The sequence below is a fragment of the Microtus pennsylvanicus genome, chromosome 1 (genome assembly GCF_037038515.1).
Source record: "Microtus pennsylvanicus isolate mMicPen1 chromosome 1, mMicPen1.hap1, whole genome shotgun sequence".
Classification (NCBI taxonomy): Eukaryota; Metazoa; Chordata; class Mammalia; order Rodentia; family Cricetidae; genus Microtus; species Microtus pennsylvanicus.
The window spans coordinates 160317769-160461947 of NC_134579.1; positions in this window are offsets into that span (position 1 = coordinate 160317769).

Sequence of the window (144179 nt, forward strand, 5' to 3'; positions counted from 1 at the left end):
AGGAAAATTAAATGAATAAGACTTTATCCAATTTTTGTTTTGTTTTGTTTCTGTTGTTTTTCGAGACAGAATTCCCCTGTAGCTTTGGAGCCTGCACTGAAACTAGCTCTTGTAGACCAAACTGGCCTCAAACTCAAAGAGATCTGCCTGACTCTGCATCCTGAGTGCTGGAATTAAAGGTATGTACCACCACTACCCAGCTCCAAATTTTAAAAATATTATTAGCCTATAACCAAAGATAATTTTAAAAATAATTCAGGAAAGGGGAAATGGCTCAGTGAGTAAGTAAGAGTATTTGTTCTGCAAATACAAGGACTTAAGTTTGAATCATTCGTTACCACCCATGTAACACGAACTGGGAAAGCCTCTGTTCCCAACATTGAATGCCAGAGAGTAGAGATTCCAAGAGTTGCCAAGCTAGCCACCATAGGGAAAACAGTTTCTGATACAGTGAGACACTCTCTCTGTTATGGCAAGAAAGCAAACAATATTCAAAGGAGACATCTAATATACTGCCCTACCTCCTCATGTGTGTATCTGCATACCCATGTCCAAGCAACACACACATTTAGAAATGAATAAATAAATAATAAAAATTAATTCCATTTTTAATATTGGGAGTGAGCTTATAAACACAAAACTTCAAAGTACAATACCATCAAAATAATTAAGTGGAATAAGTATATATAAATTGAACAATCCATGTAAAGCATTGTTTTCTACTGAAAACTCCATAACTACTGTTGATTGAGATTCTGACCTATCAGATAATATGAAATTTATATTCACTGTTAGGTCCAAAGCTGATCACAAAAATTTTAGTGCTGGTGACAATGTCCTAAGAATAACGACACTGACTGGGTAAGCACAGGATTGTTACTGAGTAAGCAGAAGCCTAAATTCTGCATTCTCCCAGACTCTTATAAGGCAGTTTTCTGTTTACCAAGAAAGCCACTACCTCCCTAACCTGACACACTGGTCAACTACCCTGGGAAAGGAATCTAATTCCTGGTTAATCCACACAGGCTTTATCAGTTCAAAGACCCACATCCTGCTGGCTATCACATAAAAATCTGATTGTTTTCTCTCCAAGTTGCTGTCCTCTGTCCTTACAAGCAGTCCATCAGTTTGTCCTCCTCATGAACTTTATTTCTACCCATTGAATGCTTCCACTGTTTCTTCACTTACACTGACCAACACTCTTCAACATTCAACTCACTACTGAAATGATAATTTCAGTAAACTCACATTACATTTTAATTATTTAAGTATCAGAGTAAGAGAAACCAAAGAAGATGTATACATGGTTGGAGTAATCTTTCAGACATGGAGAAAATATTGATGCAGGATACAGGACATGAGACTACATGTAAATGTCAGAGAAGATGACTAGGAGAACATAGAAATGAAGAAGGTTATAAAAATTTAAAACAATTGAAGAAAGTAAAACAAGGAAAAATACAGAGGACTAGCATGAAATTTAAGCCTGTTTTGTTCTCTTTTGTTTTTATTTTTTTCTTTTACACAAGACAAAAGCTTTTTTTTTTCCAGATTCATTGTAAGCTATGAATATTAAAATAGAAAAGATCATCAGTATCGATGGATATATTAATGTTACAATTAACACACTATGATGACAATAAATTATAGATTGCTTTTGGCAGGAGAGGCCATTATTTGTGTTTACATTTAGAAGGGTGATGACTCTCAGGAAGATAGAAGGGTAAAAAACTACATTCTGCAAGTTCAGTGGGAATCGATAGGGTGCAAAGCCATGATAAGGGTGTGTTGGGAAAGGAAAGATAATTTCTTCTTTTTCCAATGGCTTTGGTAACAGGGAAGACATATTCCTCATCCAAAATGCAACAGGTTTCTAAAACAATGTGTGTTGCCCATGAGCTCTTCAACTGTTATGCCCTGACTGTGCCACTAAGTCAAATGCCATTAAGCACTGGCCTGCAGACATTGCTCTGTAGGGATTCCTGTGCACAGAAAGTCAATAGGCTTTCACATTCATAAAGACATAACAAAACTCACCACTTCACTATAATGTTGCAGAATGACCTTGAGAGTTCCTGCCTGTGAAGAGAGTGGTTTATAGAAATACACATTTCAGTACACCCTTCTTTTTTTTTTTTTTTCTTTTTTTTTTTTAATTTTTTTATTGATAAAAGGAGGATAAAGAAAAGAAAAAAAAAAACAAATTTCCACCTCCTCCCACCAGCCTCCCATTTCCCTCCCCCTCCTCCCACTCTTCTCCCCCTCCTCCCACTCTTCTCCCCCTCCTCCCACCCCTCTCCCCTTCCCCCCACTCCTCTCACCCTCCCTCTCCAGTCCAAAGAGCAGTCAGGGTTCCCTGCCCTGTGGTACGTCCTAGGTCCTCCCCCCTCCATCCATATCTAGGAAGGTGAACATCCAGACTGGCTAGGCTCCCACCAAGCCAGCACATTGCGTAGGATCAAAACCGCGTGCCATTGTCCTTGGCGTCTCATCAGCCCTTATTGTTCGCCATGTTCCGAGAGTCCAGTTTTATCCCATGCTTTTTCTGGTAACAGTCCAGCTGGCCTTGGTGAGCTCCCAGTAGATCATCTCCACTGTCTCAGTGGGTGGGTGCACTCCTCGTGGTCCCGACATCTTTGCTCATGTTCTCCCTCCTTCTGCTCCTCATTGGGACCTTGGGAGCTCAGTCCAGTGCTCCAGTGTGGGTCTCTGTCTCTATCTCCATCCATCGCCAGATGCAAGTTCTAGGATGATATGCAATATATTCATCAGTATTGCTCTAGGGTAGGGTCATTTCAGGTTCCCTATCCTCAGCTGCCCAGGGAACTAACTGGGGACCTCAGCTTGGGCACCTGGGAGCCCCTCTAGGGTCAAGTCTCCTGCCCACCCTAAAGTGGGTCCCTTAACTAAGAATTGTGGTTCCGTGCTCCCCTATCCAACCTTCCTTTATCCCGATCCTCCTGTTTCCCCAAGTCCACCCTCCTTCCCTTCTACCTTTTCTCTCCCCATCTCCCCTAACCCCCATCCCACCCCACCCCCAAGATCCCACTTTTCCCCCCCGGCAATTTTGTCTACTTCCCTTATCCAAGAGGATAACTATATGTTTTTCCTTGGGTTCACCTTCTTACTTAGCTTCTTTAGATTCGCCTATTGTAGACTCCGTGAACCCTCTTTATGGCTAGAAACCAATTATGAGTGAGTACATCCCATGTTCGTCTTTTTGGGCCTGGGATACCTCACTCAGGATAGTGTTTTCTATTTCCATCCATTTGCATGCAAAATTCGAGAAGTCATTGTTTTTTACCGCAGCGTAGTACTCTAGTGTGTATATATTCCATACTTTCTTCATCCATTCTTCCATTGAAGGGCATCTAGGTTGTTTCCAGGTTCTGGCTATTACAAATAATACTGCTATGAACATAGTTGAACAAATGCTTTTGACATGTGATAGAGCATCTCTTGGGTAAATTCCCAAGAGTGGTATTGCTGGGTCCAGGGGTAGGTTGATCCCGAATTTCCGGAGAAACCGAAACACTGACTTCCACAGTGGTTGCACAAGATTGCATTCCCACCAGCAATGGATGAGGGTACCCCTTCCTCCACAGCCTCTCCAGCAAAGGCTATCCTTGGTGTTTTTGACTTTAGCCAATCTTACAGGTGTAAGATGATATCTCAAAGTTGTTTTGATTTGCATTTCCCTGATCGCTAAGGAGGTTGAGCATGACCTTAAGTGTCTTTTGGCCATTTGAACTTCTTCTGTTGAGAATTCTCTGTTCAGTTCAGCGCCCCATTTTTGAATTGGGTTAATTAGCATTTTAAAGTCTAGTTTCTTGAGTTCTCTATATATTTTGGAGATCAGACCTTTGTCTGTTGCGGGGTTGGTGAAGATCTTCTCCCAGTCAGTAGGTTGCCTTTGTGTCTTAGTGACAGTGTCCTTTGCTTTACAGAAGCTTCTCAGTTTTAGTAGGTCCCATTTATTCAATGTTGCCCTTAATGTCTGTGCTTCTGGGGTTATACCTAAGAAGCGATCGCCTGTGCCCATCTGTTGTAGGGTATTGCCCACTTTCTCTTCTATCAGATTCAGTGTTTTCGGGCTGATATTGAGTTCTTTAATCCATTTGGACTTGAGTTTTGTGCACGGTGATAGATATGGGTCTATTTTCATTCTTCTACAGGTTGACATCCAGTTGTGCCAGCACCATTTGTTGAAGATGCTTTCTTTCTTCCAATGTAAACTTTTAGCTCCTTTATCGAAAATGAGGTGTTCATAGGTTTGTGGGATAAAGTCCGGGTCTTCTATACGATTCCATTGGTCGACTTCTCTGTTTTTATGCCAGTACCACCCTGTTTTCATTACTGTAGCTCTGTAATAGAGTTTGAAGTCAGGGATGGTAATGCCTCCAGAAGATCCTTTATTGTATAGGATTGTTTTGGCTATCCTGGGTTTTTTGTTTTTCCATATAAAGTTGATTATTGTCCTCTCCAGATCTGTGAAGAATTTTGATGGGATCTTGATGGGGATTGCATTGAATCTATAAATTGCCTTTGGTAGAATTGCCATTTTTACTATGTTGATCCTCCCAATCCAAGAGCAAGGGATGTCCATCCATTTTTTGGTATCCTCTTCAATTTCTTTCTTCAATGCCTTAAAGTTCTTGTCAAATAGATCTTTCACTTCCTTGGTTAGATTTACCCCAAGATATTTTATGCTGTTTGTGGCTATCGTGAATGGAGAAGCTTCTCTGATTTCCCTCTCTGCTTCCATATCCTTTGAGTATAGGAGGGCGACTGATTTTTTGGAGTTGATCTTGTATCCTGCCACATTACTAAAGCTGTTTATCAGCTGTAAAAGTTCTTTGGTGGAATTTTGGGGGTCGCTTATGTACACTATCATATCATCTGCGAATAACGAAAGTTTAACTTCTTCATTTCCAATTCGAATCCCCTTGATCCCATTATGCTGTCTTATTGCTATTGCTAGAACTTCCAGCACTATATTGAAGAGGTATGGCGAAAGTGGGCAGCCTTGTCGTGTTCCTGAGTTAAGCGGGATGGCTTTGAGTTTCTCTCCATTTAATTTGATGTTAGCTGTCGGCTTGCTGTATATAGCTTTTATTATATTTAGGTATGACCCTTGTATCCCTAATCTCTCCAAGACTTTTAACATAAATGGATGTTGAATTTTGTCAAATGCTTTTTCAGCATCTAATGAAATGATCATATGGTTTTTTTCTTTCAGTTTATTTATATGATGGATTACATTGATAGATTTTCGTATGTTGAACCAGCCCTGCATCTCAGGAATGAAGCCTACTTGATCATAATGGATAATTTTTCGGATGTGTTCTTGGATTCGGTTTGCCAGTATTTTGTTGAGGATTTTTGCGTCGATATTCATGAGTGAGATCGGCCTGTAATTCTCTTTCCTGGTTGAGTCTTTGTGTGGTTTTGGTATCAGAGTAACTGTAGCTTCATAAAAGGAATTTGGTAATGACCCTTCTGTTTCTATATTGTGGAATACATTGAGGAGTATAGGTATTAGGTCTTCTTGGAAGTTCTGGTAGAATTCCGCATTGAAACCATCTGGCCCTGGGCTTTTTTTGGTAGGGAGGTTTTTGATAACAGCTTCTAGTTCTTCGCGACTGACAGGTCTGTTTAGCTTGTTCACCTGGTCCTGATTTAATTTTGGTAAATCGTATTTATCTAAGAAAGTGTCCATTTCTTTTACATTTTCCAGTTTAGTGGCATACAAGCTTTTGTAGTAAGATCTAATGACTCTCTGAATTTCATCTGTGTTTGTGGTTATGTCCCCCTTTTCATTTCTGATCTTATTAATTTGCAAATTTTCTCTCTGCCGTTTGATTAGTTTGGATAGGGGTTTGTCAATCTTGTTGATTTTTTCCAGGAACCAGCTTCTTGATTCATTGATTCTTTGGATTGTTTTTTGTGTTTCTATTTTGTTGATTTCAGCCCTCAGTTTGATTATTTCCAGTCTTCTACTCCTCCTAGGTGAGTCTGCTTCTTTTTTTTCTAGAGCTTTCAGGTGGGCTGTTAAGTCTCCAATATGGGCTTTCTCTGTTTTCTTTAAGTGGGCACTTAGTGCTATGAACTTTCCTCTCAGGACTGCTTTCATAGTGTCCCATAAGTTCGAGTATGTTGTTTCTTTATTTTCATTGAATTCAAGGAAGACTTTAATTTCTTTCTTTATTTCCTCCTTAATCCAGGTATGGTTCAGTAGTTGACTGTTCAGTTTCCATGAGTTTGTAGGCTTTCTGGGGGTAGCATTGTTGTTGAATTCTAATTTTAATCCATGGTGGTCTGATAAGACACAGGTGGTTAGTAATATTTTTTTTGTAGCTGTGTAAGTTAGCTTTGTTACCAAGTATGTGGTCAATTTTCGAGAAGGTTCCATGAGCTGCAGAGAAAAAGGTATATTCTTTCCTATTTGGGTGGAATATTCTATAGATGTCTGTTAAGTCCATTTGCTTCATTACCTCCATTAATTCTCTAATTTCTCTGTTAGGTTTCTGTCTGATTGACCTGTCCATTGGTGAAAGAGGAGTGTTGAAGTCTCCTACTATTAGTGTGTGCGGTTTGATGGCTGCCTTGAATTTTAGCAATGTTTCTTTTACATACGTGGGTGCTTTTATATTAGGGGCATAGATATTCAGGATTGAGATTTCTTCCTGATGAATTTTTCCTGTTATGAGTATAAAATGTCCCTCTCCATCTCTTTTGATTGATTTAAGTTTGAAGTCAACTTTGTTAGAAATTAGTATGGCCACACCTGCTTGTTTCTTAGGTCCATTTGCTTGATAAGCCTTTTCCCAGCCCTTTACTCTGAGTAGGTGCCTGTCTTTGTGGTTGAGGTGTGTTTCTTGTAGACAGCAGAATGTTGGATCCTGTTTTCGTATCCAGTCTCTTAGCCTGTGCCTTTTTATAGGTGAGTTGAGTCCATTGACATTAAGTGATATTAATGACCAGTGGTTGTTAACTCCGGTCACTTTTTAAGTAGTAGGGTTTGTGTGTTTCCCTTCTTTGAGTTGCGCTGGTGAAGGGTCTCTAGATGTCTGAGTTATTGAGGTCTTTGTTGGACTCCTTGGTTAGTGATTTTCCTTCTATTATTTTCTGTAAGGCTGGATTTGTGGCTATGTATTGCTTAAATTTGTTTTTATCCTGGAAAATTTTGTTTTCTCCATTTATGGTGAACGAAAGCTTGGCTGGATATAGTAGTCTGGGCTTGCATCCATGGTCTCTTAGTTTTTGCAGTACATCTATCCAGGACCTTCTGGCTTTCATGGTTTCCATAGAGAAGTCAGGTGTAAGTCTGATAGGTTTACCTTTATAAGTAAGTTGGCCTTTTTCCTTTGCGGCTCTTAATATTCTTTCTTTATTCTGTATATTTTGTGTTTTGATTATTATATGGCGAGGGGATGTTTTTTTTTGATCCAGCCTATTTGGGGTTCTGTATGCCTCTTGAACCTTCATAGGTACATCCTTCTTCAGGTTGGGAAAGTTTTCTTCTATAATTTTGTTAAGTATATTTTCTGGACCGTTGAGCTGCACTTCTTCTCCTTCTTCTACTCCAATTATTCTTAGGTTTGGTCTTTTTATTGTGTCCCATATTTCCTGAATGTTTTGTGATGAGAGTTTGTTGGACTTGCTGTTTTCTTTGATCAGTGCGTTTATTTTCTCTATGTTATCCTCAGACTCTGAGATTCTTTCTTCTATCTCTTGTATTCTGCTGGTTATGCTTGTTTCTGTAGTCTCTATTCGTTTACCTAGATTTTCCATGTCCAGCCGGCCCTCTGTTTGTGTTTTCTTCTTTGCCTCCATTTCATTTTTCAAATCATGAACTGTTTCCATTATCTGCTTGATTGTTTTTCCTTGCTTTCCTAGGGTATCATTCACTGATTTACTCAATTCCTCGAACTTTCTGTTATACTTCTCATCCATTTCTATAATGGCGTTTTTTATATGCTGTTTAAGGGTGTCAATCACTGTCATGAAGTCAGTTTTTTCTCCTTCTTCATGATTAAGGTGTTCATGTCCTCCTGTTGTGAGGTCGCTGGCTTCTGGTGGTTTCGTGTTGTTTTTCAGATTGTTGGGTGAATTCTTGCATTGGCGTCTCCCCATCTCTTCCTTCCAATATTCTCCTATGGATCTTCTTTTACAGGATCAGGTCTTCTTGCCAACTGATGTACCTTCCAAGTGATGTCACTCCCCCGTGATGTTTCTCCTGGAGTCCAGTTCCGATCTCCTTGCTGCTTGGTTAGCTTGCAAACAAAGGCCCACCCTGCTTGCTGCAGGCAGGTTATGGAGACAAAGGAGCTACCACCTTCCCCTTTGCACTCACCTTCGGGTTCAGTCCCAGCGCCCAGGCAGGCTGAACAGGGAGGCAGTCTGCCCCAAGAAGGGAGGGATGGAGGGAGACAGGGGGTAGGGGGATCTGGATGTAAGCTGGATGGGCTAGGAAGAGAGAGGAGGTACCGGGCAGTGTAGCCCTGTAGGTTGATCAGGAAGTGTAGGCGGGCTGTTCCCAGGTGCCGCAGCACTCACTCACCACAATGATGTCTCACTAGGTGCCCTGATCGAAACTCCGTGCTGCTTGGTTCGCTCGCAGACAAAGGGCCCACCCTGCTTGCTGCAGGCGGGCTATGGGGACAAAGAAGCCCCCCAGCTCCCCTTTACCCTATGCTAGGGGTTAGGACCCAGCGCCCAAGCAGGCAGAGCAGGGAGGCTCTCTCCCACCAGGGAAGGGAGGGGGGAGAGAAACAGAGGGTGGGGGGATCTGGATGTAAGCTGGATGGGATAGGAAGAGAGAGGAGGTACTGGGCAGTGTAGCCCTGTAGGTTGATCAGGTAGTTTAGGCGGGCTGTTCGCGGGTGCCGCAGCACTCACTCACCACAATGATGTCTCACTAGGTGCCCTGATCGAAACTCCGTGCTGCTTGGTTCGCTCGCAGACAAAGGGCCCACCCTGCTTGCTGCAGGCGGGCTATGGGGACAAAGAAGCCCCCGAGCTCCCCTTTACCTTACGCTAGGGGTTAGGACCCAGCGCCCAAGCAGGCAGAGCAGGGAGGCTCTCTCCCACCAGGGAAGGGAGGGGGGAGAGAAACCGAGGGTGAGGGGATCTGGATGTAAGCTGGATGGGATAGGAAGAGAGAGGAGGTACTGGGCAGTGTAGCCCTGTAGGTTGATCAGGTAGTTTAGGCGGGCTGTTCCCGGGTGCCGCAGCACTCACTCACCACAATGATGTCAACAGAGGGTGGGGGGATCTAGATGTAAGCTGGATGGGATAGGAAGAGAGAGGAGGTACTGGGCAGTGTAGCCCTGTAGGTTGATCAGGAAGTGTAGGCGGGCTGTTCCCAGGTGCCGCAGCACTCACTCACCCTTCAGTACACCCTTCTATGTTCTGCATAGGTGAGTAATGGATAACAAGAGTGCCCCACCCATACCTGACCAAAGAAAGCCTCACCAGGAAAACAACTCTAGCACCTTTCTAAATTTATAGCACAAGATAAGCATCACCGGATGCAGCAGCATTTTCTTCTATGGCTAACACCAAACTTGCTGGCTTCTGTGTATTTTGAGTATTTCATCTGTCCTCCTGTTGCACATCTCCCCAGGACCACAGCTGCCTCTTTCCTCTTGGGCTAGCCGAGTAATAAAGCAGCATGGAGCTGACTGTCACAGAGTTGTCTCTTGGATGAGCATCTTCATGAAAGTAGCCCAGTGTTTCAGCCATGCAGGTCTTCTCTATGTTCTTACATACTAGCCATTTTTGGCAGCTCTTATTTCTTTAGTATTCTTTAGATTCTTTAACACTGAATGCATTTATATTGTTTAGTGAGAATAGTTAAGGATGGCAACATTATTTCTGATATTTGAAACTAATATCTTTCTTTTTCAAAGTCCAGGGACATCACGTGTGTAAATCAGATTCAAAACGATTGGATAATTATTTCTTGGGTAACTCAGAACGGGTCTGTATCATTACATCAGCTAAATACTGGGCATAAACAGAGATGAGAACACCTGGCATCTGTAGACATTGGTCAAAAGCCTTTGTAAAGGGTGGCTGCTTTAAGTCAGAACTCATTTGAATAGTTAGTCAACAATGAAAGGATAATTTGAAAGGCAGTTAAACTTAACCCCTAAAGCCACAATTTTCAATTAGCATGGCTTATTTGGAGGAAAGCAAATTATTCCACATGAGTCATTATTTTAATTTCAGTAAGATTTCTCCCCTCCTCTTGAATCCAATCAAGTCTTTAAAAATTACTGCATAAAATAAAATTGTAGAAGGATTAGACTTGTGGGTTTTCACTACTGTTTTCTATGGTAAGTATTTTCCTTATTATATTTAAATTGGTTTGCATTTCTTTAAGGAATTGTTAGCATGCTGAGAGCCCAATCATGAAACCATAAACAGCCAGGGTGATATTTGCTAGATGTTCATGCTGCAGACACAATGAAATTTTCCTGATTGGCTCATGGAAGGAAAAGACATTATCAGAAATTCAGAAAAAAAGATGATGTAATAAGTATTTTGGGAGAGAATGTATAACAATATTATTCTTATAGTATAGTATAGTATGATGACTTAGTATACTGCATCTCATTAAATAATATTGAAACAAAATTGTACTCAAACGTTTATGAACCTATCAATATAACTTAAAAAGACAAAAGGCAAACAAAACTAAAATAATTCAGTTAAATATTAAAAATTATTTCACATTATTCCAAATTTTAAAATAAATTGATGTATAATATTTTAGTTTGTAAATGTTTCAAGACCAACAAGAAGGTGCATTCTGTCTAAGTTTTTATTTATGCCATGTTGAAATTTAATATCATGTACTTTGAATACTCTTGCTAGTTAGGACATGTATTATATATATATTTTGCATCGCCAACACAAGAACTTTCACAACGGCAAATAATACAAATTATGTCCTTCATCTTTCAACTGAACATCTTAAAACTTAGCTTCTGCTCCACAATACTCTCTGCATCTTGTTTGTGTTTGAAGAAACTTAAAAATAAAGTTATGTGAAATACCTAAACTCAAATGAAATGGAAATGGCACACAAATAAATAGTGGGTCAGCATTATCAATTCCTATATTCAGCAGACTGACTAAAATTAAGAAAGGCTTTGACTGATATGAGGAATTATTTTCAGAAGTTAACAAAAAATGAATATGGTAGGAAATGCTATAAAATATTGTGCTTTGTTTAATTTAAAAGATCAAGTCATTTTTAGTATTTAATTTTCAATTCACAAATTAAAAGTCCATGACAAAATATAGTTCTAGAAGCAGTATTATATTAAAACAAATCTTAATATTTAGTAAGAATAGGTCACTGGAATTTTTATTACAAAAATCTGAGGTAAAGATGGTTTTCATTGTCAAGTAGAAGAAATAATAGGGATGTATGATATGTGTTCATATAAACAAAGGCATGAACTAAGGGAAAAATCTTACTGGATGGCTGGGGCATCTCAAATGAATTTGAGACAATGAGATGACAGTAAGCAAAGACAATATATACAATACTGTCTTGCTTATTTATTCCATTAGAAAGAAAAGTTCACATATTTTTACACCAAAGAATTAATGCAATAATTTTTATCTTGACAGTTTTCAAAAGTTAATGTGATGTGCTACTATGTATGTCAACAGAAATTGTCTAATCACTAGGTATCGTACAAATTCAGTATGATTAACTATTGATCTATCTAGGTTTGTTTAGATTAATAGAGCGTCTGATGTATTAAGATTTTACAATTGACATACAATTTATTGAGATGCAAAATTGAAAGACTGCTTTATTCTATCCTTAAAATATAGAGACATGACATACCAATAAGACATTCTTATGAACCTGGAGAAACGGTTTTCTGCACTGCTTCTATGAATTTTCCACATTTGTCCTTTCTAACCATTTACCAAAAAGTTCCGAGAATTTATCCCCTGTGGCAATCCACTTTGCCTCTATCACACTCTGCTGACCTATACACCAGGTTCATTCTGAGACCACTTCTTCAAGAGCCTTGCTTCCCCGATCTTCAGGCAGGCAACCTAGACTCCTCCATAACTTTTTTCCAACCACTACCAAAAGTGCTACCCATACTAGTTCATACCTATGTCCAGAACATTGAGTCTACCACACCCTTTCTTCAAAACATCTCAGTTCTACATCTAGTGCATATCCTTATACTGGACAGTCCCACAAAGTTTCCCTAACTTACAGGCTTATACCATGATACATATATTGTGAATATCTGACTGAAACCCAAAATGAAGAATTTAAAAGAACAATCAAAAACTTCAAGAAGGAATTCAAGGCATTTAAAGAAGACACAAAGAATAGCTTGATGAAAGTATAACGAACAAGTGCCTGAGTGATGCCCAAGATAGCATAAACATTTGGACTTGAGTTTTGTGCATGGTGATAGATATTCTATCTTACACCTGCAAGAATGGCCAAAATCAAAAACAGTTATGACAACTTATTCTGGAGAGGTTGTGGCATAAGAGGAACACTCTTGTGTATTGCTGGTACACCCCTTTGGCAATTTCTCACAAAATTAGATAACAACTTTCATCAAGACCCAACAATACGGCTTTTGGGTATATACCCAAATGATGCCCAATCATACCCACAAGGACATGTGCTCAACTATCTTTAGAGCAGCATTGTTTGTCATAGCCAGTACCTGGAAACAACCTAAATGCCCCTAGATTGAAGAATGGATAAGGAAAATGTGGTACATTTATACAATGAAGTACTACATAGAAGTACTACTACAAGATGTCATAAAATAATGACATCTTGAAATTTACAGGCAACTGATAGATAAAGAAAACATCATATTGAGTGTGGTAACCCAGACCCAGAAAGACAAATATCATATCTACTCACTCATAAGTGATTTTTGAACATAAAGCAAAGAAAACCAGCCTACAATTCACAATTCCATAGGTCCTAGACAACCCTGAGTACCCTAAGAGAGACGTATGTGGACATAATCTACATGGGAAGGTAAAAAAGACAAGATCTCCTGGATAAATTGGGAGCATAGAAACCATGGGAGAGGTAGAAGGGGAGGGGAGAGGAAAAAAGGAGAGCACAGAAAAATGTAGAGCTCAATAAAAGCAATAAAAAGATAGCATAAACATAAGACCGATGGGAATGACAAAGACAGATAGGATTTGAAAATTTGAATATTTCTAAAAAGATATAGAAATATTGAAGTGAACTCAAGTTGAAATGAACATGAAACTGAAAAACTCAATAACCCTACTAGAAAAATCCAGAGAAAGTCTTATGAGTAGAATGTACCAAATAGAAAGTGGAATATTCAGACTAAAAGTTAAACATAGAGGACTTAGACAATATAAGAAACAAATAAGTAATAAAAATTTAGAAACACATACATGGATATTGATAAACTGTGAGAAACCATGAATGACCAAATCTTACAATTATAGGAATAAATGAGAAAGGAACAATTGGAATATATGAAAGAGACCGTATTTGCAATAAGGTCACTGAATCAAACTTTCCAAAGTAAGGAAAAACATACCTATGATACAGATATAAAAAGAATATGAAACAACAAATAACAATCCCTTAAAGGAAACCACCATGTCATGTCATAGTTAAAATACTAAATATACAAATCAAAAGTTTTGAGAGAAAACACACAAATCAGACATGTAAACCCCATAGAAGAGTTACTGATTTCTCAGTGGAAACACATAAAGTCAGAAGAACCTGGAAAAATGAACCCTAAAATACTCTGACTGCCAACACAAAATGATCTTTTATAATTGAAGCGAAAATAAAACTTCCAATGATTAAGAAAAGCTAAAGGAACCTATCTCCAGGAGACTGACACTAAACAAAATTAAAAAAAAAAAAACAGTGCATCAAACTGAAGAGAGGAATCTTCAGAGTCAAAAATCTACAAAAAGAAAACAAATAAAGCTGAAATTAACAAATCATAAAGTACGAATGAGAACACAAACAACAATAAAGTTAAAAATTATTTTAATCAACATACACCGTGCAATAACGTCTTTGAATATTAATAGTCTCATCTGGGTGGTGGTGATGTACACCTTTGATCCTAGAACTCAGGAGCTAGAGGCAAAAAGATCTCAGTGAAAGGATGGGGGAAAGTACACAAATCAAATATGACCAGGAAGCAAGCGAACATTGTGGCAAACAATGGCAACAACTGGGAAAATAGGCTTCAAACAAAAACAAATCAGAAGACAGAAAAGACCCTTCTTAAATATAAATGCACCAAAATTTGGAGCACCTACTTTAGTAAAAAGAATACTACTAGACTTAAAGATACAGTTTAACACCAATTATTTAATAGTATATGATTTCAATACTTCAATTACTTCATAAGACAAAAATAAATAAACACCATAATTAAATGAAATCTTATAATAAATGTTCTTAACAGTTATTTCTAGGCTATTCTACCAAGTAAATCTTAACTAATTCAAAATATTTGAAACAAGTCCATGTGTTCTCTTTTACTATAGAAAGAGATTTAGCAAGTAGAAAAACTAATGACAATTAAACAATTCATTACTTAATAATGAATGAGTCAAAGAAGAAATAAAAATATTTCTGTAACCAAATGAAGATGAAAACAATACAACAGAGCCTCTAGTATATGTTAAAACCAGTCCTAGAACAACCTTTATTTCCCTACCTGCCTACGTTAGACATACAGAATGAGGACAAATACAAATAAAGAATTTGAAAATAAACAAGGACAAGAGGAACACAAACCTAGCAGATGGCAAAAAAAAAATAATGAAAAACGGGGCAAAAAATAATTAAGTAGGATTAAAGAAAAATAGAAAAGTATTAATAAATCCAAAAAAGATTCTTTGAAGATATAAACAAAGTCTATAAACCCCTCTGTTCAACTAATCAAAGTAAACCAAGATAGCAGAATCAGAAATGAGTGCAGAATAATTCCTACACACACCAAAAAAGTTCATAATATTGTAAGGGAATATTTATAAACTGGTACACCATTAAGTTGAGAAACCTCAAAACAACAATGACTTTCTAGGCTTAGCCAAAACACCACAGTTAGACCAAGAAGAGATCAGCAGTCTAAACAGACACATGACAAATAAGACTGGCATAGCAATAAAATACCTCTGAACTGAAAAACATCCCAGACCCAGATGGATTCAGATCAGAACACTTCTAGGCTTTCGATAAATACTATAGTCAATCCTTCTTAAACTATTTTTAAAATAAAATGAGGAGTGCTTCAACACCTTTTACAAAGCCAGCATTACTGTATTACCAAAACCAGGTAACAACACAACAATAGCAACAACAAAAGAAAACTACAGGGCAATATCCTTGAATATATTTGAATATATCCAGTATATTCAAAAATATTCAATAGAGTGCTTATGAACTGAATATAGGTATATGTCAAGAATATTATCTGTGCCCAAATCTGCTTGTGTCCAGAGATATAGGGATGCTTCACCATACACAGTCATGGGATATAATAAATTGCAAAAATACACCTAAATACAAAAAAAAAAATCCCAGGATTATATCAATAGATGTAGAAAAGGCCTTTCACAGAATATAACATGGTCTCATAATAAAGATCCTAAAGAGTAGAGAGAGGGACCATACCTAATCATAATGGAGGATATATATGACAAACATACAGCAAGTATAAATCTTAATGAAGAAACTTTTGAAGGAATACCATTAAAATTTTGAATAATATAAAGTTGTCCACTAATCCTATTCTTTTTTAATACAGTGCTCAAAGTACTAAATGGAATAATAAGTAGATAGAATTTAAAGGGAAGCAGAGAGAGAAATAAATTAAATCATCTTTAGTTGCCCATGGTAACATATTATATATAATAAATTCCAAAAATTACACCAGAATAGGTCTACAAACAATCAAAAATTTCAGCTATACCAAAAGAAAAGAAGGAGAAGAAATTTTAAGAGAAAATGTTTCATATGTTAGGGAAGTTGTTAGTATAAGTTCTAAAGCAGTTTCTGAAAACCTGCCTTTATGTAGTAAATCCTAAGGCAACTACTAGGGACACGTCTTAGATATAGTGAAAAATATTAAATAAATACTACTCCAGAAAACATTTACTTAATGAAAAAAAGGCATTTATGGGAGAATTCAGAGACATCTATAAGGGAAAAACACACCAAAATGTAAAATATACATATAAAAACAAGTCATAACAATTTTCACAGAAAATATAGATTGATTAAAAGTCAGAAACTGTGTCACTGTGTTAAAATACAAGATTCAAGTGCATGTTATCTACACCAGACACATCTTAGATACAAAGACAAATGAAGTTTTGCTTGTAAACTACTTAAAATGTTACCTGGGGCTTCATGCATGCCTAATCCCAGCACTCGGGAGGCAGAGGCAGGCGGTTCTCTGTGAGTTCGAGACCAGCCTGGTCTACAAGAGCTAGTTCCAGGACAGGCTCCAAAACCACAGAGAAACTCTGTCTCGAAAAACCACAAAAAAATAAAAGAGCTCTACTGTTCAGTTACAGCCCTAACCTCTATAAAAGAGTAAGTAGATTAAAAGTTTCAAAAGATGTATGGAAATAGGACCCATCAGATCACAAGAATGAGTATCATATCAGAAAAAAAGACACTTCAAAATAGACATTATGAGAGTTAAAAAATAAGGCATTCATAGTAATACAAAAGTCAGATCAGCCAGAGAACTCAATGTTTACCACTTAAGACAAGGTTAAGACCCAGAAAGCAGAATTGACATCAATGGTGGGACTTGGATATTTTATCTATAGGACCTGAACATCTAAAAATAAAATTGCTGAAAAGGCTTGAAAACACCCACAGTAGAACATTTCTTCTCAAATACTTATTGAACATTCTCCAAAATAAACATTAAACTGCAAAATGAACTTAAATATGATTATGAATATTAAGATAATATGCAATCTGTTGACCCTCATTGAAATGAAAGGAGATGAATGATGCTTTGGAAAAGAGAAAAAATATTTAAAACTCACAGCTATGCAGAAAATAAATAAAAAAGCATGTGTCACTACTGCTAGGGCCATACTGAACTGAGTGACTGAACTGAGGCCATAGTGACTTCCTTGCCTGAACTATGGCCCAGGACAATGTCTGGGACTCTGGTCCTGTTCCTCAGCCTACTTCAGCAGGAGAGCTATTCCAGCCCCACCCTTTCAATAGGATGAATCCATAATGCCAGGGAAAAAATAACAACGGGGGACCAAAGCAGAAAAGTGTCTCATAAATTTCCATCCAGACATGGGAAACAAAGAAAATGAATAACAATGCAACAATACTCTAAATCCCCAAAGCTTATTCCCTGTGATACACTTACTCCAGTAAAGCTCCAAACCTTATGTTTCCATACCCTTTCAAACGAGTATCGTCTGTCAAAAAACAGAGTTTTTGATTGGACACTTCCCATCCGAACCACTACACTATTTGAAGATGTAGATATGCCACAATCTAGATTAAGATCCCCTCACATATTCTTATAAAATACACAATGTAATAAAAGTTTAGAGTGTATATTTCATGTGATAAAATAATTTTATATGCCGTTTAGTTTCTAGAAAGCAAAATTATGTTTGAAAAACGTAGCACTACAACTGTGCTTGTAATGCAGCAGTAGAGTCTTGCCTGGCATGTATGAGATATAAGCTGAATTCTCAGCACCTGAAGGAAAACAAAATAGAATGAAAAACTACCTGAGATGGGAAAGAACTAAGAATTCTTGAAGAGGGAATCAAATGGATGTAATTCAAGGAAAGAGAAATAGTTATCAAATTTAGTGTGTGGTGGCAAACTTATGAAAAGAATTGTGTGAAATAAAATGGGCATATTGAACGTAAGATTTGTGGACTGGAGTATAAAATTATTGAATAACTGGACAATAATTAAAAAGCCTAGAGCTTTTATCCTCTCTGTATGAGGTACATCTAGAATATTCTCTTTGAGTTGGTAAGAGATCAGTCTTGTTATTAAAATCCATGTTACTGAGTCACATAGCAAGAGCACTCATCATTAACTTCAGCCACCTCCCAAAATCCGTCCTCTTTACCACTGTTCTGCTCTCAACAGCAAGAGCTCAGCTGTCTGATTTCGGCAATCTGAGACACTACAATGTCTGGCTCTCCTTCAACAAAATAACTTTGGAAGCCTTCCACACTACCAGAGATGACTGGGTTTCATATTTCTATAACATAATTGTATCCCTTTATGTGTGTGTATGTATACATATGTATGCAATTGTGTTTTTATACATTTGCTCTTTGACATTTAGATTAATTTCATAATAAAAAGTATTAGTGACTGCAACTTGGTTTTTGACACACTAATTTCCTTTCCATACGTACCCAGCAGTATTAGAATTTCTAGATTTTGCTTAGCTCAGTGAGACGTTGTACAAATGGCCTCTCTTGATTAATGTCAGAAGAACTCAAGCAGGAAACCAGGGGACTCTAGGCAGCCAAGCAAATGAGTGCATTTTGCACAACAAGGCTCTTTTTATTATATACATCTCCTTTGATAACAGTTACCGATTTACAGTTCAGCAGAGAAGCCTGCTTCATGGGCAGAATGTTCAAGGTTATATAAAGCACAGAAATGTTATTTGTCTTCAGAAAAATGTCTGAGGTATGGATTATCATTTACCTTAAATAATCTCTAGAAATGAGGATCACAGGCATTCTTGTGTTTTTCCTCACATTTGTAGAATATCCAAATTCCTTTCTTCTGAAATACCAACATTGATGTTCCCATGGTTATGCCACAAATTGTTTATATCCTCACATACTCTTACTTCAAATCCAATGATTCTACTTGTAAATTTTTGAGAAACCTCCATAATAACTGTCGCAATTTAGTAATTTTATACCTTTTCATGCTCTTTTTTCCCAGAAAGTTAATGGCATGTTCCATCAGTTTGATAGAATGATAAAAAGAAACTTAACATCTTGTAATTAAAATCTTAAATTATGTGCTTAATTTAGCAAAACATTTTTAACTCTCAAAACAGAAAATAAGTTGCATATTTTCCTAAAATAATGGCATTAAGGTTGAAATTTTTAAAAATTTAGTACAACATAAAATATATCAAATCTATGGAGGTCTGTGGATTATAAGTTTTTAGTAAACTTCAAATGATGCTTACTTTTTAATATTATCAACAATGATGTCATTATAACACTACAAAGTGCTAATTATTTCAAAATTAATCACTTTAAATTTTTAATGCTACTTTGTATTCTGGGAAATAGATATATTATGCAAATTCCTTCAAAACTAGATTAATACAGTCATCAATGTCTGATTTAGAAAATTATTGAACCTTACAACTAACTTAAACAAAAACATTTTAACTTTCCTATGCTTTTAGCATAATGGTAAGCAAAATCTTAGTAACTGCTGCTGCATATACTACTCCAAGAAACATGTATGCTACAAGCCACAACCAATTACAATTCAGTGTTTGTTTAGCCATCATCATAGCAGATGACCTTGCAATAATATCTATACCTTGGGAGAAATAAGAAAAATAATTAGAAAGTGAGCTTATGATTTTAAACACCATGTTCATCATTATATGAGTGAGTCTAAAGGTGTATCTAAATTCTTAGACATTATTACCTCATCCATAATTTCTCTTATAATTACTGGCTGTTGATTGTATCTAGTTAGCCTTAAGAGTAAATGTCGGATGATAGTAAGTGACATGTAAATACACCCACAACCTGAGATAACTCCTTGAGACAATCTAGTTTGTAAACACAGTATCATTACAGTTTAACTCTCTAATGATTCCTTCGGAATGACAAATCTCTTAAAAGAGTTATTTAGATATTAAGCATACTTAGAATAAAGAAGCATTTTAGTAAAGTATATATGTGTACATGGATTCTTTATTCCTTTTTATAAAGACATTTGTGGAGGCTGAGATATGTGGACCCATTTCTGAAGAAGGACGCTTAAAAGAAATCCCACACTAGTTCAGAATTGAGAATAATAAAGAGTTATTTATTAAGCGGTAGACGCACAGATCACAATCCTCTGTTGGAACAGAGAACAGCAACCAAATCCTGCAGCCTGAAAAAGAGGCCAGCTATGCACTTTACATTGGCATAAATAGTATAAGAGGCCATGCCCAAGAGGGCAGGTAACTTAAAGGCTACAGGTGGTAGGAATTCACACAGCACATTTCCACTTTGTCTGATGTTCAGAGAGTTCTGGAGGTTGTTCTAATGACCGATAAGCATAGTTGGACATCACAACTTAAAATGTGATTGTTTGGCTCTATTAACATTAAAATAGATCATTCATGTAGGTCCATACTTCTGCTCCTTCTTTTGTAACTTAGGTCACCCGGATAGGTGATCTAGAGCAGCTTCACTACCTAGAAAACAGAATGCTAATGATTTGATGTCTCAGAGTGATAAAGTGATTCGAACTAACTGGAATAACCTCCCAATACTTTTTATGGTTTCTCTCCTGTTATGTTTTATGAGCCTTCATATTTTTACTAGTATTTCTAAGTTATCATGCTCCTACCCTGGCAATATGTATTTTTGTCAAGGCTGGTGCCGAAATGTGGAACTGACCGGTTAATCCCAAATTGCACAGAAATGTGGCCAGGCAAGGAGAGTACGTGAGGACCCTCACAAGAATCCATGTACACATATATACTTTACTAAAGTGCTTCTTTATTCTAATAATACTTAACATCTAAATAACTCTTTTAAGAGAAGATTTGTGGAAACGTGAGTAATGAGTGCTTGAAAATAAATAATTGATAATAAAAAAGGAAAGAGAAAGACAGGGAAAAATCAGGAGTAAAACTGTAAATAGTTGTAAAAATGGGGAAAGTAAATAGTTTTCAATTATCAATACAGTTGCTTAGATGTATTTTGATAACTAGAGGAGCTAAAGTTGAGCAGAAACAAAGGTAGAGATATTTAGAACTTGTAAATATTGCAATCCCGCCCCTGCAATGGCGGCTTATCTGTCACCATCTGTCTGCTCCGGGACTTAGAAAGGCTAAAATATGCCCTCGCCTTCATCACTGCAAAACATGGTGCTGTGGTAACCCAGCTGCAGCCTCCAATACTGCTGGGCTGGTGGAAAGACTGAAGGGAATACAGCATTTGTCCTAGCAATGGCCTGAGTTACCGCTGAGACTGTAACAGTCCATGCACACGTGCTATGCAGCTAGTCTGACCCACACTAGGCGGTGGAGCCAGGAAAGGCTGGAGACAAAAATGTTTAAAGGGCCCCACAAGTCAGTACCCTGAGTTGTTCTATGGAAATGTCTAGAGGCTATTTGGCCCATGAGCCAAGGAGCCTGCCTATATGGGTGTATCTATGGCTTTTAACAGATGAAAGGACTTGGGGATTCTCCTAATTTTATGATTATAAAATTTAAAATGAAAAAGCATGGCATAGCTATACCCGCCTAAGCTTGTGAATGCAGTGGTCTCAGAGCACTATAATGACGGACATCTGAGAGTCTGTAAAGTTATCAGCCACCTCTAACATTGACCTCTGATGAGACTATTAAATGTAAAAAGCATGGCTTATGCCCAGGCAGAGCAGGCAATGGTCCCAAGTACCCAGGCAGGACAGCCAAGTGGAAAAGGGACCATGGCAAGCACCTGGCTGTGCAGCTCAGCTTTAGCCATGAGCCTAGCCTGACCAGACAGTCAAGCTGCACAAAAGAGTCTGTGAAATGTAAATAAGAAAGTTAAATATGCTTTTTATGCTTCTTTGTCAAAAATCAAGTGTTCATTGGTGTGTGGATTGATATCCAAGTCTTCAATTTGGTTACATTGGCCTTCCTGTCTGTTCTTACGTCAATACCAGGCTGTTTTCAGTACTGTAGCTCTGTAGTAGAATTTGAAATCAGGAATTGTGATTCCTCCAGAAGTTCCTTTATTGTACAGGATTGTTTTGGCTACCCTGTTTTTGTTTTGTTTTGTTGTTTGTTTGTTTTTCCTTATGAAGTTGAACATTTTCTTTTGAGGTCTGAGAAGAGTTTTGATGGGCATTGCATTAAATTTGTAGATTGCTTTTGGTAAAACTGCCATTTTAATATGTTCATTCTACCTACTCAGGAGCATGGGAGAACTTCCCATTTTCTGTTCTCTTCTTCATTTTCTTTCTTCAAAGATTTAAAGATCTTGTCATACAAGTCTTGTTCTTGTTTGGTTAGAGTTACTCTGAGATAGTTTATGTTATTCTTGGCTATTGTGAAAGGTAATGTTTCTCTGATTTCTTTCTCAGCCCATTTATCATCTGTATAAAAGATGGGCATTTAGGATGTTTCCAGGTTCTGGCTATTACGAATAATTTTGCTATAAACATAGTTGAGCCCCATGACCTTGTGATCTGATTGAGCATCCTTTGGGTATATACCCAAAAGTGTATTGCTGGGTTTTGAGATAGGCTGTTGCCTAATTTTCCAAGAAATCTCCATAGCCGTAGCCAAAGTGACTGTACCATTTTGCACTCCCACCAGCAATGGAAGAATGTTCTTTTTACCCCAGATCCCCTCCAGCATAAGTTGTCATCAGTTTTTATGATTTTGATCATTTTTACAGGTATAAGATGGAATCTCAGAATTGTTATGATTTGCATTTCTCTGTCATCTAAGAATTTTGAACATTCCCTTAAGTGTCTTTCAGTCATTTTAGATTGATCTGTTGAGAATTTTCTGTTTATGTCTGTACCCCATTTTTTATTAGATTATTTGTTATTTTGATGAGCAATTTCTTGAGCTCTTTGTATATTGTGGAGATTAGTCCTTTCTCTGATATGGGGTTGATTAAGATCTTTTTCCATTTTGGAGGCTGCCATTTTATCTTGCTGACCATGTCCTTTGCTTTACAGAAGCTTTTCAGTTTCAGGAGGTCTCATTTATTAATTGTTTCTCTCAGTGTCTGTGTTACTAAAGTTATATTTAGGAAGTAGTCTCCTGTGCCAATGTATTCAAGGGTACTTCCCACTTTTTCTTCTATGAGGTTCAATGTGGTTGGTTTTATGTTGAGGTTTTTGATCCATTTGAACATGAACTTTGTGCATGGTGAGAGCTATGACTCTATTTTCATTCTTCTACATATTGGTATCTAGTTATGCCAATACCATTTGTTAAATATGCTTTCTTTTTTTCATTTTCTTGTCAACTAGGAAGACTTACAGCTTGGATTTGAAAGATAGCTCACAAACTTTTAATAAGACATACAATGGCAAAGATTTTATTTAAAATTTCCTGTGGGAGACTGAGCCACTAAGTAAAATTCTTAAAGGAAGCAATGATCCAAACTCCAATAGACAGCTTATAGAAGTTGTCAGACAGGTATTCACCCAGGTATAATATACTATACCGAAAGAGCAAGTACATTATATTAATTATAGTCAGCTTCGGCAATAACGTATATTATCTACAAAACTTACTCCTACAGTGGTTTTATGGCAAAATGGTCCACTTTTATGGCTGTACCTTCCTGTTTTGCCAACTAAGGTATTAAACCTTTATTTTGAAGCAGTAGCTTACTTAGCACAGAAGATCAGAATGAAATATAGGAAATATTTTGGCAGGGAACCAGCTATGATCAATGTTCCTTATACTAAGCAAGAGATTAATTGGTTATTTTAAAATAGTGATTCATGGACAATTGCATTTGCTCAATTTAAAGGCCAGATTGATAATCTTTTCCCCAACTGATTGTTGCTGCAATTTACACAAATATATTCCTTTATTTTTTCCTAAAGTTGTAGCAAAAGATCCCTTAAAGGATGCTATGCTAAATTTTACAGATAGTTCTTCCAATGAAAGAGCTGCATATGTTGTTAATGGTAAAAAGGAATTGTGGAACATGCCCATGGCACTTTGAAAACAATTTTAAAGAATAAAATCAGAAGAATTAAGAATTGCCACATAATGCCTTAAGTCATACACCTTTTGTAGATGCACGGGAGTAATCTTCCATGGACAGATTTTGGCGTGATTGCACAAGGTGACCATTCATAATGCAAGGTGAAAAAACTGTAACTCTGAATTATGGAAAAGACCTGACCCTGTATTAATTTGGAGTTGAAGATATATTTGTGTCTTTTTCATAGGAAGAAAACAAAGCTGGATGAGATTGCATATATAGTAGAGGATGCCAGCGCTGATGACTTCATAGGAGAAGCAGAAAGAGGTTCCTGAACCTGTGATCCTGACCTCCTCGTACCATGATGCTACAGACCAAGAAAAGGAATACATGATCTGCTGGACCACGCTTAGGAAGCTTGCGGCCAGCTTGCTGCCACCATTCTGTGCAGCATGAAGTTGGCTGTATTTGGACACTGGGGACCCACACTGCCACTAAGGCCGCTCTTGCTGCTGCCTCATTTCTGATAACAGCTTGCTGCTGTCTGATAAGGGAAAAAAAATATCATGGCAATGACTGGTGATTTCCAGCCTCTTGATGGGCTTGCTATATAGACTTGCAGACCACGGGAGTCCTGTTTACCTTGGAGCTGACCAGAAATGCAGGCAGGACATTTGACTGTTTTACTCTTTGGGACACAGAACTTCTTTTGTCAGTATGGTATTCAATCTGCTGCTGAAATATTAGACCTGAGAACTAAGATCTCAATTTCCCCTCTGGGAAAAATAGACATGTTACACAGAGTGACTGAAGCCCCTCTTTAAATATGAGGAATGTAGTCTAAGGGTTGTTTGCCGGTGCTGATAAACTGGACAATTACTTAAGAACGGCAATGCAGCCCCAAAGCTACAGGGAAACCCTGTTTCAAAAAACAAAAACAAACAAAAAAACAAAAACAAAAAAAAAATAGCAGTGAGGAGTGAGGTTGGACTTTCACCCATAAGAAAAACCTTTTCTTGTCTTTTGATTAGAATGGATTTAAGAGAATTGTGATGTAACAGGTTGTATGTTTATTCCTAATTTCCACTCTAGGATTATGGTATAGTTATAATATTATAACTGTTTTAGTTTACCATAAAATGTTAAGAAAAGTTTGACATTTCTTATGAGTACTTGGATTTAAAAGATTTGGTAAGAAATTTAGATTTTGATACAACAAAAAAATAAGAAACACTCTAGACCAACTGGAAATGGCATTCTGAACCCTGGTGATCCTCCTCTACTTTAATTAGGAGACTATAGTCATTAGGAGCATTTTTATTGACAGAACATTATCTGATTGCAGATGAACTCTCTTAATAAAAAATTGGCTCAGGGACACAGAGCCCAAAAGTATTTTCTCTCTTAATTTTGTTTACAGAGGTCAGCAGTCATTGCTGAGTTTGATCCTTTTTTTCTCCCAGGGCATAAGACATGGGCATATATGACTGTAATATGTAATATAATACCAAAGATGGATAAGGCTTGGAAATGGAAAATTGTTCACCTAAGGCAGACAGGAACATCTGTCCTGTTGCAGAAGACAGGCTTTATTAAAATTAATAAAAAGGGAGGAAATGTGGAGGCTGAGAAACATGGACCAATTTCTACCTTTTCTGGCAGTTAGAGAGTTTTGAAAGCTGCTCAAATGATTGGCAAGCATAGTTTGATGTCCAAACTCAGGATTTGATTATTTGGCTCTTTTAAAATTAAAATAGCTCATAGGTCCATGCCATTCTTACAAGTGGTCAGGATATGCAAATGTACTTCTGCTCCTTCTTTTTTAACTATGAGGTCACCTGAGGAGAGGCAGCCTTCAGAATACATTATCTAGAGCAGCTTTGCTACATAGACAACAGATGCTAATGATTTGATTTCTCAAAGTGATAAAGCAATTGACTGTGTGAATTATCCTTTGTATCATATTAATAAAGTCTTTTTTTACCTTCTCCCAATTTACAATGGGTATAAAAACTGTGGAAAAATAAATGCAGGTTTACTATTCCAGTCACTGGAATACCCTCCTGATACTTTTTGTGGTTTCTGTCCTGTTATTTTTTTATGCATCTTCACATTCTTTACTAATGTTTCTAAACTCCCACACTCCTACGCCAGCAAGAAATATTTTTGTCAAGGCCAATCCCTGATAGACCTTTCTATCTGTGTGATATCACATGTCTTTAATTCCAGCACTTAGAAAGTAGGGCATTCAGATCTCTGCCAGTTGGAGGTCAATTTTGTCTACCTGGAAAGACCGGCTGGGATGACATAGTGAGAACTTATCTAAAAAAATAACTTTAACATGATATTTTTGTTATGTGCTTGTGTTTTTATGGAGGTGCATGTATGCACCTTAATCTACTTGCCATGAGGCATAGGATACTCTGGAGCTAGCGTTACAAGTGGTTATAAGACACCCAATATAGGTGTTGGGAATTTATATGTATCCTCTATAAAAGCAACTCTTAACTGCAGGCTTAGGATTTTGTATCTTTTTTTTAATTTATTTTTATTTTTATATTTTATTGAAAATTTTCAACTCCTCCCACTTCCCTCCACTCTCCCCACTACCCCTTCCCCTCCCTCTCCAGTCCAAGGAACAGTCAGGGTTCCCTACCCCATGGGAAGTACAAGGTCCTCCCTGCTCCCCCCAGGTCCAGCAAGGTGAGCACCCAAACAAACTAGGCTCCCACAAAGCCCGTCCATACAGTAGAATCGAAACCCAGCGCCATTGCCCTTGGCTTCTCTGTGAGCCTCCACCGTCAGCCACATTCAGAGAGTCCGGTTTGATCACATGCTCCATCAGTTCCAGGCCAACTGGCCTTGATGATCACCCATTAGATCAGTCCCGCCATCTCAGTGGGTGGGCACACCCCTCTGGATCCTGACTTTCTTGCTCATGTTCTCCCTCCTTCTTCATATGGACCTTGGCAGCTCAGTCCAGTGCTCCAATGTGGGTTTCTGTCTCTATCCATCGCCAGATGAAGGTTTTATGGTGATATGCAAGATATTCATCAGTGTGGCTATAGGATAAGGCCAGTTAAGGCACCCTCTCCTCTGCTGCCCAAGGAACAAGCTGGGGACATCACTTTGGACACCTGGGAACCCTTCCAGAGTCAAGTCTCTTGCCAACTCTAAAATGGCTCCCTTAATTAAGATATCAACTTCCCTGCTCTCATATCCACCCCTCCTCCATCCCAACCATCCCATTCCCTCAAGTTCTCCCCATCTCCCCTTATCCCCACCCCACCCCCACCTCCGTGCTCCCAACCCCTGTCCGGCAATCTTGTCCACTTCCAATATCCAGGACGATAACCATATGTTATTCTTTGGGTTCACCTACTTATTTAGCTTCTCTAGGATCACGAATTATAGGCTCAATGTCCTTTATTTGTGGCTAGAATCCACTTATGAGTGAGTACATACCATATTCATCTTTTGGGGAGGATTTTGTATCTTTACTGGTTGCTACAGCTATTGTTTTGTCTACTCAGGTATTTCTCAATTTGTATTCTCGGATTTCAAATCTAAAACACACTTAATCTAGAAGGCATTTAGGTACTAAACGCCAATATTTATACCATTACTTTCTTCTCTGTTCAAGAGCACTTTCTAGTGCATCAGGCTCTTAATATTTTCTTTATAATTGTGATTTCTCTTAAAAGTTACAGAAAAAAATTAGCTAGAACTCCAGTTACTTTTAGACATAGCTATGTAATTTGTAAGCAATTTAATTTAGCACAAGGAGCAATGACAGTCTGTGTTTCTTGGAACTTAAACTATGTTTCATTTAGAACAACAAGGCTCTAAATCTGAGTTTGTTCAATTAGTGCTAATGTGACATAATGACAAAATTAGTCCAGAGGATGTTAAAAAGTTTAGAAATAAATTACGCTGGAGAAAAGTTTCAGATGGAAGAATACTAATTTTGTCGCACATTTTTACTATAAAAGCAAGCGAATGCATTCTCTCTATAACAACTGTAAAACTCATACACGTGTTACACAGTGTGGAACATAATCTTCATTGCTAACAATGATGGCATCTTTTTTACATCTGACCATTGCTTTGCAAAGCATTCATAATTAAATTGAGAGCACAGGAAATAAACATTTGGCTTTCTACTTTAATAAAGGCAATAAACAGCATGCAATCTAAATTTAGAAAAGTGCCAAAAGAAGTTTCAAAGAGTTTAATAACAAGAATCATAAGTTTACTTAAAATGTTCAACTTTAACGTATGAGGTAAAGAAACAGATTTTTTTGAATTGTACATTGTTTGCTTTTAAATTTCTAACTCACAGACAATGTGCAGAGTCTTATATCCTCTAAGTCATAATGTCACTGCAATCTGTTAATATTTGTAGTGGTTAGAAATATCCTCAGTAGGCTCAAGTATATGAAAACTTGATTCCCAGTTGGGGACACTGCTTGGGAGAATGATGTGGCCTTGATAAAGGAAGTTAATTGTTGGATGTGGGTTTGAGAGTTTCTAGCCTTAGTCTATTTCCAGTTCCCTATCTGGTTTGGGTTGCTTGAGGATGTGATCTCTCCTTTTCTCTGAACACCTGATGCTGTGATTGCCATGGAATGTGTACTCTAACTGGAACTATAAAGCAAAATAAACTCTCCCTTATGTACCGTGTCATTTGTCATGCTGTCTTGTCTGTGCAGCAAAAGAGAAATTAATTCAATATTTATCATATTTTTCCTCATTTAATATTCTCTTTATTCAGCTTTATTATCCCTTTTTTGTGACCTAAAATAGCTGTCAATCTTGTCTACCTATTAAAAGATGGCAAAATCACTGAACATAGCCAGGTTCCTCTGCATTTCAATCTACCTCTTCTCCTCCTTACTTGTACATTTGCATGCAGTATGTATGTGTTCAAGAACTAATCACTAAAATCATATGATGCCCTCCTGTCTTGATTATTGAAAACTACTGCCATAAACATGTGTTGATACGCTAAACTGTATGTGATCATCAATTTGTTAAACAATTCAGAAATAACCTAGAGAAGCAAAATACTGGTATTACATATAAAGTAAAGAAACCCTACTCATTACCCAAATGTTTGTCAAAGGAGTTTCAAACCTGAATAAGTCAAGAAAATATTTTTCCTTTTTTCAAATTGGAGAGTTTGGCCATCTTTTTTTTTCTCTCTTTTATTTTTTTATTACATTTTTGTTCATTTTTTAAGGCAGGGTTTCTCTGTATAGCCCTGGCTGTCCCGGAACTCACTCTGAAGACCAGGCTGGCCTCACAGAGACCCGCCCGACCCTACCTCCCAAGCGCTGGGACCAAAATGTGTCTATGGAACAGAAGAAAGCTGCCTGACCTTATAGAACTTTCTTCATTTAGCAGTGAGGGAGAAAGATAATCAACAGCAGACATAAGAAATAAGTAGATTATGCAAATGTTATCAGGTGATAAAAGCTGTAGTTAGTACCTGGGTTCTGTGTGCCAAATATCTGCAGACCTCTGTATCTTCAAATAGCCAAAGACCTTTGCCATCTCTTACCCATTCCCAACTAAGCCCACCCCCTAAAGAGTTTGGCCATCTTTAACACACTCGAAAATAAGAACATCTAGACAGTGGTGTTAGAACAGATTGTTGTACCAACGAGGCAATTTTCTAGGAAAGTTGTCAGATTCAGGGCTAAGTATTTTTGTCCACACTCGTGTTCCCTTGCAGGAAGAAATATATGTTGCTAATTTTTGTTGTATCAGTAATGAAGCTGCTTGTTTGGGTATATAACCAGTTTGCTCAGCCCACACAGATGGTGCAGAAGTAGACCTACAATAACCTTTGCTCCATCCACTAACACATTGCTTGCTGCAAATACAGATTCAAGAAAGATACATCATGCTTGGATTTTCAAACATTTTCCTCATCTCTCTACTATACCCAGCTATGGAAAAAAAAAAGACTAAAGGTAGTTAAGGGGAAATAAATGTAGGAAGCATTGATAAATCTCACCATTTATTTATGCTAATTACTTGTAATGATTTTTTTTTCTTATACTGACTTTTTTATATTTATCACTCAAATGGAAGCAGCAATGACCTGGAGTACTGCATTTTTTTAAAAAAAATTCAGTTCCAATATTTCCTCAAAAGTCATAATTGATATTTAAATAATAATGATTGTATATCTTCCATTTTAATATAGTCAGATACGGGCTTTTCCTGGGGATGGGCTGTCACAGAGACATGCTCCTGGAAAGTATTTGTGCAGTCATCAAGGAAGTGTCAGAATTTGTGATTGACTTTTAAAGTTTGCTAACCTTTTCAGTACAATTGCTATTGTTTAATGACCTAATTTACAACACTAGCTTGGAACATTTGGTTTAAATTCTTCAGGCAAATGCTGTTTTATTTACTGAGCTAAGTTCACCCCAGTGTTATTCTAGACAAAGAGAAGAAGGAAATGATCTGGCACACAAAGCCTTTTTCAGCATACGTTATTTAAAGATCCAGCTGAGAACATGAAGATGGTGAATCATTTACAGAAACTCAGCCAGTGTCTTCATACCCTATAGAAAAGAAGAACTATGGAATATATTTGCAGATAAAAAGGAATATGATAGAAATAATAAAAAGGGAGGTAAACTTTAAAGTGGGGGGGGGGTCCACAGTAGCCCTTTATATCAGCATGGGTTGGAATGGAGAATGAAGGCTTTCTCCTTTTTCTCTAATATAATCTCCCTACTTAAAGTTCACTGTGCTTTCCGTGAATAATGTATGTGTGCTGACATTCTTGGTGAGGACGAATAACACAAGACAAACTTTAATGAGCTTTAAGTAGGCAGTAATATTATGATCTACATTAAAAAGACTCCAGCAGAGTTCATGAAATTAAGAGCGATTATTTTGCTTTTGAAAATATCATCACTTAACCTGAGTACAGCTAATTTCTTTTGCCATTATATTAAATATGAGAAAGATATTCTTTAGATGAATACTTTTATATTTTACATATGCCCAAGATACAGACATGCAGCAAACATCTCATTTGTAGAAATTTCCTCTCCATGAAATTAATAATTAACCATATTTGTGTTGTCTGACATTAAAGATAAAGATAGTGGCACAGTAGTACTTCAAGAATCAAGCAATGGGAAGCAATAAGGACAGTAAACAATTACATTTTTGAACGTCACTGAAAAACTCTACTTGCATTAAATTTTATTTTTATTTTCTTTCCCATTCCCACTGCCCTTAAGATACTTCTGCCGTATCCTTTCCAGGGCAAAGATTACATATATAAGAAATCATATTCAAATTTTAATAAACAGAGAAACCCTCAGCATTTCCTAATGTTTCCTCTGCATAATGTCTGACTTTGGGTCTGGGCTCCTGCTTCCATTTGCAGCCTTTGAATTGGAACAACGATCCCTCCCAGGCTGCTGAACATTAGGAGTCTGTGTAATAAAAGAATTTAAGTTGAAAATCTCTTTTGAGTTCCTCGTCTTGGAGATCAGGGAACACCCAAGGAGGAAAGTTTGTAGGAGAAAGAGGAGAAGGACATCACGAGAACATGACCCACTGAATTAGCTAAGCATGGCTCACACGGCTCACAGAGACTGAAGTGGCAAGCAGGGGCATGCGTACATCTGTACCAAGTACTCTGCGTTTATGTTATGATTGTTAGGATGGTGTTTTTCTGAATCTCCTGCAAGTAGGACCAGATGTGTCTTTGACTCTTTTGCCTGTTCTTGAGACTCTTTTCCTCATGTTGTGTTCCTTGTGCAGCCTCGATAGAGGGCTTTGCCTTGTCATACTGTAGCTTGTTCTGTTTGTTCTGTTTGGTTGTAATCTCTTGGAGGCATGCACTTTCCTGAAGAAAAATTGTGGGGAAATATATTGAAAAAAGGGTGAAGGGAGGAGGAATGGCAGGAAGAAAAACTGTAGTTAGGATGTTTTGTTTGGGAGAAGAATCTGTTTTCAATTTAAAAATAAATGAATAAACAAATGAAAGCAAGATAAAAATTCTGAGACCTATTCTTGATGGAGTATAATAAAAGCCCCAAAGTGAGCCATCAAGATTTTTTGAAGTAAATACTGATTTTTAGTGCTTCAATTATTATTAATAGAAATAAATATTGATTTTTAGTGTCGCAATTATTTCTTAATGTGGTAATTTGAATGATATGGCCCCAAAATCTTAGGCATTTGATCAACTGTGCCCATTTGGTGGCAGTTTGGGAAGGATTAGGCAGTGTGGCCTTGTTAGAGGAAGCTTGTCACTGGGGGGCAGACTTTGTGCTTTCAAAAGACTGGTGACATGATGTGGGAGTGTCATATATCAAATCTGTTGATTTCATTGGTTAATTAATAAAGAAACTGCTTGGCCTGATAGGTTAGAACATGGGTGGGTGAAGTAAACAAAACAGAATGCTGGGAGGAAGTGAGCCAGATGTCATGCCATTCCTCTCCAGGGCAGTCCTGATGAAGCAAGCCACCAGGTCAGACATGCTAAATCTTTCCCGGTAAGATTGGTGCTACCCAGATTACTAAATATGGGTTAGGCAAGATAACTCACCACCTCATGGTGCTGCACACATTAATAGAAATGGGCCAAGCAGTGTTTATATGAATACAGTTTGTGTGTTGTTATTTTGGGGCATAAGCTAGCCAAGCAGCCGGGAGCTGGGTGCCAGAAAGCAGCCTGCAGCTCCTTCTACAGTGACATGCCTAGGGAGCTCTCTGCCTCCTGCCTGTGAATCAATATATGACCTTCCAGCTGTTTACACTGTCATATCTTAACTCCGCAATTATAGACACCAACCTCTGCTACTGTAAACCTAAGTTAATGCTTTCTCTTATAAGCATTAAGTCACAGCAATATAAAAGTAGCTAGTACACTTCATAAGTATGTTTACAGTTTGTAGTTATCTTATTGAGAGTAATAAGGAAAGGAAAGAAGTTTGTTACCTTTTAAGGAATAGCATACTCCAAAAATGCATGGAATAATATACCCAACATTTATTGTAATAAGTGTATAGATATTATATTGCTCACTTTCACAAAAATAACACAGTGGTGGTACTATGAAAATGTGGAAGACTAAAAATAATAAGAACTGTACACAAGGTGGCCTTGATTGACAGAGCTAATATAAGAGTCCTTGGAATGACTTAAGAAAGCAGAGATTTAGGTGAAAATTTCACACAATACAGAGGTAAAGAGGCAAAATCATTCGTATGTGGAAGTTGTAGGTAGTATACATAGGAATGTTTAGAATGCTTGTGCATACATTATAATGCCTTCTTGAATTCAACAAGGACCATATTTCTAGCTTTTCAAATAATTTTATGATTTTTAACAATAATTATATGCCCTTATTCAAAATTATTCACATTAATAATGAGAAATTGATTCCCTTTGTAAAAGAAATGGATTTTAAAAAGGAACATAAATTATTAAGAGAGAAGCCGGCGAAAACTGCACTATGATCTATGTGGAGAATCATGAGTGCAAAAAGGAAGGAAAGAGAAAGCAGAGAGTGCAGGGTGGTTGAACACACCCATACTTGCTGAGTATGGGTAACAGCAAAACACAAGTAACACTTGAGAAATGATTCTAGCCAGCATCAGGAAGTAGAAACAAAAACATCATCTGATAAGTTCTGAACTATAAAGTAAGGACGAGAGGAAGCAAAATCGGTTTTTAAAAAATCAGTATTTAAACATTTCATGGAGCCAATTTTGCCTAGTAGAATCTATAAAAGAAATGTTTCTATTGAATATGTAAATTTATTTAAATTGTAAGTGCCCCAGAAGTACATATCTTTCAAAATTTAAAGAAAATGGAATTAGAGGCCCACGGGCCCTTGAGGATAGCTACAGGTCAGCAATATGTTTTTTTGGTTTGGTTGGGTAAAAAAATCAACCAGCAACAGCCAGTCACATCTGGTGCCAGGCTGTTGGGCACTACTATGTTGAGTAGAGGGAGAGTAGAGAGAGAAGGAGGCAGAATAGTTCATGTTCTGGGGAGAGAGGTGGATCTAGGGAGCGAGTGCAATAAGGAACTGACCCTTATGGTTGCCCAGTTTGCTACTCAGTTTGAACTCAGGTACATGGGTAATGTCTTGCCATGGGCTGTTGCTAAGGACCATGTCATGTGCCATAGCTCTACCACAGCATTGGGGATCTCTGTTGATGTCTGTGGCTCCTGTTAACTTCAAGCACCTTGTGGATACCTAGAGTCTGGGTCAGCACCTGTGAGCATGTTGGTGTCAGAAGAATATACCCCCCAGAAGGACCATGCCCACCTGGGAGCCCTACCATGCCACCCATAACCATGGTGACATCCAGGCCTGAAATACAGCCAAGGGCTAAGTTTGGGTCCATAGCCCTGTTGTGAATGGGTTCTGTGATGACTCCTCTCACCACTGAGGACCATGCAGAGTTCCATAGCCTAGGCCGATACCTGAGGCCATGATAATATTTGAGGGTCAAACTGCCACCAGGACCATGTAGATCTGCCTGGCCTGTGCTGCCACCTGGGACCATGGTGTCATCCAGACATGAACTGTAGCTGAGGACCATCCCTGAATGTGAGGCCTTATCAAAGCCAGGATCTGTGTTGATGTCTATGACACCTCTTACCATAGAAGAGTGAGCAGATGCTGAGAGTCCGGGCTGCCACCTGGAGACATGTTGACATTCAGAATGGGGTAGTTTGAATGTAACTGGCCTCCACAATCTCATATGGAGTGGTACTATTAGGAGGTGTGACTTGGTTGATGTGGGTATGGCAGTTTTTGAAGACATATACCACTGTAAGGGCCAAATTTGAGGCTTCCTATGCTCAGTATAAGGTCCAGTGTGTCATTTGACTTCCTATTGCCTGCAAGGTATAGGCCCCTCAACTACAGCTGCCGCACCATCACTGCCATGCTTTCTGCTATGATGATAATGAACTGAACCTCTGAAACTGTAGGTCATGCCAATGAAATGTTTTGCTTATTAAGAGTTGCCATGGTCATAGTCTCTTCACAGCAATAAAAAACCTCAGACAGGGAGCCACGCTTTCAGGGAAGGCTTGCTGATCTGGGTGATCTTTGATGCTATCTAGGAACAAGATGACATCTGGGCTTGGGCTGTTGCCAAGGATCGTGCCTAGGTCCATGGTCCTTCCAAAGCCGGAGTCTGTTTTCTGTGTTGTCACCAAATACCACCCGTGCCTGGGATCTGGAATGCTTCCTCTGGCCATGTTAGTGTCCGAGTTCTGTACCACTGTTGAGTCCATACAGAACCAAGTGACAGGTGCTGTCACCCTAGGCCATGCCATGTTATGGCCCTGATGTAGCCAAGTTTAGCATTGATGTATAGGGCTCCTGTTTCCATTGAGGGATATGCAGATACCTGGTATCTGGGTCACCACCTGGGGCCACGTTGGTGTTCCAGGACTTTGCTGCTGCTGGGTGCACACTGATCTGAGTGACCTGCAATGCCAACCAGGGTTATGGTGTTAACTGGGTTTAGGCTGCTGCAAAGGACAATGTCTGCAACTTTTGTTCAACTGAACTGCAGTTGGAGTCTGTGTTGATAGTCATGGTCTGTATTGCCACCAAGGGCCATGAAGAAATCAGGGGTCTGGGCTACCATCTTGAGCCATGTTGGTGCCCATGGTCTATGCTTCTGCTGAGGTCATACAGTTCTGAATGGCCCGCACTGCCACCTGGGGCCATGGTGTTATCCCAGCATTTCAGCTGCCAGGGGCCATGTCTAGGTCCATTGTCTTGCTGCAGCCTCAATCTGTCTTGAAGTCCATGGCTCCTGTTACTACTAAAGACAGTGAGGATAGGGTTGCACAGAGTTGGCCCCACACCTCAATGACTATAGCACTAGAAAAAACTTGCCCTGCCTCTCAGCAGCAGCAGCACTTGGGAGAGCAGGCCCTACACTTTCCTTGGACAACACAGTGGAGCTGTTCCTGTTGGTAAGGGTGCGGTGAACAGCGCTGAAAATGGCAGAGTGGGAGAGCTGGGCCCATCGTGGTATAGATAAAGAAGAGATACTCCCCTCTAGACTCACCACTTACTGCAGGTGACAAAAACTGGTCCTGGCGTATGAGAGTGGATGAGCTGGTCTTGTCTCTCCCCAGCTGCAGCACACTGGAGATCAAGTGCTGGATCTCATCCAAACAGTGCAGTAGAGCTAACCCTGGGGGCAGAATTCAGGTGAGTCAGTCTTGAGAACATGAGAGCTGACCTTGTCCCCCAACCCCTTGCCTGCCATGTGGTGGCATGTGTAAGGGAAGGATGCCTTCCTCTCTACCCTTGCCACTTGCCCTAGATGGGAAAGATGGTTCCAGGGTCATGAGAGTGGGAGTGCTTACTCTGCCCTACCAGGCTGCAACACACAGGAATGCAGGCCCTACACCTCACCTGTGCAGCTCACTAGAGCTGACCCTGTTGGTGGAAATGCAATTGAGGCAGCCCTGAGGATGTGTGAATGGGAGAGCCCCTACAGCAATTGGGAGAGTGGACCCCGATGGTGGGTACAGGTGAGCCACTCCAGGATGTGAGAGTTGGAGGTTTGACCCCTCTTCTATCTATTTACTGATTTGGGTGACCAATTGGAGATAGTACTAGAGGGCTCACCTGGGTGAGAATGAAAAAGGAAAACTGGTGGTCTGAGCAACCCAGCTACTATCTAGTTCTGGAACCAGGGCTATAAGTTAGCCCACCCAACATTCACCTCATCTGTGAACACCAGGAGCATGTGAAGAGGCAAGACCTACAGATATAACACTTAACACTGCAAAATCTCCACCCACAGACAAACAACAGGATATCCAAGAGGCACCCCAGAAAGACCATTATTGATAGTGCAGCAGAAGCTAGAGGCCTCTTACTACATGAGTGACTCATTACAATACACACTTATAAGTAAGGGTGTTTGAACTAAAGAGTATACTGTGTGAATCACTGGGCCACACTACAACTTCTACAGAGAGAATTTCTGTTTGTTTGGTTTTCTGGTTCTTGGTTATTCTTTTAAACTTTGTTTTGTGGGGGAGGTTGCAGGGGAAGAGGGCAGAGGCGAGGGGATAGAAAGATGAGTGGGATTGGAATGCAAATCTACAATGAATTGATAAGTTTTCTTTTTAAAAAATGGAATCATACCTAAAAACATACATATACATTGAATGAAACTGGAGTTAAATAAAATTGCAATTTTCTTTAAACACTATAGTTCTTTGTTTCTCAAGGTGTATTATTTATTCTCTATAAGTAATCATTAAGAGAATCAATTGTAATTCAGGAAAATATTCACTGACTCCTAAAAGTTGAAATGCAACGACCAATAGTAACGGTCATTTATTTACATGCTGGATATATTAAACACAGTGCACTCTATGTAACATAGTAAAAATCAAAGAGGACCAATCCCTAATGAAAAGAGATTGCTAATATTTCATATCTCTATAACAGCACAGCTGTCAGTGCGGTGCTGCTGTGCCTTTTAGCTCATGAGTCTTCTAAGTCAACAGAAGTTACTTTCATTTATATGACTAATTTCATGCATTTTAATTACTTGATGACAGTTTTTGTATCATCCACTTTAGATAGTATCCATTTAATACAAATAATATTTGAAATAGGGAAATTGTGCCAGTATTAATTATGAATTAAAATATAATTATACCATATATCTAAGCTTAAATGAGTTATGTGACTGTACTTATAATTCATAATAGAGTATCTCTTACTCATTTTCAAATATCTTAATATTTTAGCTCTCAATAGAAAGTGATCCTAGCATTTAAGTAACTGATAATTCAAAATAATTTGCGTTTTTACATGAAATTATTATTACAGTATGAAGTATCCACGACAATGCCCTAACCTGCCTCTATCTTACTATTGTCACACTAGTTAATCATTTCATTAGCATTTGAAGCACAGGTGTAAGTACTAAAAAAATCTAGTATACCAACTCTTCAGCTAATGTTTATTGATCATTTTTAGTCTTTTGATGCTCCCAACCAAAGTATTGCTTCATTATATTATAAAACACATATTTAAAAATTAATAACAATTCAGAGAAATTAAGATCTATATATCTGGACAACACTGCTAGAAACACTTCAATAATACATAACAAAATAATTTGGTTAACTTAACTAAATTTATTTAGGTAGTCCAGTAAGCTGTAGAAGGAGCAGAGGGCTGCGTTCCTGCCACCCGGCTCCTGGCCACTTGGCTAGCTTATGCCCCGAAATAACAACACACAAATTGTATACATTTAAACACTGCTTGGCCCATTATATCTAGCCTTTTCTTGGCTAACTCTCATATCTTGCTTAACCCATATTTAGTAATCTGTGTTGCACCACGAGGTGGTGTCCTACCGAGAAGATTCTAATGTATGTCCATCTTGGTCCGGAGCTTCATAGCATCTGCTCTGGAGAGGAGAGGCATGGAGTATGCCTCACTTCCCTTCTTCCCAGCATTCTGTTCTGTTTACTCCACCTACCTAATTTTCTGTCCTATCAGGCCAAGCAGTTTTCTTTATTGATGAACCAATGAAACAGCAGATTGACAAATGACCTTCCCACATCAGTAAGCAACCTGCCTTCCTCATTTATTCAAAAGAAGAGGAGCTTTCTTTGTATTTCAAACCTTAATTGTCATAATTTTTACTCACATAAATGTTATCTGATGGTAAATTCATGAATTGTATTTTGAAATATTTTCTTTGAGTGTATTTTCTATATTTAGTTTGACTTTTCTTTGTTATAAGATTTAGCATTTATTCTGCTTGATATATTCATTTAATTCAGTGGTCCTGGAGATCAATATCAGGGTTTTTCAAGAGCTCTGCTATCAGAGAAAACTGTTTGAAATTACTGTTTTCTGAGAAGTCTTTATTCATCTTTGCTTTTCAATACAATTTTACCATATAGTATGAAACTAGAGGATAATCATCTTGAAAAATTACCCAGTTTTTAATTGGAATTGAGTGATCTTCTTAAATACAAGCATGCATGTCTACCTATCATGGTACCCATTTTCACTATACATAACAGCGTGCTTTCTTTATTATTCATCTCCCAGACATGAATTCTCATTTCAAACAGACCTTTGAAGACTCATCATTGCTAGTGTGTACATCAAGCCATATTGGACACATAAAATGATTTTCTAAGTTGTAGGCAATATATTTCCATTCAACTTTCAACTTTACTTTAATGTTACCTTGAGTAGCAATGATTTGACTTCTTTACCATTTTACTTTTAACTCCCTATTCTGACAAGGATGTGGGGTTCAGTCTTCCCGTATTGTCATCTAGAAATTCAGGTAAGATCTTCCCATACTACGTGTTAGAGGTTCTTACTGCGCAGCTTGCTTTTTCAGTCCACCAAACATGGTAGCATGATGGGAAAATGCTAAATTTCACCGAATTCAAAAGTATAGGAGAGACCTGGCAGTCTTGAAGATTTTTCCAAAAGCGAACCAACCTACATTTTCTGTTTTTTTTTTTTTTTTTTTTTGTTTTTTTTTTTTTTGGTTTTTTTTTTTGGTTTTTTCAAGACAGGGTTTCTCTGTGGCTTTGGAGCCTTTCCTGGAACTAGCTCTGTAGACCAGGCTGGTCTCGAACTCACAGAGATCCGCCTGCCTCTGCCTCCCAAGTGCTGGGATTAAAGGCAAGCGCCACCACCGCCCGGCCAACCTACATTTTCTTATGGCTTTCTCTAATCCTTGTCCGGAGCTTGAACCGATATTCAAAACGTCTCCACTACAACTTCCTGTTATAATCTTTTGAAGCATGAACTTTTCCTTCAAATCATGTCTCTGATAGAAGTGAAGTATAACCACATTCTAGTCTCAAAATATTTGTTTTACCTAACTTGTGTGATCTCTCAGTGCTAAATCTGTTGTTTACGGTAAGTATTGCTGTAATCACTTTACTTTCGTTTTAGAGCACTTTGACCAGGAGGATATGCCATTTATGGTTTTTGAACTTTCAGAGTGAATTAGTTCTCAAGAATTGCTCTTAAGTCACTGAAGTATAATAATCAATCTTCCAACAGAATAAACTAGATTGACAGTGAATCACTTAATAAAGAGAGGAAACATGAAATCTTCTAGGGGCTGAGGCTAACTATTATCATCTGAAAGAAATGTTAAAACATCGAAACTGAAGTTATTTTGTGCAAGTTACTCAGTAGAACCTTATAAAATGTCAAATAATGAGATCAATTTTGTGGATAAAAATGTTTTAAAAAATTAAATATGTCAAGTTATACATTTACACATATTAAACGTTTCAACTTATGTCAAAAATATTAAAGTGAAAGTAATAAAATCATTCCTACTTTTAGGATGGCACAAACATAGATGTATTTTATAAGCTGTAGGACTGCTTTATTTTTCAGTGTTTTCTTTTTCTTAAGGAAAGAGTAAGCTAATATCCTCTCCATATAGTGGGGTAATCTCTTCATCAATGAATCCTGAAATGTTCCTTGAATATTAGGCAATACTGTATGCAGAATGGATATCTGATTTGCCATTCTTCAACATACAGGAATTTTTATACATGCCATGTCCAGTTTATGTCTTGAAATAACATGTTAAATCACTACTCGGACACTTCCTATCACAGTATATGAAACAAATATTTAGATTATTTACTGCTTTAGTTGATGGCATGAACCTGGGATAGCAAGGACTAAAAGTGACACAGATTAAATGCCATCAAAATCCTAATATATGTGGTTCCACTGCGGCTGGACTCTGAGTTGATATCCATGGCTCCTGTTGCCATTGAGGGCTGTGAGGAAGCCTGCAGGCTGGGCTAACACCGGAGGCCACGTTGGTCTTAGACAGTCAAGCTGCCACCAGGGCCATATAGATCTGGGTGTCCCATACTACCTCAGGGTCATTGGAGTCATGCAGTTGCAAACAATGAAAGTTGGCGTGTCTGGTCTGTGGTTCTACCGCAGCCAGGGTCTCTCAATGTCAGTGGCTCCTGTTACCACCAAAAGTTGAATGGATATCTTGGATCTGGGTTGCTAACTGGGGACATGTTGGTGTTTGGAAGTCATTCGACAACTTGAGTTATGCCTATCTGGGTTATCTGCAATGCCAGTTTGAGCCACAATGATATCCCAGCCCAAGCTGCTGACAAAAAACATGTCTCGGTCCATGGCCCAAATGTGGCCTGAAACTGCTGATGTCTGTGTCTCATGTTGCTATCAAAGATCAAATAGATTTCCAGTATCTGGGCCTCAACCTGTGGCTTTCTTGGTGCATGAGGACTGTGTTGTTACCAAGCCCATTCAGACCTGAGTAAGTCTATTGCGCTGCTACCAAGGACCAAGGCATTGTACAACTCTGAGCTGGGGCCAGGGCCATGTCTGGTCTGTGGTTCTTCCACAGACAGAACCTGTGCTGATGTCCAAGTTTTCTGTCACTATCAAAGACTGTGTATATGCCTGGGATCTAGGCCCACACCGGAGACCATGTGAGTGTTCAAAGACCACACTGCTGTTGGTTTATGCAGATCTAAGTTACTTGCACTGTCAGTTGGGACCATTATATTGTCTAGGCCTGGTCTGCTGCAAGGGTCCATGTCTGGATCCATGACCCTACCATAGTTATGTTCTGTGTTGCTGTCTATGGCTTCTGCTATCACTGAAAGCAGTGAGGATAGGGTTGCAGAGTTGGCCTAGGTCCTCTCCAATTGCACCATTGTGTAGACCAGGGACCTGCCCTTCCCAAGGGCAGTACAGTTCCTGAATGTAGTGGTAAGAGTAAATGAGCCCTGAATATGCCAGAGTAGGAGATCTCGCCCCACAGTCTCTCATGTGGTAGCATGGGAAAGGAAGAGTGTTGATAGAGGTTTCTGTCCTGCCTGGTCCTGCAGCTGTTTAGCCCCCAAAGAAAGCACACAGGGGTCTATATTAATTATAAACTGATTGGCCTAGCAGATCAGGCTTCTTATTAACCCTTATAACTTATATTAGCCCATAATACTGGTCTGTTTTAGCCACATGGCTTGGTAACTTTTTTTTGGTAAGGCAATCACATTTTGCTTCTTCTGTGGCTGGGTCAAGGCTGCAGACTAAGCTTTCCTATTCTCAGAATTCTCCTCTTCTTGTGGCCCTGCCTCTACTTTCTTCCTGGTCATCCCTCCTAAACTTCCTGCCTGGCTACTGGCCAATCAGCACTTATTAAAAATAATACAAGTGACAGGATACAGACCATTGTCCCATAGCACTTCCTCCTTTTTTATTTTTTATCTTTTAAACAAGAACTCTGCATCACCAGCTGCAACACACAGGAAAGCAGACAGGGCATCTTACCAGGGCAGTATATTAGAGCTGACCCAGTTGTTGAGGGGCACAAGTGAACTGGGCCTGTAGGTGTTGAGAGCTGCCTTTACCCCTGCCCCTGTATGTCATGGGATGGCAAGGGTGACAGAAATATACCTCTTCCCAATCCCTTGTCACTACAGGGGTATGGAAATGGAAGAACTGGGTCTATCCCTCACCAAGTGCAGCAATCTGGAGAGTGGGCCCTGCATGTCACCTGATCAAGACAGTAAGGCTGATCATTTTTGTGTGTGTGAGAGCTGAACCTGAAGGTACCAGAGCAGAAGAATTGGCCCTGAGCTTTGCTGTCTGCTACATTAGGTGAATTAGCATGGGGAGTGCTGGAAAGCTCTCCTGGGGGATGATGAGGAGGGAAGCTTGTGATCTAAACAACCCAGTTACCACTGAGACCTAAACAAGAATTATGAGATAGCCTACTCCAACATGTACCTCATCTATGAATGGCGGGTGTTGTGATTTTAGTGTGAGAGGGACACTGGCAGTTCCCATGGTGGGTGAGGACCATGGACAGAAAAAATTTATCATGCAGACAAAGCTTGAGTGTGGAGTTTATTGAGATTAGGGTAGAAGGGAGGAGAGAGGCACATTTTGCACCTGTGTACAGACTAGGACCATGGGGAAGCCAGGGTTTCCTGGGTGCATCCTGACAGATGACAGGGCAGGTCATCATAGTTCCTGAATCCTAACATTCACATCTTTTTCTCATTATAAAAGGTGGGGAAGTTAAAGGGGAAAACTGGTAGGCCAGGGAGGGGCACTGAGTTCTCAAGGTTGTTTCCTGATAATTTTGGGGCTTTGAAATCTTCGGGGAACCAGAGAAAGATGGGATGCTGGTCACATCCTTTATATCTGGTTGTTTTACTAATGTCAAGAATCTGTAGATCTGCCTGTTGTCTCTTGACCTGGCAAGGTGCTGGAAGAGCAGAAGAAAAGGTTAAGTTTAAGGGTAAAACAATTCTTTAGATACCGGTAATTGAAGAGTAGGGTGCCAGGACCAGGGAAAGTGGAAAATCTTAGGCTCTTAGGGCCTGGTAATTGAGGGAGGAGGCATCTGATCTGTTTGAGGAGAATCCTCTAAGTTGACTCCCTGGAATTTATAAGAATTCTTTGAGTTTCTGAAAATATAAGTTTTAGACACAGTAGAATTTCCACTGTTTATAATCTGTACAGAAATTTGTTTTGTAGAAGCAGCAATATACTCATGTCAGAAATAACGGTGACTAATGTTTTTTTTTGGACAATGAAAAGTACCTTTTAAGTCTATGGTTAGAAAACTATGAAAGAGAGTTTAAAATCTTGATCTTGCAGTTATGATAGTGGTAGTACTCTCCCAGAGCCAGATTAATAGTTTATCAGATATTTATTGATTAGTGTTGTAGACCCTTAGAGTACTAATATAACAGTAGCATAATGAAAGGAACATTTAACACTTTCAAATTTCTCAAGTGACTTGCCTTTGTCATCACTTAGGCTTTTTATCCTCAGACCTTCATAGTCTGCATGTATACATCTTAATAACTTGTAACTGCATTCCTTAAACACCTTCATACACCCTAAACCTGCCTACCATGCCCTGGGCAATATGAGCAGTCAACTCCAGTGTCTCATCGTCCACATCTGAAGAGGTCAGAAGCAGTTGAAATGCAAGGCAGTTTTTCTCAGTGGTTAGTGCTTTCACCTGATGAAGCAAGTTATGGATGGAGGTCCTTCTGGTTCCATCCATCTTCTTTGGAGGAAATGGGTGGTGCCAGGAGCCAACCTGTCTCTCTGTTAAGCCTTTTCAATTAAACATATAAATGCCATATTCTCCAGATCTCTGAGCAATTGAGGGCTGTCTATTGGGTATATATGTGTCATGACTGCAGTATAAGATCTGCGTGGAGAGCTGGATCCAAGTAGAGAGGTTGTGAAGAATGTTGTACTCAAAGTCCTCCAGATTGACTGTAACTAATTTCAGCTTAACACGTTAGATTTATGTTTGAGAATTAGCTTTCTTTTAACCTGAAATAGATCTTTATAACCTTAGATTTTTATCATTATAAAGGATGTATTTTAAAGCAGAGTTATATCACATATACAGTATGTTGTAAAAGATCTAACTTTTTTAAAACATCATATAAAAGTACATACCAATTTAAAATATTTGAAGCTTGTTTTTTCCTTAGTCTAGAAGGAGATGCAATGAACAGAGCTCATTAGGGTTTTTTAAAAGAACACATTATGGCTGTTTAAAATATGTATTTTAAACAATAATTACATGGTCATATGCACACAGTTGAATTTAAGTTGCATAAACACATATGCAATTAAATCTAGCTTATATTCACACATAAATTTAAATGAAAAATGAGTGAGAAGAAGTTGGCTTTTTCATATCTTGACTCTCCCTTTGTAATGAGCAAAGAGGGTATTTAAAGAAAGAGAGAGTAGACAGACATTCACAGGTCTTTAGAGCGAAGAAAAATCATGGAGAATTAAAACCATCAGTGAATGAGAATACAGATTTGTTGCAAGTGGGAGAGAATAGATCCACTGTAGGTGGGGTCCCTGCATGAAATGAAAACATCAGCGGGGCCTGTTAAGCCATGCCATCATGCAAACACGTCACATGCAACAGAGTCAATGTAAGAGAAAATTTTTAGAAGCATAGCTAATGTTTTAAAGGCAGCTGGTGACAGGTGATTACATAGCTGCTCTGGCAGTAGGGATAGGCTGCTCCTGGCTCCATTTGGAGAGGGAAGGAAGCTAACAAGTCTGTGACTCCTCTCAATCTTAACATCAAATAAAATGGCAGTCGTCACATAGTTGTCCTTAGCAAAGATGATGACTAATACATCTGACCTGTCCTTAGACAAGTTGGCACCTGCTCATATGTTGTAACTCATCCCATTTACTGTTCTGCTAGCAAAAGTTAGAATGATGAAGTTTGGGATATGACTTGTTGCCTTGTTTCCCACATTTAATGCAGAAAGATAAGCAACTGGTTCAGGTCATTCTCTGACTAGTCAGCTAAAAGAACAAGGGTGGGGCAATAAGACCAAAGAGTCTGAAAAGACATGAAGCCGAAAGGTCAAAATACACCCAAACAACATGGAGTCCAAAAAGGCACCAAACCAAAAGGACCGTAGCCCAAAAGAATTCATCAGTCCCAGAAGCTAAATTATCACTCAGTGAGGGCCATGTTAGAGTATTAGGCCTGAGCCCCGCTGGTGGGAAATGCCAGAGGTGATTGTCAGAAAAAGCAAGCCAAGAGGAGGGAATTTTACCAGTCAAAACTGGTGTTGTGTGGAGTATCCCAGTAGATGGGTAATTCAAACTGTGTTGTCAGTCTGGAGTCAGGGTATGCACTTTCCTTGGGCTGCCCCACCATGGACAGGAGGGAACACGGAGAGAGCCTGGTGACCACAGCACCAAATGCTGTTGTTTATGATGTGTGAGGGACCCTGGCATGTCCCGTGGTGGGTGAGGACTGTGACAGAGTGAGCATATGAAGAAGCCACACCTGCAGATCCAACACTACATGTTCTCTAGGAGACGAGAATGATGGAGGAAGGTCATTGGTTAAAATAAAAGAAGCTGCTTGGCTCTCATTGGTTAGGAGATAGGTGGGAGGAGTAAACAGAACAGAATGCCGGGAGGAAGAGGAAGTGAGGTCAGACTCGACAGCTCTCCTCTCCGGAGCAGACGCAGGAGAGACGCCATGCTACCTGCTCCAGGGAAGACACACGCTATGAAGCTCCAACCCAGGATGGACTTAGGCTAGAATCTTCCCGGTAAGAAGGGTGTTCACAGATTATTAGAGATGGGTTGATCGGGATGTGAGAATTAGCCTAGAAGAGGCTAGATAGGAATGGGCCAAAGTAGTGTTTAAAAGAATACAGTGTCCGTGTAATTATTTCGGGGTAAAGCTAGCCGAGCAGGCGGCTTGGGGTGTTGGGGACGCAGCCCCGCCGCACGCCCATATTACTACAAATGGGGACGCAGCCCCACCGCCGCGCTCCTATTACTACACGAGGCAACAATAGGAAATACAAAAGAAGTTCCATTGAGGACTCAGTATCAAGGGTGTATCACAGACTAGAGACCTCAAACCAAGCCAATGACTCCTTGCAATGAACACTTACAAGTGAAGATTATGGCCTAATAGGTGTACTGTGTGACTCACTGTGTTACACTAAAATTTCCATGCCAAAATATTTTTGGGGGTTTTTTGTTTGTTTTGTTTGGTTATTTTATTTTATTTTTAAATGTTTCTGGGAGGGAGGGAGGTTGCAAGGGCAGAGTGCGGAAGCAAGGAAGCAGGAAGATGAATGGAATGTAAAATCCACAAAGAATCAATAAAAAGTAAGAAAAATAGTTTTCATGTTTAAAAGAGAGAAAAAAAGAAGCCTTTTTATTCAGAGATCAGACAATCTAAACTCTGAGGGTTGACTCGCAGGAATAGTCACAAGGACCAGCTACTATAAAAGCAGATGAATCACAACAGTTGAAGTAAAGCCACTCCAATCCTATCCGCTGTACCTGAGAGCAGTACCGAAACACAGTCAGGGAACAATTCTTTATTTTGAAGAAACGGATGCCACGAGACTCTTGTCCCCATTTCTTGGAGTTCTCTCACGAACACTCAGAATTCCCTTGCTCTCCTCTATTCCTGGTTCATGTTCCAACATTAACTGACACCTAAATCTGTCAAATACTATATAATAGATGTTGCCCTCTCTTTGTTTGATTTTACCTCTAGTTTCTAAAATAAGAGTCCCACCTAAGTCTTCGAGATTTGGTTTTTGTTTCTCTTCTATGGCAATCCTTCCTGTTATACTCAAATAAGATAGCTGCATCTACACCTCTTTTTTTTCTTTTTTTTTCATTTTATTTCTTTTTATACTTTTTTTTAAAATTTATTTATTAAAGATTTCTGTCTCTTCCCCGCCACCGCCTCCCATTTCCCTCCCCCTCCCCCAATTAAGTCCCCCCCCAGCCCGAAAAGCAATCAGGGTTCCCTGTCCTGTGGAAAGTCCAGGGAACCCCCACCTCCATCCAGGTCTAGTAAGTTGAGCATCCAAACTGCCTAGGCTCCCACAAAGCCAGTGCATGCAGTAGGATCAGATAACCCAAGAAAGTATGTACTACCATATCACAATAAAGGACTGTATATTCATTAATGTGTTTGTCTTTTCTATTACATTTTGGTAATGATACTAAAACTTGATTCTTTGTCACTGAGACCAGAACCTAATATTTGGTTAATGTATAAATATCTTTTTTTTGAAAAGGCAAACCTAAAATTAATGCTAGACTCTTCATTTAGGTACTAACACAGTTCACATTCATAAAACAGATATGTAATTGAAAAGTTAACTTGATTTTTAATGCTAAAGCAGAAGTGGAATTAACCTAGTAGAATTCTAACATGAAGTAGAATTTCAGAGCAGCAGATGTGAAAATTGCAAACTAACTGGATTCCAAATAGAAAGTTTGAAATACTTATTAATATTTTTATTTCTATACAACAAAGGAAATAATCAACAGAGGAAGCATATAACCCAATTAATGGAAGAAAACACTTGCAAACTACATATTTGATCAGGGATTAATTCCCAGAATGCTTCAGGAACACAAGATCCCCATAGTCAAAGCATAATAAAAATGGTCAGCAAATTTCTAAGATGATATACAAGTTTCTTTCTAATAAACATATAAGCATCATCATTATTAAAGCCAATGTGACTTTATTAAGTAGTAGAGACTTGGGTCTGACTAAGTAGATGAATAATGTGTTTTCAAGGCTTTTTGTGATAAAGTTTACTAGGCATGCTAATAAAAACAAAATTCAAATGTCTCTTCACTATAACAAGTATAGTTAATATAAAAAAGAATAAAAAAATGCTCCAAGAATACACAAAATGTGCAAAGGAAGGTCATGCACAATTTTGATGTTGTTGGCAGGGGTGTAAATTAAAAAAACAACTGAAGAAAACAACTCAATTTCTTAAATTTAAAAACACTGGCAATAGATACACTATATAACCCAACAATCCCACAGAGTAGGCATTCAAGGAAGATTAAATGAATAAGTTGAGAAGATATAGGAATTACATATTGTTTATATCTCCATTTAAATCAACAAGAAACGGTAATAACCTAAGTGTCCACCAATTAACATAGAAGATATGGTACATATGCATAATGGAACATTACCATTAAGATAAAAGTACAGTTTTCTGACATTTGTATGATATGGATGGAATTTAAATTATGTTAAGTGAATTCAGAACAAACAAATTATCACTACATTTTCAGGCCCATATATGAAGATGTCTCCACAATTAAGAGCATTGTCTGCTCTTCCAAAGGTCCTGAGTTCAATTCCCAGCAACCAAATAGTGGTTTACAATCATTTGTAATGAGATCTGTTGACATTTTGAGGAAAAGACCTGGTCAGTCATCCATATCAACTTAGACCATGAAACCCAATATGGACAAATTCAACAGAACTATCATATACAGGCTGCCCATTCATGCTTTAATATTACCAGAGCATAAATTTCATTCATATAAATATTAAGTCACTGATCACATAGGAGTTGAGAGTAAGATGATAGTTAGCAGAGGCTGGGTGTATTAAAAGGCAGGATGGAAAGGATAAAGGAAACTGGTTAATGTGTACCAAGATACATGTAGAAAGGAGTAAAGGTTAAGGTAGATTACTGCATAGTTGGGTGACTATAGATAATGTATTATCAATCCATTTTATTTTTTAAAGATGTATTTATTTTTATTATTATAAAATTATATGTGTGTGTGTTGTCATGTGTATGTGTGTTTGTTTGTCTCTGTATGGATATGTGCCCATGAGTATAGGTTCACATGGAGGCCAAAAGAAGGTACTGGAGTTACAAGATCTTTGAGATACACAACACAAATGCTAAAATCTGAACTGGATCCATTTGAAAAAGTGGTATGTGATCTTAAATACTGAGCCATCTTTCCAGCATCATAAAACAGTGTGAATTAATGATAGAAAAATAAAAAAAAAGACTTGGGAGGATTCTTTCATTGTTGTTGTTTGTTTGTTTGTTTGGTCAGTTGGTTTTTGGTATCTCTATATAACCACCTTGACTTTCTGGGAACTTTTTCTGTAGTCAAGGCTGGCTTCAACCTCAGAGATCCACCTGTCTCTGGCTCCCAAGTGCTAAAATTAAGGCATGTTCCACCACTGCTAGGCAAGATCTGAAAGGATGTTAAATACCACCACAACAGCAAATAAATGTTTGAGTAGATAAATATTTAACCTGTTTCACAAATTAAGAATTGTATGTCAATATCAAAGTATTAACACATAACCTGCAAATATATACAATGTTGTCATACTATACAATATGTATCAGTTAAAATATATTACATGTATATAAAATAATAAATTTGGCTAAACAATAAATTTAAAGATCCCAAATTAGCTTGTTTGTGTCCCAACATAGGAAAACACATTAAGAAGGAAATATGTGTGAGTAATAAAATTTCAACACATATGAAATCTGTTAGCAGCTTGAACTTGTACATCTCAGCTTCCACAACTGTTAGAAGTAAGTGTGATTTAAAGTCATTTTATAAAACACACACACACACACACACACACACACACACACACCAATATACGTGTTCCAGAGTCAGAGACTAGATAGAGATATTCTTCACTGGCCACTGCCAAAGCAGCCAAATCACGAAGGAAAGACTGAATTTTGAAGAGTGTAACTGAAGAAGTCTGGGTATTAGGCACGAAGTTTTGGGAAACCTTGGCAACATAGGCAAACAGAAAAGTGGAACACATCAAGTGAAGATACACTATGTAATTTTAACCTGGATGGGGAGAGGAAATGTCTATAATTCCACATCAGAATAGCAGTCTTAACTGAAGAATCCTATGACTAGGGAACTTCAGATTGTTAGAAGCCTCACTGACTTTCAGCATCTACTCTGCTGCTAATGAACTCACACTGGACACTTTCAGTGTCCTAAAACCAAAGTATCCCATCTTGCTTTTAGTAAGCAGTAGCCAAATGTTGATCTGCTATACCCTCAGTGGTGTAAACAGCTCACAAAATAGAAAAGAGGTCCCTTAGTGCTCAGAGCTACTGAGATTGTACACCTAGTGATGAATACTATACAGATATGTTCCGGAGAAAAAAGAGAGTCTATTCTAGTCCTTGGCCTCAGGTCTAAGGTTCATAGTTAGCAAAAACTGACATAATTTGCATTTGTCCCTGGAGGTATAAGATAGTTCCGTTCCAGCTTAGATGTGTTTTCCATTGCTGCAATAAAACACCCTAACAAAAAAAAAAAAACCAAATTGATGAAAGTAGATTTATTTGGTTTACACTTTCACAGTGTAGTCCTCTATTGAAGGAGGCCAGAACAAGAACTCCTGCAGAAGAGGAACCTGTAGGCAGGTGATGATGCAGAGGCTATGGAGGGGTGCTGCTTACTTGTTTTCTCAGCCTGCTTTCTTATAGAGCTTAGGAATACATGCCAGGGATGACATAATGCTTGATAGTCTGGGCTCTCTCTGACAAATCAGTAATTAAGAAAATTCCCCATTAACTTGGCCAAAGTCTTATAGAGATTCTTTCATCATTGAGGGTATGATGTGGGATTCCCTCTATATGCTGTGAATATAATCAGTTAATAAAGGAACTGTTTTGAGCTTATAGCAGAGCTATAGGGGAGCAAAGCTAGACAGGGAAAACTAAACTGAATGCTGGGAGAAAGAAGGGCAGAGTCAGAGAGAAGCCATGTAGCCCTTCCAGAGACCGAAGCCAGAACTTTACCTGGTAAGCCATAGCCACATGGTTATACATAGATTAATAGGCATGGGTTAAATTAAAATATAAGTGTTAGCCAATAAGAAACTAGATATAATGGGCCAAGCAGTGTTTTAATTAATACAGTCTCAGTGTGATTATCTCAGGCTGAGCTGCTGGATGGCCAGCAAACAAACTAACAGCTTCCTTACAACAAATCAGCATCAACATGGTGGATTAAATCCACATAATACCTGAGAGAGCTTGACAAGTAATTCTAGACACTAAAAACAAAGCTTAGCAGATTTTTTTTTCCTCGACTGCACTTTGCTTGCTGGAAGCACACTGAGGCTCCCTTAAGAGAGGTTTTCCTGATTCAGCAGTAGCAAGAAAAAAGCCAAGCTGTTTTGAATTGCTGGCTTTCTGCCCTGTGCTGCCAGCATGAACTCTGACTCTTTGAGGAGACTGAGCATTTGAATGGGGTTTGTGAACAACATGCTACAGCTTGTTTGGTTGCAACATGAACCAACTGTGTGCCTAGAGATAGGATATTATGCATGACTCTCAGAGGTGGCGAGCAACTCCATCATGTTGTACTGTGCTGAGAAAGCATGAAGTTCCATATATACTCTAGTAATGCCACAGTTTAAGTTTCTAAGAAGTGCTTAGCATTTTAAAAAGTGTTCCTGGACAGTAAAGGGTTACTGTACAATAAAGACAAATTCAGATGGAAAAGACCTCTAAATGGGTCACAGTGTTAGATAAATGTATGTAAGCTTGGGAGAGAGAAAAAAAGGAATAGACAGAGTGCACACAGTCATTGATTAAAAGGAGTAAAGAAAAATAAGTCATGTAAAAATGAAAAATTCTCAGAGAGTTGTATATTATTGTGTTTTCTTTGAATTTTTTGATTGCAGAGAGACATTTGATTCTGAGGATTGCTAAGCTAAACCAACATGTATACTTTAAAGGTATCTTAATTTCAAAATATGTATTTAAGGATATGTTGCTTTGAAAAAGAGGTTCTTCTTTTGTTTCCGCAGAGGATGAGAACCTGTGAATTGCTTCCATACTAATATGGTTTGATGGACCAAGACCCCCTGAAAGGTCACCTTGGACACCCCTCAAAAAATTACTTCACCCAACTGTTTACTGAGATGAACCTAACACACAGGATATACCATAAAAGACCTGATTAACAGTGTCCCCACTCAGCAGGACGCAATTTAGAAAACTGCACCCATATTCCCAAATATCCCCTGTAAATATTTCTTTCCATTTAAAGAGGGATATGCTATAGAGATTTACATTAGTATGGATCTTGGTTTTTTGATACAGATTTAAGGTCTATTTTGTTATATGTATATTTCTGCTCTTGATTAAGATATTGTGTTTGTGTAGCTCAATTAGAAATGTAATGTATAATTAAAAGCATAGGTTAATGGGTAACCATCTATAATAATCAAGCTTGTAGTCATGTTAGTTAGATTTTCTAGATGTAGAGAGTTATATTTCAGGTGGATAGACATTCCTCAAACCTTCCAAAGACTCCAGAAAATGGCATTTAAAATTTTTAAGAATTTAAGATTTTTCATGACAGTGAGACACATCTGTTCCTGACAGCACTAAACTACTTTAAGAGATGATGGGCATTGAAGAAACTCCTTATGGAGTTTGTTATCCATTTGGGCAAGAAACTGCTTGTGCCTAGACAGCTTGATGAATTGGACATGTAGGACCCACAGAGAAATGACTAGTAAATTTGCCTAAAGGTGAGATGATCCTTCGGGGCTCCTGCTCAATGAAAGACTCTGCCAGACATTATGCAGGATAGAGAAGAAAGTGAATGACAAAGTACCAATATAGGTGGACCTGTCTCTAAAATTGTATTTTTCATGGAAAAGTCTCCTGGATACTAGGGTCCTGTAGCTGAATATGGATGCCTCAATGGTATAGAAGAACTTTGGGTGACTGTCCAGGCAGCAAGATGTTGCTGTCAATTCTAGAGTTTTAGAAGTGGCTTACAATGAACTTATTGTTTACTTAAGTAATATTATCTCCTTCTGGATTATTTGATGTAGTAATATGATTTTCCTTAGCTATAATAAAAGATAAAAAAGGTATAACTGTAATTTTTGCTTGATAACTGTTTATGTAATTTTACTATATTAAAGTTGAAACCTTCCATTTTATTTAAACAGAAAAGAGGAGGTGATATGGGGTTTCTCTTTGTATTTTATGAATATCATTGGTTAATAAAGCAACTGCTTTGGGCCTATAGCAGAGCTAGAGGGGAAAAGAGCTAGGTGGGGAAAATTAAACTGAATGCTGGGAGAAAGGAGGTAGAGTCAGAGAACAGCCATATAGCTCTCCCAGAAAGAGAAGCCAGGACTTTATCTGGTAAGCCACAGCCATGTGGTGATACTAGAAATGGTTTAAATTAGATATAAGTGTTAGCCAATAAGAAGCTAGAGCTAATGGGCCAAGCAGTATTTTAATTAATATATTCTGTGTGATTATTTTGAATCTGAGCTGCCGGGCAACTGGGAAACAAACTAATGGCCTCCTTACAACAAGGGTCTGTCTTTTCAAATGGCTTTAGCTTGTGTTAAATTGACATAAAAATATCCAACACACCTTCAGTATTTTGAAAATCCAGAAATATGATAAACTCACCAAAACTTATGATTATAGGTAGACTCTATCAAACCCAAAGAATTTCTCTTCTATATCATAGAGTGTTAAAATAGTGATTGTTGGTGTCAAACTTTCTGGCAGAAGCTATACAATTCTCTAAATCCCATGACTCTATAACTCTGGGGCTCCAGCTGCTAATTTCTGAGCCCTTGTCATCAATTGTGCTGTCCCTTGGTACAAGAATTATGTTCTATTTAAATCCTAAATAACTAAGATTTGTGTCTGTCAGTGCCACAAGCTTCAGCGCTACACATACTCATCGTGTGGACCATGAGAACACTTCTATCTGTGCTTTCCAGGTCACAGTGTACAGCTGTCACTTTTCAAAGTCCCAGCATCACTTATGCCCATATCTTAAGCTCTAAAGTATCTCTTTGTGCACCTCAGAAGTTTAGTATAATTATTAATGATATCAAGCAAAATAACAGCAACCATATTCATCCTGACAGATCTAGGCATGTCCTCTCCGTGTATTATAGATACAATCTCATAGCTTTGATGAGCCTAAATATCATATAGATTTAAAGAAGGATTTAGGGACCACCTCCTCGCACCATGTTCCACATAACACTGAGTTCAAAACTTTTATCATACCAACTACCAATGTCACCCTTGAAACAGATCCTTCCAGGTCTTATAGAAGTGGGACTATGGCTACCATTTTAATACATCAACACCATCAATGTCTATCACTACAGAACCAGAGAACGTTTAATTACTGAAAATTTCACAGCTTTCTTCATGAACTACTTCAGCCTGAATGACTGAAGCTGCACCAAGAGGCAGGAGCAGAATAGATAAAAAAAGAAGGAATCATGTGCAGGTTGTGCTTTGGAGCTCATCTTGAATCAAGGCAAGACTAATCTGTCACATTCTAAATCTCTATATGAACAAAAATAATCTTTTTTTAATTTTTTTTAATTTATTTATTTATTAAAGATTTCTGTCTCTTCCCTGCCACTGCCTCCCATTTCCCTCCCCCTCCCCCAATTAAGCCTCCCCCCCTCAGCCCGAAAAGCAATCAGGGTTAACTGTCCTGTGGGAAGTCCAAGGAACCCCCACCTCCATCCAGGTCTAGCAAGTTGAGCATCCAAACTGCCTAGGCTCCCACAAAGCCAGTGCTTAATAATATTTTTTTATAAAAATAATTTCACAAACCAGCTGTGGTGGCTACTGTATGATATATGCATATAACAGCGCACTGTCACAAGAAGTATTTTATAATGAATTGAAGCATAAAGTTAAAAATAAAAAAAACAGCAATTCTCATTTTGTAGAAAATCAAAACAATGTTTGAGAAGTATTTCAAACTTGTGTGTAATGGAAGCTGAATAATATTTAAAAGATACCAAAATGAAAAAACAAAACAAAGCAGAATGTGAATGATGCATGCGTTAAATAGATACAAATAATACAAAGAATCAGTCATAAATACTGAAGCTAATCAATAAAATCAAAACTAACTTGATACTTCTAAAATAGACTAGCACAAACAAAAATCTCTTAACTTTAAAAATATTTTGAAGTATGAAGGAAAGAAGGAGAAAAGTAGAGAAAGTTTAAAATGAAGATATTCTATGGGACATGTCAGATGCTATTAAGTGATCAAATGTTCATATTATGGTGATTCTATAAGGGAAATACTAAGGAAAACATGTTGAAATGTATTTAAACACAGGAAAGCATAAATGCCCATGTCTTAAAAGTCAAGGATAGTAGGTATAGGAAGCCCAATGGGTTCCAAGTAGACTCAACAGAATTGAAAGTTTTTATGATTATTATGTATTACAGGCAACCTATCAAAAGGACAAATAAAGGAGACTCATCAAACAAATCAAAGAAAAAAGCAAAGTAACTTACATAGAAGTTCCTTTAGAGCTATAGAGATTTATCCACAGAAATTTGATGAAGAAACAAAAATGGAGTATTATTCAAGTACAGAAAAGAAAATAACAAAACGCCAAACAGCAATCTTACTTCCAGGTACAAAGTTTGCCTTCAGAAACTATCAAAAAAAAAAAAAAAAAGAAAAGAAAAGAAAGAAAGAAAGAAAGAAAGAAAGAAAGAAAGAAAGAAAGAAAGAAAGAAACTCAATACCACCAAACTAGCTTCAAAAAAATATGTTGCTTATTCCTTAAGGGAGTACCACACTACAGAAAAAAATCAAAAACAAACTAATAACTAGTGTTACAAATCAGCAAATTCACAACACTCACTACTGGACCAAATGAATAGAAGAGAGAGAAAGATAATCATATCCCCCCCAAAAAAATGTACCAAATAACAGAAAAAAATAGATGGGAAGTAATATGCATAATAATGATAAAACAATAATATAATTGACTCATCATTTTTAGAAATTTATGAGATAACACAAAGTGGTTAAATTGGATTTTTAAAAGTGAAAATCATATGCAATATATAAGAAAGTCACTTTGCTGGTGCAGTTACATGCAACTGAAAATAAAAAGCTTGAAAACATGAACCATGTAAGTGGGATTATAAAACTGAGCAAAAGTCATAACACAAATAAAGAGACTAAATGAAAGAGTGAAATGACGATATATACACAGAAAAAACATACATTCATGGAAATAACATAGCAATTCTAAATTAATATGCATCTAAAATTAGAATAGTCAAGTTTATAAAACAAATATTATTGAATCTACTAGTAAGTCTAAATCTGGTAGGTAATTGAACTCCAACAGCACACTTTAATCAAGGGAAATACATCTAAACTGCAAATCAGCAGTGATGTAATGGACCAAACAGATAATTACAGAGTATTTCACCCAGCAGCTGTAAAATAAAGTTTTCTCATCACTGCATGGAGCACTCTTTGGACCAAACAATATATCAAGCATAAATAAAGTCTCAGAAAATTTCAAAAAATTGAAATAATAACAAATATACTTTCAGAAATAGAAGAATTAAACTAGAAATCAAGCAAATAGAACATGCATACATAAATTTTAATAACATGCTTCTGCCTCATCAGTCAGCAATGAAATATCATTAAAGTAATAATTTACTAGAAACATACAAAAGTGAAAAGATAGCATATTAAAATATGTAGAATATATAGAATACAGTATTAACAGTTCAGTTTACAGGATTTGCTGTATGGAAAATAATATAGAAACTTTAAAGACCTTTTCATATGCTTCAAAGTGTTAGATTAACATCATTACTAAATACTCAAAAGGAAAAGGTTTCTACCTCTCTTTTTTGGAAGGACTATAATACAGATAAATCATTTCCACATCTTTTTCTTCCCTCAAAATCCACCCATATGTCTCTCCTCAGTCTCTTTAAAATTCATAGCATAATAGCATCTTTTTTAAAAAATCAATTGTTGATTTGTGTGATTTTTTTAAGAAACCTGCTTTTCTTTTTTATTTCTGTTTTTCATTGAAAATAACTTCTTTTTTCCTCACATAAAATATTCTAACTATAGTTTCCCTTTTTTCAACTCCTCCCAGCTTCTCCCCACTTCCTTTTCCATCTAGCCATTCTGTATCTCATTAAAAACAAACAAGTTTCTAAATTATAATGATAAAATAAAAATATAATTAGATAAAACAAAAACTAACACATCAGGAAAGGAAAAAGAAAATGAACAAAAAAAAAAAGCATCCAGGAAAAGACATACACACACAAACACACACATATACAAAAAAGAACAATAAAAAGCAATTGAACAACAACAAAAAAAAACAACACAGTTGTAGACACATAGATCTAGTAATCTCCACACTCAGGAATCCCATAAAAACATTCAACTGAAGGTCATATGTATACAAAAAGGACTAAAGGGTAAAAAAAGAGAATTTACTCATAAGAAATTTTGTTTCCCCAGTGAGACTCCCTTAGAAAAAATTACATTTTCATTTGAAAGTGTTTATCAACTGGAGAGAGCTACTAGGTTAGAGATGGGGGCATGTGTCCACTTCTCTTTTCTGCTCTAGTACCCTGTCTGGTGTAGACATGTGCAGGCTCTGTGCATGCTGCCTCACAAAGTTCATAGGTTTGTTGAGCCCTTTGATTTAGATAGTCTTGTTTTCTTGGTGTCCTCCATGCACTCCTTCTCATATACTTGTTCTTTCTTCTCTTTTGTAGGGTTCCTCGAGCCCTTAGGGGCAGGATTTTATGGAGATATTTCACTTAGGACTGAATGTTACAATTTCTCTCACTTTTGGAACATTGACTGGTTGTGGTTTTCCATATTTGATCCCATCTGTTGCAGAAGGAAGCTTCTCTGATGATAGTTTAACAAGACACACTAATAATCTATGATTATAGCACAATGTCATTAAGAGTCGTTTATTGCTCCTTTTTTCTTTACTTTTCTTCTTTAATTTAAGAACAATAGCATTGGGTGTTTCCCCAATGCTGTTATCTAGTCTCAGGTTCTTGGCCACCCAAACAGTGTCCAGGATGTGTTCCATTTCATGAAGTGATCCTTCTATCATACCAGATATTGGTTAGATAGTCCCATATTGAGCTAGCATAACTTAAATACAGAGCACCATTGTACATCAAAGAATTTTTGCTGGGTTGGTGTTTACATTTTTCCTTTAATAGCGGAACAAGTGCATTCCTGTATCAAAGACACTAGATTAAGGATCTTTAAAGGTACCAGCTCTTCTTCTCCATGTTTGTTCAATTAGTTGTGTAGGTTTTGTCTTCAGAAGTGCATCCTTGCTTCAGTTTGTGGAGAGTAAGCTATAGTCTTGGCAATAGCTGGAAATGTTTGGGAGTCCCTAAGGGATCTTTTTTGACAAAAAAAAAAAATAGATCTAACCTTGTTCCATTACTGGAAGTTTCATTGGGTGACAAGAAAAGTTCAGTTGAGGTTTTGTTTCCCCTATGAATTTTCAGTTTTATTTAGATCACCTTCATATATGTATGTATTTTATGAAACTTCTACTGTATTATGTTTTTACCCTACACTTCAAATGATCTTAGTTTTGCTGTTCCTTCCAATATTTGTTACCTTACCTCCCTCTTCTCTCCATTTCCCCACTTGATGCCCCCATTCTCGTTACAATTTCATCCATTCATAACTATATATTTAATTTACCTTTCCTAGTGAGAGCTAAATGTCCAGTTAAGTTTTTTACTTTATACCTAACCTCTCTGATTCTCCAGAGTGTAGCTTGGTTATTATTGACTTAGCAGATAATACCCAGACAAATAAATACATTCCATATTTGTCTTTCTAGAAATGGGTTGTTTCACTCAGTACAATACTTTTAGTACTATCTATTTACCTGTGAATTTTATGATTCCACCTTTTACTACCTAAGTAATATTTCATTGTGTAAATGAACCACATTTTCTTCTGTTGAGAAACATCCAGTTTGTTTCCAATTTCTGGATATTATGAATAGAACACCAGAACAAGTGTCTCTGTGGTAGGATGAAGCATTCCTTGGATATATACTCAAGAGTGATTTAGCTGGATCTTGAGGTACAATGATTTCCATTTTCCTGAGGAACGTCCACATTGATTTACATAGTGGATGCACAAATTTGCACACCTACCAGCAGCTGACAAGTGTTCCCCTTACTCCACATATCGACAGCATGTGTTGTCATTTGTTTTATTATTCTTGGCTATTCTGACTGGTGTAACATAAAATTGCTGCATAGTCTGATTTTGTATTTTACTTATTTCTAAGGATATTGAACATCTCTCTAAGTGTTTCTTATTCACTTGAATTTCCTCTTCTAAAAAATTTCTGTTTCTATTTTTATCCCAATTTTAATTGGGTTACTTGCCTTCTTGATATCTAGGTTTTTAATTTAGTTCTTTATATATTTTGAATATTAGCCCTCTATTGAATATACATTTGTAAAAATCTTTTCTCATTCTTTAGGACTGTCCTTTGTCTTGAGGACAGTGTTTTTTGTATAACAGAAGCTTATATTTTTAAAGAAAAAAATCTTTAACAATGTTGTTGTGATTTTTTTTAACTAGTGAAGTAGCGGGCAAGGTGTCTTCAGGGAGGTCTCCCCACTACCCCCTCCCACAGGACTCTGTATACTAAAAGTCCCACTCTGCCCCCCCATCCGAATTAGCCCCCCATGGCATCAGCCATTCCTGGGGAAACAGACACTACCTGAGCTGATTGTTCAAAGTAGTAAGTGACTGGTTTTCCACATAGAAAATCCCAAATCTAGCCCCTATGTTTCTCTCCCACACATAGCTGTCCCACTAGCTGATCATCAGGCAATGTGCCTGCAGGCAGACCTCTAATGCTTTCCTTTGGAGCCTATAATCTACAAATCCCAATCCCCACCAATAACCCACCACAGCATCAACTGCTCTCAGAGAAACAGACACTGCCTGCGCTGATTGCAGGAAGGGAGGCTCCCAGAGGCAGAGACATAACCTACACCAAAGGCAAAAGAATAACCTCCAGAAGCACAGAGAGAACCTGCACAGATTGGATGAAGAGCCATTCTTGGAGATGCAGGAACTGCCTGCACCAATTGGAGAAAGAGATGGGTAGGCAACAGTGCAAGAATATGCTCAAAAGCATAAAGAGGGATGTGGCACCGCCAGAACATAGTGGCTCAACAATAGCATTATTGTAACATCCCAGCACAGAAGAAGCAGACGAAAACAACCTTAAAAGTAACTTTATGAAGATGACAGAGGCACTTAAAAAGGAAGTGAAATTTATCTTAAAGAAATCAAGGTAAAGTGAAACAAAAAAAACCAGAAGGGATCAATAAATCTCTCAAAAATGTATGATTGTCAAGAAAAAAAAGCAATCAAACAGATGAAGGAAATGGTTCAAGACTTGAAAATTGAAAAGAGGCAATAAAGAAAACACACACCAAGGGAAATCTGGAAATGAAAAATCTGGGTAAATGAACATGAACTACAGACGCAACTATAAACATCAGAACAAGAGATGGAAAAGAAATTCTGAGGCTTTGAAGATATGATAGAGGAAATAGATTCATCAGTCAAAGAAATGTTACATTAACGCTAACTTGTGGGCCAGCCCTAGTCAGCACTAGGGTATGTGAGAAAAATTTGCAAATGAAACAATAGTTTAGGAAAAGTTCTTATCTATTTAATGGTTACAATTTTTTGTCTGAGGGGGAAAGAAAGCACAGATGCTTCCTGATGGCAACTTTCTCTTTATTTCCTCTTGAAAAACTCCTCTTAAAAGTTTGTTACTCTCTCCCCAGTGCTCTACCCAGCAGCTTCTCCCCATTTCTACATCTTTCTCTCTCTGCCTCTCCCCTGATGCCCTTGCTGTCTCTCCCCTTCACTCTTGGCCTCCCTAACATTGCTGCCCTCTTCTCTTCCACTCTCCATTTTTTTTCACAGCCAAACTCTGACAATTATATTTTCAGTCCTGACCCATGCTCAGAATCCAAGATAAGTCACATAGTTGTTTTCAGATAGTAATGTCACATTGACTCCTGCAATTGAGCTCTAAGATAATGAAGGTTCCCAGCCAGTCAGCAATTGGCTGTACCTTGCAGTTGGAGAGTATGTACAGATTAAAGTAGCTTCAAACTTGGACCCTGAATTGATAAAACAACACGTGTAAAAATTACCTTATATTTATCTCTAGAGAAAACAATATATTTGTTTCCAGGGACAACCAGCTTGCTTTGAATGTACTCTGAAGTATAAAGTTAACTTGTCTTTGAAAAAGGTTGTCTTTTTTTACTTTGGATCTGCTATGGGAACACCTTCTGCTCTTGCAGCCAATAGCCACTGAAATACCAGCCCACTGGGGTGTGGTCTATTTCTCTTGGATATCCTAAAGAAGCTAAATAAGAAGGTGAACCCAAAGAAAAACATATAGCTATCCTCCTGGGTAGGGGAAGTAGACAAGATTGCCAGGCAAAAATCGGGATCTTAAGGGGGGGGGGGGTAAGGGGAGATGGGGAGAGAAAAGTGAGAAGGGTAGGATGGGGAGAACTTGGGGCAACGTGATGATTGGGATAAAGGAAGGTTGGATAGGGGAGCAGGGAAGCACATATCTTAATTAAGGGAGCCATCTTAGGGTTGGGAAGAGACTTGGACCTAGAGGGGCTTCCAGGTGCCCAATACGAGGTCCCCAGTTAGTTCCTGGGGCAGCTGAAGATAGGGAGCCTGAAATTATCCTATCCTATAGCCATACTGATGAATATTTTGCATATCACCACAGAACCTTCATCTGGCGATGGATGGAGATAGAGACAGAGACCCACACTGGAGTACTGGACTGAGCTCCCAAAGTCCCAATGAGGAACAGAAGGAGGGAGAAGATAAGCAAGGAAGTCAGGACCAAGAGGGGTGCACCCACCCACGGAGACAGTGGGGCTGATCTATTGGGAGCTCACCAAGGCCAGCTGGACTGAAACTGAAAAAGCAGGGGATAAAACCGGACTCGCTGAATATGGCGGACAATGAGGGCTGCTGAGAAGCCAAGGACAATGGCACTGGGTTTTGATCCTACTTCATGTTCTGGCTGTGTGGGAGCCTAGCCAGTTTGGATGCTCACCTTCCTAGACCAGGATGGAGGGGGGAGGACTTTGGACTTTGCACAGGGCAAGGAACCCTGACTGCTCTTCAGACTTGAGAGGGAGGCGGAGAGGAGTGGGGGGAGAGGGAGAAGAGTGGGGGGACGAGGAGAGGAGTGGGGAGGGGAAGGAGTGGGAGGCTGGGAGGAGGCGGAAATTGTTTTTTTTTTCTCAATAAAACAAAAAGAAAGTTAAAAAAAAAAAAAGAGTGGCAAGCCTAGGCTCACTCTCTTGGTTCAAGTGCTTGGTTCCAGCTCTTGCTCCAGCGACTAGACTCCTTTCCTGAGGGTTGGTGTTTTGTAAGTTTTACCCCTAAAATAAATACCCCTTTAAATCCAAACTTATGTGGGATTGTTTCACACATTAAGGATCCTATGTCAAGCCGGGCGGTGGTGGCGCACGCCTTTAATCCCAGCACTCGGGAGGCAGAGACAGGCGGATCTCTGTGAGTTCGAGGCCAGCCTGGTCTACAAGAGCTAGTTCCAGGACAGGAACCAAAAGCTACAGAGAAACCCTGTCTCGAAAAATCAAAAAAAAAAAAAAAAAAAAGGATCCTATGTCAATCTGAGTAATGTAAAATACCTTATTATGTCTAGTCATCAAAATTATATCGATAATAGAAATCATCCTTCTGACCATCGCCAACTATGTTTTGCCAATTAGATAGAATATTTTCACAAGATAAACACAAAGGAAATGGTATTACACCCAAAGCTGTTATTAGGGAAGAAATGAAGTTCTTAGGGAAGAAACGAAGCGGCTTATGAGTGAAATTATAGATAGGAGCAACTGGTTTCCACAGCCAGTGACCCCACCACATTTCCAGGTGGGGCTAACCACCAGAGAATCATGTGTTGGATGGATAAACCTGCTCAACACTAATTGTTACCTGCTGTTTATTCCAAGAGCAGCTCTCAGCATTAAATCCAATAAATTATTAATCCAAAACATCTGGGAAATATGGAATACCATGTAAAGGCCAAACTTAAGAACAATAAGGATTGAATAAAGAGAAGAATTCCAGATCAAAGGCACAAAAAATATATTCAACAAAATCATAGAAGAAAATTTTCCTAACCTAAAGAAGAATATGCCTGTGAAAATCCAAGAAGCATATAGAACACCAAATAGATTGGACCAAAAAAAATTCCCCTTGCCACATAATAATAAAACACTAAAAATACATAATAAAGAAAGAATGTTAAGAGCTGCAAAGGAAAAAGGCCAAATAACATGTAAATGCAGATCTATGAGAATAACAATTGATTTCTTAATGAAAGCTCTGAAAGCCAGATGGTCTTAGACAGACAATCTGCAGACACTAAGCAACCATGGATGCCATCCCAGACTACTATACCCAGGAAGATTTCAATAACAATCGATGGGAAAAATAAGATATTATATGACAAGACCAGATGTAAACAATACGTACCCACAAATCCAGCCCTACAGAAAGTAAGTGCTGAAAGGAGCTCCAACCTAAGGAACTTAGCTGCACCCATGTAAACACAGAAAACAGGTATCTTCACACCAGCATATCCCAAAGAGAAAAAATATACATTATCACCACAAACAACAAAACCAAAAAATAACAGGAATTAGCAATCACTGGTCATTAATATCTCTTAATATCAATTGACTCAATTTGCCAATAAAAAGACACACTTATCAGTATGGTTATTGGAAACACGTATCCACCTTGCGCTGCATATAAAAATATACCTCAACTTCAAAGACAGACATTACCTCAGGGTAAAGGGTTGGAGGAAAAAAAAAACTTTGCTATAAAATGGACCTAAGAAGAAAGCTGGTGTAGCTATCCTAATATCTAACAAAATAGACTTCAAACTAAAATCAATCAAAAGAGATGGTAACGGTCAGTTCATATATATCATAGGAAAAAAAATCAATGAAGATGAGGTCTCAATTCTGCACATGCATTCCCTAAATATAAGTGTTACCACATAAGTAAAAGAAACATTACAGAAGTTTAAATAGCACCTCAAAACCCACACACTAATAGTGGGGGATGTCAATACCCCATTGTCACAAATGGGCAGGTCTGCCAGACAGAAACTTAACAGACAAATTAGGGAAATAGCAGATATTATGACTCTAATGAGCATAACAGACACCTATAGAACACTACACCCAAAAGAATATGACATCTCAGAGCGTCATGGGACCTTCAAGAAAAATGACTACATACTTGGTCACAAAGCAAACAGTAACAGATACAAAAAATGAAATAAACCCCTGTATCTTATTGGATCACCAAGGCTTAAAGTTAGAATTCAACAACACCACAAATTACAGAAAGCCTAATAGCCCATGAAAATTGAACAATAATAAATTGAATCACTGCTAGGTCAATGAAGAAAGAAAAATTAAAGACTTCCTAGAATTCAATGAAAATGAGTATAAACATACCCAAAACTCATGGGTCACTGTGAAAGCAGTGCTAAGTGGAAATTTTATGACACTAAGTGCCCACATGAAGAATTTGGAAAAATCTCACAACAGTTACTTAACAGCTCATCGGAAAGCTCTAGAACAAAACAACAACAACAAAAAAGCAGGCTCATCCAAGAGTAGATGACAGGAAATAATTGAAGTGAGATTTGAAATCAATAAAAATAGAAACAAAGAAAATAATACAAAAACATTAACGAAGCAAAGAGCTGGTTCTATGAGAAAATCAACAAGAGAGTCAAACCTATATACAAAGGCAGAGAACGAATAACCAAATTAACAAAATACTAAATAAAAAGGGGGACATAACATCAGACACTGATAGAATCTAGAGAATAATCAGGTTATGCTACAAAAACATGTACTCCAAAAATAGAAAATTTAAAAGAAATGGACAGTTTCCTGGATAGGTAGCACATATCAAAAATGAATCAAGACTAGATAAACAACTTAAATATACCTATAAAATCCTAAGGAAATAGAAGCAGTCATTAAATGTCACCCCCCCCCAAAAAAAACAAAAACAAAAACAAGGACCAGAGAGCATCATTGCAGGTGTACCAGAATTTAAAAGAAGAGTTAATACTGATTCTCCACAAATTATTTCAAACAATAGAATCAGAAGAAACATTGCCAAACTCCTTTTATGAAAATACAGTTACCCTACTGCCCAAGCCACACAAAGGTACAACAAAGAACGAGAATTACAGACTAATCTCCCTCGTGATTATTGATGCAAAAAAAAATCAGTAAAATACTGGCAAACCAAATCTAAAAACAGACACAAAACTCAAGTGCAAGTGGATCAAAGACATCAACATAAATCCACAGATGCTCAACCTGATAGCAAAGAAAATGGGATGCAGCTTTGAATGAATTGACACAGGAGACCACTTCCTAAATATAACCCCAGCAGCACAGACACTAAGAGCAACAATCAACAAATGGGCTACAAAGGGAGGAGAGAAAATGTTGGGTTTTTTTGTTTTGTTTTTTGATTTTTGTTTTTTGTTTTTTTTTTTTTGAGAAGGTGATCAGAAGAGATGAAATTTTGAAATTTGAACAGTTTGGCAGAAGGAAATGAAGTCACATGGGTATATCAACCACACGCCAAGGGAAACCCAACAAAAACAAATTTTATTTTCTTCTTCTTCTTCTTTGTGGATTTTTTTTGAAATTTTGCATTTTTTTCTTCATTTCTCTTTTATTTTTGAGATTATATTATAATCAAATCATTTTCTCCAAATATTTATTCCCTCTAAACCCAAACATATAACATTCTTATTCTTTATCTAGTTTATGGGCTCTTTTGTTGTTGTAGTTAAGGTATAAATATGTATCCATAAATATACACACATATGAATATGTGTATGTGTGCTATATATATGTGTGTGTGTGTGTGTATGTATATACATAAATTCCTAAATATATAACCCACTCAATCTGGATAATGTCACCCTATATATGAATGTTTTAAGGGCTGATATCTTTGGGCATTTTATTTATTTATCTATTGTTTTATATTTTGTTTGAGGGTGTATGATGGTTCAAATGAGCATAGTTCCCATGGGCTTATTTATTTTAATGTTTGCTTTTCAGATGGCAGATTGATTAGGAGTGATTAGGAGGTCTGGCTTTGTTGGAGGTATATTATTGGGTTGGGTGTTAACATTCCAAAAGCCCATGCTAGGGTCAATCTCTCACACTCTGCTCCAATTTAAGAATCAAATGTAGACTCTCGGTTATTGTTCCTGACAAGGCAAGAATGTGGAGAGCAGCGCAGACAATAGAGGCCTGGTTTGTGAAGTTCAGAAGGAATTTTAAAGACTCTATCAAGGCTGTTTGCCAAACCACAAAAGTAAAACCTTTGCATTGGTGGGAAATGAATGCTGGTCATCTGCGGTTGAAGAATTAGCTGTAACTAAGAAGGGACCAACATCACTGAGATGAAATATTCAGGAAGTGCTTCCTCAGAGTCAGCACATAAAAGCTGTATTCCATAGGTGCCCAAACTTGTGCCTTGTACTGGCAGCCAAATTTTGTAGTAAAAGTCACCATGGTGGGACTTCCTGAAGGCATGAAAGGGTAATTGAGAACAACTGAGACTCAGTACTTTGAGAGACCAGAAGAGGCCATTGGTGAAAATACAGCCTTGTTGGCAGTTTAAGGCCCAAGATTGAAGGGGTCATGCATAGAAGTTGAGTGTCAGTGTCAGTAAGTGTGGTGGAAATGCAGTCTAGTTGCAGCAAGGGACTGCAGAAATTTGGAGATGGCATTACCATGAGATGACCACCAAGGGCAGCAGCTGCAGTGGAGTGAAACCAGTCACAGCCTGGAAGGCAGATCCATGTGCTGCAGAGGACAGAGCCCCAGAATCAACCCAAGTCCCTTGGATGACCCCAGAATATTATGAGTGAATCCCAAATAACTGGGCATTGAGCTATTTATACTGTTGAAGTTTGGTATTGCTTTTATTTGATTGTTACTGTGCCCTGATTTTTGCCTCTTGAAGTAAGAAGTATTTGCTTTATTTAAGATTTTACTGGAGTCCACAGTTTAAGAATTTTGAGTTTTAAGAGATTTGGGGTTTTAAAAGAGATTGGCTATTTTAAAAGGACTGAAATTTTAATGTGCTTGAATTTGTAAAGACTGTAGGATTTACATTTTTAATGTGATATCTTGGGAGTGAATAAGAAAGGAAATATTATGGCTTAATAGTGGTATGTTTATGTGACAAGGTCACATGGGATCCGTTGTAATGATTGGTTTTGTGTGAACTTGACACAATTTAGAGTTATCAAAGAGGACGGAGTACCAGTTGAGAAAATGCTTCCACAGGATCCAGATGTAATGCATTTTCTTAATTATCAATCGATGGGGGATAAATGCTTGGTGGGTGGTGCCATGGCCTGGTGGTCCTGGGTTCTATAAAAAGGTGGGCTGAGCAAGCTATGTACAAAAGCCATGTGAAGCAAGTCATGCAAAGCTAGCCAGTAAGCAGCACCCTTCCTTGGTGTCTGCATCAGCTCCTGCCTAAGGTTCTAGCCATATTTGAGTTCTTGTCCTGACTTCCTTTGATAATGAACAAAGATAAGGAAGTATAAATAGAAAAAAGCAAACTACTCTCTAACTTGCTCTTTGGCTATAGTGTTTCATTGCAGCAATAGTAACTCTGATTTAGACAGGGACTTTGGATTAGGAAAGCAGTTGAGTGAAGTGGGGTAATGAGGACTATTGAAAAATCAACTCAAGATGTTACAAAAGGAAATAATGTGAGCCATGGAGCTACAGACCGGTGTGTGTGTTTGTGTGTGTGTGTGTGTGTGTGTGTGTGTGTGTGTGATAGTTTAGCAAATAATATTCCTACTTTAATCCCTCTCTTATGAATTGACCAGAGGCTAAATTCAAGAGTTTTGTGCTAATTTCATTAGCAGAAGTAACTTAAAGACAACCTAATATTGACTGGGTTGCACTGATATTAGTGGTTACGATTATGACCTTTTACAAGAAAAAAAAAAAAAGAACAAGTGATGCAACCAGAAAGACAAGTGAACAGTTTGAGTAGAAAAAGAACACCAGCAAATTTAATGTTGGGTCCAATTCCTGTATTCAGGAAATGAAAAATTTAAAGAAGTCTGAGGCTAAATGGAATAAAGGGAATGGTGCCTTCAAGGCTAAACACTACCAAACTAATCAAGCATCCTGTGGAAGGACAAGAGAGAGGCCTGGAGGATTTCCTTATCCTAAGACGCAACAAGTCAAAGTTTGTGCCAACACAATTCAAGGAGTGGGCCAGTTCAAGCTCCAGTAGGCAGCAGAATTTGGCAGCTTTGGCCAGTTCCAGCTTTATCAAGGATACAGGAGTTGAGGGACTGTGAAATCTTCAACCATGACTAAGAAAAACATCATAGGCCAAACACACAGCAAGAACCCCTGCATGGCAGCTTTGGCTAGTTCCAGCTTTATCAAGGATATAGGAGTTAAGGGACTGTGAAATCTTCATCCATAGCAAACGAAAACATCAGAGGCTAAACAGGAAGCAAGAGTCCCTGCATGGACTCCAAGAAAGGATATTGTATGAAACTCTTAAAGTGATATCTAGAATTCAAAGTGACCCTAAGATGTTAGACATGGCAGAACCATGGCGTTTCAGAAGAGTTGCACAGAGGAAGTTGAGCCAGCCCAAGGAAGAGAAATGTGTTCCAGTGAGAAAAGTTTGAAACAGTGACCATTCTGAAGCGTCACCTAAGACCTTTGACCTGAGAGTAGAATTATTACATTTGGAGTTTGCCCTGGTGGGTTTCAATTTTGCATTGGTCCGATATTTCTTTACTATGCCTCTTTTCCTCACTTTTGGAAAGGTATATTTTCTGCTATTGTATGTTGGACATATATAATTTTCTTTTTGATTTTTTACAAGGGCTTGGCTTGAGTCTCAGAAGAGACTTTGGACTTTTAAACTATGTTGAAACTGTGAAGGACTTTGAGAATTTTTCAAGTTAGAGTAAATGCTTTTGGATCGTGATGTGTTTACGAGCCCATGGGGCCAGAGAGTCGAATGTAATAGTTTGAAAGATAATGGTCCCAATAGAATCATATATTTGAATGTTTGACTATTATTTGACAAAATGTTTAGGAAGGATTAGAATGTATAGTTTTTCTGGATGAGGTATGTCACTGAGGATAGGTTTTGAAGTTTCAAAAACTTAATATCCGTTTCTCACTCCTACGCTCCAACTTGAGTATCCGGTGTAAAGGCTCAGCTACTGTTACAGCACCATGCCTGCCTGGCTGCTGCTATGATTTCCACTGTTATGATATCGGCCTCTGATCCAGTAAGCAGGCCTCAGTTAAATGCTTTTTGACTGGGTTATTGTGTCTCTTCACAATAATAGAGGAGCATCAATTGCAGGGGAGGTAGAAACAACATGAAATTAGGTTGGGAGAATAAGAGAGAACTTGGGGGAAGGGAAACACAATAAAAATACATTGTATGAAAAGCATTTTATAATAATAAAAAAACTAGTATAAGAAAGTGTCTTAGGCTTTTAATCTTGGCGCTCAGGAGACTTAGACAAGAGGATTGGTGTGAATTCCATGGTAGCCTGAGCTATGTTGCTCTATTGACAGTTCCATTGCAGCTTGAACTAGAGGATGAAACCATTTCTCAAGGGGCAAAATTATTGGGGACAGAGCAATTGAATGCAAAAGCAGATGGTTTACTGAGGAGTCTGGTCACTGTGGGTGGCATAAGGATACAACAGAAAGCGTCTTAGATTGTATTAACTCAAGGATCTTCATAGATAAATGACCATACATGGGCGGAATAAAGAAACCAAAATAGCTACTCTGTGAATGAATAGAGATAATTTTATTCCAAATTGTCACTGTTGTCTCCTTGCAAAGCCAGGAGAATTGACAAGGAAAAATTTTCTAGGGTTAAATGGGAGCAGGAGAAAGCAGACTTGTGAGCTGGGGTGGGATTCCTGAGCAGGGACTGAGGGAGCCTAGAGAGTGGCATTGACCTTGGCAAGTGGATGGGCAGCACAGTCTTGTGTCCCTTTTGCCTGGAAAGGATAATGACTCCCTTTTCTTAAAAGCAAATAGGGACATTCTTCAAGCCCCTGAGAGAATGGCGAACTTTGTGTAAATCAGAACCTGGGAAAAGGAATTTCTTGGGGGACTAGACAACCATAAATCCCAAACTTTCAATTTAATTGTTTTTGCCTTTGGAAACCAGAACAATTCTAAACTATGAGTCAACTACAATGTTTTAGGATAATGTGTCATGCTGAGATAATTTGCTGTCTGAGCCAATGCGTCACAATATTTACTCTTTTACTTGAAACTTTCTTAAGATATTTGAGAAATTTCATTTCCATAAAACACATTGTTTTTTTAGTTTCTCACAATACTGGTAATTACAATGCTTTTACATGGGTGTTTTACTTTTGGAACTATTTGAAAACAGTTTTAGGGAATTTGTATAATTTGGTTTTCACTCCACAACCTTGTACCTCTCTATTAGTAGACACTATTGTGAACTTAACAATCTCCATTTCACTTCTATCTTCTGGTTTGCTTTGTTCATTTCTTTTCTCTCTCATTTATGTCTATTTGTTGTTTTGTTTTGTTTTGGAGACAAAGTCTCAGTTCTAACATAAACTGCCTAGAATAAGTAGTGACCAACCTGCCTCAACCTGCTGCGTGAAATATAGAAATGTGTTCTCAATCAGGTTCCCTTATTACTTTAACTTTTTAAAACTTTATTATGTCAAAGTTTCAAATAATGATTAATAATTGTGATTAAATGGCCTCTTCCCCATTCATAATGCATTTTGGAGAATATTCACTGACAATTTATTACTTGTATGCAACTAACGATTTTCAAAAAGATAGAATCATGAAAAATTTTACTCTTCAGTTTATGAAATAAATGCCAAAAATCTAGACTACATTCATGATGCAAGCAACATTTTTAAGTTTACTCATAGTGATGTGATATTAACTTTTATGTATTTTTTTACTTCTATTTCTCTGTGTCTCTGTCTTTTTCTCTGTTTCTGATTATGTGGGATCAAAGACATTGTCCTAACACATGCTGTGGATGTGCTCTGGCACAGAGCTAAACTCCCATTTCTGTCATTCCATTTATAGAGCTTCTCACTAGTATGAAGCCACATGCTTATATCTGCCCATTGCCGTATTAATGAGTTACATAATTTTCTTTAGTGTGGTCTTCCCATGGACAATCTTTTATCCCAGTTCTAAGCTGCACAACACTGCACTAATTGTTCCTTTCTTGTTTACCTCTGCGCTTTACAGGAGCTGTGGAAAAGAATTGAATGACATTGTGAGGATGGGATATCTTTAGCTTAGAAAGATTTTGTATTATATATAATGATTGCTGGTGATCTTCCATCATATAAATACAGCACAGTAAGTGCTGAATGGCATTTTAGTTTTAAGGAGGACAACAATAGCTGGGTGTGGTGGTTTGAGTAGGAATGGCCCCATATACTGACTCATGTTTGAATGGTTTGCCCATAGGGACTAGAAATATTAGGAGATTTGGTCTTGTTGGAAAAAGTGTATCACTGCAGAAGTAGGTTTTGAGGTCAAATTTGCTCTAGCTAGGCTTAGTAAGACAGGCTTTGTAGTGATATCTCATGAAATTGGACCTTAGTGGTTGGAGACAAACACACCATGCATATAAAGCTTACATGTGGAGTCTTATTGGGGGAAGGGAAGGAAGTGGGGGAAAGAAAGAGAAAGGAAAGAGAGAGAGAGAGAGAGAGTGAAAAAGGGACTTTTGGGGAGAGAGAGAGAGAGAGAGAGAGAAGGAAAAAGAGATAGATGTAGAGAAATAAAGAGGAAGAAGTAGACAGAGTTCTACATTTTAAAGGCATAGGATACTGCCTGCCATGTACACAGGGTTGTTGCAGGAGTGACACAATCTGCCAAGTCTCCAAGGGATGGTGGCAGATGTGCCTGGATGCTAACAGTCTTCTGCTTCCTGTGGATCAAGATATGAAACCTTCAGTTCCTTCTCTAGCACCATGTCTGCCTGTATGCCACCATGTCTTCTGACGATGTTAATGAACTGAAACTCTGAAACTGTAAGCCACCCAATTAAATGTTTTCTTTTATAGGAGTTGCTGTGGTCATGGTGTCTCTTCATAGTAACAGAAACTAACTAAGACACTGTGCTAACTCCATTCTGTCCCTCTCTGGCCATGATTTCTATTTTCCCTTTTCCACTTGAGTCACTCTGCATTCACCTTAGACTCCAGGAATAGGAGTGATTAGTAAACACTTAGGAGAAAAGAGATGCAAACTACCATTATCCACTGTGCCCTAAGCAACAGCAAGCTTTATAAAACATATCCCTATAAAATGAAGACAATTATCTTTGATGATGAGGCTAGATTTTGGAGTAGAAATAACTACCCCATGAGATCCTTGCTTTTCTCCTTAAATGAAGACCTCTTCAATTCATCTTGCAAAACAAAAACTGAGATAATGATAAGCCTGGTCACGCCTTTACCAGGAATGTTTAAATAGGCAAACCTTTGCTCCCTATTCTTCAATTTCTTCTGTTTTTATGGTAGTAACTGTTACAAACACAATCTTTGGATCACTGGAACCAGTATATCTGTTCTCTCTATACTTTCACTAAATCTTATTTTTCTCATAAATTGCTCCTTAATTAGAATATTGGGACAGGTAGCTATGTCTACTCATTTGGAACTCCCGCAGCTGAGGGCTTGTCTCTAAAACTATGGTTGCATATATTATTTAATTTAGCACTGTAGCTCTGGTAAACTATCATGAATTGTGCTTAAATTTTGATATACCAATCTTTTACTTGTGCTATCTTTTGCTATACACTGAATGTTAGATTGCTGTGAGATCTTTGGAAGCTAAAACAGAACTGTGATAATGATGAAGCTTACTTGCTGTGATCATCTCTTTATATCATTGGATTCACTAATATTTCATTAGAGATTAATGAAATTATGTTCATGATAGATACTGCTCTACTCTTTTTAATAATGGTAGTCTTTTTTGTTTTGTTTTGTTTTGTTTTGTCTTGTTTTTGGTTTTTCGAGACAGGATTTCTCTGTGGTTTTGGAGCCTGTCCTGGAACTAGCTCTTGTAGACCAGGCTGGTCCTGAACTCACAGAGATCTGCCTGCCTCTGCCTCCCGAGTGCTGGGATTAAAGGCGTGTGCCACCACCGCCCGGCAATGGTAGTCTTAAAATGGATTCAATTTTGAAATCTGACAATACTGTCCTCACAAAAATTAGAGTTTGTTTTCTCTGCTGTACAGAACGTAATTTCAGAAAATTTCTATTTTAAATATTTGCTAGAAGTCAGCACAAAGTCCTAAGACTACGGTTCCTATTTGGAAGAATATTATTACTTCAGAAGATTTCTTTAATATATTTGATCTGTTGAGAATGTATACTTCCTCTAGTATGACCTGTAGAAAATTGTGCTTTTCGTGGAATTTGCACAGGTCATACATTTATCAGGCTTACACACAGTAGTGTTTTGTTATTGGTACTGCCAGCCTGCAGATATTGACATGGAGACTTATTATAAAAGCTTGGCCTTAGCCTAGGCTTGTTTTTAACTAATTCCTTTTTTAATTAACTAATTTATTTATTAATTTATTAAAGATTTCTGCCTCCTCCCCGCCACCGCCTCCCATTTTCCTCCCCCCTCCCCTGATCAAGTCTCCCTCCCTCATCAGCTCGAAGAGCAATCAGGGTTCCCTGACCTGTGGGAAGTCCAAGGACCACCCACCTCCTTCCAGGTCTAGTAAGGTGAGCATCCAAACTGCCTAGGCTCCCACAAAGCCAGTACGGGCAGTAGGATCAAAAACCCACTGCCATTGTTCTTGAGTTCTCAGTAGTCCTCATTGTTCACTATGTTCAGCGAGTCCGGTTTTATCCCAGGCTTTTTCAGACCCAGACCAGCTGGCCTTGGTGAGTTCCCGATAGAACATCCCCATTGTCTCAGTGTGTGGGTGCATCCCTCACGGTCCTGAGTTCCTTGCTCGTGCTCTCTCTCCTTCTGCTCCTGATTTGGACCTTGGGATTTCAGTCCAGTGCTCCAATATGGGTTTCTATAGCTTAAATTAACCCATGTATTTTAATCTACATTGTTTCATGAGGCTCATTACCTTATCTCTATACTGCCCATCTTGGTTCCTCAGTGTCTGGCTGGCAGCTCCTTTCTTCTTCCCAGAGTTCTCTCTCTGCCTGAAAGTCCCACCTATCCTCTCTTGCCTAGCTATTGGCTGTGCAGCTTTTTATTAAACCAATCAGAAGGCACCTTAGGAGAAGACACATATTCACAGTGTACACCAATATTTCACAACACTTACAAGAGCAGATTTGTTTGCAATACTTTTGCTAATTTTTCACAGAATGTCTGGAGCAAAGCCCCATTTTTTAAGGTACTAACAAGTTAATTTACTCTCTTCCCTTTCACTCTCCTAAAGAAGGTATTGCCAAGTTTATTAATTTTTTACAAAAAAAGAAGATTTGGATATTGTTAGATTCTACAATTTATTCTCAAACTGAGTATTTTTAAGTATTTAGTAAATTATTTATTAATAATTGTTTACTATACTTATTAAATATTTCCAGGTTCCATTTCCCACTCTTTATATAACTTAACCTCATCCATACCATAGACCTAAGAAAGCTCACTATCCACTTTTCTTGGTATAAGAGCCAAACTGTATAGAACCAATTTTCTTACTATAAGCTACAAAGTAAAAGGTATCAGAATTAAACTCTGAGCTCAAGACTTTACTCAGACATTGCCCAATTAGAGATTATATACAGCAACACTGTAAGGAGTTTGAAGCATATGAAGAATAATAAATGAAAAATCTAGGCAAATTCATATATTGTGCTCCTGGGCACCATCAGGGAGTCTAAGATTCGATTATGCCAGTTTCCATGAGATTTTGTAAGAAGACAAAAGGCAAGGAACACTCTAAAATTTTGCATCCTTTTGTTTTGTTTTCCTTGTTTCAGTATTGCATTGCAGACCAGGATATCCTGATCTCAATCCCCTCCTCTCTCAGCTGATGTGGGCGGGTCTTCTGTTTGTATTGATTTCATTGGTTAATAAAGAAACTGCCTTGGCCCATTTGATAGGCCAGCCCTTAGGTGGGTGGAGTAGACAGAACAGAATGCTGGGAAGAAGGGAAGTGGGTCAGATGGAGCCATCCGCCAGGCCAGACATGCTGAATCTTCCCAGTAAGCCACAACCTTGTGGTGCTACACAGATTATTAGATATGAGTTAAAACAAGATATGAGAGTGAGGCAGTAAGAGACTAGAGCTAATGGGCTAAGCAATGTTTAAAAGAATACAGTTTCTGTGTTGTTATTTCAGGGCATAAGCTAGCAAGAAATCCAGGAGGCAGGTGGCAGGAACGCAGCCCATTGCTCCTTCAACACTCAGCCTTTCTAATGTTGGATATATGTGTGTCATCATGCTTGACTAATGTCCACCACTCTTTATGACATGCAGTTTTGCTCTTGAGGTTTTGGAGTTCCTCATTTTGTGGATGTCAACTATTTTCAAATATATAATCTACATTTTTGCAATTGTTTAAGTTGCTTTATTTCTTTTTTTATGATTATGTGTTTGTTTGTTTGTTTGTTTGTTTATTTATTTATTTATTTATTTATTTATTTATTTATTTAAGATTTCTGCCTCCTCCCTGCCACCACTTCCCAATTCCCTTCTCCTTTCCCAATCAACTCCTTCTCCCTCATCAGCCCGAAGAGCAGTCAGGGTTCCTTGTCCTGTGGGAAGTCCAAGGACCTCCCACCTCCTTCCAGGTCTAGGAAGGTAAGCATCCAAACAGCCTAGGCTCCCACAAAGCCAGTAGGTGCAGTAGGATCAAAACCCAGTGCCATTGTTCTTGACTTCTCAGCAGTCCTCATTGTTTGCTATGTTCAGCGAGTCCAGTTTTATCCCATGAGTGAGGTAAGCCAGACCCAAAAAGAGGAACATGGGATGTACTCACTCATAATTGGTTTCTAACCATAAATAAAGGACATTGAGCCTACAATTTGTGACCCAAAGAAAAACATATAGTCATCCTCATGGATATTAACCTTCATCAGGCGATGAAAGGAGACGGAGACAGAGTCCCACATTGGAGCATCGGACTGAAATCCCAAAGTCCAAATCAGGAGCAGAAGGAGAGAGCACGAACAAGGAACTCAGGTCCGCGAGGGGTACATCCATACACTGAGACAATGGGGATGTTCTATCAGGAACTCACCAAGGCCAGCTGGACTGGGTCTGAAAAAGTTGCTTTATTTCTGTCAGTTGCTTCCTTTGTTAAACAGAGGTCCTTTTCATTCAGTGGAACCCATGATGAAGCACTATGCACACAATAAAGAAATGGAAAAAACACAAATCCACAACCCCAGAGTCCCTGGGCATATCAAAAGGCAATCCAATCATAAAAGGAATGGAATTGTTACTTGCAGTATATAGAAAGAACTGGAGATTGTCATTTTAAGCTCAATATGTCAAGCTCTAAATAACAAGTACTATATAGTCACATTTATGTTAACACTAAGAAGGTGGATGTCATGGAATTATAAAGAATGAGAGGAACAGGCTGGAGAAAGTTGGGGGAGAAAAGAGAGAGAGATTAGACAATGGTAGTAAGTTGTAGCTTAAAAGACAGAAGCTCTGCTGGACAGTGGTGGCGCACACCTTTAATCATAGCTCTAGGGATGCAGAGACAGGCGGATCTCTGTGAGTTGCAGGCTAGTCTGGTCAACAAGAGCTAGTTCTAGAATAGGCTCCAAAGTTACAAACAGAAAATATGTAACAAAAACCAAATAAAATAAAATAAAAAGACAGCAGCATTGGTTTGCTGTTACACATTAGGGTGCTGTGGTTTTGGATAAATTTTCAGATTCAAAAAGAGGTATTTCAAATATTTTCAATACAATAAATGATAAATGTTTGAAGAGTCAGATATATATTACCTGGTATAACACTACATAATGTACACAAGAAGTAAACGGTGTATTTCCCCAACATTCTATCATTTTTATTTTTATTTTTTGTGTAATAGTTAATAATGCATTTAGGTAAAATCTTAATCTATAAAGAATTCTAATTTGGAAAACATTGTATCAACTGCATGCTAAGAGCATATGATTTTGTGACAAACCTTCAAATGTATATATTTTTATTAAAACATGTTTAAATATATTTCACTGTGAAATATATATATATACATATATATAGTTTTAAGTGATTTTATATATTTAAAATATAAAACAAGCTCTGAACTCAATAGCATTAAATTTACAGTATTATTTTAATGTGAAAAATGACACCATTCTACTTAATCCATTTATCATGCTTGGTTTGCTGCCATAAGTTTTGAATCTACTTTTCTCTTTATGTGAATTAATGTGATGCTTCTGGACAAGCCTGGGGCTACCAAATTCACGTGGTACTGCTGTGCTACTTTCAGCATAAATGCAAGTGCAGGTCCTGAGGTAGCAAGCTTGTATATGTCTGTAAGGTTTTATTATAATTGAGCTGTAATGTGCTTAGATATTCTCTTGTTATAAAGTAAAAGCCAGACACTAAATCATTGCTGGAGAAAACTCTTCATGGTTGAATACTGGCAAAATACATGATCTTCTATTTAAGATTTCGGCATATTTTGAATGTAACTTATAAATCTTATTTGTTTATCATAAATTTAGACTGTTGAATGCTGAATATATTTTCAATGAATACAACACTGTAACGTGTCTGGTTTACTTCCAATGACTGGAGTATTTTCAGACATCATATTCAATAGAGACAATTCAATTATTATATACATCCTGTTTTCATTCAGGAATTTCCAAACTATCTGCTAATTATCAGATCAAAATGCTATCTATATTTTATTGCCAGTGTCTCCTCACTTAGATATCTTGCAGTAATACTTATATATTATTCAGGGATAGGCACTGCCAATGTGAATTGGAACCCAACTTAATAGTCAAGACATAGATGGCATTAATTATTTTAAGGTTAATATATTGTATTAAGATACATATTAAAATTCTTGCTTATGTTATTTAAATGAATATCTAATTTTAGTTATATCTGCCTTAGAATTCAATTTACTCTATAGTTGTTAAACTACAGTGTAATAAATCCTTTCTTCTGCACTCTGTACTTGAATATATTTAAGCTCTTTGATACAATACATGATAAAAGATATTACTGATATACATACATATATTTTTTTCTGAGCTGTAAAACACAATCCAAGGAAAGAAAAATGTCCTAGAAATAATTAACAAAGCTATACATTTACGACATAAAAATCAAGAAAAATTTTAACAATATTAAGTAGAGGATAAGAGGAGACACTCCTCCAAAAACAAACAAAAAATCTGAAATAAGGGGATGGTGTGGGAAGGTTCTTCTATATGTGTGTTGCTTTTATCGGTTAATGAATAAAGAACTGCGTTGAGCCTATGGCAGAGAAGAACAGAATTAGGTGGAGAAAGCTAGGCTGTTTGCTGGGAGACAGAAGGGTGGGAGTTAGAGAGAAGCCATGGAGCCCTTAAAGACAGACACTGGGAACTTTACCTGGTAAGCCGTAGCCCACATTGCAATATACAGATTACTAGAAATGGGTTAAATTAATATAAGAGCTAGCAAATGAAAATCTGGAGCTAATGGGCCAAGCAGTGATTTAATTATTACAGTTTCTGTGTGATTATTTCAGCCTGGAACCAAGCGGCCCTACTCCAACACATTGGCACCAATGTGACAAACTAAAATCTACTTAAAAACCTTAGAGAGCTTGAGAAGAAATTCTAGACACAAATTTTTTTTAAAAGAGGTTCTTTTGACTCAGCGGTAGCAGGAAAAAAGGCACAATTTTGAAATCCAGGCTTTCTGGGCCATGCTGCCAGTCCAACCAAGGTGGCTCTTTCAATTGAACATTTGCATGAGGTTTGTGAGAAGCATACTACAGCTTGCTTGATAGCAACATGGACTGGCTGTGCACCTACAAGGGCAAAGAAAGCAGGAAGTACAGTATTTCCACTAGCAATGATGCAGATTAAGGTTTAAGAAGCATCTAGCATTTTAAAAAGTGCTCCTGGACAGTAAAGAATTACAGGTACAGAGTAGAACAGATTCAGACATAAAAGACATCTAAAAGGGTCACAGTGTTAGATAAATGTATGTAGGCTTGTCAGAGGGAAGGAAAAGAGTATAGAGTGTTAGGAAAGAAGTAAATGTTTTTTTTTTTTTAAAAGGAGTAATGTCTTTAAAGAGACAGAGTACAGACGTTCATAGATTAAAGGAGTAAAGATAATAAAATTAATATTTAAAAGTAATAGAGTAGGGCTGGAGAGATGGCTCAGCAATTGAGAGCATATCCTACTCTTCCAAAGGTCCTGAGTTCAATTCCTAGCAACCACATGGTGGCTCACAACCATCTGTAATGAGGTCTGGTGCCCTCTACTGGACTGCAGGCATACATGCAGACAGAATATTGTATATATAATAAATAAATATTTTTAAGAAAATAGTAATAGAGTAAAAACAAGCTGTGTAAAGATGAAATACACACAGAGAAGTCTGGATTATATATATTATTGTGTCTTTGAATTTTTTGACTGTGAAGGATCTAAGTACAGAGAGATATTTCATTGTATGTATTACTAAGCTAAACCAGCATATATCTTCTAAAGGTATCATGATTTCCAAATTTGGGTATAAGGGTATGTTGCTTTGGAAAAGAGGTTCTTCTTTTGTTTACACAGAAGATGAGAACCTGTGGATTGCTTCCAGAACAATGTGGGTTGATGGAACAAGACCCTCTGAAAGATTGTCTTGATCACCCCTCAAAGAATTACTTCACCCAATAAGCAGCAGGAAGAAGTTTGGATGGAACTGCGCCCATATTCCCAAATGTTGTTTGTAAATGTTTCTTTATATGTAAAGGGGGATACAGTTTCTATGTGCTTGTTTCTGGTTTAAGCTAGCTGTGCAGCCAGGAACCTACAAGAAACCCTCTGCCAACTAGAGGAAAAGTCCTAACAAAAAGAAAACTGTGTTAAGGAAGTACGTGCTATATATACATATATATCAATATATCAAGAACTAAGAAACTTGAAGAAATTTCAAGAAAAACAAAAATTTATAAAACTAAAGAAAGAAAAATATAGGTAATTATCTAAGTGAGAACTTGATGTACTTTGCTACAAACTTTGTGCCCATGTGTTTAGGTTGAAATTCCTATAGGTGCAAGGAAACTAGAAAGGTACCGCTGTTGTTTGAAAAAAATCTTAAGCAGAACTTAAGGGTCTTAAGATCCCCTAAAGATCTTAAGGGGATGTCAGAACAGGGTAATATGGATGGGGGGCAGAGTTTAGTTAGAATTACTCTGCATAAAGGACAACAGTCTTCTCTGAAACCATTTGTTAGGAAGTAAAGCTTTCGATGTGGTATATTTTCTTTTGAGTTGTTGATCAAGGCAGTTCTATAGATCCAGACAGAATATTTTTATCACTCTTTTTTGCCAACCACAACTTAATTATAAGATATTATTGCTAAAAAAAAAACACTATAGTGTATATATTTAAGTAATGTGACATGGAAAAGTAAGCTACTGCTGACCAAGGTGTTTTCTCCCTGTGGTCCAGCTTTCATAATACTGGAAGGTGGCTAGATAGGCTGCTGGAGGAGAAAAGTATCAAGAGTCTTAGTCAACTATGAGCCCTGAAAGCTACAGGAGTTAGCTGATTGACAAGATTCACACATGGGTATAATCATACCACAAATGTTCTTAGAGTAAACAACAACTTTTTGATCAAGTAAGGCTGCTCAGCAGATTGGAATTCATGCCTGGAATTGTAAGCTTCATCAGGAACCAAATGCTGCAGCTCTCCTAGACCCTAGGAGAGAAGTTATGACTATTACATTGTTAAATTACTTAGCACCAAACTGCCCTCTAATATGTATCTCTATGTATATGGATTAGCTCAGCATTCTGTCTTCATCAGAAGAAGCAGTTTTAAGTGGACAGTAGTCAATGCAGAAATGCATAACAGAAGTCTTTGGCGTGCTTAGTCATAAACAGAACATCTATATCACATACCCTTACCACTGAGACTCAGGAGGTATGAAAGATGAGGTGTCGATGTTTTAAGAGCCAAAGGTCAGGAAGAACAGGGATGAAATAGAATCTTTGGAACACAACAGGACCAATGCACAGCTTACTCAAATATGTCTTAATAACCTTAAAGGTTGATTCCACTGTGGAAATGGGGGTGTACATTGTCTTTATACCAATTCCAGTATAAAAAGTTATACTTATGCCAAAAATTATTTAAATGTACACTTTAAACATTTAATATTTTTGCATCTACTAATACAACAGGGGCAAAAACATAACTACAACAATAAAAATGTAAAAACCATACAGTGTTATAAGGTGGTTCAAACAAATGAGTTGATCAAGCTATAAAACCACACTGTGAGTATATGTACCAGTAATAACCATCATATGTTTATGCATTTCAGACTGAAATGTAAACTGGCACAATTTTGAATAGGTATTACTATTCCTTATAAAAATGTTTTAAATATTGAAAAGAACCATAATACTCATCAATAATTAATAGGGTGGGAAGTCAAACATGTTTATAAAATAGAACACTGCTCATCAATGAAAAGTCACAGATTACGGGAACATTATGATGAAGCGCAGTAACATGCATGTATCCCATATGCCAAACAGTCCTAAATTTTATCCAAGGTAAATCTATTCCTTGCCTAGTTTTGGTGTAGAGTGGGGACTTAGTCTAGGAACCTGACAGTGGGAAGTCATGTGGTTTTGTTCTCTGTCTGATTTATTGTATTCCTAGGAGCCAGCCATGATAAACTAAATATAAACAAATCACCTATAGGAAGTTCTTTACTTCCCACCATTATCACCTCCTAAAGTAGAACTCAGCCACAGATAAATTTAAATGGAGGCCTGAGTCTTATTAGTTTACCCTGAAGCAATGCCTGGTCACAGGAAGGACCATAAACTAAGATTACCTGAGCACCACCCAAATGTCTAACATTCCAACCATTGTAGATAGGACCACCTGCCAGCACACACTCATCAGGACACCCCTAGACAAATGTCAGCCAATCAGGGGTCCTGAACCTCAGAAATCCCTTACCCCCACCTCTACTACTATAAAAACCCTACTCTGAGCCCCACCCCGCTCCCCCACCCCCCATTCCTCACCCCCTACTCCCCCACCCCCTATCTCCCACCCCCCCACCATCTACCCTTGCTCTCTGTTTATTCCAATACATTGGACATTCAGAGAGTCTGATTTGCAAATTTGCATAAAATAAATGTTCTTTGCTTTTACATATGGGACTCTTTCCCCTTGTTGGCTTTTGGGGACTTCGTGGATTTGGGCATAACATTGCAAATTTCGAAGTTTTATATAATTTCAAACCTTAATAAACCCAACATCTGAATTCATTCTTCTTTATTTCAAATAAATTATACTTCAAAGAAAAAATATAAAGAAAACTTCATTTGTGATTGTACATTAAATTCTTATTTTCTTTCGAAGGGGAGTGTGAGCTTCCCTACTGCAGTGGACATATAAGCACAAATATTTTGATATTCCTTTCTTTTCCTCTAAGGTTCACCCAAACTCTGAGAAGTTGAAAAATCAGTCTTAGAGTCCCCCCTTTGTGCAACTCCTTTGTTACTGTTGTGCACACAATTATTTTTTCACATCATACCTGGTTCTAAAAGGCTCTCTGAAGTAAAGACCTGGTTCCTAACTAGGTCACAAAATGTATTTCTTCCCACTAAGCCTGCCAGCTCTTCCAGGCCCTTAACAGATAATTGAGAATATCACCCCCAGTAACACAGTGAAGAAATACATCCAGTTTGGCAGCTCCTTAGATAATAGAACTCCAAGACAGCTGCTTCTTTTCTTCCTTGGCAGCTATCTTTCCCAGATTATAGCCACTTATAAGACACACAGTCACAGGCAGATGCATCACAAAGTGTCCACTTAAATGAATACTATAAGCACTCTATGTTTATGAAATTCTCACTTTCTGTGAGAGCTTCATTGTGCTGTACATTCTTATCTCACTTTATTGTTTTACTGATAGTTTGTTAAAGAATAACTGACAATGAACACATTAACGAAACTTGAAAAAATATTTTTATTTACTCTATGTTTGCATATGTTCCCATGCAGTTGACAGAGGAGTATGCATGTGAAAATCAGAGGACAACTTGTTGGACTCTGTTCTCTCCTTCAATCAAGTGGGTGCCAATAATAAAAACCAGGACTTCAAGTTTGGTATCATCCTCCTTTATTTGTGGAACCATTTCAGCAGCCCAGTATGTACCTTTAGTAAAAAATTTTCCTGAGTGTTAACTGACAAATATATTATAACTGGAATCTGTTTTTTTTTTTTTTTTTTTTGGTGGAAGCTTTTCTTTGTCTACAGTCAAAGGAAGTTCTTGGTGGGTAATGAGGTACTGGAGATAGCTCCTTATTCTTTATATTTAGCCTAAAACTCTTCTGTCCATAATGAGCTTTTCCAATTTCGCTTGTAAATCATGGATTGAATCTTAAATCATCAGTTAGTGACTTGTCTTTACCTTTCCTTTAGCGGGTCATATCTATTCCACAAATGGAGCTTTGCCTACTCAAAAGTAAGACACTAGGAGTGCTAGCCTCTTCCGTTGTTACTTTCAGGAACACTTGCTGCTCCACAATATTTATTTATTTTTAAATTCACTTTCTTTTCCCTAACCCTAACCCTAATCATTATTAGATATTAAGTGTCAGCCTCTTTCTTTGTTGCTTTCATGCATCATTGCTGCTCCACAATATTTATTTATTTTCACATTCATTTTAAGTTTCTTTTCACTGTTTGTATACTATCTTATTTATTGTGCAATTTTCAATATTAAAACCATCCCTTAAGGGCAGGCATTGTGTTACACGTGTATTATATCATCAGCTGGAGAGTATAGCAGGGGAATCATGCCTCAAATCTTAGACTACATAATATATTGTTATGCCTCTCTCATCCCATCTTTGTTATGGAATATTATGTTTTTATGCTGTGGAATATTTGTTTAGTGATGCAAAGATGTGTGTATTCTCTCTTTTTTGCATTTCTTTTAACTCTGTCAAGCTGTATTATTGGCCTGTCTAAAATTTCTGATTGGTCTAATAAAGAGCTAAATGGCCAATTCCTAGGCAGGAGAGAGAAATAAGTGGGTTTGGTGTGCAGACAGAGAGAATAAATAGTGAAGACCTAGGAACAGGAAAAGGAGAAGAAGGAGAAAAGGAAGATGACAGAAACCGGCCATCCAGCCACACAGCCAGCTACAGAGTAAGTAAGAAAGATATATATATATATATAATAAAAAAAGGTAAAACGCTGAGAGGCAAGACATAGTTAAAAAGAAACAGAAAAGAAAATGATTTAAGTTAGAAAATCTGGCTAGAAAACAAGCCAAACTAAGGTCAGGCATTCATAAGTGGGCATGCATAAGTAAGGATAAGTCTCTGTGTATTTATCTGGGAGCTGGGTGGCAGGCACCCAAAGAGTAAAAAACAAACAACAACAACAAATAATCAATTAGACCCTCTATTTCAGATTTCTTCCCCCCTCCCCTTCCCTCTCCTTTTCTCTCTTTTTTCCCTCTATCTCTTGCTCTTACTTATTCTCTCACACTTTCTTTTCTTTTTTTCTGTTTTCTCAGTCTCGGTCTCTCTTTTTCTTTCCCCATATATATGTGTGTGTGTGTGTGTGTGTGTGTGTGTGTGTGTGTGTGTGTGTGTGTGTAAAACATACATTATATATTTTACTAATATATATTACTAATACATATTTTATATTAATATATAATTGATCAATATATTATTAGTATACTAGTTATTTATATTAGTAATACAGTGCTGTTGCAACATTGGACTAGGAGATAAATTTCAAGTGCATTTATAATATATGACACAAATTGCTAAGAAAGGACATGACAATGGTGTCCACTGTTGTAAGGAGACACCAGATATAGCACATCTGCCATTAGTTTAAATGTTCACACTGTGTACATGTCAAATAAATATCCCAAATGTTATGGTCTGAGTGTTCCTCACATCATAAACTAGCCATTATAAAAATATACAAATATCTTTTCTACTACTTTCACATTTAATCAGGCTAGATACCATATGTCTTTACTGGTGGGCTAAATTTTAGTGTGAAGTAAATAAACTACCAAACAACATTTCACATAGAGTTCTGTTATTTATGAGATGGTTGCATTATTTCTTTTATAAAAATAAGCATGGAACTTCATATAAATTTATTGCCAGAAAAGAAGTGTTTTAATAAAAAAAATTCACGACTAAATTTTGCCTTTTCTTTATGTCCTAGGCAAACATCTCATTTTGCACATTTTCCATAAGACTGGAAGATGAAGAGATGAACCTAGGAGCCCATTGAGGGTCCTGTCAACTGTACACAATCTCTGAACGCTAGACGAGACTAAAGAATGTAATATGAGTAAAAATGCTTTGGGGATATGGCAACACTGGAGCTGTGTGCAGCCACATCAACACATTTTTTTCTCTTTAGAGGTTAATTCTAATAACTCCTACTGCACATACTTATGACTTCAGTGCATTTGTAAATGTTCCTTTGTATCCTTTTTGCAATTAATAAGGAAAACATTGTAAGCATAGCCTAAATGTCACAACAGTGTATGCCAGGTCTTTTTATTTTTTAAATTATTTCAAATGTCTGCTTAGAAGGTTGACATTGAATGACTTAATTATCTTAATTATTGATTTGAATCTTTTAAATATCACAGCAATCAGCAATAAAAAACTGAGACTACTTACTGCTCTTAATCTATTCACCCGTTATTAAGATGTTGATTAGGCAAAATGAGTTGTCAGCAGAAATATGCTAAACTTTTGTCAGACCCAGAACTCACAGCCTGCCAACTCAATTGACATTAATCCAGGCTGCTAATGTCAGTATCAGCCTTCAGTTTGGAAATCAAATCACTGATATTGAAAGTTAAAAATTGTCTTCAGGAACAACATTCATGTTATAGAATGCACAAAAGGTGGTTTTATACCATAAGACTAAGTATTTAAGTTATTTTCATAGTTTTCCACCATATATATAGTTATTTATTATCATTTATTACTTATAGTTAAATGAATGATGATTAAAAAATGCTTGCAAATATATTATGTGGCTGTATTTTTTTATAGTCATGTGTCTATTAGAGGTCGAGCATGTTTGTAAATAATGCAATTATAGTCTTCCAGAAAGAAAGTTAAGATAGAACAGATTTTGTGTGCTGAGGCAAACAGGTAATAGAGTTTTCACAAGTTATTTTATATTATAGCATTACTCATCAATATATGCATAATAATATCTATTATCGTCTTTGAGAAATTTCAAGCAGGATTTGAAAGGTAAACAGACCGACAGGCAATCAAGGAATACGATAACAGTTTCTTGTTATGGTTAAGTCTTTCAGTGACATAGACATTCAGAAAATTAAATTATTTTGAGAAATAAAATCTAAAATACATTGCAAACAAGAAGGAAGAACAATGATGGGATATTTGTTTTCTTTCTATTGACTGTATTTCTTTAACGAAAAGAACTAAATTGCAATCAGAAGTACAGGAAACAAGATTCATGGAAACATTGAGCAGTGACCATACAAGTCATTTTTGTCTATATTCTATTATTAGTTATAACTTTGTGTGTGTGTGTGTTTATATGTTTTGTGTCTATGTCATATATGCTCTTGTGCATGTGGGCATATATACCTGTAAACACATATAGATTGGAGAAGAAATTTGGTTTTCTTACTCTAACATTCTCCTTCTTATTTTTTTAAAATAAAATCTTTCATAGAATTTTGGATTAGGTTGGCAGCCCGAAAGTCTCCACCAGCCATTATGCTAGATTTAAGACCAGTGGGTTACAACACTTATAATCAGAAAGCTAAAAATAATTGGTCAAACAAGTAGACAATCTGAAAGTGTGTTCTATTATCAATGTTCTGATAAAGTCATTCCTTGAGTTGGAACATATGAATGACTACTCTGTGTTAAGAACTGTCCTGCTTTCATACTGAGACTGTCCCTTGCTAGAGTTCATTTGGCACTAGGAAGCTTTATGGATTACACACCTGTTAAGAGTTCTTCCATACATTTCTTTTTTTGTCAATATTACCTAGGTCAAAACTTCTTTATAGGAAGAGTTGTTTCTATCACTGTGGAGGAGGTTTTTACTGCTCTGTACATTTGAGAGGATCAAATTTACAAGACAGACCATTGACACTAAGTGACTATATATTATAGGGTAGTTATTCTGCTCTATCCAGATATATGGGGGAGAAAGAGGGAGAAGTAAGAGGGAAAGAATGTGGGAGGGAAGGAGAGCAAGAATTTATCAGGAGTAGTCAAAAATGCTTTAAGGAAATGTCTCTGAAAGCAGGCATGAGTGGAGAATATGAACATAAACTAAAAAGTTTGGAATTAATCATAGAAACAGAAAATTCAGACGAAGATTTTAAATATTACCTAAATTGGATAGTTAACAATAGCAGCAGTAAGGATATTTGGTTGGTAAGATGGTAGGAATACATGGGATATGAGGATGAAGCCAAACCGAAAGCTTGTTAGCGTACTAATTAACTGACAGTAGGAACAAGGAGAAGAAAATGATGTTGAAACTATTTAGCATTTCTGGTTTGTATCTATAAACAGAGGAAATACTGGCACACTGATAGTGCAGTAAGGATTCAGATGAAGACTTTGTTGAGCTCCAGGGATTCTTATGTCTGGGATGTCCAGCAATCAAATGCTTGTTGGATGGTTCCTATGATGAAATAAGGTTTGTGGTTGTTTATTCGCCACTGTTTACTGTAGTAGAAAAACAATTCTTTTAAAATTTTCAAGTTAGGTGGTTTTAGAAAACTCTGTAGGCATGTGTTCCAATCATGGCTGTCAGAGTTTATCTTATTGTTCATACAGAGACTATTTTCTAGAAAGCAATCCCTGGGGTTGGTTTTTTTTAATCATGTATATTCAGATCAACAACACTTGAACATTTATGCAGCTACTGCCTTTACATGGTCTAACAAATTACTAAATGTGCTTCCTACTCGTACCTTAAAGCTCTGTTCTCTAAATGTTATCTTTGGTTCTAACTGATCATTTCTTCCTCAGGTAAACTCTTTACTATCTCATGGTTCTATTCTTGTATATACAACTACAAATGTGTGTATGCGTGTGTGTGTGTGTGTGTGTGTGTGTGTGTGTGTGTGTGTGTGTGTGAGAGAGAGAGAGAGAGAGAGAGAGAGAGAGAGAGAGAGAGAGAAGTTGTGAATGTATGCTTCCCTAAGAAAAGGACAATTTGCAGACTTGCTCTAAAAGGCCAGGAAATTAACACTGATATTACAATACTATTTATTTGCTTCACCAATTTTATTTCCTCGTGTATGTACAATGGTGTTTTCTAGAGAATATAGAACATAATTGCTACTACTTAAAATTAACAAATTGATGGGTCAGATTATTTGCTTTAAATAAAATATTACATATATTATATAAATGAAGAGGCATTTTTTTCAGTTTTGAAGTTATGTGTATTCTCAAAATTTTTACAACTTCTAATAAAATTTTATAGTACTTTTAAATCACTTTGCATGCACATGTTGAAACGTTTGTTTTATTTTCTAGAAGAGTCAATGCTAACATGATATTTAATGTTCACTCAATAGATGATGACATTAAATGGTCCAACAGGCAAAATGTTAAGGAGAGTAGCCTGGAGGATACTGGAAACTCAGTGCCTTGTTATGGACAGAAAGTCATCATGAAACAGTCTAGTTTTTAGGAACAAATTAGAACAAAATACAAGATAACCCAAACATTTCCCTCACAACAGCTATTTTAATCTCAGTCACTCTAGGTGCTGACCTACTAATTCATTCAGAGACCATCAGAGAGATGTCAAGTCACTTACACAGCATATCCTTAAACGCTGCTTCATATTACTAGTCTGTGACAATAGGAATTTCATGCTGAAGTGGTACAACCTTGGATATGAAATGTGGACTTGAGTAAGAAAAAATAGCAAATGAGTCCTCAAGATAAAAATAGCACCGGTGTGAAAAGTCCTTCTGTCTATGTGTTGCTTTTATTGGTTAATGAATAAAGAACTGGCTCCAATGTGGGTCTCTGTCTTCTGTCTCCTTTCATCGCCCGGACTGAAATCTCAAGGTCCAAATCAGGAGCAGAAGGAGAGAGAGCACGAGCAAGGAACTCAGGACTGCGAGGGGTACACCCACACACTGAGACAATGGGGATGTTCTATTGGGAACTCACCAAGGCCAGCTGGACCGGGTCTGAAAAAGCCTGGGATAAAACCGGACTTGCTGAACATAGTGGACAATGAGGACTACTGAGAACTCAAGAACAATGGCAATGGGTTTTTGATCCTCCTGCACGTACTGGCTTTGTGGGAGCCTAGGCAGTTTGGATGCTCATCTTACTAGACCTGGAAGGAGGTGGGTGGTCCTTGGACTTCCCACAGGGCAGGGAACCCTGATTGCTCTTCTAGCTGATGAGGGAGGGGGACTGGATCGGGGGAGGGGGAGGGAAATGGGAGGTGGTTGGGGGGAGGAGGCAGAAATCTTTAATAAATAAATAAATTAAAAAAAATAAAAGAGAACTGGCTTGGCCTATAGCATGGGAGAAAGAATGGCCCAGTCAGAGAGATGCCATGGAGCCACCAGAGATAGATGCTGGGAACTTTAGCTGGTTAAGTCACAGCCACATGGTGATACACAGATTAATAGAAATGAGTTAAATTAAGACGTAAGAGTTAGCCAATAAGAAGTTAGAGCTAATGGGCTAAGGGGTGATTTAATTAACACAGTCTGTGTGAATATTCCCGCCACACAGCACAATCATAAAAAAGGCACACATCAGAAATGGGTGTGGACCTGATCTGAAAAGAAAATCTTTGTCAAATACACACCAAGATAGTCATAATGGGGCTGCTGCTTCTTTGTTGTTTGTGTGTGTGTTAGTTTGCCATGCATTGATTTCTGTCACCACTGTTTTGCTGAGTATATTCATAAATATCAATTCATCACTCTGTAGTCTCAGTTTTAAGATCCCATCATTAGAGACTTCGCCTTTTGTCTCACTTTACACAAGTCAGTGCTTTCATTATCAGTCCCAGGGCTCCTGTTATTACCTTTTTTACTGCACCATCTCAGAGAGATAGTTTTAATGATTTTAACAAGGGAATGAATATTACATTAGGAAACCAATTATAAATAGAATGAATGGCTATGCTAAGTCCTTTTGAGAGTCTCCATATCCTCCAGGACATGTTGACATAATGCCTTCTAATTGCAGTCTATCACCTGCTCATACTTTTGATCCCGGTACCTTGTCCTAGATCCATCCTTAGATAGCTGTAACATGATGTAGAAACATCTGTCTCTCTTTCTAAAGAGCATGTCTTTTCTCCTGCCTCTTTTATCCCACACAGTAACAAGTTGAAAGCAGTGATTTTTCTTAATATATTCCAAAGTATATTATTGACACAGGTATGGAATGGCAACTAAGAATAGATCATCAGTATGGCAGTGTACCACGGCTAATAAGGTATAATGAGTCATGCATTTATAGGTCGTTCTATAGAATGGTTGTATGCTTATAACTATTCTTGATAACCTTTATCTGTTTCTTTATGTTTCTCTCTGTGTTTGTCTGTCTCTCTGTGGTTTTCTGTCTGTCTTTCTGTCTCTGTTCCTTTCTCTCTCTCTCCCTTCCCATATTTACCCTCTCTGTTCTCTAGCTCTACTTTTCCCCTCACTAATTCTCCTCTTGCTTCCCTCCCTTCCAAGCATTATACCAAGAAAAATACCTTCTTTACTCAACTTTGAGTGTGTGTATGATATCTGAGGCATTCTAAATTCTATATCATCACAATAGTTTGAAATCTGATCATTTAAAATTAACTTATAAAAAATCATAATTAATTCACTTAAATTTGTAGTTGTCAAATTCCAAAGTATTCAACTGGGCATACTTGAAGCGTTTATTTCCTAAATGATGTGACCAGGGTTTAAGGTACGACAGAGCCATGGAACTTGAACAGATGGTACTTTGCAATTAATATGAATTTTAAAGGCCGAATGCTGTGTGCATAATGGCATTTGCTCTGCCTATTATTAGATATTGAATTTTACTCATGTACTGCTTTAAAAAATTGCTCTACATTCTGCCACCTTCGACCTTACAGGAGATTAGGAAATTGGGAAGTTATTGAGTGAGGAGATCCAGCAAAATTACAATTACAGGAATTTCTGAATGCTGCATGTAATTGAATTTATCCACAAGCCAAAAAAAAATCAATGCGGTCATCCAGAAACATACCAAATGTGACATTCAGTTTTTTATGCTTTATCAAACCTAATTGATGCTGGAGGAAATAAATGAGAGAAGTAGGCAATCATAGAGTATGAGTCTCTAAGGATATATCAAATAGCCATTCATAAGGGCTGAGGGTAATTCATACTTCTGAATGCCTATTGATGGCAGCAGTTCTACTAACTCTCTTCCCTTCAGATGTTCCAGCTCTAGCAATTTCTCCCTATTTTCCTATGAGGAGTGATAACAAGAAAAAAATCTACTTAGTGGTTAGATATTGACATGATACTTTCTAAAGTGCCTATGTTGGGACTAAAACAATCAAAAGTATCACTGCTAGAAGACCAAGAAAATCAGTACTGTAGTTGAATGCTGTCAATTCATATAAATATTCTGAGAAAGTTTGATAGCTTTCTCAACTCTTTTTATTGTTGCTGAGTGTGTTGCTCATTATACCCACGCCAAGATTCTCTCTGTTTACACAGATGTCTACTTATGAAGCTACCCCTGCAAGTTCCTATCTGACAAACACCCCAGGTCCCAGTTCCCTTTACTGTAGGATGTGAATATAGGGTTTCAGACTTCTTTCTTGTCTTTTGTTTTTTTTGAATTTTTTTGTTTTCTATTAACTTCAGACACATTTCTTTAACGTTTCTATTCTGTAACATTAGTTTTTAGCCTGTATAGTCACAAATAGTAACTTTCAAAATATATTTTCTGTAAATATGCCATGGTGTGAGTATGGTGACTGTGCTGAGAAATAGTATCTTTGACCCTTTTTATTTGACATATGACCACATATATGTGTTCTACCTTCGTCTCTTTGCATTACTGTAACAAATGGCATAGACTGGCTAACTTGGAAGTAACATAAATATATTTATCATCATTTCAGAATATGAAAAATCCAAATAGACACAACATAAAATCAAGCACCTGATGAAAGAATGTTTTCTCTTTCAGAGATGACACTTCCTGATTATCATCACTTGTCAGTAAGGGGCAAGGCAGGACTCTTAAGCATCTTTTAGCAAGTGTGTTAATCTCATTCATGGGGTCTTTGACCTTATGACCTAATACCTTCCAAAGCCCTTGTTTCTCATACCATTAGACTGGTGATCTGATTTCAACATGTGAAGTTTGAGGAAACACAAATATTTGATGCAAAGCCAGGCCTATGTCCATATCCAAGGAAAAACAGGAAGAACAAAACAATGAATGTATTATTCTCACCCTGTGCAAGAGTAAAGGTCAAAGCAGTACACAGCCAGAGACAGGAGTCAGCAAGCTAGAGAGTCCATCCAGAAACTAAAGCTGTTGACACCTTGATCATCTGGTTATATTATCTTTGATTGTAGAAAATGAATCTCTGTTTATCTCCTAAAGTAATGGAACTTTGTTAAGGTTGCTTTTCTTTCTCTTCACTTGACAATCGATACTAACTGTGGGGCATGTCACATCACATCATCCATGTGAACACAGACATCTAACAGCACACTGTGTGCTGGTTTTACTGCTGTTACATTTTGGGACTGAGTTGAGTCTAACTTTCATGATACACTGAGTAACTACTTAAGTAATTATTTATTCATTAAAACAAAATTAGTAATCTCATTGCTATTTAGGTCTGAATAGAATGATTCACTATATGTAGTATGCTCTCTTTTTCTACTACTATTGTATAAAATTATTCATTTTATGGTAGTAATATTAAGCCTATTTAGGCAAGTGTTTTGTCTTATCAATGAACTACATTTCCAGTTCCTGTCCCCTTTAAAAATCAAATTATGACACAAACTTGAACTAAACTTCTCAGGGTAGCTTTGGACAAACTATGAAGCTCATACTGGCCTTGAACTCATGATCTTCTATCTTAAACTCTCTAATATCTGAGATTCTAACACTGTGCCATCAGTTTTAGTTTTATTTTATATATTACTATATATCATCTCAAATGAGTAGTTTCTGACCTATATTGTTATTAAAATTATGTTTGTAAAAACTCTGTACTCATTTATTTAAGGTGTATGTTTATGGTGTAGGATTTCCTTCTGTCTATGTGTTGCTTTCATTGGTTGAATAAAGAAACTGCCTCGGCCTTTTGATAGAGTAGAACTTAGGTAGACGGAGAAGACAAAACTGAATTCTGGGAGGAAGAAAGCAGGGTGAGAGAGAGCCTCTGCCATGGAGCCTCCAGGTGAGACATGCTGAATCCTTCCCAGTAAACCACAAACTAGTGGTGAACACAAATTGTTAGAAATGGGTTAAATCAAGATGTGAGAGTTAGCTAGTAAGAGGTTAGAGCTAATGGGCCAAGCAGTAATTTATTAATACAGTTTCTGTGTGATTATTTTGGGTGTAAGCTAGCTGGGTGACCAGGACCAAAAGCAGGCCCACTCATCCTAAAACAGTTTTACTTTTAAAAGATACAGTATAAGACCAACCACCATTTAGTATTCATAAACTGAAAGTGTTCCTCTAAATTAAAGGTAATAAGCATGTTTTGTGAACTTGAACTTTATAAACTTCAAATTTAGACATCAAAGGGGCAAACAACATTGTCACAAAAGAATAGGAAAATGATTTTTATTTTTTATATATATGTCCTATTTGGGTTTTGAGACAATTTGAACTAATCATTTGTTTACTTAAAAGAGAATACCAAGCCAGTGTTGAAGCCACTGAAAACTGCAAGAGGATATTTGGAAAGAATGTATTTCTCAGTTTGGTAACAGTAGTGTCCAGATGAGCTGCCAACAGACCTTACAGCTTCCCTGGTGGAAATTGCTATAAAGATTCTTCCATGTTGCTATAATTAAGCCGTCTTTTGTGACAATTTCTGTGTGGTCATCTGTACCTCAGATGAATGCCACTAACCATAAGCCTTCCAGCCAGTTTCCTAGATAGAATCGATGCCCTACAATTTATCAAACTGAACATCATTGACAAGTAAAGGGCTTAGAGTATATCTCTTTTCCTTCCTGTCTTCCTAGGCTTACCAAATAGCCTATCAATTCCATCTGTGCTTTGCGACCAAAGGCATGGGTAGTACTGATTTCTTTTGTTTCCCTTTATTTTCCTGTATCAAATATTCATCCAGAAAACTCAAGCTGAACAGTATGCTTGTTTAAATCCACCAGCTTTTCCTTTTCATGACCATTACTGACAACCAAAGCAAACAGGTCTAACAGGAGTTCATGCACTTACTATCCTAAACTGACATCATTTTTACATTTGCCTCTTAGCAATCAGTTTATATAAAAAGGAGTCCATATTTTTTCAGTGTATAAAATAGATATTTTCAGTGTTATAATTCAAATTCTTCAATGGACTCTAACTAGAGATAATCTAGTATCAAGAATGCTTTCAATGATTTCCAATTCAAGTATCTGGTTCCTAGATACCACTATCCCTCATGTGATCTCTAAGTGTTTATTGTATGTATCCATTCATTTACTCATTTATTGAGTATCCTTCAGCTCTAAATATCATCCAAAATCATTTCTGTAATAACATTATTTCTATTGTGAAACCAGGAATGGTAACATTAACATTGTCTAACAGCTTCTCCAGTGACTCCCAGTGACCCTGACCTCTCATGTTTATGTCTTCTTTAAACCACTCATTGTGTGTTGTTGATCTGATGGCTCATTTCCATAAACTGAGTATGACAAAAGTGATGTGCTGACACCATCATGATGAGGTATCAGTGACACTTTCCTTTCCTTTAGCTTGTATATTATTTCTTTCCAGATGCTCCCTCTTAGTCTAAAAAGGTGTCGTGTGTCTTTCATCTTCTGTAATGGCTTTAGCAATAACTATTTCCAGGTAATGTCTAGATAGAAAATGATTCTTTATTTTTCCTTCTATGGATTTTAGCAGTCCTTCCTCTTTGTTCAAAAACTACAGCTTATTGCTCCCATACTATATGAAAGCTTTAGGCATCACAACTTTGCTATAAAAGGTGTCTTAAAAGATTAGCCATCAGGACTCCAATTGCATTAATAGTCCATATTTTAGCAACATGTAACTTTATTTTTTATAAGCTATTAGCTTGCTCTTTTCCTTTTTCCTCTGTGAGAATTTTTTTAATTAATTAATTATTTATTTATTTATTAAAGATTTCTGTCTCTTCCCGCCACCGCCTCCCATTTCCCTCCCCCAATCAAGTCCCCCTCCCTCCTCAGCCCAAAGAGCAATCAGGGTTCCCTGCCCTGTGGGAAGTCCAAGGACCACCCACCTCCATCCAGGTCTAGTAAGTTGAGCATCCAAACTGCCTAGGCTCCTACAAAGCCAGTACGTGCAGTAGGATCAGAAACCCATTGCCATTGTTCTTGAGTTCTCAGTAGTCCTCATTGTCCGCTATGTTCAGAGAGTCGGGTTTTATCCCAGGCTTTTTCAGACCCAGGCCAGCTGCCCTTGGTGAGTTCCCAATAGAACATCCCCATTGTCTCAGTGTGTGGGTGCACCCCTTGCGGTCCTGAGTTCCTTGCTCATGCTCTCTCTCCTTCTACTCCTGATTTGGACCTTTAGAATTATGTCCGGTACTCCAATGTGGGTCTCTGTCTCTGTCTCCTTTCATCGCTTGATGAAGGTTAATATTCAGGAGGATGCCTGTATGTTTTTCTTTGGATTCTCCTTATTTAGCTTCTCTAGGATCACTAAGTATAGGCTCAATGACCTTTGTTTATGGCTAGAAACCAAATATGAGTGAGTACATCCCATGTTCCTCTTTTTGGGTCTGGCTTACCTCACTCAGGATAGTGTTTTCTATTTCCATCCATTTGTATGCAAAATTCAAGAAGCCCTTGTTTTTTACTGCTGAGTAGTACTCTAATATGTATATATTCCATACTTTCTTCATCCATTCTTCCATTGAAGGGCATCTAGGTTGTTTCCAGGTTCTGGCTATTACAAACAATGCTGCTATGAACATCGTAGAGAATTTTGAAAAGAGGGTAAAACTAAAGCTTGAGTGTGTTTGGTGGTGGCGCATGCCTTTAATCCCAGCACTCGGGAGGCAGAGCCAGGCAGATCTAGCTGAGTTTGAAGCCAGCATGGTCTACAAGAGTTAGTTCCAGAACAGGCACCAAAAACTACAGTAAACCCTGTCTTAAAAAAAAAAAATTGAGTGTGTGGCTCAGGTGGCATGTGTGAGGAAAAAAATTGATAAAATTAATGAAAATAAATTGAGCTCCAAGTGAGCACAGGTGATGGAAAAACTCTGTTCTGCCACATAAAATTGGACTAGTTTTTTTTTTGAACTTTAAACAAAATTTTATTACACAAAGGTTGTCACATAATTGGATACTTCTCTGCTTTGTACAGTTATCTCGCTCCACAAAAAGGCTGTCTCTGACGTCTCGTCTGGTGGCACAAACACCACAGTCCAGCGGACAGACCAGCAGGCCTGCGTCGGTGACTCAAGTTGAAAGCAGGACGCTGGTATATGGCTCTTGCACCCAGTATCAGGAATGTACAAATGTCTTTATTCAAAAATACAAAATAAATTATCTGTAGGCATGGACAATGACAGCAGTAAACCATTATGTATTGTCAATAGGAACCAGTAACTGACAGTTATATTGATCAGCCAGCCTTCTCTTCATTTTCTTCAGGGGCTTCTCTGAAGGTATCGGTGAGGAACCTGCCTGGAGCTTCCTGTCACAGTTCATTGGTAAGGGCAAAGCGCTATTCTAGGAATTAGAACATGCCACCTCCCATTCCCCCTCCCATTCCCTCCACTGCGCCCATTCCAGGGTCCTTCTCTTCTTGAGGAATTTCGGTCACTACAGCTTCTGCTGTCGTTAACAAGGAGGCCACCCCAGCAGCATCCAGTAAAGCAGTTCTTACGACCTTTGTTGGAATCAATGATTCCCTTTTCCACCATGTTCACAAATTACCCGAGCATGGCATCATACCCAACTTCCGAGGAACTCTGCAGAATCTTCTCAACTATCAAAGACCCTTCAACACCCGCATTCACTGAGCAGCTCGACATCACCACTAGTGAATACGAAAAGGAGAAGCTGAACGAGCGGCTCGCAAAACTCTCAGATGGCGTAGCTGTATTGAAGGTTGGCGGAACAAGCGATGTGGAGGTGAATGAGAAGAAAGACAGAGTTACAGATGCGCTCAACGCCACGCGAGCAGCTGTGGAAGAAGGCATCGTGCTAGGCGGGGGGCTGCTCTCTGCTCTGCTGCATCCCAGCCTTGGATTCCCTAAAGCCTTCCAATGAGGATCAGAAAATAGGTATAGACATTATTAAAAGAACACTCAAAATTCCCGCGATGACCATTGCTAGGATTAGGTTTTTAAGATCACAGTTGGAAGAAGACAGGTTCCTTCTATGTCTCTGGTTAGGAAAATTTGTTAAGATCAGAACATGTTTCAGTTGCTTAATATTTAACAATGAGGAAGAAAAAAACTGTAGATCAAGAAGTAACTATTGTAGGAAAGATTATTGTGGCATAGTTTTTTATGTGCAATTCTTTTGTAAAATTTGCATATTTATACTTCCAATATTAATGACATATACATGCTATTCAACTGGTGTTTTTGAATTTCAGAATAAAAAAGTCCTAATAGATCAATCAACAAAAAGGACATATCCAGCATACTTAAGGTATGCAATTAGTACACCCATCATATTAGAGAACTGGGAAGGATTCACTTTCCCATGCGTTCAATCTCAGAGGGAATGATAACTCACTGTCCACACAGAGATCACAAGAGAAATCAGGCCCATTTCTATTTTCAGAGGAATAATAATTAAGAAAATTGTGGATCAGATTTTAATTTATTATTTTATAATATTATATACATTTATTATTTTTATATGTTTCATTTTTGATTTAGTTATAATTTTTCTCCAAAATAACAATAAAATTGCTATCTAATATTTACTGTTAAGGCATTGATTTCAAAATTCATTTTATATGAAATTATCTAAAGATATCTTGTATTTTGGCATTAGAATATTATATAAGTTGTAAGGATATGAGATTATATATAATCACTAAGTATGTGTTATAACTAGTATTTACTTTTATGTCTGAAAAAATATTGTCTTCATCAATGTTTTATTGATATTTACTTTATTTGACCTCTATTCTCTAATATCAATAACATTTTTATTCTATAACCTATAAATAACTCATTCATACTATATTTCCAATATTTTTCAAATCAGAAACATTATTTATTTTACATCTCTATCCTTCATTTAAATTTTTCTTAAGAAAAAAGTGGCAAATTATAAAAAGACAAGTAAATATGCAGTCTAAATTAGGCATACAAAGGAGATTTTCTTAATTTTTTTAAATTTTTTTCTTTAACATAGAAGAACCTGATGTCAGAAAGTGAAACACAGTTACAGTATATGTTGAAAACTGTAAAATATTGTATATATAAGAAATATCAGTAATATTTGCAGGTGGTGACTGCCAAATATTTGAAGTTCTCAGTTCAAGATTCACATTAAATATTAATGTAAGTATTTTTAACCCACACTCATATAGTTAAGAGTTTTGGTTTAATTTTGAAAATCCCTGGAGGTAATATTCAGCTCTCCCACTGATATTATTAACCAAAATGTGACAGGGTTGAAGTATGTTGAAATAGATTCCTTCCAGGACTTTTCCTTCAGTTTCAACTCAACCCCGTGGTAATTATTTTATTCTTGGCCATTTCATTAAATTCTACATAACTTATATGTTAATAGTTGATCATATTAGTTCTCACTAGAATTTTAAAAAGTTTTTCGTTACAAAAGCAAAGATTACTAGATTGTTATAATTGGCCTTTGGGTATATAATATAAATACAATGCTGCAAAAAAATAAAAATAATCAGCTAAAGGTCTTTTACTACATTTGGTGATGCAGAAAAAACATAATAGAAAGCAATAAATCATATTTCAATGTAAAATATATTTCAATGTAATTACATCTTCCATAACATTTTAAATTACTCTATTAGCATTTGTGTTTGTCAAAGATAAGATAATTTAGAAACCATGATTTCAAGGTCATTTCTCCTTTAGCTCAAGGAAATATCTACCTCCTTGAGATAAAAATGTTTAGCCAAGGATGGATTATCCAAACAATAAATAAGTTTTAAAATATATTTTATGGCTCCTTAATCTCATTTATTATAGAATCTACTCACTGATTGTAAACCTGAGTTGTAAGCATACTTTAAGACACTGTAAGCATGCAAGTTGGTTGTGCAAGTACATACATATGCAAACATTTTTGAATTCTCTCTTTACTGAATTGCTAATAAGAACGGGCAATTCTTTTTCCTTTCATATATTTTAAATGAACAAAGAGATGTCCCATAGAGGGAAAGCTTTGCTGATTCCCAGATTTATTAACTTAATTTACCATGGTCACCACATAGTAGGAAATTCATTTTTCCCTACTACCTGTCACAGTCCTACATTGTAGGGGCAAAATAATAATCCAAACAGCAAAAATAGTGGAAAGATAAATTTTGTATAATTTTTTAAATGATTTTTCATCTTTTATTACTATAAATTGCTGTATTTCAAATCAATAAAAAAGGTGAACACAATACGTAAAAAAATCTCAAAACCCATTTTTAAAGCTTGTATCATGCTTTTGAATACAGTTACGTCTGTACTTTTCAGTTATTGTTATTCTGTAGAGGGAATAAAGATAATTTCACAAAAGAAAAAAATAATAGGTTTTATATTTAGGGTAGAAGGAGAAGAAAAAAATCTGCAAGGGGACATTTAAAGAAATAATGAAAACTAGGTATTAAGAAGATTTTAAACTCAAGAAACCAAGTAGGTATGTAGAAATTTCTACTAAACTCAAAACAATAGTGGTGGGCATTACAAAGAGAAAAGGTTGTCATGTCAAAGATTTTTGATATAAATGAAAATGCTTTGTAAATACAGATAACAAAACATACATCTTGAAATTAAAGCAGGTAGCTAAAAAATACAACAGCATTTCAAAAACAATTCAATTATCAATGCATTTAAAGCATGATTGAAAAAAATCTAAAGACATGTGAAATGATTTTAGGAAAATTTGAATTCTATATTCAAAGAACAATTCCACGTCAGAAAACACCAATTCAAATGAGTTGCTTTGGATAGCATTTTTCTGATCTTTCATATGATTCCTATATAAAACTTAAGGTATAAATAATGGTTCTATATTAATTTTGTCTTTTCTTTCAAAAAGCTCCAAATTGCTTTAATAAAATGCAAGAACATTATTTCATAAAACAAGCAAATTGTTGACAGAAGATTGAGGAGCTGTGAAGGGAAAAATCTGGGAAACTATTGTTTATCTTCTCCATTATATATTGGGATAGAGATCTAAGGGACGAAAATTTGTAACTTCAAGACAAAACGCCTGCATATTGATGCTATTTATTACACTCAAAATCTCAGTTTCTTAATTTAAGGAAGCAAAATGTTCACAGGTTCTTTTGCAAGGAATACATAATGAGAAGCTTTAGTATTTAGAAAAATATATCGTAGATGAGTCAGCTGCAATTGCAAAGGAAGATGAAGGAGCTGAAATGTGTCTTTCTAGAAGCGATCATACAGTTCTTTTACTGTGCAAACTGATAGGGTTTTCAGAGCATGCAGCATCCCACTAAGAAAATCTACACAGAGCACATACTCACATATTTGTATTGAGAACACACACATTTTCATAATGCAGCAATATATTTTAAAGAGGTTATCCAAATCCAAGCCCTGGACTTGTGAAGTGCATTATATGGGAAAATAGCTTGTTAAAGATATGATTAAATAAAATATCACAAGCTAAGATCATGACAGATTTAAGGTTTGCCCTAAATAAAATAAAAAGATTAATGTTGATTTAAGAAAAACAGAAAAAGGCACTACACATACACATGTGGTCATATGAAGACAGGGAGAGACTGAAGTCTGGAGTCAGGATTTAAAGGGAACCTGAAACTCAGAAGATAGGAACCAGAATTTCTGACCATTTGGAAGGGAATCATGTCTTCTGACAACTCAGCTTGAGCCTTTGATCTCTATAAGTATGTGAGAACAGTTTTTATCATTATTTCATAATGCATTTAGGCAACCTAACAACCTCACACATGATCTCATTTTGTAAACAAACTATGTGTGAGAAACTACAGGGTCATCTATTGCTAATCACAATTAGAAAACTCATTTCTACAGTGCGACAAAAACTGATGACTTACATACTCTCTTTCACTGGTAACTAAAAAACAAAAACAGAGAGCTAAAGTTAAATAGCATCTCTTGAGGCAGGAGATTTTGTTGATTTTCCATGGGAGGCTTCACCCTCTCTGAGAAAAGGAGGATGAGAAGGGTAGGGAGAAAGTGAGGAGCATATTAGATCCAAAGAAACTCCCTAACAAAGGGAGAGAAATGACTACCTATAGTACCAACTGTCATACAAGATTATATAGCCTCAAAATATTTGTTCTATCTATGCTTACTAAGCAGTAATTATTTATAAATTAATAATGAATCTCTTGATGCTTTAAAAATTTTGGTTTTCTACAAATAAAGAATTTTAAGACCCTACCAAGTGTTTGACAGGGACACATAAGAAAAGTAGGAGGGAGGGGAGGAATAACTAACCTGCATCCGTCTTTGGCCTAAAGGTTATTTTACAGTAAAGACAATCTAGTTTCTTTCCTGGTTATAATTAAGTCTCGGTTTCATGTATTAGGCTATGCCTTACATACAATTAACTACAATAGGTCTGTACTTTCCATTGCACAAATAGAAATCATGCCTTTGTTTCAAAAAGTTATATGACCACCTACGAATATTTGTTGTGATTACCTTGTTTTGATAACCTGCTGTGTTCTGTTCCTGTAACTCCACCTATTTTTCTCTATTTCTAAATGCCCAATTCTTAAGCTATAAAAGCCTTGTCTTAGATCTGATACTCACTTCTTGAACTCCACCTTAGGAAGAGGCAGCCTGTGTACACACATAAAAAACTTGCATTAAGAGAGAGCCTCCCTGCTCTGCCTGCTTGGGCGCTGGGTCCTAACCCCAAGTGTAGGGTAAAGGGGAGCTCGGGGGCTTCTTTGTCCCCATAGCCCGCCTGCAGCAAGCAGGGTGGGCCCTTTGTCTGCGAGCGAACCAAGCAGCACGGAGTTTCATCAGGGCACCTAGTGAGACATCATTGTGGTGAGTGAGTGCTGCGGCACCCGGGAACAGCCCGCCTACACTTCCTGATCAACCTACAGGGCTACACTGCCCGGTACCTCCTCTCTCTTCCTATCCCATCCAGCTTACATCCAGATCCCCCCACCCTCTGTTTCTCTCCCCCCTCCCTTCCCTGGTGGCAGAGAGCCTCCCTGCTCTGCCTGCTTGGGCGCTGGGTACTAACCCCAAGCGTAGGGTAAAGGGGAGCTCGGGGGCTTCTTTGTCCCCATAGCCCGCCTGCAGCAAGCAGGGTGGGCCCTTTGTCTGCGAGCGAACCAAGCAGCAAGGAGTTTCATCAGGGCACCTAGTGGGACATCATTGTGGTGAGTGAGTGCTGCAGCACCCCGGAACAGCCCGCCTACACTTCCTGATCAACCTACAGGGCTACACTGCCCGGTACCTCCTCTCTCTTCCTATCCCATCCAGCTTACATCCAGATCCCCCTACCCCCTGTCTCCCTCCATCCCTCCCTTCTTGGAGCAGAGTGCCTCCCTGTTCAGCCTGCCTGGGCGCTGGGACTGAACCCGAAGGTGAGTGCAAAGGGGAAGGTGGTAGCTCCTTTGTCTCCATAACCTGCCTGCAGCAAGCAGGGTGGGCCTTTGTTTGCAAGCTAACCAAGCAGCAAGGAGATCGGAACTGGACTCCAGGAGAAACATCACGGGGGAGTGACATCACTTGGAAGGTACATCAGTTGGCAAGAAGACCTGATCCTGTAAAAGAAGATCCATAGGAGAATACTGGAAGGAAGAGATGGGGAGACGCCAATGCAAGAATTCACCCAACAATCTGAAGAACAACACGAAACCACCAGAAGCCAGCGACCTCACAACAGGAGGACATGAACACCTTAATCATGAAGAAGGAGAAAAAACTGACTTCATGACAGTGATTGACACCCTTAAACAGCATATAAAAAACGCCCTTATAGAAATGGATGAGAAGTATAACAGAAAGTTCGAGGAATTGAGTAAATCAGTGAATGATACCCTAGGAAAGCAAGGAAAAACAATCAAGCAGATAATGGAAACAGTTCATGATTTGAAAAATGAAATGGAGGCAAAGAAGAAAACACAAACAGAGGGCCGGCTGGACATGGAAAATCTAGGTAAACGAATAGAGACTACAGAAACAAGCATAACCAGCAGAATACAAGAGATAGAAGAAAGAATCTCAGAGTCTGAGGATAACATAGAGAAAATAAACGCACTGATCAAAGAAAACAGCAAGTCCAACAAACTCTCATCACAAAACATTCAGGAAATATGGGACACAATAAAAAGACCAAACCTAAGAATAATTGGAGTAGAAGAAGGAGAAGAAGTGCAGCTCAACGGTCCAGAAAATATACTTAACAAAATTATAGAAGAAAACTTTCCCAACCTGAAGAAGGATGTACCTATGAAGGTTCAAGAGGCATACAGAACCCCAAATAGGCTGGATCAAAAAAAAACATCCCCTCGCCATATAATAATCAAAACACAAAATATACAGAATAAAGAAAGAATATTAAGAGCCGCAAAGGAAAAAGGCCAACTTACTTATAAAGGTAAACCTATCAGACTTACACCTGACTTCTCTATGGAAACCATGAAAGCCAGAAGGTCCTGGATAGATGTACTGCAAAAACTAAGAGACCATGGATGCAAGCCCAGACTACTATACCCAGCCAAGCTTTCATTCACCATAAATGGAGAAAACAAAATTTTCCAGGATAAAAACAAATTTAAGCAATACGTAGCCACAAATCCAGCCTTACAAAAAATAATAGAAGGAAAATCACTAACCAAGGAGTCCAACAAAGACCTCAATAACTCAGACATCTAGAGACCCTTCACCAGCGCAACTCAAAGAAGGGAAACACACAAAACCTACTACTTAAAAAGTGACCGGAGTTAACAACCACTGGTCATTAATATCACTTAATGTCAATGGACTCAACTCACCTATAAAAAGGCACAGGCTAAGAGACTGGATACGAAAACAGGATCCAACATTCTGCTGTCTACAAGAAACACACCTCAACCATAAAGAGAGGCACCTACTCAGAGTAAAGGGCTGGGAAAAGGCTTATCAAGCAAATGGACCTAAGAAACAAGCAGGTGTGGCCATACTAATTTCTAACAAAGTTGACTTCAAACTTAAATCAATCAAAAGAGATGGAGAGGGACATTTTATACTCATAACAGGAAAAATTCATCAGGAAGAAATCTCAATCCTGAATATCTATGCCCCTAATATAAAAGCACCCACGTATGTAAAAGAAACATTGCTAAAATTCAAGGCAGCCATCAAACCACACACACTAATAGTAGGAGACTTCAACACTCCTCTTTCACCAATGGACAGGTCAATCAGACAGAAACCTAACAGAGAAATTAGAGAATTAATGGAGGTAATGAAGCAAATGGACTTAACAGACATCTATAGAATATTCCACCCAAATAGGAAAGAATATACCTTTTTCTCTGCAGCTCATGGAACCTTCTCGAAAATTGACCACATACTTGGTAACAAAGCTAACTTACACAGCTACAAAAAAATATTACTAACCACCTGTGTCTTATCAGACCACCATGGATTAAAGTTAGAATTCAACAACAATGCTACCCCCAGAAAGCCTACAAACTCATGGAAACTGAACAGTCAACTACTGAACCATACCTGGATTAAGGAGGAAATAAAGAAAGAAATTAAAGTCTTCCTTGAATTCAATGAAAATAAAGAAACAACATACTCGAACTTATGGGACACTATGAAAGCAGTCCTGAGAGGAAAGTTCATAGCACTAAGTGCCCACTTAAAGAAAACAGAGAAAGCCCATATTGGAGACTTAACAGCCCACCTGAAAGCTCTAGAAAAAAAAGAAGCAGACTCACCTAGGAGGAGTAGAAGACTGGAAATAATCAAACTGAGGGCTGAAATCAACAAAATAGAAACACAAAAAACAATCCAAAGAATCAATGAATCAAGAAGCTGGTTCCTGGAAAAAATCAACAAGATTGACAAACCCCTATCCAAACTAATCAAACGGCAGAGAGAAAATTTGCAAATTAATAAGATCAGAAATGAAAAGGGGGACATAACCACAAACACAGAGGAAATTCAGAGAGTCATTAGATCTTACTACAAAAGCTTGTATGCCACTAAACTGGAAAATGTAAAAGAAATGGACACTTTCTTAGATAAATACGATTTACCAAAATTAAATCAGGACCAGGTGAACAAGCTAAACAGACCTGTCAGTCGCGAAGAACTAGAAGCTGTTATCAAAAACCTCCCTACCAAAAAAAGCCCAGGGCCAGATGGTTTCAATGCGGAATTCTACCAGAACTTCCAAGAAGACCTAATACCTATACTCCTCAATGTATTCCACAATATAGAAACAGAAGGGTCATTACCAAATTCCTTTTATGAAGCTACAGTTACTCTGATACCAAAACCACACAAAGACTCAACCAGGAAAGAGAATTACAGGCCGATCTCACTCATGAATATCGACGCAAAAATCCTCAACAAAATACTGGCAAACCGAATCCAAGAACACATCCGAAAAATTATCCATTATGATCAAGTAGGCTTCATTCCTGAGATGCAGGGCTGGTTCAACATACGAAAATCTATCAATGTAATCCATCATATAAATAAACTGAAAGAAAAAAAACCATATGATCATTTCATTAGATGCTGAAAAAGCATTTGACAAAATTCAACATCCATTTATGTTAAAAGTCTTGGAGAGATTAGGGATACAAGGGTCATACCTAAATATAATAAAAGCTATATACAGCAAGCCGACAGCTAACATCAAATTAAATGGAGAGAAACTCAAAGCCATCCCGCTTAACTCAGGAACACGACAAGGCTGCCCACTTTCGCCATACCTCTTCAATATAGTGCTGGAAGTTCTAGCAATAGCAATAAGACAGCATAATGGGATCAAGGGGATTCGAATTGGAAATGAAGAAGTTAAACTTTCGTTATTCGCAGATGATATGATAGTGTACATAAGCGACCCCCAAAATTCCACCAAAGAACTTTTACAGCTGATAAACAGCTTTAGTAATGTGGCAGGATACAAGATCAACTCCAAAAAATCAGTCGCCCTCCTATACTCAAAGGATATGGAAGCAGAGAGGGAAATCAGAGAAGCTTCTCCATTCACGATAGCCACAAACAGCATAAAATATCTTGGGGTAAATCTAACCAAGGAAGTGAAAGATCTATTTGACAAGAACTTTAAGGCATTGAAGAAAGAAATTGAAGAGGATACCAAAAAATGGATGGACATCCCTTGCTCTTGGATTGGGAGGATCAACATAGTAAAAATGGCAATTCTACCAAAGGCAATTTATAGATTCAATGCAATCCCCATCAAGATCCCATCAAAATTCTTCACAGATCTGGAGAGGACAATAATCAACTTTATATGGAAAAACAAAAAACCCAGGATAGCCAAAACAATCCTATACAATAAAGGATCTTCTGGAGGCATTACCATCCCTGACTTCAAACTCTATTACAGAGCTACAGTAATGAAAACAGGGTGGTACTGGCATAAAAACAGAGAAGTCGACCAATGGAATCGTATAGAAGACCCGGACTTTACCCCACAAACCTATGAACACCTCATTTTCGATAAAGGAGCTAAAAGTTTACATTGGAAGAAAGAAAGCATCTTCAACAAATGGTGCTGGCACAACTGGATGTCAACCTGTAGAAGAATGAAAATAGACCCATATCTATCACCGTGCACAAAACTCAAGTCCAAATGGATTAAAGACCTCAATATCAGCCCGAAAACACTGAATCTGATAGAAGAGAAAGTGGGCAATACCCTACAACAGATGGGCACAGGCGATCGCTTCTTAGGTATAACCCCAGAAGCACAGACATTAAGGGCAACATTGAATAAATGGGACCTACTAAAACTGAGAAGCTTCTGTAAAGCAAAGGACACTGTCACTAAGACACAAAGGCAACCTACTGACTGGGAGAAGATCTTCACCAACCCCGCAACAGACAAAGGTCTGATCTCCAAAATATATAGAGAACTCAAGAAACTAGACTTTAAAATGCTAATTAACCCAATTAAAAAATGGGGCGCTGAACTGAACAGAGAATTCTCAACAGAAGAAGTTCAAATGACCCAAAGACACTTAAGGTCATGCTCAACCTCCTTAGCGATCAGGGAAATGCAAATCAAAACAACTTTGAGATATCATCTTACACCTGTAAGATTGGCTAAAGTCAAAAACACCAAGGATAGCCTTTGCTGGAGAGGCTGTGGAGGAAGGGGTACCCTCATCCATTGCTGGTGGGAATGCAATCTTGTGCAACCACTGTGGAAGTCAGTGTTTCGGTTTCTCCGGAAATTCGGGATCAACCTACCCCTGGACCCAGCAATACCACTCTTGGGAATTTACCCAAGAGATGCTCTATCACATGTCAAAAGCATTTGTTCAACTATGTTCATAGCAGTATTATTTGTAATAGCCAGAACCTGGAAACAACCTAGAAGCCCTTCAATGGAAGAATGGATGAAGAAAGTATGGAATATATACACACTAGAGTACTACGCTGCGGTAAAAAACAATGACTTCTCGAATTTTGCATGCAAATGGATGGAAATAGAAAACACTATCCTGAGTGAGGTATCCCAGGCCCAAAAAGACGAACATGGGATGTACTCACTCATAATTGGTTTCTAGCCATAAATAGGGTTCACGGAGTCTACAATAGGCGAATCTAAAGAAGCTAAGTAAGAAGGTGAACCCAAGGAAAAACATATAGTTATCCTCTTGGATAAGGGAAGTAGACAAAATTGCCGGGGGGAAAAGTGGGATCTTGGGGGTGGGGTGGGATGGGGGTTAGGGGAGATGGGGAGAGAAAAGGTAGAAGGGAAGGAGGGTGGACTTGGGGAAACAAGAGGATCGGGATAAAGGAAGGTTGGATAGGGGAGCACGGAACCACAATTCTTAGTTAAGGGACCCACTTTAGGGTGGGCAGGAGACTTGACCCTAGAGGGGCTCCCAGGTGCCCAAGCTGAGGTCCCCAGTTAGTTCCCTGGGCAGCTGAGGATAGGGAACCTGAAATGACCCTACCCTAGAGCAATACTGACGAATATATTGCATATCAGCCTAGAACTTGCATCTGGCGATGGATGGAGATAGAGACAGAGACCCACACTGGAGCACTGGACTGAGCTCCCAAGGTCCCAATGAGGAGCAGAAGGAGTGAGAACATGAGCAAAGATGTCGGGACCACGAGGAGTGCACCCACCCACTGAGACAGTGGAGATGATCTACTGGGAGCTCACCAAGGCCAGCTGGACTGTTACCAGAAAAAGCATGGGATAAAACTGGACTCTCGGAACATGGCGAACAATGAGGGCTGATGAGACGCCAAGGACAATGGCACGCGGTTTTGATCCTACGCAATGTGCTGGCTTGGTGGGAGCCTAGCCAGTCTGGATGTTCACCTTCCTAGATATGGATGGAGGGGGGAGGACCTAGGACGTACCACAGGGCAGGGAACCCTGACAGCTCTTTGGACTGGAAAGGGAGGGGGAGAGGAGTGGGGGGAAGGGGAGAGGGGTGGGAGGAGGGGGAGAAGAGTGGGAGGAGGGGGAGAAGAGTGGGAGGAGGGGGAGGGAAATGGGAGGCTGGTGGGAGGAGGTGGAAATTTGTTTTTTTTCTTTTCTTTATCCTCCTTTTATCAATAAAAAAATTAAAAAAAAACTTGCATTAATTCATTGTCTGCTTGAATTAAGTTGGCCATTGATCATTTGGGTCAGTGTTGTTTCTCCTTTCATCTTTGGAATTAAGTCTTTGCATGGCATTTTCTTGCAGTAACAAGACAACTCATATACCTTGCTAAGGTTGTTTTTACACAATTTCTGATGAAAAACATTGTCATTCCATCTTAAGTGAGTACTGATTGTTGTGGCTGCACCTTTTGTAGTCTGAGTGTTAGTAAGTATTTCTTTTTGTTCCACTCTTTATAATCAAGAAATTTGTTATTATGTTAATTCTCAACAACTGAAACATGCACTTTTCCTCCTTTTTACTTCAATAATTTTCACTTAGAGTATTTTGAGCTTTTCCTTGGTACATTCAAGTTGACAGAGTCAAAATTCTTGTGCTTATCAAATTGGAGTTATTTGAGCTTTCCACTATCAGTATGCAATAGTCGATTTGCTAATGAAGACAGCTACTAAATATCTTCAAATTTTAGAAGACACAACATTGCATTATTTGTTTCTGGATTTTCCACAGAATATTTCCTGGTTGTAGTTGAATCTGGTAATCTGAAAGCTCAGAATGTGAGGCTTCAGATGGGGAGGAAGGCTCTACTCTTTGAGGACTGTACATTCAAAATGCAAAGGAAGATGAGGAGTTCAAGTGGAATTTGTGCCAGGAAGTAGTTGATTAGAAGTAGAGCAAGCATTAGGAAGATATCAGGGAGGAAAAACCTGGCAAAACAGGCCATAAGTACACAGGTAGGAGCCCAGGCATCTAGCTTGTTCCAGGATCTCAAGAAGGAAAAAATGCTCTAGTTTTCCTTTCGGTATTTCTGCCTGTCTCTACAATCCTCCCCTCAGTCTCCTTTTATTTTCCATGCACTACTTTACACTGAACTGAATCCAGCTGGTATCACTGGCAAAACAGTTATTCATGAAAACTTCTGTTGAAATAAAACCTGAAAAATAATATGAACTTAATAGCTCTGGAGTTGTAATATGACTGTTGAAATATTTTTTTTTTCAGGTAGGAGAAAAAGGGTCTTGAGACTTGAGAAATAAGGGAAAGGTAACAGGTCTGGAAGAATAGAAACTTGGAGTTTTTCTAGGGCCCCTTGTATCAGTATAAAAGGAGTAAACAACAGATGGGACAGATAATCTGGCCAGTCAATCAGCAGAGAAGAGACTCTGTATTGTTGTTCTTTCTCAAATCTGGTCAGAGAAAGCAAAGGATAGAACTTTCATGAATTGTCGCCCATGTTGGAGTGGATTTTCCCATGATGCAGCTGCCTTTGTGAGTTATCCCTGACCATGTAAGTAACCCCTCACTCATATTCCTGTTAGAAAGCCCACTTACACTCACTGGTTCTCGCAGGTCGGTGGTGATGCATGACTTTAATCCCAGCACTCTGGAGGCAGAGTCAGGCAAATCTCTGTGAGTTTGAGGCCAGTCAGGTCTACAATAGCTAGTTCCAGGACAGGTCCAAAGTTACAGAGAAATCTGATCTCTAAAAATAAAAAAAAAATAAAAATAAAAAACAAACAAACCAGACAAAGAAAATACAACTCATTGGTTCACCAACTTGGACATTGGTGCAACTGTTACTTTTATCTGTGTAGGTTCCCTTTCTGCAATACTAAGTAGGAGTGTGTGTTTGTGTATGTGTACATATGTGTGTGTGTCTTTGGCAATTTTCCAAGAAAATTTTGTCACACACAGAAGTACAGCAGAAAATAAATAGAGGCTAGTGATATTTTTATTTGAAAATTTAATTGACAGACATGGAATAGCTGAAAAAGTAATTCAAAAAATAAATTATATGTAAACTTTGAAATCTAGAAAAATACTATGATAATTCTAAATGAACAGTCTCTACAATCTTGTGTGGTATTAACAAAGCAACATAAAACTAAGAAAACACCCATTCCTCTGTTTCTGTCTGTGGAATTCTCTTCAACAACAGGCCTGCTTCCATTTTAGGCTTAAAAGTTATCTTATAGTAAAGACAAATGTCCCCTCAGTCTGCCCCAACCATGCAACTGTCAACCACAATCAGAGGGACTAGTTTAGTTCTATGTTTGTTCCTTCCCAGTCCTGCTGGAGTTTGTGAGCTCCCATTAGCTCAGGTAGACTCTTTCAGTGGGTGTACCCATCATGGTCTTGACCTCTTTGCTCATATTCTCACTCCTCCCACTCTTCAACAGGATTTTGGGAGCTCAGTCCAGTGCTCCAATGCAGGTCTCTGCCTCTGTTTTCATCAGTTGCTGGATGAATATCTTAAATATCTATAGTGATATTTAAGTTATATAGTGATATCACTATAGATATTTAAGATCACTATATCACTTAAATATCACTATAGATATTTAAGATATTCATCAGTCTGACAACAGGGCAAGTCAAGATCGAACCCATCTCCTTTATTGCATTGGGTCTTAGCTGGGGTCATCCTTGTGGAATCCTGGGAATTTCTCTAGAGCCAGGTTTCTTGCTAATCCTATTATAATGGCTCTCTCAATCAAGATATCTCTTTCCTTACTCTCGTATCTGTCTTTCTTCCTTCTCTACTATCCCATTCTCTCAAGTTCTAATCACCCCTCCCCTTCTCCCTTCCTCTTCTCTTTTCATTCTCTCTTCTTCTCTAACCCCTATGCTCTCAGTTTTGTCAGGCACTTGTCTGTCTTGACTTTCTAGTTGGATCTATATATGTTTTTATTTCCGGCTTGGGACTCACCTTATTACTTAGTTTCTCTAGAATTATGAACTATAGGCTCAATATTCTTTGTTTATAGCTATTATGCACTTATGAGTGAGTACTTACCATACTCTTCTTTTTGAGTCTGGATTTTCTTAGTTAGAATAGTGTTTTCTAATTCCATCCATTTGCATACAAAATTAAAGATGTTATTGTTTTTTACAGATGAGTAGTATTCTAGTGTGTAAATGTCCCACATTTTCTTTATCCATTCTTCAGTTGAGGAACATCTAGGTTGTTTCCAGGTTCTAGCTATTACAAATACAGATGATCTTTTGAGTATTTGCCCAAGAGTGGTATTGCTGGATTCTGTGGTAAGCTGATTCCCAATTTTCCTAGAAACCACCATATTGATTTCCAAAGTTTTTATACAAGTTTGCATTCCTACCAGCAATGGATGAGAGTTCCCCTTACTCCACATCTTCTCCAGCATAAGCTGTCATTGGTATTTTTGAACTTGGCCATTTTCTCAGGTGTAAGGTGATATCGCAGAGTAGTTTCTTATTTGCATTTCCCTGGCTAAGGATGTTGAACATTTCCTTAACTATCTTTTGGCTATTTAAGATTCTTTTGTTGAGGATTTTCTGTTTAGTTCTATACCCTAAATTTTAATTGGGTTATTTAGAATTTTGATGTCTAATTTCTTGGTTTCTTTTTTATATTTTGGATATTAGTCCTTTGTCTGATGTGGTGTTAGAGAAGATATTTTCCCTTTAAGTAGGCTGCCTTTTTGACTGTGTCCTTTGCTTTACAGAAACTTCTCAGTTTCAGGAGAAGTGGGGTTTAATGTGTGATTTAAGCTTTAGTAGTATTTCTTTTACATATGAGGGTGTCCTTATATTTAGAGCATATATGTTCAGTATTAAGATTTCCTCTTGATGGATTTTTCTTGTAACTAATATGAAATGTCCTTATTTGTCTCTTTTGATTGATTTTAGTTTGAAATCTATTTTGTTTGATATTAGCAGAGCTTCATCATCTTTTTTTCTTATGTCCATTTGATTGAAAAACTTTTCCCCAACCCTTTGCTCTGAGGTGATTTCTGTCTTTGAGATTGAGGTGTATTTCTTGTATGTAGCAGAAGGATGGATTCTGTTTTCATATCCAGTCTGTTAGCATGTGTCTTCTTATAGGTGAGTTGAGTCCATTTATATTAAAAATATATTAATGACCAGTGATTGCTAGTTCCTATTATTTTAGTTTTTGTTGGTGATGTTATTGTGTTTGTTTTCCCTTCTTTGGAATTTGCTACTGTGTAGGTCATGAAAAGCCAGGCACGTCTAGAAAACTATGTCTCAGATTGCAAAGTGACTTAAAGCACCTGGAGACAAGCCGACAGAAGGAAAACATTTTCAAGAAAAGGCACAAGGTCAGGCCTACCCATTCACATACTCAGGAATCCCATTAAACCACTAAACTGAAGTCTATAATATATGCAGAGGATCTGGTAAAGACCCACATAGGCTCATTGCTTACTTCTTCATTCTGTGAGTTTATATGATCCTGGATTATTTGATTCACTGGGACTTGTTCTTTTGATATATTTCATCCCTGATAGCTCTTGCCCTCTTTCTTTTCCCTCTTCCATGGTGTTTCCTGAGTTCTCATGAGTAGAAATTAATGGAGAGATCCCATTTAGAGCTATGTGTTCAAATGATTCTCTTTCAAGTAATGTCTGGCTATTTGTGAATCTCTCTGCATCTGTTTCTATTTACTGCACGAGGAAAGTTCTGTCATGGCAACAAGATAAGTCACTGATCTATGAGTTTAGCAGACTTATTAGGAGTCATTTTATGGTTAAAATTTTTTAAAACTGATAGTTTTTGGTTTTACACTAGATTCTAGTCTATCTACTCTCTGGTTCTTGATCACTCAAGCACAGTCGGATATGATTTCCATTTCATGGATTGAGCCTTAAGTCAAATCAATATTGACTGGCTACTTCCACAAATTCTGTGCCATCATTGCCCTAGAATATCTTTCAGGTAGGATAGGCTGCAAGTCAAAGGTTTTGTGGCTGAGATGGTGCCTTCAAACTACACTTATACTTTTAAGAACTCTAATATTGATTTTTTAGTACAGTTTATATTAAACTGAAGGCATTCTGGCAAACAATTTTCTAGTTTATTGCTTTCCTGATATTAAAATTTTTAAGTAAAAAAGTCAAAAAAATATTATATGTCAGTTTTAAAAATACAATTACCTATTCATTAAAACTAGTATTTATTTGTTTGCTAGTCTATGCATCTTCTTAATTCAATCAAATCAATAAGCTATTTAGCATAATAGAACTAAATCACTCATTACAGTATAAGTAGTCTGCATATTTACTTTTTTTGCAAGATAAATGAAAGATGTTCACCTTCTTTACCATGAGTTCTTAAGGTACAATAACAATTTGATCTTCAAGACTTCTGAAACATTACATAAGGGCAGAAAACTTCTGCATTTCAAATAGCATATGCAACTTAAAATGAAAATTTTATTTCACCTTAATTATTTTCATCCCTATAATTAGAAGCCAATCTTATCCACACATAGCTGCAGGCTGAGAACCACTAAATGCTTGACGGTGGAAATGATTCGAGAACTTTACTTTCTGATAATTACAAGATATAATTACTTTGGAGCTTTCAACGACCTTTCAGTGATTAGGGAAGCTTCTCTAATTCAGTCATAACATTTGTATTACTAATAAACTAAGAAGTCCTAAACTCTAATAGCTGACAAATTTGATAGAAACACCATTTTACAAAATAGTATTGCAGGCTTCAGGGAGAATCATTTAAGTATTTAAAAGCATTACATTTTATGAAATCTAACTTCACCTGTTTTTTTTCTGTAAGTATTTGGTAAATTGGGAGGTTATTATATTAATGTTATTGGCATTTATTTGGAATGGCATATCTGGGAAACAGAGAGTAATTAATAGAAAAACTTCCAAAACTTTTTTTTTTTTTAGCAGCTTTTAGCAGCCTAATCCAATGCAAAGAGGGAAGTCAGGGAACCACTGCCAGGGTAATTCACACAAGAATCTGTCACTAAGGACCTCTGCGCTTTAAGAAAGTAGGAGCAATTTTTATTTTTTGCATGGCAGTGAATATGACAGGAAAATTGTTCCTGAATTGTAATCTGAATATAAGAAGAAACAGAAAAGGAAAACTCATTCTTGAAAGCTCAGGAAAATTAATTTACTGAAATTTTAAGAAGTCTACTTTCCATAGAATGTGTCCTTTTGTGTCTTTTTTTTTTAAGGTTTCACTGTCACTGTCACCATGCGTTATTACTAAAATGTGGCATTTCGGTGCTGGCAGAACAGGCTGCAAAGCAAGGAAGACAGGTTCTCTTTCAGAAAGCAAACTACATTTTAGTGTTTCTCCAGCAGAGGAAAGAGACAAGCACTGACATGTGTGTTGATCACTCGATGAGTGTATCAGTGTGAGTACTTCACTTGATCATTAATGGACAGGCTAAAGATACTTGAGACCAAAGAAGAGGACATGTACAAAGATGTAAAGGACGTGCTCATGATATCCTCAGGAAAGCCTGTTACCAGGCATCTTGTCATTCACTACTTTGTGTTTGGCTTTATATTTTGATGAATCCAAGTCCATTTTTTTTATTTTTTATTTCTGTGCCCGTTTTTATAAGTTCACAATAATATCTATTTTAAAAGGAAAATCACTTTGAGAAGGCGATATCATCGAAGGTGCTTTGTGAAGCTGTTGTGTTTGGAGTTTGTGTCCTTGGGTCCTGTGTATCCAGGAGTTTCATGAATGTGTCATCATCCACACAGGTCTACTGCACATCACATGTTGTCATTAAGACTGTACACCTCCATGATAGATGATCAACAGATTTTGTCCACTTCATAATGACATTGAGAATGCCTAGGTAAACTATTTAAAGTCACAAATATTTATTTTAAGAGCAAAATTCCAACCTAGATTTACTACTTCCAAAGACCAGTTCATTAAAACACCCTGTTCTACACCCTTCAATATCCTTTTAGTTTCTTTGAAGCTCAGTCTCTTTGTATGTTTATAGAAGTAAGTCATTCCATATTCAATTTATTGAACTAGTAGATTAATAAAAATAATAGCAAAATTGAATTTTTTTTTTGTTTTATATGTATGTTTTGTTTGTTTTCATGGTCTTGGCAAAGTGGCTGTGTAGTGCATTGCAAAGCCCAGAGCAGGCACCAAATCCCCTGGATCTGTAGTTTTAGGATATTGTGAGCTACCACGTGGTTAATGAGAATCAAAGCCTCATGTTCCTTAGAGCATCCATTGTTCTTAACTATCAAAAATCTCATCAGGCTCTGACTCTGTCCACTATTAAGTAAGTATCTCAAATTTATATTCCTTTCCCTTCATATTCTAAGTTATCTTTAATATAAATGGTACTGGATATACAAGACTGGTGTTCTAGTTTGTTGTCTGTTGCTATAAAGAAGATGAGGAATCTATTGCTTCACAGACTCACTCTCAGTCTTTCTTATACCTCACAGAAGGACATTATTTATGATGCACTTTGAGCACGTCCCTCCCAAACTCTTCTGACCTTCAAGACTCTTTTCATTTTCTGTTAACCAACTAGTTCTCAAGGCCATTTTGCTTCTATTTCCATCTCATCTGATCTTATGGATTATGAATCTATAAAACCAAGAGCTAACAAATTTGAGACTGACTTAATTTGATTAATAAAATTATATTGAATTGTATTCACTGACTATATTGAAAAATCTTACTCTGCTGTTAGGATTTGGTTTGATAAATTTCCATTGACAAGTTCTGCATCTCCACTTAATACTTTATGTTTATATCTTTCTTTTCTTTTTCCTTTTCTTTCTTTTTTCTTCTTTTGTTTTCTATTTTGGATTTGTAAAAAGATCATCCTGGCTTCATAGAAGTTTAGAACAATTCATTGCTCTTCAAGTGTTTAGAATAATGTAAAAAGCAGTAGCATATCTTTAGATGTTTAGTAGAATTTAGATGTCTAGTGATGACGGAGGGGGACTTGATCGGGGGAGGGGGAGGGAAATGGGAGGCGGAGGCGGGGAGGAGGCAGAAATCCTTAATAAATAAATAAATTAAAAAAAAAGAATTTAGATGTGTATCAGTCTGACACTGGTTCTTTCATTATGAGATCATTCTACTTATTTAGTTACATTACTTATGACTAGTTTTAGTTCTCTTTTACATTTATCTATGATTCAACATTTCCTAAAATATTTTGGTTCATAATTTCTTATATATTCTAGACTAACAAATTTATTGATATACTGCTGTCATTAACCATCTCCCATGTCTTCCATGTCTCTATTTCTGTAGTGTTGGTCTGAATTCATTTAAAATTTTATTTGGATCTTCTTTTCTTTTTTATTGTAATGTTTGTCTGTGAGTTTCTCGAATGCTTATAGTTTTGAAACAAAATCAAACCTTTAATCGCATTAAGTTTTATATAGTTTTACCTTTATTCTGTTCATTTCTGCTTCAATCTTAAATGTTTATTTCTACCAATATTGGTTTGGTTTATTACCTTGAATTGCAGTGATAAGTGGCTAGTTCCTAGTCCTCCTAGGAGATCTATTGATATAGACACCAAACAACATAAACATTTCTGATATTGCTATATCACAGAATTTTGAAATATTTTATTTCCATTTTTTCACAGAGCCTTAAAATTTTCTCTTTGGTTCTGTGGTAGTTCAAGAGCACAGTGCCTGATTTTCACATGTATGATTTTCTGGGTTGTTGAATTTTGAATTTTTCTCCTCCTAGTGTTGATTTCTTATTTTATTGAACTGTGGTTGAAAAGAATACATGAAAATTTTACTATTTACATTTCTAGTTCCTTGTTTTGTGGACTATCAAATGACATAGCAAGTATTCCATGAGCTGTTGAGTAGCATCTGTGTCCTGTACCTGATAATTATTCTGGAGGTTTTTCTCTGTTGAGTAGCATCTGTGTCCTGTACCTGATAATTATTCTGGAGGTTTTTCTTAGATATATTATGTCTAAGGTGTGATTTACCTCTTTTCTTTATTTGATTTTGTATTTGCATAATGTAGCCTTAGGTCAAAGTGACACATTAAAGGAATTTAAAATGATTATTTGCAGCTTGTATAATAGCTTTATACATTTGGGTGCTCTGATTTTGAAGTTTGTATGCATTTAGAATTTTTCCTTTCTCACTTTGTTTACATTGCACTGATTCTTTTTTTTTTTTATTTTGTTCTGCTGGTTTATTTCACTCATATGATTTCTAGTTACAAACATTTCCCAGCAAGCAACATGATTTCATTCATTTTTATTTCTAGATAATACTCCATTGTTACTTTTTATTTTTTTTATTTTTTTTCCTTTTTTAAATTTATTTATTTATTAAGGATTTCTGCCTCCTCCCCGCAACCGCCTCCCATTTCCCACCCCCTCCCCCGATCAAGTCACCCTCCCTCATCTGCTCAAAGAGCAACCAGGGTTCCCTGACCTGTGGGAAGCCCAAGGACCGCCCACCTCTATCCAGGTCTCCTAAGGTGAGCATCCAAACTGCCTAGGCTCCCCCAAAGCCAGTACGTGCAGTAGGATAAAAAACCCACTGCGATTGTTCTTGAGTTCTCAGTATTCCTCATTGTCCTCTATGTTCAGCTAGTCCGGATTTATCCCATGCTTTTTCAGACCCAGGCCAGCTGGCCTTGGTGAGTTCCCGATAGAACATCCCCATTGTCTCAGTGTGTGGGTGCACCCCTCGCGGTCCTGAGTTCCTTGCTCGTGCTCCGTCTCCTTCTGCTCCTGATTTGGACTTTGAGATTTCTGTCCCGTGCTCCTCTGTCTCTGTCTCCTTCACTGATTCTTAAAATTTTTTCTTATCTTCATGCGTTTTAACTGGTCTTTAAAAACATAAACTTTTATAAAGAAATGGAATGATATGTACATGTGTCTTACACTTGTAGAAAACTGGTATCCATGTGGGGATGGATTATCCAGACTTAGCCAAAGGCTGGCAATGACTCAGGTTAGAACCTGTGCCTGTCCCTTCCTCACAGGAGGTTGGAGGAAGCTTGAGTAAGAGGTTCTGTCTTTGAGTTTCATGTTGGTGTTGATGCAGTGTTCTCTGCTTCTTCTGAGTCAGTGTTAGCACATGCTGAGATCCCACAATGATATTCTAAAGCCTTCATGTTACACTTCCATGTGAATAGAATCTGCCCTTCTGCTCTGAAAAACAAAATAGGTAAATGATATAGACAATCAATTGCTTAATGGCACCTTGCTTCATGGCACTTTAGTAGCCCACTTTGAAGTTTTCTGTCTGAAAGGCAAAATTTTCTCAACACTAGATTACAAGACTAAAGTCTGGACTTAATTCTTAAAAAGACTAACTCAAAACTTCCTGAAGCTGAAAAGTGTAGTACAAGAAAACTTCATTCCTTCCTGTCTTCTATAATCTATCTTTTATCATAATTATATTAATTCCAGAAAAAATCGTATGTGATCTTTCTTCTTCAGCTTTTAAGAATTTAGTTTAATGCTTTGTGGATTGCTATTAAATAGATGTATGAAGGCAAACACAAATAAATTAATCCCATACAAATCCAGGATTAAATATAATAAGGGGCTCTTTATTTAAGGGGGACTCAAAGATCACAGTCTTCTGCATGAACAGGGAAAAGGAATCAAATCCAGCATTCAGGTGAGAAAGGGGGGCAGGTGTACACCTTTTGGTATCCAAGGACATGCCCAATCTGATCCAGCATCTCAAAAGCCATTGCCTAAAAGAGATCCCCATCACCTCCCTCTTTTGTGTAAATAAGAGAGTTCTAAAGTCAAAACAAAACTACATACAATAAGAACAGATATCAAGTATAAAAATTAGAATTACAACCAGAATAAACAATATTAAGCAAGAAACATGCTAAATGTTTCAATAATTATTCTATCCTAAGGAATCTAAGTCTTGTATTAGAAATGGCTTGGTTAAGTTATAAGAGAAAAGTAATTAAGTAATACAAGTTAATAGATAGTCATCTATAATAGTCAAGCTTGTAGTCATGTTAGTTTTCTAGATGTACAGAGATATATTTCATATGTATAGTTATTTTTCAAACCTTTCAAAGACTAACGAAATATGATATTTAAAATGTATAAGAATTTAGGTCTTTTCATGACAAGACACTGGTACTCCTGGCAGAACCACTGTTCTTCAAGAGGATGATGGGTATCAAAGAGGCTCCTTATGGAGTTTGTTAGCCATTTGGGCAAGAAACTGCTCTTGCCTGGACTGCTTGATGATATGCTGTTTTAAATGGACATACAAGACCCACAGAAAAATGACTGCTGAACTTGCCTTAAGATAAGATCATCATTAAGAGTTCCTGCTTCATGAAAGTTTGCCAGACATTCTGTAGAACACAAAAGAAAGTGACTGACAAACGGCCAATATAGGTGTAGCTGTGTTTGAAATTTCCTACTTCATGGAAAAGTCTACAAGATACTATGGGCCTGTATGCTGAAGATGGGTGCCCCAATATTACAAAAGAACTTTGGGTGACTGTCCAGGCAGTGATATGCATATGTTATTTCTAGAGTTTTGGAAATTGCTTACAAGGCAATAACTTAGGTAATATTATATCTTTCTCGGGTCTTACATGGAATTGCAGAATAGGTAGTTATGATTATAGTTTTCCTAAATTATAATAAAATATAAAGTAGATATAAATATTGCTTATTGTATGTATTCTTGCTATGTTAAACTTAAAACCTTATTTTTATTTAGACATAAAATGGGAAGTAGTGTGAGATTCCCTTCTGTATGATCTGAGTGTCATTGGTTAATGAATAAAGCTGCTTTGGTCCTATTACAGTGCAGAATAGGGCAAGGTGGGAATTCTAAGGAGATAGAGAAAGAGAATGTAGGACGAGTCAGAGAGATGCCATGGAGCCTCCACAGGGGACATATGCTGGATGCAGGATAACAATTTACCAGTAGGCCACAACCACATGGTGATACACAGATTAATAGAGATGGGTTAATTTAAGATATAAGAGCTAGCTAATAATACATCTAAGTGATTGACCAAGAAATGTTTTAACTAATACAGTTTCCGTGTGGTTATTTTGGGTGGCTGGGAACAAATGAGCAGCCTCCACCTACGGAAGTATCTATAGGAATTACTGCTGGGACATCTTATTCCATGACAAACTTGCTTTGTTCCCAGATATTTTAACTTTGTTTGTTTAATTACATATATTCAATTTTAAGGTTTCCTGATAAAGAAAAATATGTCTTAACTCTTTAAAATTATTCTCTTCTCACAATGTATTTTTTAAAAGGAGATAAATTTATACTTCTACTTAACTTCAAATTTTTGTTAAGCAAAAGGCAGCATTGACAAGTTATACTTCACTGTATTTATGAACACAAGCATTCATTGTAAAACCTATTCCAATGACTTGGGATTATTTAAAAATAATGTTTTATCACAAATTTTCCTATTAGTATAGCATAATTCAAGTATTGAAATATGAACACATTTATTATTAGTGGAAATAGCTTTTTCAAACTGTGAGGTAGACTTTGTGACATCTTGTAAAGATGGGAGAGAAAAATGACAAATGCATTGATTAATGGAGTTTATGTACTGCACAGTGATATGAAAGATAGCATAGAGCCTCTGCTACTGGTGTTACATTTAGCAAGTGGTCTTCTGTTTCAATGCCATTCAGGACTACTTACCATTTTCTCACCTACCATGTTCAGTGTAACTAGATTTATGTTGAAGTCTTTGATCTACCCGGACTTGAATTTTGTGCATGGTGATAGATATCGATCTATTTGCATTCTTCTACACACAGTTTTATCAGTACCATTTGTTGAAGAGACTTTCCTTTTTCCATTGTACAATTTTGGCTTCTATGTAAAAATCAGGTGCTCATAGGTGTGTGCATCTCTTTTGATGCCACTACCAAGCTGTCTTTATTATTATAGCTTTATGGTATAATTTGAGATCAGGGACGATGATGCCTCTGGATGTAGTATAGGCAAAACAAACTAAACAGAATGTGGATGATATGTTATACATTTGAAATCACTGCCAAACAAGTATGACTCAAGAGTTAAATCATCAGTCCTACAAAAATACAAAACTACATACTCAACCCTTAAAGCTTGTCTTATAGCTCAATTTGAAATCAAACTTTATCAGACATTAATGCACAAGGATACAATTCATACTACCTCATTTAAGATCTACAAACCTTTTATATTAGCTAGAACTTGATTCCTTTTAAATATGAAGCAACCTATTTTATGATTGTCAACAGATGAAATAACATAGTGTCAGAGTAAATACTTTCATTGTATGTTACCACCTTTCAAAAAGAAGATGTAGCACACTTCAGAGAAGGAAATATTATTAAAGTTACCTGTTATGCACTGACAGATAAGAATTATAGAACACTAATGTTTTATATGCCTACAAAACACATAACCAATAACTATCAAATAATACTAATGGCTCATATTTGCATATAATACTTTATGCAAAATGAATATCAATAATAATGATTTTTTCATGTCATCTCTGATTCTTCGGCTTTATCTCAGCTATAGAAATCCAATTATTTAGAATATCCTTTACTTATTTTCCCTCCTATTTGGAATTGCTTTTTTGGTAGACATTTCAGTAAGTTTTATTTATGAAGCAACTCAGTGTGTTTGAAAATGATAAAGGTTGTGAAGAGCTGTACAGTAGCTGCACATTGCTTCTGTAAATATATTTTAATGCAAATCTTATCAACTAAATGTCAGAAGTTCTCTAGTGATATTCACACTATTGCAACAATCTCACTGTGAAAAAGAGCAAAAGATTTGAATGTAAAACAGAGATATAAAATATATATTTATTCTACATATTTCCAGATAAAAAAACTGTCTTGTATTTTATTTTTTTTAAAAAGGTGGATAGTGTACATTTGATAAGAATACTGCTAAGATAAAAGGAGAAAATGTTTGAGGTTTATGTTTTTTTCTCAACCAAAGAAACAAATCGTTTTTGTAAAAAGTTTATAAATAAGTCTTTTTCTTTTTATCTGTCTCTTTTGATATTCCACTCCTGTTTTTGTGACACAATCATAAAATGCAGTAACTTAAGAGCACTCAGTGTGCATGTACACATACATGTTTGTACATTTCTTCTGAGTTCTGTCTCTAAGAAAACTTTAACAATCAGAATTTTTGCTTTTTGCTTATCTTAGCAGCTTATATTTTATCACATTAATGATAGCAATGTTTGCATTTTAATTTTATAAAGATACAGTTTTTATTATTAACCACATGATATATTGTTATATGTCATTGACACTGCAAAAATCTATTTAGTAGTATCAGGATACACCATTCAAAATGCAGGTACAGTCTTGGAGATATGTAATCATCATGTAGTTACTATGCCTCTGTGCATTACAAATGATCTTCTGTGCGTGTTTTCTAGTAGTTTTTTTTAACATGTTATTTGAAGGGTAAGATAGACCTTTGAAGGCATAAGTCACATAATGTAACATGGAGGGTCCTGTTTGCTGGAGTTTTCTGTCCCGACCGGTACCCCACAACTGTTTAGTCCCAAAGAAAATAACACATAGGTCTCCATAAATTTTAAACTAATTGGCCCATTAGTTCTAGCCTCTCACTGGCTAACTCTCACATCTTGAATAACCCATTTTTCTGATCTATGTTAGCCATGTGGTTCAGTACCTTTTTTCATTGGGGAGCTCACATCCTGCTGCTTTGGTGGTCTGGGCAGGAGTGGGAAGAATCAACTTCCTTTTTCCCAGAGTTCTCCTGTTCTCATTATATCATTTCTATTTCCGGTCTAGTTTTCCCCCCTTTACCTCCTGCCTGGCCAATCAGCGTTTATTTAAAACATGATTAACAGAATACAGACAATTCTCCCACATCAACAAAACAATCCCACACCAGTTTAGAATTATGATTAATAAAAGGGTTTTTTATTTGAGGGGATAACTTACAGATCACTGTCCTAGACAACAGCCCTGTGCCAGGAACGGAGTCTAGCAGCTGGAAGCAGGAGCCAGAAGCAAGAGGATGGGCACACAGTTACTGCTGCTTTTTATAGTATAAGAAACCACACCCATTTGGGCTGGTAAAATGGGAGAAGAATTGCTTCCACAGCAGACCTTATATCCTCGTTAGTTCTTACCTCTTTCATTACTAAAATCACCAGGGTGACAGGTGATCTGGGCTCACATGTTCCATGTCTTTGTTTCTTTCTTTTTTTTTTCAGTTGTATTTATTCATTGGTTTTTACTGTCTATAAATTATATTGATTCATGTAATCCTGACATCTAGTACTCAGACTTGCGTGTGCCAAATTGAATATTATAAGTTTGTAAGTTAATTAAGTCCATCACCAAATGACTGACATGTTTCACCATCTCTCTGCCATTTCCTGCCATAACTTTGCTGAATACAATATACTTTCTTCTCTACAAGATATTTGCTGACTACTAATAGTTTTCCTTGATAAATTCTTTTCAAGGTAGGGATGCAGCAAAGTCACTAAACAGTTCTACCACTTGTTTTTACACAGTTAACCAAAGCTCAGAAGAATATACCTTCTACTCAGCATCCCATATAACCTTCTACAAAACTGATCATATACCCAGAGAGAAAGCAAGTTTCAGCATATGTAAGAAGATCAAAATATACTCTACATCCTATCAATCACCAAATTTAAAGCTGATTATCAACAATATTATAAACAGAAAGCTAACAAACTCTTGGAAATGGAACAATTCTTTACCAAGTGAAATGGATCAAGAAATCAAAGACTGTCTAGAACTGAATGAAAATTATTCATGACATGCCCAAGCTTATGGGACACAACAAAGTTTGTTCTAAGAAACAAGCTCATAGCATTGTGTACATAAGAAGAAAAAAAAAAAACAGAAACAGTTCTTTGAGAAAATCAATAAAATAAACAAATCCTCATCATGTTTAACTAAAACTGAAGTTAGAGTATCCAAATTAGTTAACTAAAAATGAAATGGGGTACATAACAGTAGCCACCAAGGAAATCCAGAGAATAAGATTGTGCTTAGAAAGCAATACATCACCAAAATGGAATGCCTAAATGAGATGGGTAATTATCTCTATAATCTCTATAGGTACCACCTAAAAAAGTTAAATAAAGAGCAGATAAGTAATTTAAATAGACCTCAAGAACAATGGCAATGGGTTTCTGATCCTATTGCATGCACTGGCTTTGTGGGAGCCTAGGCAGTTTGGATGCTCAACTTACTAGACCTGGATGGAGGTGGGGGTTCCATGGACTTCCCACAGGACAGGGAACCCTGATTGCTTTTCCGGCTGGGGGTGGGGACTTAATTGGGGGAGGAGGAGGGAAATGGGAGGTGGTGGCGGGGAAGAGACAGAAATCTTTAATAAATAAATAAATTAAAAAAAAGATTTTCACTTGCTTAGTAGAAAATACTTCAAGATATCCTATATTTTTTGATTATATAATGAAAGATAATTTTTGTGATTTCCTTTTCAGACCATCTGTAACTTGTACATGATATGGAGGGACTACTGATTTTTTGAGTTATCTTTTTATGAAGTTGCTTTGCTGACAGTATTAACAGCGATAGGACTTTGCTAGTGCTGAATTATATGGTTTATGTATTGAGGTAACTATGGTTTTATAAAATGCATTGTTCAATGTTCCTTCTGTTTCTATTTTGTGAAATAATTTAAGAAGAATTGGGAGAGTTCTCAGTAGTCCTCATTGTCCGCTATGTTCAGAGAGTCCGGTTTTATCCCAGGCTTTTCCAGACCCAGGCCAGCTGGCCTTGGTGAGTTCCCAGTAGAACATCCCCATTGTCTCAGTGTGTGGGTGCACTTCTTGCGGTCCTGAGTTCCTTGCTCGTGCTCTCTCTCCTTCTGCTCCTGATTTGGACCTTGAGATTTCTATCCGGTGCTCCAATGTGGGTCTCTGTCTCTGTCTCCTTTCATTGCCTGCTGAAGGTTAATATTCAGGAGGATGCCTGTATGTTTTTCTTTGGGTTCTCCTTATTTAGCTTCTCTAGGATCACTAATTATAGGCTCAATGTCCTTATGGCTAGAAACCAAATATGAGTGAGTACATCCCATGTATTCTACCAAAAGCAATCTATAGATTCAATGCAATCCCCATCAAAATCCCATCAAAATTCTTCACAGACCTGGAGAAGACAATAATCAACTTTATGTAGAAAAACAAAAAACCCAGGATAGCCAAAACAATCTTATACAACAAAGGATCATCTGGAGGCATTACCATACCTGACTTCAAACTCTACTACAGAGCTACAGTATTGAAAACAGCTTGGTATTGGCATAAAAACAGAGAAGTCGGCCAATGGAATCGAATAGAAGACCCTGACATTAACCCACAAACCTATGAACACCTGATTTTCGATAAAGGAGCAAGTGAAAATATTGAATGAGAAAAATTCAAAGTCATTTGAGGTATAAATTGATGAAAATAAAATATTAGAGGGAAAGATCTCCTAAGCTCATGAATCAGTAGCATTAACATAGTAAAAATGGCCAGCCTATGAAAAACAATCTCCAAATTCAAAGCAATCCCACCAAACTTTCAATATAATTTTTTAAAGATCTTGAAAAAAATTATCAACACCATAGGGATAAAAACAAAAATTAAATAACAAAAACTAGAATACCTAAACTATCCTGAATATTAAAACATCTACTAGAGGTATTTCAAATTGTACTATAAAAGTACAGTAATAAAAAAACAGTATACTTTTGGAACAACAGACCTGTTGATCAATGGAATTGAATTGAAAACCCAGACATAAATCCAAATACTTACAGACACCTGATTTTTGATGAAGAACCTAAATTACATATGAAAAAAAACATCTTTAACAAATGATGCTCTTGTACTGGACGATTGCTTATAGAACAATCCAAATAGATCCAAACCTATCCCCCTGCACAAAACTCAACTTGAAATGGATCAAATAACTCAACATGAAACGAGATTCACAAAAACTAATAAAAGAGAAAGTGAGCAATGGCCTGGAGCTCATTAGTATGGGAAAACAGTTTCTAAACAAAATACCCTTAACACAGAAATAAACAGGTCTAAACACAGAATTTTCAAGAAAGGAAGCTCAAATGGGAGAGAAATAGTTAAAGAAAATTTCAACTTCTTTAGCCATAAAGGAAAGGCAAATCAAAACTGCTGTAATTAGCCTCTTATAACTATTAGAATCGCTAAGAATAAAAAATCAAGTGACATCTCATGTGGATGAGAATAATCTTTCATTGCTGCTGGTAGTGCAAAGTCATACAGTCAGTATGGAAATAAAAATCTGTGGTAGTTTCTGAGGAAGATAAGATTCAATCTATCATAGAATCCAGCTATACCTCTTTGGGAGCATATACCCAAAGCTTATTGCATCATACCACAAGGTCACTTGCTCAACCATTTTTATTGATGCTCTATTCATAATAGTCAGATATTGGAAACAAAGTAGACAAAAAAATTGGATAACGAAACTGTATTACATTCATATAATGCCAAATTACTCAGTCATTATAAAAATAACATCATGAAAATTTCAGACAAATGGAAATAAGGAGAAAAAAACATTATTCTGTGTAATATATTTGAGACCAAGAATGGGAAAAATGATATATATTCATTTATATGTGGTTATTAGTAAATGATAACCAAACTACAATTTATATAAACATTTATATAAACACAGTGATATGGAGGTATAGATAAAGGAACTGAATAGAACAGGTAGATCTCTACCCAGGAGAATCAAAACAATCCTGCCCAGCAAAGGATCTTCCAGAAGCATCACCATCCCTGACAGCAAGTTCTACTATAAAGCCACAGTAATAAAAAAAAATAAAGATTGGTATTGGCATAAAAAGAGAAAGGTTGAGCAATAGAATTGAATCAAAGACCTAGATATTAATCCAACGTATATGAACACTTGATATTTGACAAGGAAGCTAAAGGACAAAAGAAAGTATCTTCAGTCAATAGTGCTGGCATAACTGGATGTCAATATGTAGAAGAATGCAAATACATATATATGTATATATATTTTTGGCAAAAGTCTGTGTTGTTTTGATATTCCTGGGGACCATTTGGCCAACAACTTATTTAGATGTAACAGAAACCTAAACTGGATGCTTCATTTTGTAATAAGACATGGTTTCTGTCTCCCGCAATATTTGGCAATTTCATTTAGACTGGCATGAACCTTGTAGAAGTAACCAACCAAAAATTGATATGACTTAATGTTAACTCCATAAGATGGAACGAATACCAAACACTGACTGTGTGACCAAGAACTTGAAACTAGATATCCCAGTAACATAGAGTGAAGCGAAATAATTCTAACTTCTCCATAGAATAGAGAAAAAGAAAAATGTCATAATAAAATGACCGCAAATAGCATTCTGGTATGTATACTCATAGATCTTTGCCTTATTCAACCATCATCAGAGAAGCTGTCTCCTGCAGTAAATGGAGACAAATATAGAGATTCACAGGTAGTCATTAAAAATAGACCATATATCACTTAGCCCTGAATGGAATGTCTCCATAAAATACCTCCACGTATAACTCTACAGTATGAAGAATGGGCAGAAAGTATGTAAGAGTTTGATGGGATTGAGAACATCAAGAAAACAAGGACCTCTAAATCTAAATGAATTAAGTTCATATAAACAGAGAATTAAACAGCATGCACAGAGCCTACATAAATTTGTACCAAGTCCCCATGTGTTTATATTATAGCATTCATTTTAATGTTTTTATGGGATTCATGAACATGCAAAGAGTGTGTTTCTGACTCTTTTGCTCTATTTTAGAGTCTTTTCCTATTGATCTGTCTTGTCTGAACTTGATATGATTGTTTCTGTGTAATCTGTTTGTATTTTATTTTGTTTTATTAAAAGAACAGAAGGAAAGAAGGGAGGGAGGGGGGAGGGAGGGAGGGAGGATGAGTGAATGTAAACCTAGCCACCTGGTTAACAAATGAACTGCCAGTTGTACCTGCTAGGAGAGGGAAAATAAGTTTTTTTCCAAAGAGTGACAATGGGTGTATCAACCACTCCAGGATAGGCCTCATGTTTAGGAGCAGTTGACCAATAAATAATGGACTCAACAGTTATTGCATGTTTGTATTTTTCTTGACGGAAGTTTCTGCCAAGCCAGGTCCTGCAGCAATTCAATTCCAAATAAACCCAGAGGCTTATATTAATAAATAAACTGCCTGAACTTTTGATAAGGTTTATTACTAACTACTTCTAATAACTTAAATTAACCCATAATTCTTATCTATTTTTAGCTGCATGACTCAGTACCTTTTTCAGTAAGTCATTCTCATCTTGCTTCCTCTGCTTCTGCCTTGTGACTGTGTTTCTGACTTTTTACTCTTTCCCGAATTTTCCTAGTCTTTTCACCCCACCTATACTTCCTGCCGGTCTACTGACCAACTAGCATCTTATTAAACCAATAGGAGTGACAAATTTTTACAATGTACAAGATCATTATCACACAGCATTTCCCCATCTTTTGCTTTTCAAGACAAGAATTCTGAATCTAATTTACTTTGTTTAGCCTTGTTCCTTACCTTATCCATAAATACTTGTAATCAACACTTGGAACAAAGACAAACATCCATATCTATTTTGGTGGAATGAAGGCATAATTTTCTAGGCTACTTTCTGCTGATTGGGGAGGCTCTGGTAATCATTGGGGGTCCACAGAAAATTTAGAATTATGGTCAAATTTGAACTGGAGTATTCTGTGAGGCTGGATTACCTCAGTTACACTGAAGCTGTTCTTGATATAGAACTCAGTGGAAACTGCAACATAGGCACTTTGCAACAATCAATCATCTTGGTCATCTGCTGCTATTAGAGGTATTTCAGGGTGTTTTCTTCAAATAATACATAATTTTTCTTAACTGAGAATGAATCCCTTCTCTCATTTCCTATAGAAATAAAAACAGAAACTCTTTCATAAGATAACATACTTTGTGTCATTAATTTTGAAGTCAAGATGTTTTAAAAATATATAGGATGTTTTAATGCAGCATTTATAATCAAATGTCTTTTAGCAGCTGTTGCTCCTTCCTCAAGAGTTAAACAGTTCAAAGACAACACAATAACCTGGATTATGAAGACTCTCTGTATATTTTACATCTTTATATGATTTTTATTATACTATTTTTAAAGAATTTTATCTATCCTTTTTTTTATTTCCAAAGCCTACCTATATTTCAAACCAGCTGTAAACGTTTAAGAGGTTTATTTCATCTGAATCTGTTTTTACTGCTTATATTTATCTTTTTATGACCACATGATTCTTTAATCTGCTAAGCAGCATGGCTAGGATTAAGCAGTGGTTTTGTGGCTGACTCAGCCCTATTACTTGACTTCCTGAGAGTCTAGCTTCATAGTGAAGGTATTGGCAGGAGCCAACTTTATTGCCACAATTCTGGGGAGTTTCTAGATCCATGCCATCACCAAAATGCATGTCACCAGATGCTCATAAACACTTTTTAAGTATTTGGTAGCAGGATATCTTTTTTTTGTATTTTCAGTATGCTATTATTGTTTTTATGGCACTAAACATTTTTTCTCCATTTCCCTTCCTTGATCCCTTTTCATTTCTACCATCGCCCATAACCCCCATGCTCCAAATTTATTCTGGAGATCTTGTCTTTTGCTCCTTCCTACGTAGATCCATATATATCACTCTCGGGGTCCTCTTTGTTGTTTTGGTTCTCTGGCATTGAGTTGTAGGCTGTTTTATCTTCGCTTTATGTCTAAAATCCACTTATGAGTGCATACATATTAACTTTGTCTTACTGGGTCTTGATTACCTCTCTCAATATGGTTGTTTCTAAATCCATCCATTTGCCTGCAAATTTCAAACTGTCATTATTTTTTCTACTGAGTAGTACTCCATAGCATAAATACATTACATTTTTTATTCATTCTTTGTTTGAGGGGCATTTAGGTTGCTTCCAGGTTCTGATTATTATAAATAATGCTGCTATGAACATAATTGAATACATGTCCTTGTGGTACTAATGAACATCCTTTGGATATATACACAAAAGTGGTATTGCTGGGTCTTGAGGTAGGTTGTTTTATAATTTTCTGAGAAATTGCCATACTGATTGACAAAGTAGCTGTACCAGTTTGCACTCCCACCAGCAATGGAGGAGTATTCTCTTTACCTCATATTCTGTCCAATATAAGCTGTCATCAATGTTTTTGATCTTGACCATTCTGACAAGTGTAATATGGAATCTCAGAGTTCTTTTGATTTGTATCTCTCTGATTGTTAAGGATGGTGAGCATTCCCTTACGTGTCTTTTACTCATGTGAGATTTGTCTGCTGGGAATTCCCTATTTAGGTCTGTACTCCCAATATTTTATTGGATTATTTGTTCTTTGGATGTCAAGTTTCTTGAGTTCTTTGAGTATTTTAGAGATCAGTCCTCTCTGTCTGATGTGGAGTTGGTGAAGATCTTTTTCCATTCTATAGGCTACTGTTTTGTCTTGTTGACTGAGTTATTTGCTTTACAGAAGCTTCTAAATTTAAGGAGGTTCCACTTATTAATTGTTGCTTTCAGTGTTTGTGAAAGATCAATACTCAACTACATATGGAAAATCAAAAAACCAGGAGAGTCAAAGCTCTCCTATACAATAAGGCAACTTCTGGAGGCATCACCATCCCTGACTTCAAATAAAGTCACAGTAATGAAAATATCCTGATATTTACATAAAAATAACAGGAGGATAAAGGGAATCAGATTGAACCCAAATTTCAATCCTCTTTTACAAATGTCTAATTTTTGGCAAATAATCTATCTAAAGATTATAAAATGAAAAATGGAAGCATATTCAATAAGTGGTGCTGGTATAACTGGATATCAACAGGTAGAAGTATACAAATAGATCCATATCTATCACCATGAATAAAACTCAACTTCAAATGGATAGAGTACCTCAATGTAAAACCAACCACACTGAGCGTTATAGAAGAGAAAATGGAAAGTGCAATTGAAAGCACTGGCACAGGAGACCACTTCCTAAATATAACCCCAGTATTGCAGGTACTCTTTGTAGGGGTAGCCCCAGCCAATCACCTTGCTTGTAGGGTGGGGTTGCCTGAGGATATTTTTTTACTAATAAATATTGCTGCTGTGCTCTCCCCCGCCCCTTCTGCTTTCCTGTTCTCTGCTGGAACCACGGGTTCTGTGAGTCTTTCCCTAATTAAACCTAAATATATTATAATTTCTGTCTGCCTTCATTTACGCCACTACAACTCTTAAAATAGCCACAAGGTTTTTTGCTGCTAATGTTGAGTCGGGAAGCCTCTCTTAATAAAACTACACCTCTGCTTCCCTCTAGCAAATAGAGCCCACCCAAGAAAATACTGCTACCATGAAGCTGTGTTTGATTCTGTTCTTTTGTTTCTTGAATCCCTTCCCAAACTTTCTCAGGTTTTATGTGCATGTAGTTGCTAAACATTGGCCACCATTTGTTTCTGTCCTGCCAGGTCCTGCAGTTGTTCAGTACCAAATAATCACAATCAGACAGAGGCTTATACTAATTATAAAATAGTTTAACTCAGCTCAGGCTTATTACTAGCTAGCTCTTACAACTTTAAATAACCCATAATTCCTAACTATGTTTAGCAATGGGCTTGGTATATTTTTTTCAGTAAGGTATTCTCATCTTGCTTCCTCTGATCTGGCTTGCAACTGTGTCTCTGCCTTTCTTCTTCCCAGAATTCTCTTAGTCTAGTCACCCTGCCTATACTTCCTGGCTGGCTACTGACCTGCCAGAATTTCATTTAACCAATAAAAGTGACAAATATTTACAGTGTATAAGACCATTCTCTCACAACATTTTTTTCTTTTCTTTTCTCTCTCTTTTTTAATTTGTGTATATGTGCTTCTATTTGACTACAGTTTGATGTGCTTCTGGGTTTTCTTTTGTTGTTATTGTTGTTATTTTATTTATGATTACTGGGGTTTTGTCTACATGTGTGTCTGTATGAGGGTGTCAGGTCTCCTGAAACCGGAGTTACGACATTTGTGAGCTGCTTTGTGGATAATGGGAATTGAACCTTCAACCTCCAGAAGAAGAGCCAGTGCTCTTAACACATAAGCCATCTCTCCAGCCACATTTATTGCTTTTGTGGATAATGTTTATTTTTCTTTTGTACATTTTGGATATTGTGTTGTGTTTTGCTTTCTTTTCTAAGAATTTAAAACTTGGGTTAATAGTTAGGAGGAAATGTGAAGAATATGATCAAAATATTTTAAATTTAACAAGTCTTTCAAATTATAAAAATAAAAAAGTTTAAAATAATAAATATGAAAAGATGATACTATAAAAACACTGTATGGAATGTAAATTTAGTATAACCGTTTCAGTAGGTAACATGGAAGTTCTCCAATAGAATTAAAAGTAAAACTAACATGAGATGAACTAATAAATCTATAGTGTTCATTTTAAAAAGGGGGAAAGAATGTATCTAAGAGTCATATTTTATTTTTAATTGCTGTATAAGACATAATAACCAAAGAATGAAAAGATGTCCATATATTGATAAGTACTGAATCAATATATTCACTCACATAGAAATGGTATTCAGACAAATCTCTACAACCTCACTGTTATCTGGAATTCTAAACAATTAGACTCCAAAAAAAAAAAGAGAGAGAGAGAATGGTTGTTGCCATGGCCTGGATTCAGGAGACGGGAGGGGTGCTAGCATGAGAAGTAAACATTGGAGGTAAATTGTACCACACAGTCAAGTCAGCTCTGAGACATGTCTTATGGTTTTGGAGACTGCTACCAAGTGAGATTCACTTTAAAATTAGGGCAGCACCTGAAGCAATACAGCACTAAACTTGATTTAGCCATCATACAGTATTAGTATATGTCAGTAAAATATGCGATTTAATTTACCAAATAAATAAGCAAATAAGATCTGCTAATGAACTTTCTAACACAACGGAACCAGACATACCTTTAATCCCAGTATGTGGGAGGCTGAGGCAGGCTGATTCCTATGAGTTTGAGAACAGCATGGTAAATCAAACAGTGCCCAGCACAACTTATGCTACAGTTAGACCTTGTCACAAAAAGAAAATGAAACAACAGGAAAACACACAACCAACATTATAACTACAAATGCTTAGGTCTCATTTTTAAACAATATCAAAATACCAGGACAACATAACCTACTCCTCAAAATGCACCAACCCCATAATAATGGTCTCTTTGTATAACAACTTAAAATTAGCACAGAGATTTCAAAGGAACAATTACAAACATACTGAAAAAAGATGTGTGAGAGTTTGTTTGTGTTCTTTTCAATAAGAATTGCCTTGAGATCAGAGGACAGGGAGAAGGACAGAGAGAGCCACTAGATAAGCATAGAAGCTGGACAATGGTGGCACATGCCTTTAATCACATTGCTTATGGCTCATGATTTTAATCACAGCACCCAGAAGGCAAAGAGAGGAAGTGATAAGGTGGGACAGAGACAGGATCTCAGCTTTTTGGACTGAGGAATGAAAAAGGAAGGAAGAAATTAACAGATGCTCCCAGTTCTTTTATCATTCAAGTTTTCCCCCAATATATGACTCACGATTCTTTATTGATTATTAGTATTTAGGTTAATGCTACATCTAGTGTCAAACTTTTTGGGCTCAAATTCACAAAATAGCTACTTGCCCATAGTTGGCAGCCACCAACATCCACTGGACCTGTACATGCCAGGAACTGTCTGTAAGAGTTACCACACAACTGGCTGGATTTTCCTTTCCCTCTCCAAGTCCTCGGAATGAGTCCGGGTTTTTCTGTTGCAACCACTCTATAGCAAATACCACAAGCACTTGGGTTCCAAATGCAACAGGAGTCAACTGTTTTCACACATTCCCCCATGCAGACAGCTAACTCTTTGTCTTCTAATCACTCATTGGTTGTGGGTTTTCCTTGGACCCCCTCCTCAGGCTGCTGACATTAGTTGAAGTTGTCCTCAGCCAGGCTGTTCACCACCTACCTTCTCCTCTCAGACATTCTACTCCTCACATTTCACAGGCATTGCCAGCAGATTTAGTGAGACAATTGTTAATTTATAATTAAGGGGGGAATTAGTAATTTTTCAAAGAGATTTTTCCCATGTCAAAAAAAAAAAAACCGGAAAACTGTTATGAAGGAGGGAGGTTTCTGTATGATTATACAATGAATGGTTTTAAAATGGAATAATTAAATAAGGGAATAATTAATTTAGATGGGATGTACATAAACATTATTTGTATACTCATTCCTGTTTTATCTCTATAAAAGTTTGGTTCATATGAGTGCCAAATTGGTTGATATGTGTGCTAAGATACAGGCCTTAGAAAAAGTTACTGAAGAAAATAATGCCATTTTGACAGGCCTTAAGAGATATTCAAACAAAGGCTGACAAAAACTTCAGCATTACCTTAGAAGGTTAGAAAGGAACAGCCCAAGTATTTCAAACAACAAACCTTAATTTATCCAGTCACCTTACAGGATCAACTGCTAAATGAGAGATATCCCAAAGGCTGTGTAAGTACTGATTAGATCCTGTGAAATGTTACATTTGAGGAACTTGAGATGTTACAAGCCTTTAGAGATATTAATAGACAGAGAAAGTGATTGATAGTCTCATACGATATGAATTTACTTTTTGTGAGAGAGATGTTAAATTCATGGTCAACTAGTAGAAGAATTATCACACAATACTGGAAAAACTTGGTTACAGCAGTATTGGAGCCTGATCCTCTGCAGTGGGGGATCTGCCGGAAGATAAGTACAAGATCATTGAACAATAAAGTAGGGCAAGAGATAAATTTCCCAAGATAACTTCTTGGATAGAGATATTATGCTCATATACAAAGCCAGTCTCTTTATGATGACCATACATTGACTCTATGAAATGAAGTAGCTTTGACCACTTGGGAAAGAAATGAGAAGTCAGAAAGAGAACTGAGCCATTTACTAAATTTATACATGGCCCAACTGATTTTTTTTTTTACAAAGATTGACTTTAACTATAGATAGAATGATACCAAACCTAGAAACTAGACAAATAATAATTGAATTTCTGACTTTTGAAAATGCTAATTCACAATTAAAAAGGATAATTAGGCCTTTAAAGGCAAGATCAACACCAAAATTGACCTTTGCAAGAAGTAAATGTTCAGTATTTAGGGATTAAAACTTTATCTCAGGTATATCTGAGCATGAGATGGGTGTGATACAGTATCAAATAGTCTTCCAAATATTTATGTTTATACTCATGTTGAAATGTTACTCTAAGTCTTAATCAGAGGAATCTCTCTCTAGTGAATGACAGTGAACTCAGAGATTAATGGATATTCAGTGTTGAGAATAAATGGCAGTGATGGGTAGATGAGTGCTCATTTCTGAATAATACAATTATACCATTATTGTTAAAGCTGAGGAAATATTGAGTTAAGATGTGAAGAAAAGAATATAAGATCTGGAAACAGAAGAAAGGACTGCAAAATGCAATATTTCTGGGAAAGAGAATGTTACTACATCAATAAACTCACAGCAACTGTGAGTTTGTACACTGGTTCTTCATAGGAATGCCCTGATGAAGAGGTAAACAGGTAAATATAGGTGGAAGAATGGCTCACCAATTCTTACACAAAAGCAGAACTATTGCTAATAGTGAACTTTTGGAGCTGAATATTTTCTTCAATCATGTACCCGTGAATTATTCCATCAACTATCAATGAGTAGTTCCAACACAATGACCATGTGGATGGTCCTGCTAAATTAAATGGGTTCCCAAACAAAATTAATGACATGAATGTTGAAACGAGACTAGTAGAAACAAGAAAGGGGTGATATATATGAGAAGTTTATAAGAGAGGAATGGAGACAAATTGAAATACACTCGATATATGTGTGAAGTTATCAAAGAAATAATTAAATAAAAAAAGAGACAAAATTGTGTTGAGGAGAAGGGATAAGTATAATTAGTTTAGTTTGATTCTCATATGTTTCTGTGAAGATATACATTCTAATTACTATATATAATATATAAATGCATATTTTTAACATTTTACATATTTTAAATATATGAATAAATGATGAAGTAAACAGTCTAACTAATTAGCTCTGAGATTCTGAGATAAAAGAACTGTGGTAACGCAAAAATGGATTCAAATTTGTAGTATTTTTGTTTTTGAACTTTTAAATAAAAATTAAAGTCAGTGGGACTGGAGAGATGGCTAAGCAGTTAGAGAACTGGCTACTCTTTTTCAGGACCTGAATTTTCTTCCCAGCACGCATATGGTGGCTCAGTAACTCCAGTTCTGCATGACACAAAGCCTCTTCTGATGTGCATGCACTTAGAGTGCACATCCATATACTTAGACATATGTACACATATTCATACAATAAATAAGCAAATATTTTATAAATTTAAAGTCAGTGTTTGTACATGAGTGTGTACATGTGTGTGCATGTGTGTGTGTGTGTGTGTGTGAGAGAGAGAAAGAGAGAGAGAGAGAGAGAGAGAGAGAGAGAGAGAGAGAGAGAGAGAGAGAAGACAATTTTAAAAAAGAACTACAAATTTTAGAGAGCAAGGAATAGTACATGGGATAAATTGCAGAGAGGAAAGGAAAAGGGAAGTGGTATATTTATATTTTGATTTCAAAATATAAACAATCACTAAACTTAAAGTAGTATAAGTAAGAAAATTTACATAAACGATATCATATTAAATTATAAATTAATTGCTTAAAATCCATCATTGCACCCATTTACCATTTATAGTATATTGAAAAACTTTTTTAAATTGATATTTATTGAGCTCTACATTTTTTCTCTGTTCTTCTCCCTGCCTCCCTCCCCCATTCCTCCCCCAAGGTCCCCATGCTCTCAATTTACTGTCTTTTTATACTTTCTACTTCCCATATAGATTATTTCTATGTAAGTGTCTCTTCTTACACATTGTTGTCTAAGTTCTCTGGGACTGTGGTTTGTAGGCTGGTTTTCTTTCCTTTATGTTTTAAAACCACCTATGAGTGAGTACATGTGATAATTGCTTTTCTGTGTCTGGATTACCTCACTCAAAATAATGTTTTCTAGCTCCATCCATTTTCCTCCAAATTCTAGCTGTCATTTTTTTCTGCTGTGTAGTACTCCATTGTGTAAATGTACCACAATTTCTTTATCCATTCTTTGGTCGAGAGGCATTTATGTTGTTTCCAGGTTCTGGCTATGACAAACAAAGCTGCTATGAACATAGTTGAACACTTGTCCTTGTGGCATGATTGAGCATCCTTTGGATATATACCCAAAGGTGGTATTACCGGGTCTTGAGAAAGGTTGTTTCCTAATTTTCTGAGAAAATGCCACACTGACATCCAAAGGGCTGTACCAGTTTGCATTCCCACCAGCAAAGCAGAAGTATTCCCTTTTCCCCACACTCTCTCCAGCATTAAGTTGTCATCAGCGTTTTTGATTTTGGCCTTTTTTACAGGTGTAAGATGGAATCTTAGAGTGGTTTAATCTGCATTTCTCTGATGACTAAGAATGTTGGACAATTCCTTAAGTGTCTTTCAGCCATTTTAGATTCCTCTGTTGAGAGTTCTCTGTTTAGTTATCAGTGGTTATAAAACTGTATTTGATTTCATTTTCACATACTTATATATTTGCTTAAAATTTATTATTATTACTATTATTATTGTTCAAGTTTTGTTGTTGTGTGTACATGCATGATATATATATATATATATATATATAATATATATATATAATAATATATATATGAACACACATGCTATGGTCTGCATGTGTAGAACAAAGCACACTTTTATGGACCCAGTTTTTCTTCTACTTTAATTTGGTCTTAGGGTTAGATCAGAATGCCAACATTGTTTAGCAAGTACCTTTACTCACTGAACCATCTCAATGGCCATGTTTCAATTTTAACATTGAAAAATAAAATTTGTTTTTCTTATCATGATTATTGTTATAAAGAATATTAAACCTGTGAAGTTGTTACAGATTCACAAGCATAACTGTCGAGAGTATTCCATGTAAGAACATACACAACTTTCAATAACACAGTGACTATTTTATATATGACTTAAAACATATTCATTTTAAAATAATGTTAAACACTTTAACAAATGTTGAAAAAGGTGTTGAACACCTTCTTATTCATTTTTCAAAACTCTAGAACTCTACAATTTCCAAATTACTCTTTTTTGTGATATAAACCTTTCAGTTTCCATTATCTTTTGGAACTAGGAATGACTATATAAATACATATCCATACAAGATGTTTAGAAAATTACTCAAAACATAAAAATCAGAGCCTTATTACCAAAACTTTTGTTTTAATAAACACTTAGGTAAGATTAAAATTAAAAAAAATGGAAATGAGACATCCAGTTTAATTTAAAAATCATGATTATTAGTTATACACTTGATAGCACCTATTACATTGGAAATGATTTACTATTTTGAGTGATGTTGTGGGACAACATAAGCCAGCCATTTGAGTCACATGGATAAAGATACTACAGTCCAGGAAAATATTGATTATTAGTGAGTGCCATGAAGAAAAATAATTTAAAATTTGGTCCAATAATATTGAAATTAAGATGAAAAAACTACTTATAGTCCGAATTTTACTTATTCAATATCTATTTATTATGAGTCTATGTGAATTGCTCTACATGCTGGGAGTGCAAAAGAGAGAAAAAATGAAATAGTCTTAATAAATTCATGCTGTTTTTCAATGCATCAAACAATTCTCAAATTTTTATGTGAAAATAAAAAACAGACAAAATAATTAAATCAAATTACTTATGAGTTATATATTTAAGAAAACTATAAATTATGTCATAGCTGCACATTTAACTTCTCTCTTTCTTTTTAAAAAGGTTTTAAATGCTTAAGTAGGTAAAGTTTTGACAAGTACAATTATCAGAAAACTAAAACAAATACATTAATACATATTTAAGTCTGATTAATGGCTTCAGACAAGTGACACTGTTTAGGGGCTAATTGTGATCACCCAACTGTAGACTTACATGGGTGACACTTATGAATAATTTGAGAGTATGAATATGATAATGCTTTATTTCAGTCCAAGTGAATTGGAAAACCCATTTCTTCTATGACAGTATATCATAGGATTGAGCAAAATCTTTCAAAAATTAATAAGCTGTCAGGGAAAGCTCATACTCATCAGAATTATCTGCAACATTATATATCCCTGTGTTTGAAATTATTTCTTGCAAAAATATGAAGAGCTGCAGAGGGTGCATATATTCTAAGTGAATATGAAAACTGTCAATATTTCATTTAAAAATCTCATGAAAAATGACGGTATTGAGTTAAAATAGAACTCTATAACCAAGTGATATTTTAAAGATTGTTAGCCAAGAGTTACACTTGGAAATCACCAACTGACAGTCTGGCATGAAGAACCAAAGGATATTTTATGGGAAGTGTGACAACCCTGTAGGTCGGCTATATTAAACTCTACAACATGTTTTTTTAAAAAAAAGTAGAAGAAAATAGAAAGACTTTTTTTCATCTAATGAAGGGAGTCTGTTGATGGATTTGGAAATTTAAAACTGTTACTATAAGGTCTGACCTTGACCTACATAGTCTAGAAGTTGAAAGATTTTTTTTCCCGGATTTAAAAAATCTAATAGAAATATGAAATAAAACAATATTGCAATCTTTGCAGCAATAGCAAAGGCTTTCTGAGTATTATTTTGGCTCATCCTGGATATCACTTTTTGAAACTATGAAACTGATGCATTTGGAGTCAGAAAAAAATAAAACCAAACTAAGTGCTGGTCTTAGAATGGAGTTCAACGTGCTATATATTCATGAGAGGTAAGACAAAACATCTGAGCTAACCCAAAGTCAAAAATAACAATCTAACTTAATTATCTTCCAAATGTCCTCATGGGTTCTTTTCCTCCTTTACATTTCATCACATGAACATCAAACAGGAAAAGTTGACATAGAGCCACTTACAATTTAAAGTAAAATTGTGATTTTTTTTGGATTACTGTACTTATTTTATTTTGTACCTTTCCTTAAATAATCAGATAAAAAATATGTTTATTTGGTATATAGAGGAAAGCTCAAAAGTTATTTGAATTTATATTTAATAAATTCACACACACATACACACATGCATGGACACACACACAGATTTTTTTACAAAGGAAAACCAAATGACTATAAATAATTACATACATGAAGGTACAAATTCAATAAATTTACCAGTAATAATCTTTGAGGAACTGAAGTGCATTTCTGTAAAAGAAATGAAGAAAACATGTCTTGAAATTGATTAAATAAAATTTGAAATATGAAACTGAGAAAAGAAATCATAAGCATGTTGAAAGAATTTATAATACCTTTAAGAAAATAAGTGAGAGAAACATTGTTGATTTCTTGTAAAATTTTTCAAGGAGCATCTTGCCCTATAGCAATCCAGTAAACTCTTTTAAAATTAGATAGAGGCACTAACAAGATAGCTCAGTGCTAAAGTGTGCTTACTGGTGTTATACATGGTCCAGGCTATATTTCTAGCACCCAAATAGTAACTTATAGCTGTAACTTCACTTTCAGAATAACTGACACAATCTAGACTTTTTATGTATTTTCCATATTTTTATGGTCTATTATGATTTTTTGTTCTATTTTTTCTTTAAGAACATCATTTTAATATTCTTAAGTTATTTTTTTATCTGTGACTTTATGTTTCATCCTCTCTGTCTTAAGCCCCTGAGAATTTATTAAACTTACTATGGCCCACTTTGAGGACTTTTTATCTGAATATGTTTTTATTGTGTATCTGCAGTCCTTTTCTGAGCAGGAGCAGTTTTTAAAATGGTAAGCTGCTTGGTTGCAGCCCTGGATGCTGGCTCGGCTTCTCTCGGCATCTTAATATAGTAGAATTGCCTTCACTGCCAGGTCTGGGGTCACTAAGTAGAAGCCATGATCATCACCTCAACTGTGGGAGGCAGCATGCATCACGCTAACCTTTTTTTTTTTTTTTTTTTGTCTCAGTAAAAGCTAAATCTGCCATGCAGCTTGGTCCATGGCCTGAAAATGTCTCTATGTATGGTCGTAGGAATCTGCAATGCTCTCCAGACTGTGTGTGCATAACAGACCTGATCTACTGCTTGTCCAGGGAGGGAGCACAGATATGCCAGCATGTTCTCAGCAATGGACCCAAAGTGGGCGGGCCACGTGGGTTAGCCCCAAATGTTTGGGCACCAGATATAGCTAGAAATACTCTCTGTCCTGCTGATCAGCCTGGACTGATTTTTCTCTATCTCCTTGTTCTGGAAGCCACTTATGAAATAGCCACTCTGAGGTTTATTATCAGTTATAATTTTTTGACCAATGTCTTAGGCTTCTTACTGGCCAATTCTAAGTATTTAACTAACCCATCTCTATTAATCTGTAAATTACCACAAGGCTGTGGTTTTCCGGTGTGGGATATTAGTCCTTTGGTGGCTACATGGCATCTCCTTTGGCTCTGCCTATGCTCTTTATCTCTGTTCAAATTTACCACCTGGCTTAAATCCTAAGCCATTGCCTAAAACAGCTTTATTCATTAAGCAATAAAAGCAACACATACACAAAAGGACATCCCACATCAATAGATTACACAGAAATACATTCCAGCAAACTTATACATAAAAACTAAAATAAATAAATCTAAATATAATGTTAAATATAAAACTTTCAAATATCTGTATTTTTGTTGAAAGTAAAATTTTCATACAATATGTCCTGATTAATTTTTTTGTTCCTGCTCAAGGATGCAGAAAACTGAAAGAAATTGCCACTGCAAATCTTACAACTGAAGGTAACAAAATCACTAGATAATAATCAAACTCATAACTTTGAATTTATAAAAATATTGAATGTCTCATATGTGTATGTATGTAAGTAGTTGAACTCTTGCGTAGGTGCATTAATATGACCTTATTTTTTATCACAGTAAGAAAAGAAACAAAAGACTGTTACTTTTTAACAATTTTTCTGTTTCAGTTGTGGGCATCAGATATCAGAAAAAGGAGAATTGTTTTTGTTCATATCCTTCTACTTGAACTCCCGTTTGCAGTTGTGTTTACATGCAATATACCATGCTTTCCTTTCTTTCTCTTTCAGTTCCCTTTTTTTTATTTCCCTCTATATCCCATTTTAACTGCAAGCACAAAGTACAGAGGGTGAACTATAAAAACTTCAAATATTTTAACTCTCAAAACCTACCTCCAGTGACATACTTTCTCCAGCAAGACCAAACCTCCTAAAATGTTTAAGTGTTCAAATGCAAAGACTGTATGGGACAAACCTAGAGTCAAAAACCTACTAAGAAGCTATGGCTTGGGGTGCTAT